The following is a 144,179-nucleotide window of genomic DNA, read 5'->3' as shown; positions in this document are numbered from 1 at the left end:
CATTTTATGCACTTGCCTAACGAAAAGACTTTGCTTTTCTCCAAAACCATTTTTACTGTGATTTTCTCGGTCGATTGCATACGAATTCCACACCACGTTGTCAGGATATGACGGGATGAAACCGGAAATATCCGGTTTTGTTTTGGCTAACTCAATCCCAGATATTGCTACAGCCTCTGTGTTTGTATTCTTGGTATTATCCACGGACTTTATTGTTTTGAATATTTTTTATCAGGGAACATTTTATTTTGAGCTTGGATACATTAATTGGTTCCACATGGAGACACCAGCTCTACTTATTCGTATTTTCTAGGGAGAAAGCTAGAGGAACTGTGGCAAACAAAGATGATATTTCTGTTTGTATAGATGACATTTTATGCACTTGCCTAACAAAAAGACTTTGCTTTTCTCCAAAACCCTTTTTAGTGTGTTTTTCTCGGTCCATTGCATAGAAACTCCAAACGACTTTTTCCGGAAATGGCTGGATGAATCCAGAAATATCCGGTTGTGTTTTGGCTAACTCAATGCGAAATATTGTGCAAGATTCTTTTTTTGTGTTTACTGGATATTATCGATGAACTTTATAATTTTGAATGTTTTTATCAGGGAACATTTAATTTTGTACCGTAGAAACTCTGATTGGTTCCACATGGAGACACCAGCTCTACACATTCGTATTTCTAGGGAGAAAGCTAGAGGAACTGTGACAAACAAACATGATATTTCTGTTTGTATCGATGACATTTTATGCGCTTGCCTAAAGAAAAGACTTTGCTCTTCTCCAAAACCATTTGTACTGTGATTTTCTCGGTCCATTGCATCTGAATTCCAAACGACTCTTTCCGGATATGACTGGATGAAACGGGAAATATCCACTTTTGTTTGGCTAACTCACTCCCAGATATTGCTACAGCCTCTGTGTTTGTGTTTTCTGGATATTATCAACAGACTTTATTGTTTTCAATGTTTTTATCAGGGAACATTTAATTCTAACTTGGATACAGTAATTGGTTCCACATGGAGACACCAGCTCTACATATTTGTATTTTCTAGGGAGAAAGCTAGAGGAAATGCGGCAAACGAACATGATATTTCTGTTTGTATCGATGACATTTTATGCACTTGCCTAACGAAAAGACTTTGCTTTTCTCCAAAACCATTTTTACTGTGATTTTCTCAGTCGATTGCATACGAAGTCCACACCACGTTGTCAGGATATGACGGGATTAAACCGGAAATATCCGGTTTTGTTTTGGCTAACTCAATACGAAATATTGTGAAAGCCTCTGTGTTTGTATTCTTGGTATTATCCACGGACTTTATTGTTTTGAATATTTTTTATCAGGGAACATTTTATTTTGAGCTTGGATACAGTAATTGGTTCCACATGGAGACACCAGCTCTACACATTCGTATTTTCTAGGGAGAAAGCTAGAGGAACTGCGGCAAACAAACAAGATATTTCTGTTTGTATAGATGACATTTTATGCACTTGCCTAACGAAAAGACTTTGCTTTTCTCCAAAATCATTTGTACTGTGATTTTCGGTACATTTCATGGGAATTCCACACCACTTTGTCAGGATATCACTGGATGAAACCAGAAATGTCCGGTTGTGTTTTGGCTAAATCAATCCAAAATATTGTGAAAGCCTTGTGTTTGTGTTTTCTGGATATTATCAACGGACTTTATTGTTTTGAATGTTTTTATCAGGAAACATTTAATTATGTACCATTGAAACAGTAATTGGTTCATCATAGGGACACGAGCTCTACACAGTCGTATTTTCTAGGGAGAAAGCTAGTGGAACTGCTGCAAACAAACATCATATTTATGCTTGTGTAGATGACATTTTATGCACTTGCCTAAAGAAAAGACTTTGCTTTTCTAAAAAACCATTTTTACTGTCATTGTCTCGGTCCTTTGCATACGAATTCCACACCACTTTGTCCGGATATGACTGGATGAAAGCAGAAATATCCGGTTGTGTTTTGGCTAACTCAATCCGGAATATTGTGAAAGCCTCAGTGTTTGTGATTTCTGGATATTATCCATGGACTTTATTGTTTTGAATGTTTTTATCAGGAAACATTTTATTTTGTACCATAGAAACTCTAATTGGTTCATCATGGGGACACCAGCTCCACACATTCCTATTTTCTAGGGAGAAAGCTAGAGGAACTGCAGCAAACACACATGATATTTCTGTTTGAATAGATGACATTTTATGCACTTGCCTAACAAAAAGACTTTGCTTTACTCCAAAACCTTTTTTACTGTGATTTTCTCACTCCATTGCATAGGAATTCCACACCAGTTTGTCCAGATATGGCTGTATGAAACAGGAAATATCCGGTATTGTTTTGGCTAACTCAATCCCAGATATTGTTACCGCCTCTGTGTTTGTGTATTCCTGATATTATCCACAGACTTTATTGTTTTAAATATTTTTTATCCGGGAACATTTAAATTTGTGCTGCAAAACACTAATAGTTTCCACATGGAGACACCAGCTCTACACATTCGTATTTTCTACAGAGAAAGCTAGAAGAACTGCGGCAAACAATCATGATATTTCTGTTTGTATAGATGACATTTTATACACTTGCCTAACGAAAAGACTTTGCTTTTCTCCAAAACCATTTTTACTGTGATTTTCTCGGTCCATTGGATACGAATTCCACACCAGTTTGTCCAGATATCACTGGATGAAACCAGAAATATCAGGTTGTGATTTTTCTAACTCAATGCGAAATATTGTGAAAGCCTCTGTGTTTGTGTTTTATGGATATTAGCAATGGACTTATTGTCTTGAATCTTTTCATCAGGGAACATTTAATTTTGTACCGTAGAAACACTACTTGGTTCATCATGAGAACCCCAGCTCCTCACATTCGTATTTTCTAGGGAGAAAGCTACAGGAACTGCGGCAAACAAACAGGATATTTCTGTTTGTATCGATGATATTTTTATCTTCTTGCCTAATGAAAAGTCTTTGCTCTTCTCCAAAACCATTTTTCTCTGATTTTCTTGGTCCATTGCATACCAATTCCACACCAGTTTGTCCTGAAATGACTGGATAAAAAGAGAAATATCCGATTGTGTTTTGGCTAACTCAATAGGAAATATTGCTACAGCCTCTGTGTTTGTGTATTCCTGATACTATCCACAGACTTTATTGTTTTGAATGTTTTTATCAGGGAACATTTAATTTTGTGCTTGGAAACACTAATTAGTTTCACATGGAGACACCAGCTCTACACATTCGTATTTTCTAGGGAGAAAGCTAGAGGAAGTGCTGCAATCAAACATGATATTTCTGTTTGTATCGATGACATTTTTTGCACTTGCCTAACGAAAAGACTTTGCTTTTCTCCAAAACCATGTTTACTGTTATTTTCTCGGTCCATTGCATAGGAATTCTACACCACTTTATCTGGATATGCCTGGATGAAACAAGAAATACCTGATTGTGTTTTGGCTAACTCAATCCCAAATATTGCTCCAGCCTCTGTGTTTGTGTTTTCTGGATGTTATCAATGGACTTTATTGTTTTGAATGTTTTTATCAGGGAACATTTAATTTTGTACCGTAGAAACACTAATTGGTACATCATGGGGAAACCAGCTCTACAGATTCATATTTTCTAGGTAGAAAGGTAGAGGAACCGAGGCAAACAATCATGATATATATATTTGTGTAGATGACATTTTATGCACTTGCCTAACGAAAAGACTTTGCTCTTCTCCAAAACCATTTTTACTGTGATTTTCTCTGCCCATTGCACATGAATTCCACACCAGTTTGTCCGGATATGATTGGATGAAACCGGAAATATCCGGTTGTGTTTTGGCTAACTCAATCCCAGATATTGCTACAGCCTCTGTGTTTGATATTCCTGATATTATCCACGGACTTTATAGTTTTGAATGTTTTTTATCAAGGATAATTTAATTTTGAGGTAAAAACACTAACTGTTTCCACATGGAGACACCAGCTCTATATATTTGTATTTTCTAAGGAGAAAGCTAGAGGAACTGCGGCAAACACTCATAATATTTCTGTTTGTATCGATGATATTTTATCTACTTGCCTAATGAAAAGACTTTTCTCTTCTCCAAAACCATTTTTACTGTGATTTTCTCGGTCCATTGCATACGAATTCCACTCCAGTTTGTACGGATATGACTGGATGGAAACGGAAATATCCGGTTTTGTTTTGGCTAACTCAATCCCAGATATTGCTACAGCCTCTGTGTTTGTGTATTCCTGATATTATCCACAGACTTTATTGTTTTGAATGTTTTTTATCAGGAAAAATTTAATTTTGTGCTTGGTAAAACTAATTGTTTCCACATGGAGACACCAGCTCTACACATTCGTATTTTCTAGGGAGAAAGCTAGAGGAACTGCAGCAAACAAACCTGATATTTCTGTTTGTATAGATGACATTTTATGCACTTGCTAACGAAAAGACTTTGCTTTTCTCCAAAACCATTTTTACTGTGATTTTCTCGGTCCATTGAATAAGAATTCCACACCAATTTGTCCGGATATGACAGGATGAAACCAGAACTATCTGGTTGTGCTTTGGCTAACTCAATCCTAATTATTGCTACACGATCTGTGTTTGTTTATTCCTGATATTATCCACTGATTTTATTTTTTTGAATGTTTTTTTCAGGGAAAATTTAATTTTGTACCGTTGAAACACGAATTGGTTCCACATCTAGACACCAGCTCTACACATTCGTATTTTCTAGGGAGAAAGCTTGTGGAACTGCGGCAAACACACATGATATTTCTGTTTGTATCGATGACATTTTATGCACTTGACTAAAGAAAAGACTTTCCTTTTCTCCAAAACCATTTTTACTGTGATTTTCTCGGTCCATTGCATCTGAATTCCAAACGACTCTTTCCGGATATGACTGGATGAAACGGGAAATATCCACTTTTGTTTGGCTAACTCACTCCCAGATATTGCTACAGCCTCTGTGTTTGTGTTTTCTGGATATTATCAACAGACTTTATTGTTTTCAATGTTTTTATCAGGGAACATTTAATTCTAACTTGGATACAGTAATTGGTTCCACATGGAGACACCAGCTCTACATATTTGTATTTTCTAGGGAGAAAGCTAGAGGAACTGCGGCAAACAAACATGATATTTCTATTTGTATCGATGACATTTTATGCACTTGCCTAACGAAAAGTCTTTGCTTTTCTCCAAAACCATTTGTGCTGTGATTTACTCGGTCAATTTTATACGAATTCCACACGAGTTTTTCCGGATACTACTGGATGAATCTAGAAATATCCAGTTTTTCTTTGGCTAACTCAATGCGAAATATTATGAAAATTTCTGTGTTTGTGTTTTCTGGGTTTTATCGATGGGCTTTATTGTTTTGAATATTTTTAACAGGGAACAATTTCCTTTGTACCGTAGAAACACTAATTTGTTCATCATGGGAATACCAGCTCTACACATTCGTATTTTTGAGGGTAAAATGTAGAGAAACTGCGTCAAACAAACATGATATTTCTGTTTGTATCAATGACATTTAATACACTTTCCTAACGAAAAGACTTTGCTTTTCTCCAAAATCATTTTTACTGTCATTTTCTCAGTCCCTTGCATACAAATTGCATACAACTGTGTCCGGATATGACTGGATGAAACCAGAAGTATCCGGTTGTGTTTTGGCTAACTCAATGCGAAATATTGTGAAACCCTCTGTGTTTGTGTTTTCTGGATACTATCAATGGACTTTATTATTTTGAATGTTTTTTATCGGGGAACATTTTATTTTGAGCTTGGATACTGTAATTGGTTCCATATGGAGACACCAGCTCTACAGACTCGAATATTCTAAGCTGAAAGCAAGAGGAACTGCAGCTAACAAACATGATATTTCTGTTTGTATAGATGACATTTTATGCACTTGCCTCACGAAAACACTTTGCATTTCTCCAAAACCATTTTTACTGTGATTTTCTCGGTCCCCTGCATAAGAATATCAAACCACTTTGTCCAGATATGACTGGATGAAACCAGAAATATCCGGTTGTGTTTTGGCTAACTCAATCCGAAATATTTTGAAAGCCTCTGTGTTTGTGTTTTCTGGATATTATCAACGGACTTTATTGTTTTGAATGTTTTTATCAGGGAACATTTATTTTTGTACCGTAGAAACTCTAATTGGTTCATCATGGGGTCACCAGCTCTACACATTCGTGTTTTCTAGGGAGAAAGCTAGAGTAACTGCGGCAAAGAAACATGTTATTTCTGTTTGTATAGATGACATTTTATGCACTGGCCCAACGAAATGACTTTGCTTTTCTCCAAAACCATTTTTACTGTGATTTTCTCGGTCCATTGCATATGCATTCCACACCAGTTTGTTCGGATATGACTGGATGAAAGCGGAAATATCCGGTTTTGTTTTGGCTAACTCAATCCCAGATATTGCTAGAGCCTCTGTGTTTGTGTTTCCTGGATATTATCGATGGACTTTATTTTTTTGAATATTTTTATCAGGAAACATTTATTTTTTGTACCATAGAAACAGTAATTGGTTCATCATGGGGACACCAGCTCTACACATTCGTATTTTCTAGGGAGAAAGCTAGAGAAACTGCGGCAATCAAACATGATATTTCTGTTTGTATCGATGACATTTTATGCACTTGCCTAACGAAAAGTCTTTGCTTTCCTCCAGAACAATTTGTACTGTGATTTTCTCGGTCCATTGCATACGAATTCCACACCAGTTTGTCCGGATATGACTGGATGAAAATGGAAATAACCGTTTTTGTTTTTGCTAACTCAATCGCAGATTTTTTACAGCCTCTGGGTTAGTGTTTTCCGGATATTATTCACGGGCTTCATTGTTTTGAATGTTTTTTATCCGGGACATTTTATTTTGACGTTGGATACAGTAATTGGTTCCACATGGAGAAACCTGCTCTACACATTCATATTTTCTAGGGAGAAAGCTAGAGGAACTGCTTCAAACAAACATGATATTTCTGTTTGTATCGATGACATTTTATGCACTTGCCTAACGAAAAGACTTTGCTTTTCTCTAAAACCATTTTTACTGTGATTTTCTTGGATTATTTAGTACGATTTCCACACCAGTTTGTCCGGATATGACTGGATGAAACCAGAAATATCCGGTTGTGTTTTGGCTAACGCAATCCGAAATATTGTGAAAGCCCCTGTGTTTGTGTTTTTTGGATATTATCGATGAACTTTATTGTTTTGAATGTTTTTATCAGGGAACATTTAATTTTGTACCGTAGAAACACTAATTGGTTCATCATGGGAACACCGACTCTACACATTCGTATTTCCTAGGGTGAAAGCTAGAGGAACTGCGGCAAACAAACAAGATATTTCTGTTTGTATAGATGACATTTTATGCACTTGCCTAACGAAAACACTTTGCTTTTCTCCAAAATCATTTGTACTGTGATTTTCGGTACATTTCATGGGAATTCCACACCACGTTGTCAGGATATCACTGGATGAAACCAGAAATGTCCGGTTGTGTTTTGGCTAAATCAATCCAAAATATTGTGAAAGCCTTGTGTTTGTGTTTTCTGGATATTATCAACGGACTTTATTGTTTTGAATGTTTTTATCAGGAAAAATTTAATTATGTACCGTTGAAACAGTAATTGGTTCATCATTGGGACACCAGCTCTACACAGTCGTATTTTCTAGGGAGAAAGCTAGTGGAACTGCTGCAAACAAACATCATATTTATGCTTGTGTAGATGACATTTTATGCACTTGCCTAAAGAAAAGACTTTGCTTTTCTAAAAAACCATTTTTACTGTGATTGTCTCGGTACATTGCATACGATTCCACACCACTTTGTCTGGATATGACTGGATGAAACCGGAAATATCCGGTTTTGTTTTGGCTAACTCAGTTCCAGATATTGCTACAGCCTCTGTGATTATGTTTTCAGATATTATCAATGGACTTTATTGTTTTGAATGTTTTTCTTTGGTGAACATTATATTTTAAGCTTGGATACAGTAATTGCTTCCACATGGAGACACCAGCTCTACATATTTGTATTTTCTAGGGAGAAAGCTAGAGGAACTGTGGCAAACACACAGGATATATCTGTTTGTATCAATGATATTTTATGCATTTGCCTAACGAAAAGACTTTGCTTTTCTCCAAAACCATTTCTACTCTGATTTTCTAAGCCCATTCCATACGAATTCCACACAACTTTGTCCGGATATGACTGGATGAAACCGGAAATATCCGGTTGTGTTTTGGCTAACTCAATCCAAAATATTGCTACAGCCTCTGTGTTTGTGTAATCCTGATATTATCCACGGACTTTATTGTTTTGAATGTTTTTTATCGGGGAACATTTAGTTTTGTACTGTTGATACACATACTTGTTCACTTGGAGACACCAGCTGTACACATTCGTATTTTCTAGGGAGAAAGCTAGAGGAACTATGGAAAAAAACATGATATTTCTGTTTATATCGTTGACATTTTACTCACTTGCCAAACGAAAAGACTTTGCTTTTCTCCAAAACCATTTTTACTGTGATTTTCTCGATCCATTGCATACGAATTCCACAACAGTTTACCGGATATGACTGGAAGAAACCGGAAATATCCAGTTTTGTTTTGGCTAATGCAATCCCAGATATTGGTACAACCTCTGTGTTTGTGTATTCCTGATATAATCCACAGAATTTATTGTTTTAATGTTTTTTATCAGGGAACATTTAATTTTGTGCTTGTAAACACTGATTTTTTCCACATGGATACACCAACTCTACACATTCGTATTTTCTAGGGAGATAGCTAGAGGGACTTTGGCAAACAAACATGATATTTCTCTGTATAGATGACAATTTATGCAGTTGCCTAAGGAAAAGACTTTGCTTTTCTCCAAACATATTTTTACTGTGATTTTTTTGGTTCATTGCATACAAATTCCACACCACTTTGTCCGGATATGACTGGATGAAAACAGAAATATCCGGTTGTGTTTTGGCTAACTCAATCCGAAATATTGTGAAGGCCTCTGTGTTTGTGTTTTCTGGTTATTATCGATGGACTTTATTGTTTTGAATATTTTTATCAGGGAACATTTAATTTTGTACCGTCTTAACACTAATTGGTTCATCTTGGGGACACCAGCTCTACACATTCATATTTTCTCAGGAGACTGCTAGAGGAAATGCTGCAAACAAACATGATATTTCTGTTTGAATAGATGACATTTTATGCACTTGCCTAACGAAAATACTTTGCTTTTCTCCAAAACCATTTCTCTTTGATTTTCTCGGTACACTTCATATGAATTCCAACAAGTTTGTATGGATATGACTGGATGAAACTAGAAATATCTGGTTTTGTTTTGGCTAATTCAATCCCAGATATTGCTACAGCCTCTGTGTTTCTGTATTCCTGATATTATCCACGGACTTTACTGTTTTGAATGCTTTTTATCAGGGAACATTTAATTTTATACCGTTAAAACACTAATTGGTTCATCATGGGAACACCAGCCCCTCACATTCGTATTTTCTAGGGAGAAAACTAGACGAACTGTGGCAAACAAACATGATATTTCTGTTTGTATAGATGACATTTTATGCACTTGCCTAACGAAAAGACTCTGCTATCCTCCAAAACCATTTTTGTTGTGATTTTCTCAGTTCATTGCATACCAATTCCACACCACGTTGTCTGGATATGAAGGATGAAACCGGAAATATCCGGTTTTGTTTTGGCTAACTCAATCTCAGATATTGCTAAAGACTCTGTGTGTGTGTATTCCTGATATTATCAACGGAATTTTTTGATTTGAATGCTTTTTATCAGGGAATATTTATTTTTGATCTTGGAAACACTAATTGGTTCCACATGGAGACACCAGCTCTACACATTCCTATTTTCTAGGGAGAAATCTAGAGGAACTGTGGCAAAATAACATGATATTTCTGTTTGTATGGATGACATTTTATGCACTTGCCTAACGAAAAGCTTTGCTATTCTGCAAAACCATTTTTACTGTGATTTTCTCAATCCATTGCATATGAATTCCACACCAGTATGTCCGGATATGACTGGATGAAACCGGAAATATCTGGTTTTGTATTGGATAACTCAATTCCAAATATTGCTCCAGCCTCTGTGTTTGTGTTTTCTGGAAATTATCGATGGACTTTATCTTTTCGAATGTTTTTTATCGGGGAACATTTTATTTTGAGCTTGGATACAGTAATTGCTTCCACATGGAGACACCAGCTGAAAATATTCGTATTTTCTAGGGAGAAAGCTAGAGTAACTGCGACAAACAAACATGATATTTCTGTTTGTATAGATGACATTTTATGCACTTGACTAACGAAAAGCTTTGCTATTCTGCAAAACCATTTTTACTGTGATTTTCTCGGTCCATTACATATGAATTCCACACCAGTTTGTCCGGATATGACTGAATGAAACCGGAAATATCTGGTTTTGTATTGGATAACTCAATTCCAAATATTGCTCCAGCCTCTGTGTTTGTGTTTTCTGGATAATATCGATGGACTTTATCTTTTCGAATGTTTTTTATCGGGGAACATTTTATTTTAAGCTTGGATACAGTAATTGGTTCCACATGGAGACACCAGTTGAAAATATTCCTATTTTCTAGGGAGAAAGCTAGAGTAACTGCGACAAACAAACATGATATTTCTGTTTCTATAGATGGCATTTTAAGCACTTGACTAACGAAAAGTTTTGCTATTCTCCAAAACCATTTTTAATGTGATTTTCTCGGTCCATTGCATACGAATTCCACAACAGTTTGTCCGGATATGACTGGATGAAACCGGAAATATCTGGTTTTGTTTTGGATAACTCAATCCCAAATATTGCTCCAGCCACTGTGTTTGTGTTATCTGGATATTATCAATGAACTTTATCTTTTCGAATGTTTTTTATCGGGGAACATTTTATTTTGAACTTGGATACAGTAATTGGTTCCACATGGAGACACCAGCTGAACATATTCGTATTTTCTAGGGAGAAAGCTAGAGGAACTGCTTCAAACAAACATGATATTTCTGTTTGTATAAATGACATTTTATGCACTTGCCTAACGAAAAGACTTTGCTTTTCTCCAAAAACATTTTACTGAAATTTTCTAGATCCATTGCATACGAATTCCACACCAGTTTGTCGGGATATGACTGGATGAATACAGAAATATCTGGTGGTGTTTTGGCTAACTCAATCCGAAATATTGTGAAAGCCTCTGTGTTTGTGATTTCTGGATATTATCGATGGACGTTCTTGTTTTATATGTTTTTATCAGGGAACATTTAATTTTGTACCATTGAAACACTAATTGGTTCATCATGGCGACACCAGCTCTACACATTCGTATTTTCTAGGGAGAAAGCTAGAGGAACTGCGGCAAACAAACATGATATTTCTGTTTGTATAGATGACATTTTATGCACTTCCCTAACGATAAGACTTTGCTTTTCTCCAAAACCATTTTTACTGTGATTGTCTCGGTCCCTTGCATACGAATTCCACACCACTTTGTGCGGATATGACTGGATGAAACCAGAAATATCCGGTTGTGTTTTGGCTAACTCAATCCCAGATATTGCCACAGCCTCTCTTTTTGTGTTTTCAGGATATTATCGATGAACTAATTTTTTTGAATGTTTTTTTTCAGGGAACATTTAATTTAGTACCATTGAATCACTAATTGGTTCAAACAAACATGATATTTCTGTTTGTATCGATGACATTTTATGCACTTGCCTAACAAAAAGACTTTGCTTTTCTCCAAAACCATTTTTACTGTGATTTTCTCATTCCATTGCATACTAATTCCCCACCAGTTTGTCCAGATATGACATGGAGACACCAGCTCTACACATTCATAATTTCTCTTTTTTTTATTAAACATTTATTTAATGAATATAACTTTCCAAAGTACAGCTTATGGGTTACAATTGGTTCCCTCTCCCAAAACTTCCCTCCCACCACAACCACTTTGTCCGGTTATGACTGGATAAAACCGGAAATATCTGTTTTTTTTTGGCTAACTCAAACCCAGATATTGCTACAGCCTCTGGTTTTTGTATTCCTGATATTATCCACGGACTCTACTTTTTTGAATGTTTTTTTTCAGGGAACATTCAATTTTGTGCTTGGAAACAGTAATTGGTTCCACATGGAGACACCAGCTCCACATATTTGCATTTTCTAATGAGAAAGCTAGAGGAACTGCCACAAACAAACATGATATTTCTGTTTGTATAGATGACATTTTATGCACTTGCCTAATGAAAGACTTTGCTTTTTCTCCAAAACAGTTTTTACTGTGATTATCTCAGTCAATTGCATACGAATTCCACACCAGTTTGTCCGGATATGACCGGAAGAAACCGGAAATATCCGGTTGTGTTTTGGCTAACTCAAGACGAAATATTGCTACAGCCTCTGTGTTTGTGTTTTCAGGATATTATCGATGGACTTATTATTTTGAATGTTTTTATCAGGGATCATTTAATTTTATACCGTTGAAACACTAATTGTTTCATAATGGGAACACCAGCTGTACACATTCGTATTTTCTAGGGAGAAAGCTAGAGGAATTTCGGCAAACAAACACAATATTTCTGTTCCTATAGATGACATTTTATGCACTTTCCTAAAGAAAAGACTTTGCTTTACTCTAAAATAATTTTTACTGTGATTTCTCGATCCATTGCACACGAATTGCACACCAGTTTTCCGGATATGACTTTATGAAACTGGAAATATCTGGTTTTGTTTTGGCTAACTCAATTCCAGATATTGCTATAGCCTCTATGTTTGTTTTTTCTGGATATTATCCACTGACTTTACTGTTTTGAGTGTTTTTTATCGGGTAACATTTTATTTTGAGCTTGGATACAGTAATTGGTTCCACATGGAGACACCAGCTCTACATATTCGTATTTTCTAGGGAGAAAGCTAGAGGAGGTGCATCAAAAAAAGATGATATTTCTGTTTGTCTAGATGACATTTTATGCACTTGCCTAACGAAAAGACTTTGCTTTTCTCCAAAACTATTTATACTGTGATTTTCTCTGTACATTGCATACGAATTCCACACCAGTTTCTCCGGAAATGGCTGGATGAAACCGGAAATATCCTGTTATGTTTTGGCTATTTCAGTCCCAGATATTGCTACAGCCTCTGCATTTGGTTATTCCTGATATGATCCACGGAGTTTATTGTTTTGAATGATTTTTATCATGGAACATTTAATTTTGTGCTTGCAAACTCTAATTGGTTCCACACGGAGACACCAGCTCCACATATTTGCATTTTCTAGGGAGAAATCTAGAGGAACTGCGGCAAACAAACAGGATATTTCAGTTTCTATTGATGATATTTTATCTACTTGAATAATGAAAAGATTTTTTTTCTCAAAATCCATTTGTACTGTGATTTTCTCGGTCCAATGCATACGAATTCCACACCAGTTTGTCCGTATATTACTGGATGAAACCGGAAATATCTGGTTGTGTTTTGGCTAACTCAACCCCAATATTGCTACAGCCTCTGTTTTCATGGATTCCTGATATTATTCTCAGACTTTATTGTTTTGAATGTTTTTTATCAGGGAACATTGAATTTTGTGCTGTGAAACACTAAATATATCCACATGGAAACACCAGCTCTACACATTCGTAATTTCTTGGGAGAAAGCTAGAGTAATTGCGGCAAACAAACATGATATTTCTGTTTGTATAGATGAAATTTTATGCACTTTCCTAATGAAAAGACTTTGCTTTTCCCCAAAACCATTTGTACTGTGATTTTCTCCGTGCATTGCATACGAATACCAGACCAGTTTACCGGATATGACTGGATGAAACCAGAAATATCTAGTTTTGTTTTGGCTAACTCAATCCCAGATATTGCTACAGCCTTTGTGTTTTTTCTGGATACTATCAATGGACTTTATTTTTTTGAATGTTTTTATCAGTGAAAATTTAATTTTGTACTGTTGAAACACTAATTGGTTCATCATGGGAACACCATCTCTACACATTCACATTTTCTTGGGAGAAAGCTAGAGGAAATGTGGCAAACAAACATGATATTTCTGTTTGTATCGATGACATTTTATGCATTTGCCTAACGAAAAGACTTTGCTTTCCTCCAGAACCATTTGTACTGTGATTTTCTCGGTCCATTGCATAAGAATTCGACACCACTTTGTACGGATATGACTGCATAAAATCGGAAATATCTGGTTTTGTTTTGGCTAACTCAATCCCAGATATTGCTGCAGCCTCTGTGTTTGTGTATTCCTGATATTATCCACAAACTTTATTTTTTGAATGTTTTTTATCAGAGAACATTTAATTTTGTGCTGCGAAACACTAATTGTTTCCACATGGAGATACCAGCTCAACACATTCGTGTTTTCTAGGAAGAAATCTAGAGAAACTGCGGCAAACAAACATGATATTTCTGTTTATATAGATGACATTTTTTGCACTTGCCTAATGAAAAGACTTTACCTTTCTCCAAAACCATTTGTACTGTGATTTTCTTGGTCCATTGCATACGAATTCCACACCACTTTGTCCGGATTTGTCTGGATGAAACCAGAAATATCCGGTTGTGTTTTGGCTAACTCTATCCGAAATATTGTGAAAGCCTCTGTGTTTGTGTTTTCTGGATATTATCGATGGACTTTATTGTTTTGAATGTTTTTATCAGTGAACATTTAATTTTGTACCATTGAAACACTAATTTGTTCGTAATGGTACACCAGCTCTACACATTCGTGTTTTCTTCGGAGAAAACTAGAGGAACTGCGGCAAACAAACATGATATTTGTGTTTGTATAGATGACATTTCATGCTCGTGCCTAACGAAAAGACTTTGCTTTTCTCCAAAACCCTTTTTACTGTGATTTTCTTGGTCCATTGCACACGAATTCCACACCAGTTTGTCCGGATATGACTAGATGAAACCGGAAATATCCAGGTTTGTTTTGGCTAACTCAATCCCAGATATTACTACAGCCTCTCTGTTTGTGTTTTCTGGGTATTCTCACGGACTTTATTGTTTTGAATGTTTTTTATTGGGGAACATTTTATTTTGAGTCTATAGTCACAGGCATGTTCTGTAGTAGTTTTTCTAAGGTAGACAATGCCCATGAGGAAAATTACATTCTCACTTTAAAACTTTCTTTCCCTTTGGTCTGAAAGGGAGGTTTTTTCTACTTACTGTATACTTGGCTGATGGCGAAGTGAATCTAGCTATGAGATTATTATTGAAGTTCTTATTTTGGCTATGCTATTACAGAAAAATGTTAGCCATCTCTTTTATAAGGTCTAAAGCTTAAATTGTGAGTCCTACAGATTACTTTATAATAGAATTAGTTTCCTACCTTGAAGAGAATAGAGAAATGAAAGAACAAGTTGGGCTTAGAATAGAGAAATGAGGGAGCAAGTCCTAGATCACTTGCTGACAATAGCAATATCACATGAATACTTAGCAAATAGTTTCAACCATTAGATAACAACTTAAGAAAACATTTACCAGAAGGTCCAATGCCTTCTATAAATTTTAAGAATCATGTATTTGAAAATACCTCTTAAATATCTAACATGGTGTAGATTGTTTAGCCAGTAAACTTAGGCACAACCATCTAAAATGTTTTTAGTTTCTTTCTACCAACAAGTTGAAAACATATGATACACAGATTTAGGTCACACCAATTAAAATGTATCTTTGATTGATTTTAGCAGCTTAAATTTATGGACAATTTTATCTATAAGCCATTTAAAATAAAACTCAATAAAATTTCCCCATGTGGACATACAATATGTACACACATATAACATAGCAATATAGACCAATATAGCAATTTTAATACTAGCTTTTAAAATCTTTAACTCATTTTGTAGATTGCCAATGGATTTGAATTGCTTTTTTGTTTTTAGTAACCTCAGTTAACCATACTTTCTCTCAGTTGGTACTGTTAATACATTATTGGCTTCATCTGTTTACAGAGCCATCCCAAAGTACTGAATATAATAAAAGTAGCTGGAAAAAGTCCATAGGAACCTATAGGAGGACAGCTAAACACAGAACCAACAATGCTATAGTTTTATGAGCAGCACATCATATATAACTGTGGATGACAAAAGACTTTAAGTCGCCATGTTTAAAATTATAAACTCATCAACCAACAAGAGGCACTTGCTTACTTCACAGTATTTTTGAAAGCACCTGTAGGATTTGACAAGTATTTAACCCTTTAGGCCTCTGGGGCTTTCTCATTAAGCTAACTATTATGTCTAGTAACACAAGATCATTAGACTTTTTAATTCTCAAACATTTGTATTGATAGCATTTTCCATTATAGAAACTTAAAGGCTGGTACTACATCACATCCTGACAGTCCTTCTAATATAATCCAAATAGCCTGCTTAGTTGGTGTCTCTATAAGATGAGAGACATAGGTCCTTCGATTTTTTCAGTAGGGCCCAAACTGGACAAACCAAAGTCCAGGATTTACTGGAAATTTTAGAGACCAGATTGTTTGAAACTTTGATTTTTTGAATGCCTGTCAAGAATGCCAAGAAGGCTCAAAATCCAAAATATCTGGTTGAAATAAGATTCCTTAAAAGCATGACATAAAATAGACCAAATTTGATCATTGTTACAAGGTGACTATTCAAATCTTTGAAAATAAGCACCTATTTACATAACCCATAGCTCTTAATAAAAATTCAGCTGTTTTTGAAAAATTAGAATTTAACAGACATCAAGAGAACATAATAGATTACTTTAACACATTGCTTTAACAGAGCATCAGAGTTTAATTCTATGTCAAAGAGAAACTGAGCTTCCTGTGATCTTTTGCTGTGAGGTTTCCTTCCTTTACCTTCTTTCATATTGGTGACCGTGTTTCTGTGTTTCTGTGTGTAACACATCTTTAAGCATCTTTTGCAGGGCAGGATGAGTGGCGACAAATTGTTTCAGTTTCTGTTTGCTATGAAAAGTCTTAATTTCTCCTTCATTCACAAATGAGAGCTTTGCAGGATATAGTATTCTGGGCTGGCAGTTTTTCTCTCTTAGTACCTGGGCTATGTCTCGCCATTCCCTTCTAGCTTGTAGGGTTTCTGATGAGAAGTCTGCTGTGAGTCTAATTGGAGATCCTCTAAGAGTAATCTGACGTTTCTCTCTTGCACATTTTAGGATCTTTTCTTTATGTTTCACTGTGGTGAGTTTGATTACAACATGTCGTGGTGAGGATCTCTTTTGGTCATGTTTATTAGGGGTTCTATAAGCTTCCTGTACTAAGATGCCTCTGTCCTTCTCCAAACCTGGGAAATTTTCTGCTAGTATCTCACTGAAAATGCCTTCTAATCCTTTCTCCCTCTCCATGCCTTCAGGAACTCCTAGAACCCGAATGTTGGGTTTTTTAATAGGATCCTGTAGATTCTCGACAATATTTTTTAGATTTCCAATTTCTTCTTCTTTTCTTTGGTTTGCCTGTTTCCTTTCCTGTTCTCCATCTTCTAAGTCTGATATTCTCTCTTCTGCTTCGCCCATTCTGTTTTTAAGGCTCTCTAATGTGTTTGTCATTTGATCTATTGAATTCTTCATTTCATTATGATTTCTCGTCACTGTCACAGTTTCTTGTTCCACTAGTTGTTTCATTTCATTTTGATTCCTCCTTAATATTTCATTTTCACGAGAGAGATTTTCTATCTTGTCCATTAAGGATTTCTGTAGTTCAAGAATTTGTTTTTGAGAACTTCTTAATGTTCTTATCAATTTTTTGAGATCCGCTTATTGCATTTCTTCGATCTCATCATCTTCATAACCTTGAATTGGGGTGTCATTTACATTTGGGTGTGTCATAGTGTCTTCCTTGTTCTCGTTAGCTTGGTTTTTGCGTTTGTTGTTTGGCATGTTGGCGATATTTGGTTTCTTCACTGTGGTGTTTTTTCTTGTTACACTATGGCTCTATATTAAGTGGACTGTCTGCTTTCAGTGGAGCCTTAGAGGCTTGAGATGAGTGTGGACTGAGAGCTGTGTTTGGTTCCTCAGGGTTGAGGGTGTGTCAAAGATGACACTCCCAGGTTAGGTGTGGTAAATCTCTCTTTCTTTTTTTGATTCAAAAGGGAAGTAATTCCACACAGCTGAATGTAATTGGAGGTAGTTAGCAGGCAAATGATATACCCACAGGAGTCAGAGATCCGAAGCTCTGTCCCAAGGACCACATAGGTAATCTCTGCTGCTCTCTGTATGGGCTCCAATTCTCCTGCAGTCTCCCACTGGGTTGCCAAGTTAGATGCTAATCTCCTGTTATTTCACCCCTCCCCCCAGAGTCAGGTTTTTCTGCTAGGCTCAGGGCTGGTGCAGACCTGAGGTCGCCCTGCATATGACGTATGTCCAAAATGATGCTGCTCTGTCTTGCTCGCCTTTGAGAGGTAGCGAAGAAAGAGAAACTTGTGTCCGTATCCGTCACTTTTTTAATTTTTTTCCTCTCTCTCTTCTAGTTAGCCTGGCGAATTTTTCCCCACAGAGTTTCAAGCCACGTTCTCTCTAGCCTCCTTTTTCCACTTGCCAGCTGGTGTCTCGGGCTATTGAGGTTTGGCTCACCTCGCGTTCCACCGCTGGTGTGTTCAGTCTGCCGCTGGTGTCCTGAACTTGGGCTCCCACGCTCTCCACGCAGGTGCACTGTGAATCACTAGTTCCGGAAGATTTTCCTCTGCTGTTTCTTCCCCTACTCTTCCTTGAACCAGCAGTATCTCCACTTATATTAAACTGTTTCTCCCACGGACTAATAGTATGCACCCTGCCTACTCCGCCATCTTGCTGCTCTCTCGGGAACATTTATTTTTGTACTGTAGAAACACTAATTGGTTCATCATGGGAACACGAGCTCTACACATTTGTATTTTCCAGGGAGAATGCTAGAGGAACTGCGGCAAACAATCATGATATTTCTGTTTGTATAGATGACATTTTATGCACTTGCCTAACGAAAAGACTTTGCTTTTCTGCAAAACCAATTTACTCTGATTTTCTCGGTCCATTTCAAACGAATTCCACACCAGTTTGTCCGGATATGACTGGATGAAACCGGAAATATCCAGTTATGTTTTGGCTAACTCAATCTGAAATATTGGGAAAGCCTCTGTGTTTGTGTTTTCTGTATATTATCGATGGACTTTATTGTTTTGAAGGTTTTTATCAGGGAACATTTAATTTTGTTGTTGGAAACACTAATTGGTTCATCATGGGAACACCAGATCTACACATTCGTATTTCCTAGGGAGAAAGCTAGAGGAACTGCGGCAAACAAACATGATATTTCTGTTTGTATAGATGACATTTTATGCAGTTGCCTAACGAAAAGACTTTGCTTTTCTCCAAAACCATTGTTACTGTGATTTTCTCAGTCCATAGCATACAAATTCCACACCAGTTTGTCCGGATATGACTGGAGGAAACCAGAAATATCAGCTTTTGTTTTGGCAAACACAATCCCAGATATTAAAACAGCCTCTGTATTGGTGTATTCCTGATATTATCCACGGACTATATTTTTTTGAATGTTTTTTTTTCAGGGAACATTTAATTTTGTGCTTAGAAATACTAATTGGTTCCACATGGAGACACCCGCTGTACACATTCGTAGTTTCTAGGGAGAAAGCTAGAGGAACTGCGACAAACAAACATGATATTTCTGTTTGTATAGATGACATTTTATGCACTTGCCTAATGAAAAGACTTTGCTTTTCTCCAAAACGATTTTTACTGTGATTTTTTTGGTCCATTGCATACGAATTCCACACCACTTTGTCCGGATATGACTAGATGAAACCAGGAATATCCGGTTGTGTTTTGGCTAACTCAATCTGAAATATTGTGAAACACTCAGTGTTTGATTTCTGGATATTATCCATGGACTTTATTGTTTTGAATGTTTTTATCAGGGAAAATTTTATTTTGTACCGTTGCAACACTAATTTGTTCAACATGGGGACACCAGCTCCCCACATTCCTATTTTCTAGGGAGAAAGCTAAAGGAACTGCAGCAAACTAACATCATATTTCTGTTTGTATACATGACATTTTATGCACTTGCCTAACGAAAAGACTTTGCTTTTCTCCAAAACCCTTTTTACTGTGATTTTCATGGTCCATTGCATATGAATTCCACACCACTTTGTCCGGATATGACTGGATGAAACCAGAAATATCAGGTTGTTTTTTGGCTAACTCAATACGTATATTGCTACAGCCTCTGTGTTTGTGTTTTCTGGATATTATCAACGGACTTTATTGTTTTGAATGTTTTTATCAGGGAATATTTAATTTTGTACCATAGAAACACTAACTGGTTCATCATGGATACACCAGCTCTACACATTCGTATTTATAGGGAGGAAGCTAGAGGAACTGGGGCAAACAAACATGATATTTCTGTTTGTATCGATGATATTTTATGCAGTTGCCTAACAAAACGACTTTGCTTTTCTCCAAAACCATTTTTACTGTGATTTTCTCGGTCCATTGCATATGAATTCCACACCACTTTGTCCGGATATGACTGGTTGAAACCGGAAATATCCTGTCATGTTTTGGCTCACTGAATCTGAGATAATGCTACAGCCTCTGTGTTTGTTTTTTATGGATATTATCAACGGACTTTATTGTTTTGAAAGTTTTTTTTATCGGGGTATGTATTATTTTGACCCTGAATACAGTAATTGGATCCACATGGACACACCAGCTCTACACATTCGTATTTTCTAGGGAGAAAGCTAGAGGAACTGCAGCAAACAAACAGCATATTTCTGTTTGTATCGATGATTTTTTATCTACTTGCCCAATGGAAAGACTTTCCTTTTCTCCAAAACCATTTTTACTGTGATTTTCTCGGTCCATTGCATACGAATTGCACACAAGTTTGTCCGGATATGACTGGATGAAACCGGAAATATCCGCATTTGTTTTGGCTAACGCAATCCCAGATTGCCTCAGTGTTTGTGTATTCCTGATATTATCCATGGATATCATTGTTTTGAATGTTTTTTATCAGAGAACATTTAATTTTGTGTTGGAAACACTAATTGGTTCCACATGGAGACACCAGCTCTACATATTTGTATTTTCCAGGGATAAAGATAGAGGAACTGTGGCAAACAAACATAATATTTCTGTCTGTATAGATGACATTCTATGCACTTGCCTAACGAAAAAAATTTGCTTTTCTTCAAAACCATTTTTACTGTTATATTTCGGTCCATTGCATGTGAATTCCACACCACTTTGTCCGGATATGACTGGATTAAACCAGAAATATCCAGCTGTGTTTTGGCTAACTCAATCCGAAATACTGTGAAAGTTTCTCTGTTGGTTTTTTCTGGAAATTATCGATTGACTTTATTGTTTTGAATGTTTTTATCAGGGAACATTTTTTTTGTACCGTAAAAACAGTAATTGGTTCATCATGGGGACACCAGTTGTACACATTCGTATTTTCCAGGGAGAAAGCTAGAGGAACCGCGGCAAACCAACATGATATTGATGTTTGTGTAGATGACATTTTATGCACTTGCCTAACGAAAAGACTTTGCTTTTCTCCAAAACCATTTTTACTGTGATCTTTTCGGTCCATTGCACATGAATTCCACACCACTTTGTCCAGATATGATTGGATGAAACTGGAAATATCCGGTTTTGTTTTGGCTAACGCAATCCCAGATATTGCTACAGCCTCTTGTTTGTGTATTCCTGATATTATCCACAGACTTTATTGTTTTAAAGTTTTTTATCGGGGAACATATTATTTAGAACCTGGATATAGTAACTGGTTCCACATGGAGACACCAGTGCTACAAATTCGTATTTTCTAGGGAGAAAGCAGGAGGAACTGCGGGAAATATACATGATATTTCTGTTTGTATAGATGACATTTTATGCACTTGCCTAACGAAAAGACTTTGCTTTTCTCGAAAACCATTTTCCTGTGATTTTATCAGTCCATTGCATAAATTCCATACCACTTTCTCCGGATATGACTGGATGAAACCAGAAATATCCGGTTGTGTTTTGTCTAACTCAATCCGAAATGTTGTGAATCCTTTGTGTTTGTGTTTTCTGGATATTATCGATGGATTTATTGTTTTGAATATTTTTATCAGGGAACATTTATTTTGTACCTTAGGAACACTAATTGGTTCCACATGGAGACACCAGCTGTACACATTCGTGTTTTCCAGGGAGAAAGGCAGAGGAACCGAGGCAAACCAACATGATATTTATGTTTGTATCGATGACATTTTATGCACTTGCCTAACAAAGAGACTTTCCTTTTCTCCAAAAACAATTTAATGTGATTACCTCGGTCCATGGCATACGAATTCCACACCACTTTGTCCGGACATGACTGGATGAAACCAGATATATCCGGTTTTGTTTTGGCTAACTCAATCCCAGAAATTGATACAGCATCTGTGTTTGTGTATTCCTGATATTATCCACCGACGTTAGTGTTTTGAATGTTTTTTTTCAGCGAACATTTAATTTTGTTCTTAGAAACAATAATTGGTTCCACATGGAGACACCAGCTCTACATATTTGTATTTTCTAAGGAGAAAGCTAGAGGAACTGCGGCAAACAAACATGATATTTCTGTTTGTACAGATGACATTTTATGCACTTTCCTAACGAAAAGACTTTGCTTTTCTCCAAAACAATTTTTAGTGTTATTTTCTCGGTCCATTGCATACGAATTCCACACCACTTTTTCCGGATATGACTGGATGAAACCGGAAATATCTGGTTGTGTTTTGGCTAACTCAATCCGAAATATTGTGAAAGCCTCTGTGTTTGTGTTTTCCGGATATTATCAACGGACTTTATTTTTTTGAATGTTTTTTACGGGAGAACTTTTTATTTTGAGCTTGATACAGTAATTGGTTGCTCATAGACACACCAGCTCTACATATTCGTATTTTCTAGGGAGAAAGCTAGAGGAACTGCGGCAAACAAATAGGATATTTCTGTTTGTATAGATGACATTTTATGCACTTGCCTAAAGAAAAGACTTAGCTTTTCTCCAAACCATTTTTACTGTGATTTTCTCAGTCCATTGCATACGAATTCCACACAAGATTATCCGGATATGACTCGATGAATCCGGAAATATCCGGTTTTTTTTGGCTGACTCAATCCCAGATATTGCTATAGCCTCTGTGTTTGTGTTTTCTGGATATTATCATCGGACTTTATTGTTTTGAATGTTTTATCAGCAAACATTTATTTTTTTACCGTAGAAACACTAATTGGTTCCACATGGAGACACCAGCTCTACATAGTTGTATTTTCTAGGGAGAAAGCTAGAGGAACTGTGGCGAAGAACCATGATATTTCTGTTTGTATCGATGGCATTTTATGCACTTGCCTAATGAGAAGACTTTGCTTTTCTCCAAAACCATTTGTACTGTGATTTTCTTGGTCCATTACATACAAATTCCACACCAGTTTGTCCGCATATGACTGGATTAAACCAGAAATATCCGGTTGTGTTTTGGCTTACTCAAACTGAAATATTTTGAAAGCCTCTGTGTTTGTGTTTTCTGGATATTATCGATGGACTTTATTGTTTTGAATGTTTTTATCAGGCAACATTTAATTTTGTACCGTTGAATCACTAATTGGTTCATCATGGTGACACCACCTCTACACTTTCGTATTTTCTAGGGAGAAAACTAGAGGAACTGCGACAAACAAACATGATATTTCTGTTTATATCGATGACATTTTATGCACTTGCCTAACGAAAAGACTTTTCTTTTCTCCAAAACCATTTGTACTTTGATTTTTTTGGTCCATTGCATACGAATTCCACACCAGTTTGTCCGGATATGACTGGATGAAACCAGAAATATCCGGTTGGGTTTTGGCTAACTCAATATGAAATATTGCTATAGCCTCTCTGTTTGTGTTTTCTAAATATTATCCATGGACTATATTGTTTTGAATGCTTTTTATCGGGGATCATTTAATTTTGTACCGTTGAAACAATAATTGGTTCATCATGGGAACACCAGCTCTACACATTCGTATTTTCTAGGGAGAAAGCTAGAGGAACTGCGGAAAACAGAGATGATGTTTCTGTTTGTATCGATGACATTTTATGCACTTGCCTATCGAAAAGACTTTGCTTTTCTCCAAAACCATTTGTACTGTGATTTTCTCGGTCCATTGCATACGAATTCCACACCACGTTGTGCTGATATGACTGGAAGAACCCAGAAATATCCGGTATTGTTTTGGCTAACTCAATCCACGATATTGCTACAGCTTCTGTGTTTGTTTTTTCTGGATACTATCAATGGACTTTATTGTTTTGAATGCTTTTTAGTGGGGAACATTTTATTTTGAGCTTGGATACAGTAATTGGTTCCATATGGGGACACCAGCTCTACATATTCATATTTTCAAGGGAGAAAGGTAGAGGAACTGCTGCAAACAAACATGATATTTTTGTTTGTGTAGATGACATTTTATGCACTTGCCTAACGAAAAGACTTTGCTTTTCTCCAAAACAATTTGTACTGTGATTTTCTCGGTCCCTTGCATATGAATTCCACACCAGTTTATCTGGATATGACTGGGTGTAAACAGAAATATCCGGTTTTATTTTGTCTAACTCAATACGAAATATTGCTACAGCCTCTGTGTTTTCTAAATATTATCGATGGACTTTATTGTTTTGAATGCTTTTTATCGGGGATCATTTAATTTTGTACCGTTGAAACACTAATTGGTTCATCATGGGAACACCAGCTCTACACATTCGTATTTTCTAGGGAGAAAGCTAGAAGAATTGCGGCAAACAAACATGATATTTCTGTTTGTATAGATGACTTTTTAGGCACTTGCCTATCAAAAAGACTTTGCTTTTCTCCAAAACCATTACTACTGTGATTTTCTCGGTCCATTGCATACGAATTCCACACCACGTTGTCCTGATATGAGTGGATGAACCCTGAAATATCTGGTTTAGTTTTGGCTAACTCATTCCCAGATACTGCTACAGCCTCTGTGTTTGTTTTTTCTGGATACTATCAATGGACTTTATTGTTTTGAATGCTTTTTAGCGGGGAACATTTTATTTTGAGCTAGGATACAGTAATTGGTTCCACATGGAGACACCAGCTCTACATATTCATATTTTCAAGGGAGAAAGATAGAGGAACTGTGGCGAAGAACCATGATGTTTCTGTTTCTATAGATGACATTTTATGCACTTGCCTAACGAAAAGACTTTGCTTTTCTCCAAAACCATTTGTACTGTGAATTTCTCGGTCCATTGCATACGAATTCGAAACCACTTTGTCCGGATATGACTGGATGAAACCAGAAATATCCGGTTGTGTTTTCGCTAACTCAAACTAAAATATTGTGAAAGCCTCTGTATGTTTTCTGGATATTATCGATGGACGTTATTGTTTTGTTTATTTTTATCAGGCAACATTTAATTTTGTACCATTGAATCACTAATTGGTTCATCATGGGGACATCACCTCTACACTTTCGAATTTTCTAGGGAGAAACCTAGAGGAACTGCGGCAAACAAACATGATATTTCTCTTTGTATCGATGACATTTTATGCACTTGCCTAACAAAAGGACTTTGCTTTCCTCCAAAAGCATTTGTACTGTGATTCTCTCGGTCCATTGCATATGAATTCCACACCAGCTTGTCTGGATATGACTGGATGAAACCGGAAATATCGGTTTTGTTTTGCTAACTCAATCCCAGATATTGGTACAGCCTCTTTGTTAGTTTTTTCTAGATACTATCAATGGACTTTATGTTTTTGAATGCTTTTTATCGATGAACATTGTATTTTGAGCTTGGATACAGTAATTGGTTCCACATGGCGACACTAGATTTACACATTCGTATTTTCTAGGGAGAAAGCTAGAGGAACTGCAGCAAACAAACATGATATTTCTGTTTGTATAGATGACATTTTATGCACTTGCCTAACGAAAAGTCTTGCTTTTCTCCAAAACCATTTGTACTGTGATTTTCTCAGTCCATTGCTTACGAATTCCAAACCACTTTGTCTGGACATCACTGGATGAAACCAAAAATATCAGTTGTGTTTTGGCTAACTAAAACCGAAATATTGTGAAAGCCTCTGTGTTTGTGTTTTCTGGATATTATAGATGGACTTTATTGTTTTGAATGTTTTTGTCAGGCAACATTTAATTTTGTACCGTTGAAACACTAATTGGTTCATCATGGGAACATCAGCTCTACACATTCGTATTTTCTAGGAAGAAAGCTAGAGGAACTGTGGCAAACAAACATGATATTTCTGTTTGTATCAATGACATTTTATTTACTTGCCTAACGAAATTACTTTGCTTTTCTCCAAAACCATATGTATTGTGATTTCTTGGTCCATTGCATGAAATCCACACTAGATTTTCGGATATGACTAGATGAAAACAGAAATATCCGGTTGTGTTTTGGCTAACTCAAACCGAAATATTGTGAAAGCCTCTGTGTTTGTGTTTTCTGGATATTAGCAATGGACTTTATTGTTTTGAATGTTTTTATCAGGGAACATTTAATTTTGTACCATTGAAACACTGATTGGTTCATCATGGGAACATGAGCTCTACAGATTCGTATTTTCTAGGGAGAAAGCTAGAGGAACTGCAGCAAACAAACATGATATTTCTGTTTGTATCGATGACATTTTATGCACTTGCCTAATGAAAAGACTTTGCTTTTCTCCAGAACCATTTTTACTGTGATTTTTTCGGTCCCTTGCATACGAATTCCAAACCAGTATGTCCGGATATGACTGGATGATACCGGAAATATCCAGTTTTGTTTTGGCTAAATCAATCCCAGATATTGCTACAGCCTCTTTGTTTGTTTTTTCTGCATACTATCAATGGACTTTATTGTTTTTAATGCTTTTTATCGGGGAACATTTTATTTTGACCTTGGATACTGTAATTGGTTCCACATGGAGACACCAGCTCTACATATTCGTATTTTCTAGGGAGAAAGCTAGAGGAACTGTGGCAAACAAACATGATATTTCTGTTTGTATAGATGACATTTTATGCACTTGCCTAACGAAAAGACTTTGCTTTTCTCCAAAACCATTTTTACTGTGATTTTCTCGGTCCATTGCATACGAATTCCACACGAGTTTGTCCGGATATGACTGGATGAAACCGGAAATATCCGGTTTTGTTTTCGCTAACTTAATCCCAGATATTAGTAAAGCCTCTGTGTTTGTTTTTCTGGATACTATCAATGGACTTTATTGTTTTGAATGCATTTTGTCGGGGAACATTTTTTTTTTTGAGCTTTGATACTTTAATTCGTTCCACATGGAGACACCTGCTCTCCATATTCGTATTTTCTAGGGAGAAAGCTAAAGGAACTGCAGCAAACAAACATGATATTTTTGTTTCTGTAGATGACATTTGATGCACTTGCCTAACGAAAAGACTTTGTTTTTCTCCAAAATCATTGCTACTGTTATTTTATCAGTTCATTGCATACGAATTCCAAACCACTTTGTCCGGATATCACTGGATGAAACCACGAATCTCCTTTTGTGTTTTGGCTAACTCAATCCGAAATAATTTGAAAGCCTCTGCGTTTGTGTTTCCTGGATATTATCGATGGACTTTATTGTTTTTAATGTGTTTATCAGGGAACATTTAAATTTGTACCATTGAAACACTAATTGAATCCTCATGGGAACACCAGCTCTACAAATTCGTATTTTTAGGGAGAAAGCTAGAGGAACTGCAGCCAACAAACATGATATTTCTGTTTGTATTGATGATATTTTATCTACTTGCCAAAAAAAAAATATTGCTCTTCTAAAAAAACATTTTTACTGTGATTTTTCTCGGTCCATTGCATATGAATTCCACAACCCTTTGTCCGGATATGACTGGATGAAACCGGAAATATCCGGTTTTGTTTTGGCTAACTCAATCCCAGATATTGCTACAGCCTCTGTGTTTGTGTATTCCTGATATTATCCACGGACTTTATTGTTTTGATATTTTTTTATCAGGGAACATTTAATTTTGTTCTTGAAATCACTAATTGTTTCCACATGAAGACACCAGCTCTACTTATTTGTATTTTCTAGAGAGAAAGCAAAAGCAACTGCCACAAACAAAGATGATATTTCTCTTTGTATCGATGATATTTTATCTACTTACCTTATGAAGAGACTTTGCTTTTCTGCAAAACCATTTTTACTGTGATTTTCTCGGTCCATTGCATACGAATTTATTGTTTTGAATTTTTTTATCAGGGAACATTTTATTTTGTGCTTGAAATCACTAATTATTTCCACATGGAGACACCAGCTCTACAGATTCGTATTTTCTAGGGAGAAAGCTAGAGGAACTGCAGCAAATAAACATGATATTTCTGTTTGTATAGATGACATTTTATGCACTTCTCTAACGAAAAGTCTTTGCTTTTCTCCAAAACAATTTGTACTGTGATTTCCTTGGTCCATTGCATACAAACTCCACACCAGTTTGTCCGGATATGACTGTATGAAACCAGATATATACGGTCGCACATTGACTAAATGAATCTGAAATATTGTGAAAGCCTCTGTGTTTGTGTTTTCTGGATATATCGAGGTACTTATTCTTTTGAATGTTTTCATCAGGGAAGATTTAATTTTGTACCGTAGAAACACCAGTTAGTTCATTATGGGAACACCATCTCTACACATTCGTATTTTCTAGGGAGAAAGCTAGAGGAACTGCGACAAACAAACATGATATTTCTGTTTGTATAGATGACATTTTATGCACTTGCCTAACGAAAGGAATTTGCTTTTCTCCAAAACCATTTTTACTGTGATTTTCTCGGTCCCTTGCATACGAATTCCACAACAGTTTGTGCGGATATGACTGGATAAAAAGAGAAATATCCGGTTTTGTTTTGCTAACTCAATACGAAATTTTGCTACAGCCTCTGTGTTTGTATTTTCTGGATATTATCGATGGACTTTATTGTTTTGGATGTTTTTTATCAGAGAACATTTTATTTGAGCTTCGCTACAGTAATTGGTTCCACATGGAGACACCAGCTCTACATATTCGTATTTTCTGGGGAGAAAGCTTGAGGAACTGTGGCAAACAAACATGATATTTCTGTATGTATAGATGACATTTTATGTACTTGCCTAACGAAAAGACTTTGCTTTTCTCCAAAACCATTTTTACTGTGATTTTCTCGGTCCATTGCATACGAATTCAAAACCACTTTGTCTGGATATGACTGGATGAAACCAGAAATATCCGGTTGTGTTTGGGCCAACTCAATCCCAGGTATTGCAACAGGCTATGTGTTTGTGTTTTCCGGATATTATCGATGGACTTTACTGTTTTGAATGTTTTTATCAGGTAACATTTCATTCTGTACCGCAGAAACACTAATTGGTTCATTATGGGGACACCAGCTTTACACATTCGTATTTTCTAGGGAGAAAGCTAGAGGAACTGCGGAAACAAACATGATATTTCTGTTTGTATAGATAGCATTTTATGCACTTGCCTAAAGAAACGACTTTGCTTTTCTCCGAAACCATTTTTACTGTGATTTTCTCGGTCTATTGCACATGAATACCACAGCACTTTGTCCAGATATTACTGGATGAAACCGGAAATATCCGGTTTTGTTATGGCTAACTCAATCCCAGATATTGCTGCAGCCTCTGTGTTTGTGTATTCCTGATATTATCCACGGACTTTAATGTTTTGAATGATTTTTATCAAGGAACATTTAATTTTGTGCTTGAAAACACTAACTGTTTCCACATGGTACACCAGCTCTATATATTTGTATTTTCTAGGGAGAAAGCTAGAGGAACTGCGGCAAACAAAAATGATATTTCTGTTTGTTTAGATGACATTTTATGCACTTGCCTAATGAAAAGATTTTGCTCTTCTCCAAAACCATTTGTACTGTGATTTTCTCCGTCCATTGCATACGAATTCCACATGAGTTTGTCCGGAAATGACTCGATAAAAAGAGAAATATCCGGTTGTGTTTTGGCTAACTCAATACGAAATATTGCTACAGCATCTGTGTTTGTGTATTCCTGATATTATCCACAGACTTTATTGTTTTGAATGTTTTTTATCAGGGAATATTTAATTTTGTGCTTGGAAACAATAATTGTTTCCACATGGAGACACCAGCTCTACACATTCGTATGTTCTAGGTAGAAAGCTAGAGGAACTGCCACAAACAAACATGATATTTCTGTTTGTATAGATGATATTTTATACACTTGGCTAAAAAAAAGACTTTGCTTTCCTCCAAATCCATTTCTACTGTGATTTTCTCGGTCCATTTCATACGCATTCCACACCAGTTTTTCCGGATATGATTGGAAGTAACCACAAATATCCTGTTGTGTTTTGGCTAACTCAATCTGAAACATTGCTACAACCTGTGTTTTTCTGTTTTCTGTATATTGTCGATGGACTCATTGTTTTGAATGTTTTTATCCGGGAACATTTAATTTTGTGCATGAAAACACTAATTGGTTCCACATGGAGACACCAGCTCTACATATTTGTATTTTCTAGGGAGAAAGCTAGAGGAACTGTGGCAAACAAACATCATATTTCTGCTTGTATCAATGATATTTCATCTTCTTCCCTAATCAAAAGACTTAGCTTTTCTCCAAAACCATTTTTAGTCTGATTTTCTCGGTCCCTTTTATACAAATTCCATACCAATTTGTCCGGACATGACTGGATGAAAACAGAAATATCCTGTTGTGTTTTGGCTGACTCAATCCCAATATTGCTACAGCCTCTGTGTTTGTGTTTTCTGGATATTATCAATGGACTTTATAGTTTTGAATGTTTTTTATCAAGGAACATTTTATTTTCAGCTTGGATACAGTAATTCGTTGCACATGGAGACACCAGCTCTACATATTCATATTTTCTAGGGAGAAAGCCAGCGAAACTACAGCAAACAAACATGATATTTCTGTTTGTATAGATGACATTTTATACACTTGCCTAACGAAAAGACTTTGCTTTTCTCCAAAACCATTTTTACTGTGATTGCCTCAGTCCATTGTGTACGAATTTCACACCAGTTTTTCCGGGTATGACTGGATGAAACCCGAAATATCCAGTTTTGTTTTGGCGAACTCAATCCCAGATATTGTTACCACCTCTGTGTTTGTGTATTCCTGATATTATCCACAGACTTTATTGTTTTCAATGTTGTTTACCAGGTAACATTTAATTTTGTGCTGTGAAACACTAATTGTTTCCACATGGAGACACCAGCTCTACACATTCGTATTTTCTAGGGAGAAAGCTAGAGGAACTGCTGCAAACAAACATGGTATTTCTGTTTGTATAGATGACATTATATGCACTTGCCTAACGAAAAGAATTTCCTTTATTCCAAACCATTTTTACTGCGATTTTCTCGGTCCATTGCATACGAATTCCACACCAGATTGTCCAGATATGACTTGATGCAACCGGAAATATCCGGTTTTGTTTTTGCTAACTCAATCCCAGATATTGCTACAGCCTCTGTGTTTCTATATACCTGATATTATCCATGGACTTTATTTTTTTGAATTTTTTGTTCAGGGAACATATATTTTTGTACCGTAGAAACACTAATTGGTTCATCATGGGGACACAAGCTCTACACATTCCTATTTTCTAGGGGGAAAGCTGGAGGAACTGCCGAAAAGAAATATGATATTCTGTTTGTATCGATGACATTTTATGCACTTGCCTAACGAAAAGACTTTGCTTTTCTCCAAAACCATTTGTACTGTGATTTTCTCGGTCCATTGCATACGAATTCAAAACCACTTTTTCCGGATATGACAGGATGAAACCGTAAATATCCGGTTGAGTTTTGACTAACTCAATCCGAAATATTGCTACAGCCCTTGTGTTTGTGTATTCCTAATATTTTCCACGGACTTTATTTTTTTCAATGTTTTTTTTTTCAGGGAACATTTAATTTTGTGCTTGGAGACACTAATTGTTTCCACATGGAGACACCAGCTCTACACATTCATATTTTCTAGTGAGAAAGCTAGAGGAACTGCCGCAAACAAACATGATATTTCTGTTTGTATAGATGACATTTTATACACTTGGCTAAAAAAAAGACTTTGCTTTCCTCCAAATCCATTTCTACTGTGATTTTCTCTGTCCATTTCATACGCATTCCACACAAGTTTGTCCGGATATGATTGGAAGAAACCAGAAATATCCTGTTGTGTTTTGGCTAACTCAATCTGAAATATTGCTTCAAACTGTGTGTTTCTGTTTTCTGGATATTATCGATGGACTCATTGTGTTGAATGTTTTTATCCGGGAACATTTAATTTTGTGCTTGAAAACACTAATTGGTTCCACATGGAGACACCAGCTCTACATATTTGTATTTTCTAGGGAGAAAGCTAGAGGAACTGCGGCAAACAAACATGATATTTCTGTTTGTATCAATGATATTTTATCTTCTTCCCTAATGAAAGACTGTGCTTTTCTCCAAAACCATTTTTACTGTGATTTTCTCGGTCCATTGCATAGGAATTCCACACCAGCTTGTCCGGATATGACTGGATGAAACCAGAAATATCTGGTTGAGTTTTGGCTAACTCAATCCGAAATATTGTTACAGCCTCTGTGTTTGTGTATTCCTGATATTATCCACGGACTTTATTGTTTTGAATGTTGGTTCCACATGGATACACCAGCTCTATATATTTGTATTTTCTAGGCAGAAAGCTAGAGGAACTGTGGCAAATCTATATGATATTTCTGTTTGTATAGATGACATTTTATGCACTTGACTAATGAAAAGACTTTGCTTTTCTCCAAAATCATTTCTACTGTGATTTTCTCGGTCCATTGCATACGAATTCTGCACCAGTTTCCGGACATGACTGGATGAAACCAGAAATATCCGGTTGTCTTTTGGCTAACTCAATCCGAACTATTGTAAAAGCCTCTGTATTTGTTTTTTCTGGATATTATCAATGGACTTTATTGTTTTGAATATTTTTATCAGGGAAAATTTAATTTTGTTCTTGGAACAATAACATGGATACACCAGCTCTACATATTTGTATTTTCTAGGGAGAAAGCTAGAGGAACTTCGACAAACAAACATGATATTTCTGTTTGTTTAGATGACATTTTATGCACTTGCCTAACGAAAAGACTTTGCTATTCTCCAAAAACATTTTTACACTGATTTTCTCGGTCCATTGCATACGAATTCCACAGGAGTTTGTTCGGATATGACTGGATGAAACCAGAAATATCCGGTTTTGTTTTGGCTAACTCAATCCCAGATATTAGTACAGCCTCTGTGTTTGTTTTTTCTGGATACTATCAATAGACTTTATTCTTTGGAATGCTTTTATCAGGGAACATTTCATTTTGTGCAGTTGAAACACTAATTGGTTCATCATAGGAACACCAGCTCTACACATTCGTATTTTCTAGGGAGAAACCAAAGGAACTGCGGCAAACAAACATGATATTTCTGTTTCTATACATGACATTTTATTCACTTGCCTAACGAAAAGACTTTGCTTTTCTCCTAAACCATTTTTACTGTGATTTTCTCAGTGCATTTTAAACGAATTCCACACCAATTTGTCCGGGTATGCCTGGATGAAAACAGAAATATCTGGTAGTGTTTTGGCTAACTAAATCAGAAATATTGTGAAAGCCTCTATGTTTGTGTTTCGTGGATATTATCAATGCACTTTATTGTTTTGAAAGTGTTTTATCAGGGAACATTTAATTTTGTGCTGGGAAACACTAGTTGGTTCCACATGGAGACACCAGCTCTACATATTTGTATTTTCTAGGGAGAAAGCTAGAGGAACCGTGGCAAACAAACACGATATTTCTGTTTGTATAGATGACATTTTATGCACTTGCCTAACGAAAAGACTATGCTTTTCTCCAAAACCATTTTTACTGTGATGTACTCGGTCTAATGCATACGAATTCCACAGCAGTTTGTTGGATATGACTGGATGAAACCAGAAATATCTTGTTGTGTTTTGGATAACTCAATCTCTAATATTTTGAAAGCCTCTGTTTTTGTGTTTTCTGGATATTATCCATGGACTTTATTGTTTTCAATGTTTTTATCAGGGAACATTTAATTTTGTGCAGTAGAAACACTAATAGGTTCCACATGGAGACACCAGCTCTAGACATTCGTATTTTCTAGGCAGAAAGATCGAGGAACTGCGGCAAACGAACATGAAATATCTCTTTGTACAGATGACATTTTATGCATTGCCTAACGGAAAGACTTTACTTTTCTCCAAAACCATTTTTACTGTGATTTTCTCTGTCCATTGCATACGAGTCCCATACCACCTGTCCGGATACGACTGGATGAAACCAGAAATACCCGGTTTTGTTTTTGCTAACTCAATCAGAAATATTTTGAAAGCCTCTGTGTTTGTGTTTTCTGGATATTATCGATGCACTTTATGGTTTACAATGTTTTTGTCAGGGAACATTTATTTTTGTACCGTAGAAACACTAATTGGTTCCACATGGAGACACCAGCTCTACACATTCGTGTTTTCAAGGGAGAAAGCTAGAGGAACTTCAACAAACAAACATGATAATTCTGTTTGTTGAGATGACATTTAATGCACGTTCCTAACAAAAACACTTTGCTTTTCTCCAAAACCATATTTGCTGTGATTTTCTCAGTCCATTGCAAATGAATTCCACACCACTATGTCCGGATATGACTGGATGAAATCAGAAATATCTGGCTGTGTTTTGGCTAACTCAATCGAAATACTGAGAAAGACTCTGTGTTTGTGTTTTCTGGATATTATCAACTGACTTTATTGTTTTGAATGTTTTTTATCAGAGAGCATTTAATTTTTCCTGGGAAACACTAATTGGTTCCACATGGAGACACCAGCTCTACACATTCGTATTTTCTAGGGAGAAAGCTAGAGGAACTGTGGCAAACAAACATGATATTTCTGTTTGTATAGATGACATTTTATGCACTTGCCTAACGAAACGACTTTGCATTTCTCCAAAACCATTTTTACTGTGATTATCTCGGTCCATTGCTTACAAATTCCACACCACTTTGTCTGGATATGTCTGGATGAAACCTGACATATCCTGTTGTGTTTTGGTTAACTCAATAAGAAATATTGAGAAAGCCTCTGTGTTTCGTTTTCTGGATATTATCGATGGACTTTATTGTTTTCAATATTTTTATCATGGAACGTTTAATTTTGTGCAGTAGAAACCCTAATTGGTTCCACATGGAGACACCAGATCTACACATTCTTATTTTCTAGGGAGAAAGCTGGAGGAACTGCGGCAAGCAAACATGATATTTCTATTTCTATATGACATTTTATCCAATTGCCTAATGAAAAGACTATGCTTTTCTCCAAAACGATTTTTACTGTGATTTTCTCGGTTCATGACATTCCAGTTCCACACCAATTTTTCCAGATATTCCTGAATGAAAACAGAAATATCCGGTTTTGTTTTGGCTAACTCAATCCGAAATATTGTGAAAGCCTCTGTGTTTGTATTTTCTGGATATTATCGATGAACTTTGTTGTTTTGAATGTTTTTATCAGGGATCATTTAATTTTATGCTTGGGTACACGAATTGATTCAAAATGGAGACACCAGCTCTACACATTCGTATCTCGAGGGAGAAAGCTAGAGGTACTGCGGCAAACAACGATGATATTTCTGTTTGTATAGATGACATTTTATGCACTTGTCTAATGAAAAGACATTGTTTTTAATGAAAACCATTTTTACTGTGATTTTCATGGTCCATTGCATATGAATTCCACACCACTTTGTCCGGATAAGACTGAATGAAACCAGAAATATCCGGTTGTGTTTTGGCTAACTATATCCCAGATATGGCCACAGCCTCAGTGTTTGTGTTTTCCGGATATTATCCATGGGCTTCATTGTTTTGAATGTTTTTATCAGGGAACATTTCATTTTGTGCTGGGAAACACTAACTGGTTCCACATGGAGATACCAGCTCTACACATTCCTATTTTCTAAGGTGAAAGCTAGAGGTACAGTGGCAAACAAACATGACATTTCTGATTGCATAGATGACATTTAATGCATTTGCCTAACGAAAAGACTTTGCTTTCCTCCAAAACCATTTTTAGTGTGATTTTCTCGGTCCATTGAATATGAATTCCACAACAATTTGTTCGGATATGACAGGATGAAACCAGAAATATCCAGTTGTGTTTTGGCTAACTCAATCCCACATATTGCTACAGCATCTGTGTTTGTGTTTTCTGGATATTATTAACAGACTTTACTGTTTTGAATGTTTTTTATCAGGGAATGTTTAATTTTATACCGTAGAAACACTAATTGGTTCCACATGGAGACACAAGCTCTAAACATTCGTACTTTCTAGGGAAAAAGCCAGAGGAACTGTGGCTAACAAACATGATATTTCTGTTTGAATAGATGACATTTTATGCCCTGTCGAAGGAAAAGACTTTGCTTTTCTCCAAAACCATTCTCACTGTGATTTTTCTGTCCATTGCATACGAATTCAACACCAGGATGTCCTGAATGCCTGGATGAAACCAGCAATATCCGGTTGTGTTTTGGCTAACTCAATCCCAGATATTGCTGCAGCCACTGTGTTTGTGTTTTCCAGATATTATCGATGGACTTTATGGTATTGAATGTTTTTATCAGGGAGCATTTAATTTTGTGCAGTAGAAACACTAATTGGTTCCACATGGAAACACCAGCTCTACACATTCATATTTTCTAGACAGAAAGCTAGAGGAACTGCGGCCAACAAACATGATAGTTCTGTTCGAATAGATGACATTTTATGCACTGGCCGAAGGAAAAGACTTCGCTTTACTCCTAAACCATTTTTACTGTGATGTTCGGGGTCCATTGCATACGAATTCCACACTACTTTGTCCACATATGCCTCGATGAAAACTGAAAGATCCGTTGTGTGTTAGCTAACTCATTTGAGATATTCCTACAGCATCTGTGTTTGTGTTTTGTGGATAGTATCGATTGACTTTATTATTTAATGTTTTTATCATGGAACATTTCATTTTGTACAGTAGAAACACTAATTGGTTCCACATGGAGACACCAGCTCTACATATTCGTATTTTCTAGGGAGAAAGGTAGAGGAACTGCAGCAAACAAACATGACATTTCTGTTTGTATAGATGACATTTTATGCACCTACCTAACGAAAAGGCTTTGCTTTTCTCCATAAGCATTTTTACTGTGATATTCTCGGTCCATTACATACGAATTCCACACCACTTTGTCCAGATATGACAGGATGAAACCAGAAATATCCGGTTGTGTTTTGTCTTACTATATCCCAAATATTGCTAAAGCCTCAGTGTTTCTGTTTTCTGGATATTATCGATGGATTTTAGTGCTTTGAATGTTTTTATCAGGGAACATTTCATTTTGTGCTTGGAAAAACTAATTGGTTCCACATGGAGACAACAGCTCTACACATTCATGTTTTCTAGGGAGAAAGCTTGAGGAACTGTAGCAAACAAACATGATATTTCTGTTTGTACACATGACATCTTATGCACTGGCCAAAGGAAAACACTTTGCATTTCTCAAAAAGCATTTTTACTATGATTTTATGGGTACATTACATACGAATTCCACACCACTTTGTCTGGATATGACTGGATGAAACCAGAAATATCCGGTTGTGTTTGGCTAACTCAATCCAACATATTGCTACATCCTCTGTGTTTGTGTTTTCTGGATATTATCGATGAATTTTATTGCTTTGAATATTTTTATCAGGGAACATTTAATTTTGTACCGTTGAAACACTAATTGGTTCATCATGGAGACACCAGATCTACACATTCTTATTTTCTAGGGAAAAGCTAAATGAACTGCGGCAAACAAACATGATATTTCTGTTTGTATAGATGACATTTTATGCACTTGCCTAATGAATAGACATTGCTTTTTTCTAAAAACATTTTTACTGTGATTGTCTGGTTACATTGCATATGAATTCCACCCCACTTTGTCTGGACATGACTGGATGAAACCAGACATATCTGGTTGTGTTTTGGCTTACTATATCCCAGATATTGCTACAGCCTCAGTGTTTGTGTTTTCTGGATATTATCGATGCATTTTTTTGCTTTGCATGTTTTTTATCAGGGAACATTTAATTTTGTGCTGGGGAACACTAATTGCTTCCACATGGAGACACCAGCTCTACACATTCGTATTTTCCAGGGACAAAGCTAGAGGAACTGAGGCAATCAAACCTGATATTTCTGTTTGTATAGATGACATTTTATGCACTGGCTGCAGGAAAGACTTTGCTTTTCTCCAAAACCATTTTACTGTGATTTTCTCGGTCCATTGCATACGAATTCCACCGCACTTTGTCTGGATATTACTGGATGGAACCAGAAATACCCTGTTGTGTTTTGGCTTACTACATCCCAGACATTGCTACAGCCTCTGTGTTTTTTCTTTTCTGGATATTTTTGATGTATTTTATGGTTTTGAATGTTTTTATAAGGGGACATTTAATTATGTACAGTGGAAACACTAATTGGTTTCACATGGAGACCCCAGCTCTACACATTCGTATGTTCTAGGGAGAAATCTAGAGGAACTGCGGCAAACAAACATGATATTTCTGTTTGTATAAATGACATTTTATGCACCTGCCTGATGAAAAGACTTTGCTTTTCTCCAAAACCATTTTTATTGTGAGTTTCTCGGTCCATTGCATACGAATTCCACAACACTTTGTCCGGATATGACTGGATGAAACCAGAAATATCCGGTTGTGTTTTGGCTAACGCAATCCCAGATATTGTGAAAGCCTCTGTGTTTGTGTTTTCCAGATATTATCGACGGACTATATTGTTTTGAATATTTTTTTTCAGGGAACATTTCATTTTGTGCTTGGAAACACTAATTGGTTCCACATGGAGACACCAGCTCTACACATTCGTGTTCTCCAGGGAGATAGCTTGATGAACTGTGGAAAACATACATGATATTTCTGTTTGTATACATGACATCTTATGCACTGACCGAAGGAAAAGACTTTGCTTTTCTCAAAAAGCATATTGACTATGATTTTATGGGTCCATTACATACGAATTCCACACCACTTTGGCCGGATATGACTGGATGAAACCAGAAATGTCCTGTTGCGTTTTGGCTCAATCCCAAATTTTTTACCATAGAAACACTAATTGGTTCCAGATGGAGACACCAGACTACACATTTGTGTTTTCTAGGGAAAAGCTAGATGAACTGCGGCAAACAAACATGATATTTCTGTTTGTATAGATGACATTTTATGCACTTGCCTAATGAATAGACATTGCTTTTTTCTAAAAACATTTTTACTGTGATTGTCTGGTTACATTGCATACGAATTCCACCCCACTTTGTCTGGACATGACTGGATGAAACCAGACATATCTGGTTGTGTTTTGGCTTACTATATCCCAGATATTGCTACAGCCTCAGTGTTTGTGTTTTCTGGATATTATCGATGCATTTTTTTGCTTTGCATGTTTTTTATCAGGGAACATTTAATTTTGTGCTGGGGAACACTAATTGCTTCCACATGGAGACACCAGCTCTACACATTCGTATTTTCCAGGGACAAAGCTAGAGGAACTGAGGCAATCAAACCTGATATTTCTGTTTGTATAGATGACATTTTATGCACTGGCTGCAGGAAAGACTTCGCTTTTCTCCAAAACCATTTTACTGTGATTTTCTCGGTCCATTGCATACGAATTCCACCGCACTTTGTCTGGATATTACTGGATGGAACCAGAAATACCCTGTTGTGTTTTGGCTTACTACATCCCAGACATTGCTACAGCCTCTGTGTTTTTTCTTTTCTGGATATTTTGATGTATTTTATGGTTTTGAATGTTTTTATAAGGGGATATTTAATTATGTACAGTAGAAACACTAATTGGTTTCACATGGAGACCCCAGCTCTACACATTCGTATGTTCTAGGGAGAAATCTAGAGGAACTGCGGCAAACAAACATGATATTTCTGTTTGTATAAATGACATTTTATGCACCTGCCTGATGAAAAGACTTTGCTTTTCTCCAAAACCATTTTTATTGTGAGTTTCTCGGTCCATTGCATACGAATTCCACAACACTTTGTCCGGATATGACTGGATGAAACCAGAAATATCCGGTTGTGTTTGGCTAACTCAATCCCAGATATTGCTACAGCCTCTGTTTTTGTGTTTTCTGGATATTTTTGATGTATTTTATGGTTTTGAATGTTTTTATAAGGGAACATTTAATTATTTGCAGTAGAAACACTAATTGGTTTCACATGGAGACACCAGCTCTACACATTCGTATTTTCTAGGGAGAAAGCTAGAGGAACTGCGGCAAACAAACATGATATTTCTGTTTGTATAAATGATATTTTATGCCCCTGCCTAACGAAAAGACTTTGTTTTTCTCCAAAAGCATTTTTACTGTGATTTCCTCGGTCCATTACACACGAATTCCACCACACGCTGGCTGTATATGAATGGATGAAACCAGAAATTTCCGGTTGTGTTTCGGCTAATGCAATCCCAGATATTGTGAAAACCTCTGTGTTTGTGTTTTCCGGATATTATCGACATACTTTATTGTTTTGAATATTTTTTTCAGAGAACATTTCATTTTGTGCTTGGAAACACTAATTGTTTCCACATGGAAACTCCAGCTCTACACATTCGTGTTTTCTAGGGAGAAAGCTTGAGGAACTGTGGCAAACAAACATGATATTTCTGTTTATATACATGACATCTTATGCACTGCCCAAAGGAAAAGACTTTGCTTTTCTCAAAAAGCATTTTTACTATGATTTTATGGGTACATTACATAAGAATTCCACACCACTTTGGCCGGATATGACTGGATGAAACCCGAAATATCCGGTTGTGTTTTGGCTTACTATATCCCAGATATTACTACAGCCTCTGTGTTTGTGTTTTCTGGAGAGTATCGATGGATTTTATTGTTTTGAATATTTTTATCAGGGAACATTTAATTTGTGCTTGGAAACAGTAATTGGTTCCACATGGAGACTCCAGCTCTACACATTCCTATTTTTTTAGGAAGAAAGCTAGAGGAACTGTGGCAAACAAACATGACATTTCTGTTTCTATAGATGACATTTTATGCACTTGCCTAACAAAAAGACTGCTTTCCTCCAAAACCATTTTCACTTACTTTTCTCAGTCCTTTGCATACGAATTCCACACCAGTTTGTCCGGATATGACTGGATGAAACCAGAAATATCTGGATGTGTTTTTGCTAACTCAATCCGAAATAATGTGAAAGGCCCTGTGTTTGTGTTTTCTGGATATTATCGATGGACTTTATTATTTTGAATTTTTTTTGCCATGCAGAGTGGACAGTGAAAGAGAGAGAGAGACAGAGAGAAAGGTCTTCCTTTGCCGTTGGTTCACCCTCTAATGGCCACCGCGGTAGCGCGCTGCGGCCGGCGCACCGCGCTGTTCCGATGGCAGGAGCCAGGTGCTTCTCCTGGTCTCCCATGGGGTGCAGAGCCCAAACACTTGGGCCATCCTCCACTGCACTCACTGGCCACAGCAGAGAGCTGGCCTGGAAGAGGGGCAACCGGGACAGGATCGGTGCCCCGAACGGGACTAGAGCCCGGTGTGCCAGCGCCGCAAGGCGGAGGATTAGCCTGTTGAGCCACGGCGCCGGCCTATTTTGAATGTTTTTATCAGGGGACATTTAATTTTGTACCGTAGAAACACTAATTGTTTCATCCTGGGGACACCAGCTCTATCCATTCGTATTTTCCATGTAGAAAGCTAGAGGAACTACGGCAAACAAACATGATATTTCTGTTTGTATAGATGATATTTTATACACTTTCCTTAGGAAAAGATTTGGTTTTCACCAAAACCATTTTTACTGTGATTTTCTCTGTCCATTGCATACGAATTGCACACCAGTTTGTCCGGATATGACTGGATGAAACCGGAAATATCCGCTTTTGTTTTGGCTAACTCAAACCCAGATATTTCTAGAGTGTCTGTGTTTGTGTATTCCTGATATTATCCACAGAGTTTATTGTTTTGAATGTTTTTTATCCGGGAATATTTAATTTTGTCCTTGGAATCACTAATTGGTTCCACATGGATACACCAGCTCTACACATTCGTATTTTCTAGGGAGAAAGCTAGAGGAACTGCGGTATTTTTCTTTGTATACATGACATTTTATGCACTTGCCTAACAAAAAGACTTTGCTTTTTTGCAAAACCACTTTTAAAGTGTATTTCTCAGTCCACTGCATGCAAATTCCACACCAGTTTGCCCGGATTGACTGGATGAAACCGGAAATAACCGGTTGTGTTTTGGCTAACTCAATCCCAGATATTGCTACAGACTCCGTGTTTCTGTATTCCTGATATTATCAATGGATTTTTTGTTTTGAATTTTTTTTATCAGGGAACATTTATTTTTGATCTTGGAAACACTAATTGGTTCCACATGGAGACACCAGCTCTACATATTCCTAATTTCTAGGGGGAAAGCTAGAGGAACTACGACAATCAAACAAGATATTTCTATTTGTATAGATGATATTTTATGCACTTGCCTAACGAAAGCCTTTGCTTTTCTCCAAAACCATGTTTACTGTGATTTTCTCTGTCCATTACATACGAATTCCACACTACTTTCTCCGGATATGACTATATGAAAGCAGAAATATCTGGTGGTATTTTGGCTAACTCAATCCGAAATATTGTGAAAGCCTCTGTGTTTGTGTTTTCTGGATATTATCGGTGGACGTTCTTGTTTTGAATGTTTTTATCAGGGAACATTTAAGTTTGTACCGTTGAAACACTAAATGGTTCATCATGGGGACACCAGCTCTACACTTTCGTATTTTCTAGGGAGAAAGCTAGAGGAACTGCGGCAAACAAACATGATACTTCTGTTTGTATCGATGACATTTTATGCTCTTGCCTAACGAAAAGCCTTTGCTTTTCTCCAAAACCATTTTTCTGTGATTTTCTCGGTACACTTCATTCGAATTCCACACCAGTTTGTACGGATATGACTGGATGAAACCGAAAATATCCGGTTTTGTTTTGGCTAACTCAATCCCAGATATTGCTACAGCCTCTGTGTTTTGTGTATTCCTGATATTATCCACGGACTTTATTGTTTTGAATGTTTTTTATCAGGGAACATTTTATTTTGATCTTGGAAACCCTAATTGGTTACACATGGAAACACCAGCTCTACACATTCGTATTTTCTAGGGAGAAAGCTAGAGGAACTGCGGCAAACAAACATGATATTTCTGTTTGTATAGATGACATTTTATGCACTTTCCTAACAAAAAGACTTTGCTTTTCTCCAAAACCATTTTTACTGTGATTTTCTCGGTCCATTGCATACGAATTCCACACCACTTTGTCCGCATATGACTGGATGAAACAAGAAATATCTGGTTGTATTATGGCTGACTCAATCCGAAATATTGCTACATCATCTGTGTTTGTGTATTCTTGATATTATCCACTGACTTTATTTTTTTGAATGTTTTTTTTTTTCAGGAAATTTTTAATTTTTTGCTGTGAAAGACTATTTGGTTCCACATGGAGGCACCAGCTCTACACATTCATGTTTTCTACGGAGAAAGCTAGAGGAACTGCAACAAACAAACATGATATTTCTGTTTGTATAGATGACATTTTATACACTTGCCTAAGGAAAAGACTTTGCTTTTCTGCAAAACCACTTTTAAAGTGTATTTCTCAGTCCACTGCATGCAAATTCCACACCAGTTTGCCCGGATTGACTGGAAGAAACCGGAAATAACCGGTTGTGTTTTGGCTAACTCAATCCCAGATATTGCTACAGACTCTGTGTTTCTGTATTCCTGATATTATCAATGGATTTTTTGTTTTGAATGTTTTTTTTTATCAGGGAACATTTATTTTTTATCTTAGAAACACTAATTGGTTCCACATGGAGACACCAGCTCTACATATTCCTATTTTCTAGGGGGAAAGCTAGAGGAACTACGACAATCAAACAAGATATTTCTATTTGTATAGATGATATTTTATGCACTTGCCTAACGAAAAGACTTTGCTTTTCTCCCAAACCACGTCTACTGTGATTTTCTCTGTCCATTACATACGAATTCCACACCACTTTCTCCGGATATGACTATATGAAAGTAGAAATATCTGGTGGTGTTTTGGCTGACTCAATCCGAAATATTGTGAAAGTCTCTGTGTTTGTGTTTTCTGGATATTATCGATGGACGTTCTTGTTTTGAATGTTTTTATCAGGGAACATTTAAGCTTGTACTGAAGGACCCTTATGGGGGGAGAGGGACAAGAAACTAGGCCTGGGCAGATATCAGGGGCTTCTTAAGAGGTTAGATGTTCCCCAGGGTCCAGCGGGCACGTTCTCTGGGAAGGAAAAGTCTATCCCCTTTAGAGAACCTCTAGGCATGCCCAGAGCAGAGCTGCCACTCCCCTTCGGAGAGTCTCAGTACTCTCCTCAGCATTCTCCTCAGCTGGTTCCCTCAGCACTCTCCTCAGCATTCTCTTCAGCTGGTTCCCTCAGCACTCTCCTCAGCATTCTCCTCAGCTGGTTCCCTCAGCACTCTCCTCAGCACTTTCCGGTATGCTAATTGTCCCTCCGAACCGGCCAATCCCATATGCTAATTTGTTGACTATATAACCTGTGTGAAACTGCCGCTCAGGGCTCCTCACCGCCTTAGGTGGGGGCCCGTTTGCTCAAACGTACAATAAATACCTCATGCTTTTTGCATCAACTGGTCTGGAGTCTGGATTTTTGGGCGTCCTCTCGAGCAAGTGGGCATCTCTACAACTGAGAGGTCCAACATTTTGGCGCCCAACGTGGGGCTCGAGGTCGCCCTCAGACCCATTCTCTGCAGGACCAGTTGGAGGTATAATTAAGTGTTTTCTGTTTGTTGTTCTTCGTCTTGAGTATTCTGATTCTGACTGGAGTATTCTGACTGGCCAGTACCTGACCTGACTCTGTGGGACCAGTGGGGGAGGCAGGCGTGCCCAGCAACCCCTGGTCCGTTCTCCGGAGGACGCTCCGGGTTATGAGGGGAAACCCTCGGTCCGTTCCCCCAGAAGACGCACCCGGGGTGGTCTGGGTGGTCTGGAGGTGGGTCGGAGACCAAGTCTCCCTCCTTCCTGGGGAGGGCTGGTCAGGCAGCCGCTCCCAAAACTAGCGCAATAGCGTTTGATTTGTCTTAGCCATGTGGTTTGTCTTGCTTATTGTATATGTCTGTGCATTGGCTGTTCTTTTTGTTTGGGTTGAAATCCTTGCACACATGGGTCAACAAATAACCACCCCTTTAAGTCTCACTCTAGATCACTGGAAGGACGTTCGAGAACGCGCGCGCCACCTCTCAGTGGAGATTAAAAGGAAACAATGGGCAAAATTCTGTTCCTCAGAGTGGCCGGCCTTCGAGGTCAGCTGGCCAAGGAACGGCACTTTTAACCTCGATATTATTTTACAGATTAAGGCGCGGGTCTTTCAGCCAGGATCCAATGGACACCCTGATCAGGTGCCCTACATTACTACGTGGGAGGATCTTTCACGTAATCCCCCTCCCTGGGTAGAACCCTTCTCCTTCCCGACGGAGCCCATACGGACCCCGTTACCCCCTCCTCCTATCCCGGTTGTGCCAACCTCCTCCCTATACCCTCTGAAGGAGATTTGAGATCCAAAACCTGACAAGCCACCGGTTCTTCCGGCTGATCAGGACTTTCTGCTCTTTGACTCTCCCCCACCCTATCTTCCCGGCCAGCCTGCTCCCCTGCAGGAACTCCCACAACAACCAGAGCGGGATGTGCAACCTTCTGCACCATCCCGATTCCACGAGGGCAGGGGAAGAAGTCTCAGCGCCTTCCCCGCCCTCCAGCCGCCTGCGCCTCCGTCGGGGGCAGGCAGGGGGCTCGGGAAGCGTCTGGAATTCGCAGGCTTTTCCTCTTCGCTCGGTGGCTGGCCAGATGCAGTACTGGCCATTTTCTGCTTCCGATCTTTACAATTGGAAAACCCATAACCCCTCTTTCTCTCAGGACCCCCAGGCTCTGACTGGGCTGATCGAGTCAATTTTATTGACTCATCAGCCCACCTGGGATGATTGTCAGCAGCTTCTGCAGACCCTCCTCACTACTGAGGAAAAGCAGCGTGTCTACCTTGAGGCACGGAAAAACGTCCCTGGAGCAGATGGCCGACCGACCCTACTGCTAAACGAAATCGAGGAGGCGTTTCCCTCAACCCGTCCTGATTGGGACTACACCACCATTGCTGGTAGGGAGCGACTTCGTCTTTATCACCAGATTCTCCTTGCGGGTCTCAGAGGGGCTGGAAAGCGCCCCACCAATTTGGCCAAGGTACGTGCAGTAGTACAGGGGGCTGAGGAAACGCCGGCAGGCTTCCTAGAAAGATTAATGGAAGCCTACCGTATGTACACCCCGTTTGACCCCCTGGCAGAGGACCGGCAGGGAGATGTAATCATGTCCTTTATAGGACAGTCAGCGCCGGACATCCGCAATAAATTGCAGCGGCTAGAGGGGCTTCAGGGGTATACTATACAAGATTTAATGAAGGAGGCACCTCTTTGTCCAGATATGACTGGATCAAACCAGAAATATCCGGTTGTGTTTTGGCTAACTCAATCCGAAATATTGTGACAGCCTCTGTGTTTGTGTTTTCTGGATATTATCAATGGACTTACTTCTTTTGAATGATTTTTTTTTATCAGGGAACATTTTATTTTGCGGTTGGATACAGTAATTGGTTTCACATGGAGAAACCAGCTGAACATATTCGTATTTTCTAGGTAGAAAGCTAATAGGAACTGCGGCAAACAAACATGATATATCTGTTTGTATCGATGACAGTTTATGCACTTTCCTAACGAAAAGACTTTGTTTTTCTCCAAAACCATTTTTACTGTCATTTTCTTGGTCCATTACATACAAATTCCAAACGACTTTTCCGGATATGACTGGATGAAACCGGAAATATCCGGTTGTGTTTTGTCTAACTCAATGCAAAATATTGTGAATCCTCTGTGTTTGTGTTTTCTGGATATTATCGATGGACTTTATTGTGTTGAATATTTTTATCTGGGAATATTTTATTTTGAGCTTGGATACAGTAATTGGTTCCACATGGAGACACCAGCTCTATATATTCGAATTTTCTAGGGAGAAAGTTAGAGGAACTGCGGCAAACAAACATGGGATTTTTGTTCGTATTGATTACATTTTATGCACTTGCCTAACGAGAAGACTTTGCTTTTCTCCAAAACCATTTTTACTCTCATTTTCTCAGCCCATTGCATACGAATTCCGCACAACTTTGTCCGGATATGACCGCATGAAAACAGAAATATCCGGTTGTGTTTTGGCTAACTCAATCCGAAATATTGTGAAAGCCTCTGTGTTTGTGTTTTCTGGATATTATCAATGGACGCTATTGTTTTGAAAGTTTTCATCAGGGAACATTTAACTTTGTACTGCTGAAACACTAATTGGTTCATCATGGTGGTACCGGTATATAATGAATATACATTTCCAAAGTACAGCTTATGGATTTTAATGGCTCCACCCCTCTCATAACTTCCCTCCCACCTGCAACCCTCCCGTCTCTTGCTTCCTCTCCCCTTCCAGTCACATCAAGATTCATTGTCAATTCTCTTTATATACAGAAGATCATTTTTTTTTATTTTTTTAACTTTTATTTAATGAATATAAATTTCTGATGTACAGTTTATGGATTATAATGGCTTCCCCCTCCCATAACTTCCCTCCCACCTGCAGCCCTCCCCTCTCCCGCTCCCTCTCCCCTTCCATTCACAACAATATTCATTTTCAATTCTCTTTATGTACAGAAGATCAATTTAGTATATATTAAGTAAAGATGTCAACAGTTTGCACCCACACAGAAACACAAAGTGCAAAATACTGTTTGAGTACTAGTTATAGCATTAAATCACAATGTACAGCACATTAAGGACAGGGATCCTATATGAGGAGTAAGTGCACAGAGACTCCTGTTGTTGACTTAACAAATTGACACTGTTGTTTATGGTGTAAGAACCCTCGGCTCTAGTCATGAGTTGCCAAGGCTATGGAAGCCTTTTGAGTTCACCGACTCTGATTATATTTAAACAAGGTCATAGTCAAAGTGGAAGTTCTCTCCTCCTTTCAGAGAAAGGTACCTCCTTCTTTGATGACCTGTTCTTTTTTTTTTTGAAGATATGAAACAGGAGAGTTTTATTTTTTAGTTTATTATTTTCTGAAATATTTAATTTTTTCATGAATAGTGCATTCATACTATTTTATGATAAAATTAATAATATTCAGTTTTTCATTATATGACTATATGAGGGGATTTAAACAGGTTTGTGGAATTAAAAGATAAAAATAAAAAATATAAACTTTATTACTCATGTCCAAGTTTAAGACACATTTGTAAGCATTGATACCAGTGATTTAGTCAGTCCCTAAAGAACTGAATTCTGGGTTCTGGACTCCTGGCCCTAAAATTTAATCAAGTTATACAATTGCTTTTATATTTTTTAAGTTTTTTTTATTTAGTAAATATAAATGTCCAAAGTACAGTTTATGGATTACAATGGCTCCCCCAGCCATAATTTCCCTCCCACTCGCACCCTTCCTGTCTCCCGCTCCCTCTCCCCTTCCATTCACATCAACATTCATTTTCAATTCTCTTTATATACAGAAGATCAATTTAGTATATATTGAGTAAAGATTTCAACAGTTTGTACCCACACAGAAACACAAAGTGTAAAATACATTTTCAGTACTAGTTATAGCATTAAATCACATCGGACAACACATTAAGGACAGATCCCACATGGGATGTAAGTACACAGTGACTCCTGTTGTTGACTTAACAATTTGACACTCTTGTTTATGGCGTCAGTAATCTCCCTAGGCTCTAGTCATGAGTTGCTAAGGCTATGGAAGCCTGTAGAGTTTGCAGACTTCATCTTATTCAGACAGGGTCATAGTCAAAGTGGATGTTCTCTCCTCCCTTCAGAGAAAGGTACCTCCTTCTTTGATGACCTGTTCTTTCCACTGGGATCTCACTCACTGAGATCTTTCATTTAGGTCTTCTTCTTTTTTTCTTTTCCATGGTGTCTTGGCTTTGCATGCCTAAAATACTCTCATGGGCTCTTCAGCCATATTCACATGCCTTAAGGGCTGATTCTGAGGCCAGAGTGCTGTTTAGGACATCTGTCATTCTATGAGTCTGCTGTGTATCCTGCTTCCCATGTTGGATCGTTCTCTCCCTTTTTGATTCTAACAGTTAGTATTAGCAGACACTAGTCTTGCTTGTGTGATCCCTTTGACTCTTAGACCTATCAGTGTGATCAATTGAACTTGATTTTGATGACTGAAATTGATGACTTGGACTAGTGAGATGGCATTGGTACATGCCACTTTGATGGGATTGTATTGGGATCCCCTGGCACGTTTCTAATCCACCATTTGGGGCAAGTCCGATTGGGCATGTCCCAAATTGTACTCTCTTCCCTCTCTTATTCCCACTATTATATTTAACAGGGATCACTTTTCAGTTAAAATTTAAACACCTAAGAATAAATGTATGTTAATTAGAGTTCAACTAATAGTACTAGAACAAAAAAAAACTAAAATGGATAAAGTATTACATTGTACATCAACAGTCAGGACAAGAGCTGATCAGGTCACGGTTTCTTATAGTGTCCATTTCACTTCAACGGGTTTCCCCTTTGGTGCTCAGTTAGTTGTCGCCGATCAGGGAGAAAATGTGATATTTGTCCCTTTGGGTCTGGCTTATTTCACTCAGCATGATGTTTTCCAGATTCCTCCATCTTGTTGCAATTGACTGGATTTCATTTTTTTTACTGCTGTATAGTATTCTATAGAGTACTTGTCCCATAATTTCTTTTTTTTCAAGTTAGTGACATTTATTTATTTATTTTTAACTTTTATTTAATGAATATAAACTTCCAGTGTACAGCTTATGGATTACAATGGTTTCCCCCTCCCATAACTTCCCTCCCACCCGCAACCCTCCCCTCTCCCATTTCCTCTCCCCTTTCATTTGCATCAAGATTCATTTTCAATTCTCTTTATATACAGAAGATCAATTTAGTACAAAGATTTCAACAATTTCCACCCTATAGAAACACAAAGTGAAACATACTGTTTGAGTTCTAGTTATAGCATTAAATCACAATGTACAGCACATTAAGGACAGAGATCCCACATGAGGAGCAAGTGCACAGTGGCTCCTGTTGTTGACCCAACAAATTGACACTCTAGTTTATGGCGCCAGTAACCATCCTAGGCTGTGATCATGAGTTGCCAAGGCTATGGAAGCCTTCCAAATTTACCGACTCTGATCCTATTTAGACAAAGTCATAAAAGATAGAGTGAGGATAGTAACCAATGATCCTAAGAGTGGCATTTACCAGGTTTGAGCAATTGTACAGCATTAAGTGGGGAAGAGGACCATCAGTACACACAGGTTGGGAGTAGAGCCATTGGTGGTAGAGTAGAGGTTATGATTACAAAGGAATGAGGCCCAAGTGCACTAGACAGGGCCTAGAACAAAGGACAGAGTCATTATTAGAGGGGCTAAGAAAGGTGCTGTCTAAGCTACAAGTAATTTTTCTGATTGAGAGGCAAACAGAACCTGATAGAAGGGGCTTGATAATAATCTGGTGGGCTTTGGGCCTTGTAAATTCAGAGGCCCAGACCTACCTATCTCTTCACATGGGGTATATCCTAAGGGAGGTGGGAACCTCCTAGGGGAAGGCACTCGGTTGACTTTCATTACTTGGCTGGCCTGGGAGGAGCCAATAATAACGGACGTTATTATTTTGAATGTTTTTTATCAGGGAATATTCTATTTTGAGCTTGGAAACAGTAATTGGTTCCACATGGAGACACCAGCTCTATATATTCGTACTTTCTAGGGAGAAAACTAGAGGAACTGTGGCAAACAAACATGGTATTTCTGTTCGTATTGATGATATTTTATGCACTTGCCTAACGAAAAGACTTTGCTTTACTCCAACACCATTTTTACTGTGATTTTCTCAGACCATTGCATACGAATTCCACACAACTTTGTCCAGATATGACTGGATGAAACCGGAAATATCCGGTTGTGTTTTTGCTAATTCATTCCGAAATATTGTGAAAGCCTCTGTGTTTGTTTTTTCTGGATATTATCGATGGACTTTTTTGTTTTGAAAGTTTTTATCAGGGAACATTTACTTTTGTACCGTTGAAACACTAATTGGTTCTTCATGGGGACACCAGCCCTACACATTCGTATTTTCTAGGGAGAAAGCTAGAGGAACTGCGGCAAACAAACATGATACTTCTGTTTATTTCGATGACATTTTATGCACTTGCCTAACGAAAAGCCTTGCTTTTCTCCAAAACCATTTTTCTGTGATTTTCTCGGTACACATCATACAAATTCCACAGCAGTTTGTCCAGATATGACTGGATGAAACCAGAAGTATCCGGTTTGGTTTGGGCTAACTCAATCCCAGATATTGCTACAGCCTCTGTGTTTGTGTATTCCTGATATTATCCACGGACTTTATTGTTTTGAATGTTTTTTATCAGTGAACATTTTATTTTGATCTTGAAACACTCATTGGTTCCACATGGAAACACCAACTCTACACATTCGTATTTTCTAGGGAGAAAGCTAGAGGAACTACGGCAAACAAACATGATATTTTTGTTTGAATAGATGACATTTTATGCACTTGCCCAACGAAAAGCATTGCTTTTCTCCAAAACCATTTTTCTGTGATTTTCTCGGTACACATCACAGAAATTCCACAGCAGTTTGTCCGGATATGACTGGATGAAAACAGAAATATCCGGGTATGTTTTGGGTAACTCAATCCCAGATATTGCTACAGCCTCTGTGTTTGTGTATTCCTGATATTATCCACAGACTTTATTGTTTTGAATGGTTTTTATCAGGGAACATTTAATTTTGTGCTTGTAATCACTAATTGGTTCCACATGGAGATACCAGCTATACAAATTCGTATTTTCTAGGGAGAAAGCTAGAGGAACTACGGCAAACAAACATGATATTTCTGTTTATATAGATGACATTTTATGCAGTTGCCTAACGAAAAGACTTTGCTTTTCTCCAAAACCATTTTTACAGTTATTTTCTCAGTAGATTGCATCCGAATTCCAAACGACTTTTTCCAGATATAACTGGATGAAACCGGAAATATCGGGTTTTGTTTTGGCTAACTCAATCCGAAATATTCTGAAAGCCTCTGTGTTTGTGTTTTCTGGAAATTATCAATGGAATTTCTTGTTTTGAATTTTTTTTCAGGGAACATTTCATTTTTTATCGTAGAAACACTAATTGGTTCATCCTGGGGACACCAGCTCTACACATTCATATTTTCTAGGGAGAAAGCTAGAGGAACTGTGGCAAAAAAACATGATATTTCTGTTTGTATCGATGACATTTTATGCACTTGGCTAACGAAAAGACTTTGCTTTTCTCAAAACCATTTTTATGGAGATTTTCTCGGTCCATTGCCTATGAATTCCACACCAGTTTACCGGATATGACTGGATGAAACTGGAAATATCCTGTTGTGTTTCGGCTAAATCAATGTGAAATATTGTGAAAGCCTCTGTGTTTGTGTTTTCTGGATATTATCGATGGACTATACTGTTTTTAATGCTTTTATCAGGGAACATTTAATTGTGTACAGTTGAAACACTAATTGGTTCATCAGGGGGACACCAGCTCTATAGATTCGTATTTTCTAGGGAGAAAGATAGCGGACATGCGACAAACAAACATGATATTTATGTTTGTATAGATGACATTTTATTCATTTCCCTAACGAAAAGACTTTGCTTTTCTCCAACACCATTTCTACTGTAATTTTCTCAGTCCATTGCATATGAATTCCACACCAGTTTGTCCAGATATGACTGGATGAAACCAGAAATATCCAGTTGTGTTTTGGCGATCTCAATCCAAAATATTGTGAAAGTTTCTGTGTTTGTGTTTTCTGGATATTATCGATGGACTTTACTGTTTTGAATGTTTTTATCAGGGAACATTTAATTTTGTACAGTTGAAACACTAATAGTTTCCACATGGAGACACCAGCTCCACACATTCGTATTTTCTAGGGAGAAAGCTAGAGGAACTGTGGCAAATAAAGATGATATTTCTGTTTGTATAGATGATATTTTACACTTGCCTAACGAAAAGACTTTGCTTTTCTCGAAAACCATTTGTACTGTGATTTTCTTCGTCCATTGAATACGAATTCCACAGCAGTTTATCCAGATATGACTGGATGGAACCGGAAATACTTGGTTTTGTTATGGCTAACTCAATCCCAGATATTGCTACAGCTTCTGTGTTTGTGTATTCCTGATATTATCTACGGACTTTATTGTTTTGAATGTTTTTTATCAGGGAACATTTAATTTTGTGCTTGGAAACACTAATTGGTTCATCATGGAGACACCAGCTCTACACATTCATATTTTCTACGGAGAAATCTACAGGAACTGTGGCAAACAATCATGATATTTCTCTTTGTATAGATGACATTTTATGCACTTGCCTAACGAAAAGACTTTGCTTTTCTCCAAAACCATGTTTACTGTGATTTTCTCGGTCCATTGCATACGATTTCCACACCACTTTGTCCGGATGCGACTGGATGAAACCGGAAATATCCGGTTTTGTTTGGGCTAACTCAATCCGAAATATTACTACAGCCTCTGTGTTTGTGTTTTCTGGATATTATCAACGGACTTCATTGTTTTGAATGTTTTTATCAGGGAACATTTAATTTTGTACAGTTGAAACACTAATAGTTTCCACATGGAGACACCAGCTCCACACATTCGTATTTTCTAGGGAGAAAGCTAGAGGAACTGTGGCAAATAAAGATGATATTTCTGTTTGTATAGATGATATTTTTGCACTTGCCTAACGAAAAGACTTTGCTTTTCTCGAAAACCATTTGTACTGTGATTTTCTTCGTCCATTGAATATGAATTCCACAGCAGTTTATCCAGATATGACTGGATGGAACCGGAAATATTTGGTTTTGTTTTGGCTAACTCAATCCCAGATATTGCTACAGCTTCTGTGTTTGTGTATTCCTGATATTATCCACGGACTTTATTGGTTTGAATGTTTTTTATCAGGGAACATTTAATTTTGTGCTTGGAAACACTAATTGGTTCATCATGGAGACACCAGCTCTACACATTCGTATTTTCTAGAGAGAAACTAGGGGAACTGCGACAAACATGATATTTCTGTTTGTTTAGATGACATTTTATGTACTTGCCTAATGAAAAGACTTTGCTTTTCTCCAAAACCATTTGCACTGTGATTTTCTTGGTCCATTGCATACAAATTCCACATCAGTTTGTCCAGATATCACTGGATTTAACCAGAAATATCCGGTTTTGTTTTGGCTAACTAAATCCGAAATATTGCCATAGCCTCTGTGTTTGTGTATTCCTGATATTATGCACGGACTTTATTGTTTTGAATGTTTTTCTATCAGGGAACATTTGATTTTGTACCGTTGAAACATTAATTGTTTCCTCATGGAGACACCAGCTCTACACATTCATATTTTCTAGGGAGAAAGCTAGAGGAACTGTAGCAAACAAACATGATATTTCTGTTTGTATAGATGACATTTTATGCACTTGCCTAACGAAAAGACTTGCTTTTCTCCAAAACCATTTTTACTGTGATTTTCTCGTTCCATTGCATACCAGTTCCACACCACTTTGTCCGGATGTGACTGGTTGAAACCAGAAATATCTGGTTAGGTTTGTGCTAACTGAATGCGAAATATTGCTAAAGCCTCTGTGTTTGTGTATTCCCGATATTATCCACGGACTATATTTTTTTGAATTTTTTTTCAGGGAACATTTAATTTTGTGCTTGGAAACACTAATTGGTTCCACATGGAGACACCAGCTCTACACATTCGTATTTTCTATTGAGAAACTAGGGGAACTGCGGCAAACAAACATGATATTTCTGTTTGTATAGATGACATTTTATGCACTTGCCTAACGAAAAGACTTGCTTTTCTCCAAAACCATTTTTACTGTGATTTTCTCGTTCCATTGCATACCAGTTCCACACCACTTTGTCCGGATGTGACTGGTTGAAACCAGAAATATCTGGTTAGGTTTGTGCTAACTGAATGCGAAATATTGCTAAAGCCTCTGTGTTTGTGTATTCCCGATATTATCCACGGACTATATTTTTTTGAATTTTTTTTCAGGGAACATTTAATTTTGTGCTTGGAAACACTAATTGGTTCCACATGGAGACACCAGCTCTACACATTCGTATTTTCTATTGAGAAACTAGGGGAACTGCGGCAAACAAACATGATATTTCTGTTTGTATAGATGACATTTTATGCACTTGCCTAACGAAAAGACTTTGCTTTTCTCCAAAACCATTTTTACTGTGACTTTCTTGGTCCATTGCATACAAATTCCACACCAGTTTGTCCGGATATGACTGGATGAAACCAGAAATATCTGGTTGGGTTTTGGCTAACTCAATACGAAATATTGCTACAGACTCTTTGTTTGAGTTTTCTGGATAGTATCTATGGACTTATTGTCATGAATGTTTTTATCAGGGAACATTTAATTTTGTACCATTGAATCACTAATTGGTTCATCATGGGGACACCAGACTTGACTGGATGAAACCAGAAATATCCAGTTTTGTTTTGGCTAACTCAATCCCAAATATTTTTACCGCCTCTGTGTTTGTTTATTCCTGATATTATCCACAGACTTTATTGTTTTGAATGTTTGTATCAGGGAACATTTCATTTTCTGCTTGGAAACACTAATTGGTTCCACATGGAGACACCAGCTCTACACATTCGTATTTTCTAGGGAGAAAGCTAGAGGAACTGCGGCAAACAAACATGATATTTCTGTTTGTTTAGATGACATTTTATGTACTTGCCTAACGAAAATACTTTGCTTTTCTCCAAAACCATTTGTACTGTTATTTTCTCGGTCCATTGCATTCGAATTCCACACCACTTTTTCTGGATATGACTGGCTGAAAACAGATATATCCGGTTGTTCTTTGGCTAACTCAATCCGAAATATTGTGAAAGACTCTGTGTTTGTGTTTTACAGATATTATCGATGGACTTCATTGTTTTGAATACTTTTATCACTGAACATTTATTTTGTGTATTCCTGATATTATCCACGGACTATATTTTTTTGAAATTTTTTTTCAGGGAACATTTAATTTTGTGCTTGGAAACACTAATTTGTTCCACATGGAGACAGCAGCTCTACACATTTGTATTTTCTAGGGAGAAACTAAGGGTACTGCGGCAAACAAACATGATATTTCTGTTTGTATCGATGACATTTTATGCACTTGCCTGACGAAAAGACTTTGCTTTTCTCCAAAACCATTTTTACTGTGATTTTCTTGTTCCATTGAATACGAATTCCACAGCAGTTTGTCCATATATGACTGGATGAAACCGTAAATATCCAGTTTTGTTTTGGCTAACTCAATCCCAAATATTATTACCGCCTCTGTGTTTGTGTATTCCTGATATTATCCACGGACTTTATTGATTTGAATGTTTTTTATCAGGGAACATTTAATTTTCTGCTTGGAAACACTAATTGGTTCATCATTGGGACACCAGCTCTACACATTCATATTTTCTAGGGAGTAACTAGGGGAAGTGCGACAAACAATCATGATATTTCTGTTTGTATAGATGACATTTTATGTACTTGCCCAATGAAAAGACTTTGCTTTTCTCCAAAATCATTTGTACTGTGATTTTCTCCGTCCATTGCATACAAATTCAACACACCAGTTTGTCCGGATATCACTGGATGAAACCGGAAATATCCGGTTTTGTTTGGCTAACTCAATCCCAGATATTGCCATGGCCTCTGTGTTTGTGTTTTCCTGATAATATCCACGGACTTTATTGTTTTGAATGTTTTTTATCAGGGAACATTTAATTTTCTGCTTGGGAACACTAATTGGTTCATCATGGAGACACCAGCTCTACACATTCATATATTCTAGGGAGAAAGCTAGAGGAACTGCGGCAAACAAACATGATATTTGTGTTTGTATAGATGACATTTTATGCACTTGCTTAACGAAAAGCCTTTGCTTTTCTCCAAAACCATTTTTATTGTGATTATTTTGGTTCATGGCATACGAAATCCACACCTCTTTGTCCAGATATGACTGGATCAAACCAGAAATATCCGGTTGTGTTTTGGCTAACTCAATCCGAAATATTGTGACAGCCTCTGTGTTTGTGTTTTCTGGATATTATCAATGGACTTACTTCTTTTGAATGATTTTTTTTTATCAGGGAACATTTTATTTTGCGGTTGGATACAGTAATTGGTTTCACATGGAGAAACCAGCTGAACATATTCGTATTTTCTAGGTAGAAAGCTAATAGGAACTGCGGCAAACAAACATGATATATCTGTTTGTATCGATGACAGTTTATGCACTTTCCTAACGAAAAGACTTTGTTTTTCTCCAAAACCATTTTTACTGTCATTTTCTTGGTCCATTACATACAAATTCCAAACGACTTTTCCGGATATGACTGGATGAAACCGGAAATATCCGGTTGTGTTTTGTCTAACTCAATGCAAAATATTGTGAATCCTCTGTGTTTGTGTTTTCTGGATATTATCGATGGACTTTATTGTGTTGAATATTTTTATCTGGGAATATTTTATTTTGAGCTTGGATACAGTAATTGGTTCCACATGGAGACACCAGCTCTATATATTCGAATTTTCTAGGGAGAAAGTTAGAGGAACTGCGGCAAACAAACATGGGATTTTTGTTCGTATTGATTACATTTTATGCACTTGCCTAACGAGAAGACTTTGCTTTTCTCCAAAACCATTTTTACTCTCATTTTCTCAGCCCATTGCATACGAATTCCGCACAACTTTGTCCGGATATGACCGCATGAAAACAGAAATATCCGGTTGTGTTTTGGCTAACTCAATCCGAAATATTGTGAAAGCCTCTGTGTTTGTGTTTTCTGGATATTATCAATGGACGCTATTGTTTTGAAAGTTTTCATCAGGGAACATTTAACTTTGTACTGCTGAAACACTAATTGGTTCATCATGGTGGTACCGGTATATAATGAATATACATTTCCAAAGTACAGCTTATGGATTTTAATGGCTCCACCCCTCTCATAACTTCCCTCCCACCTGCAACCCTCCCGTCTCTTGCTTCCTCTCCCCTTCCAGTCACATCAAGATTCATTGTCAATTCTCTTTATATACAGAAGATCATTTTTTTTTATTTTTTTAACTTTTATTTAATGAATATAAATTTCTGATGTACAGTTTATGGATTATAATGGCTTCCCCCTCCCATAACTTCCCTCCCACCTGCAGCCCTCCCCTCTCCCGCTCCCTCTCCCCTTCCATTCACAACAATATTCATTTTCAATTCTCTTTATGTACAGAAGATCAATTTAGTATATATTAAGTAAAGATGTCAACAGTTTGCACCCACACAGAAACACAAAGTGCAAAATACTGTTTGAGTACTAGTTATAGCATTAAATCACAATGTACAGCACATTAAGGACAGGGATCCTATATGAGGAGTAAGTGCACAGAGACTCCTGTTGTTGACTTAACAAATTGACACTGTTGTTTATGGTGTAAGAACCCTCGGCTCTAGTCATGAGTTGCCAAGGCTATGGAAGCCTTTTGAGTTCACCGACTCTGATTATATTTAAACAAGGTCATAGTCAAAGTGGAAGTTCTCTCCTCCTTTCAGAGAAAGGTACCTCCTTCTTTGATGACCTGTTCTTTTTTTTTTTTGAAGATATGAAACAGGAGAGTTTTATTTTTTAGTTTATTATTTTCTGAAATATTTAATTTTTTCATGAATAGTGCATTCATACTATTTTATGATAAAATTAATAATATTCAGTTTTTCATTATATGACTATATGAGGGGATTTAAACAGGTTTGTGGAATTAAAAGATAAAAATAAAAAATATAAACTTTATTACTCATGTCCAAGTTTAAGACACATTTGTAAGCATTGATACCAGTGATTTAGTCAGTCCCTAAAGAACTGAATTCTGGGTTCTGGACTCCTGGCCCTAAAATTTAATCAAGTTATACAATTGCTTTTATATTTTTTAAGTTTTTTTTATTTAGTAAATATAAATGTCCAAAGTACAGTTTATGGATTACAATGGCTCCCCCAGCCATAATTTCCCTCCCACTCGCACCCTTCCTGTCTCCCGCTCCCTCTCCCCTTCCATTCACATCAACATTCATTTTCAATTCTCTTTATATACAGAAGATCAATTTAGTATATATTGAGTAAAGATTTCAACAGTTTGTACCCACACAGAAACACAAAGTGTAAAATACATTTTCAGTACTAGTTATAGCATTAAATCACATCGGACAACACATTAAGGACAGATCCCACATGGGATGTAAGTACACAGTGACTCCTGTTGTTGACTTAACAATTTGACACTCTTGTTTATGGCGTCAGTAATCTCCCTAGGCTCTAGTCATGAGTTGCTAAGGCTATGGAAGCCTGTAGAGTTTGCAGACTTCATCTTATTCAGACAGGGTCATAGTCAAAGTGGATGTTCTCTCCTCCCTTCAGAGAAAGGTACCTCCTTCTTTGATGACCTGTTCTTTCCACTGGGATCTCACTCACTGAGATCTTTCATTTAGGTCTTCTTCTTTTTTTCTTTTCCATGGTGTCTTGGCTTTGCATGCCTAAAATACTCTCATGGGCTCTTCAGCCATATTCACATGCCTTAAGGGCTGATTCTGAGGCCAGAGTGCTGTTTAGGACATCTGTCATTCTATGAGTCTGCTGTGTATCCTGCTTCCCATGTTGGATCGTTCTCTCCCTTTTTGATTCTAACAGTTAGTATTAGCAGACACTAGTCTTGCTTGTGTGATCCCTTTGACTCTTAGACCTATCAGTGTGATCAATTGAACTTGATTTTGATGACTGAAATTGATGACTTGGACTAGTGAGATGGCATTGGTACATGCCACTTTGATGGGATTGTATTGGGATCCCCTGGCACGTTTCTAATCCACCATTTGGGGCAAGTCCGATTGGGCATGTCCCAAATTGTACTCTCTTCCCTCTCTTATTCCCACTATTATATTTAACAGGGATCACTTTTCAGTTAAAATTTAAACACCTAAGAATAAATGTATGTTAATTAGAGTTCAACTAATAGTACTAGAACAAAAAAAAACTAAAATGGATAAAGTATTACATTGTACATCAACAGTCAGGACAAGAGCTGATCAGGTCACGGTTTCTTATAGTGTCCATTTCACTTCAACGGGTTTCCCCTTTGGTGCTCAGTTAGTTGTCGCCGATCAGGGAGAAAATGTGATATTTGTCCCTTTGGGTCTGGCTTATTTCACTCAGCATGATGTTTTCCAGATTCCTCCATCTTGTTGCAATTGACTGGATTTCATTTTTTTTACTGCTGTATAGTATTCTATAGAGTACTTGTCCCATAATTTCTTTTTTTTCAAGTTAGTGACATTTATTTATTTATTTTTAACTTTTATTTAATGAATATAAACTTCCAGTGTACAGCTTATGGATTACAATGGTTTCCCCCTCCCATAACTTCCCTCCCACCCGCAACCCTCCCCTCTCCCATTTCCTCTCCCCTTTCATTTGCATCAAGATTCATTTTCAATTCTCTTTATATACAGAAGATCAATTTAGTACAAAGATTTCAACAATTTCCACCCTATAGAAACACAAAGTGAAACATACTGTTTGAGTTCTAGTTATAGCATTAAATCACAATGTACAGCACATTAAGGACAGAGATCCCACATGAGGAGCAAGTGCACAGTGGCTCCTGTTGTTGACCCAACAAATTGACACTCTAGTTTATGGCGCCAGTAACCATCCTAGGCTGTGATCATGAGTTGCCAAGGCTATGGAAGCCTTCCAAATTTACCGACTCTGATCCTATTTAGACAAAGTCATAAAAGATAGAGTGAGGATAGTAACCAATGATCCTAAGAGTGGCATTTACCAGGTTTGAGCAATTGTACAGCATTAAGTGGGGAAGAGGACCATCAGTACACACAGGTTGGGAGTAGAGCCATTGGTGGTAGAGTAGAGGTTATGATTACAAAGGAATGAGGCCCAAGTGCACTAGACAGGGCCTAGAACAAAGGACAGAGTCATTATTAGAGGGGCTAAGAAAGGTGCTGTCTAAGCTACAAGTAATTTTTCTGATTGAGAGGCAAACAGAACCTGATAGAAGGGGCTTGATAATAATCTGGTGGGCTTTGGGCCTTGTAAATTCAGAGGCCCAGACCTACCTATCTCTTCACATGGGGTATATCCTAAGGGAGGTGGGAACCTCCTAGGGGAAGGCACTCGGTTGACTTTCATTACTTGGCTGGCCTGGGAGGAGCCAATAATAACGGACGTTATTATTTTGAATGTTTTTTATCAGGGAATATTCTATTTTGAGCTTGGAAACAGTAATTGGTTCCACATGGAGACACCAGCTCTATATATTCGTACTTTCTAGGGAGAAAACTAGAGGAACTGTGGCAAACAAACATGGTATTTCTGTTCGTATTGATGATATTTTATGCACTTGCCTAACGAAAAGACTTTGCTTTACTCCAACACCATTTTTACTGTGATTTTCTCAGACCATTGCATACGAATTCCACACAACTTTGTCCAGATATGACTGGATGAAACCGGAAATATCCGGTTGTGTTTTTGCTAATTCATTCCGAAATATTGTGAAAGCCTCTGTGTTTGTTTTTTCTGGATATTATCGATGGACTTTTTTGTTTTGAAAGTTTTTATCAGGGAACATTTACTTTTGTACCGTTGAAACACTAATTGGTTCTTCATGGGGACACCAGCCCTACACATTCGTATTTTCTAGGGAGAAAGCTAGAGGAACTGCGGCAAACAAACATGATACTTCTGTTTATTTCGATGACATTTTATGCACTTGCCTAACGAAAAGCCTTGCTTTTCTCCAAAACCATTTTTCTGTGATTTTCTCGGTACACATCATACAAATTCCACAGCAGTTTGTCCAGATATGACTGGATGAAACCAGAAGTATCCGGTTTGGTTTGGGCTAACTCAATCCCAGATATTGCTACAGCCTCTGTGTTTGTGTATTCCTGATATTATCCACGGACTTTATTGTTTTGAATGTTTTTTATCAGTGAACATTTTATTTTGATCTTGAAACACTCATTGGTTCCACATGGAAACACCAACTCTACACATTCGTATTTTCTAGGGAGAAAGCTAGAGGAACTACGGCAAACAAACATGATATTTTTGTTTGAATAGATGACATTTTATGCACTTGCCCAACGAAAAGCCTTGCTTTTCTCCAAAACCATTTTTCTGTGATTTTCTCGGTACACATCACAGAAATTCCACAGCAGTTTGTCCGGATATGACTGGATGAAAACAGAAATATCCGGGTATGTTTTGGGTAACTCAATCCCAGATATTGCTACAGCCTCTGTGTTTGTGTATTCCTGATATTATCCACAGACTTTATTGTTTTGAATGGTTTTTATCAGGGAACATTTAATTTTGTGCTTGTAATCACTAATTGGTTCCACATGGAGATACCAGCTATACAAATTCGTATTTTCTAGGGAGAAAGCTAGAGGAACTACGGCAAACAAACATGATATTTCTGTTTATATAGATGACATTTTATGCAGTTGCCTAACGAAAAGACTTTGCTTTTCTCCAAAACCATTTTTACAGTTATTTTCTCAGTAGATTGCATCCGAATTCCAAACGACTTTTTCCAGATATAACTGGATGAAACCGGAAATATCGGGTTTTGTTTTGGCTAACTCAATCCGAAATATTCTGAAAGCCTCTGTGTTTGTGTTTTCTGGAAATTATCAATGGAATTTCTTGTTTTGAATTTTTTTTCAGGGAACATTTCATTTTTTATCGTAGAAACACTAATTGGTTCATCCTGGGGACACCAGCTCTACACATTCATATTTTCTAGGGAGAAAGCTAGAGGAACTGTGGCAAAAAAACATGATATTTCTGTTTGTATCGATGACATTTTATGCACTTGGCTAACGAAAAGACTTTGCTTTTCTCAAAACCATTTTTATGGAGATTTTCTCGGTCCATTGCCTATGAATTCCACACCAGTTTACCGGATATGACTGGATGAAACTGGAAATATCCTGTTGTGTTTCGGCTAAATCAATGTGAAATATTGTGAAAGCCTCTGTGTTTGTGTTTTCTGGATATTATCGATGGACTATACTGTTTTTAATGCTTTTATCAGGGAACATTTAATTGTGTACAGTTGAAACACTAATTGGTTCATCAGGGGGACACCAGCTCTATAGATTCGTATTTTCTAGGGAGAAAGATAGCGGACATGCGACAAACAAACATGATATTTATGTTTGTATAGATGACATTTTATTCATTTCCCTAACGAAAAGACTTTGCTTTTCTCCAACACCATTTCTACTGTAATTTTCTCAGTCCATTGCATATGAATTCCACACCAGTTTGTCCAGATATGACTGGATGAAACCAGAAATATCCAGTTGTGTTTTGGCGATCTCAATCCAAAATATTGTGAAAGTTTCTGTGTTTGTGTTTTCTGGATATTATCGATGGACTTTACTGTTTTGAATGTTTTTATCAGGGAACATTTAATTTTGTACAGTTGAAACACTAATAGTTTCCACATGGAGACACCAGCTCCACACATTCGTATTTTCTAGGGAGAAAGCTAGAGGAACTGTGGCAAATAAAGATGATATTTCTGTTTGTATAGATGATATTTTACACTTGCCTAACGAAAAGACTTTGCTTTTCTCGAAAACCATTTGTACTGTGATTTTCTTCGTCCATTGAATACGAATTCCACAGCAGTTTATCCAGATATGACTGGATGGAACCGGAAATACTTGGTTTTGTTATGGCTAACTCAATCCCAGATATTGCTACAGCTTCTGTGTTTGTGTATTCCTGATATTATCTACGGACTTTATTGTTTTGAATGTTTTTTATCAGGGAACATTTAATTTTGTGCTTGGAAACACTAATTGGTTCATCATGGAGACACCAGCTCTACACATTCATATTTTCTACGGAGAAATCTACAGGAACTGTGGCAAACAATCATGATATTTCTCTTTGTATAGATGACATTTTATGCACTTGCCTAACGAAAAGACTTTGCTTTTCTCCAAAACCATGTTTACTGTGATTTTCTCGGTCCATTGCATACGATTTCCACACCACTTTGTCCGGATGCGACTGGATGAAACCGGAAATATCCGGTTTTGTTTGGGCTAACTCAATCCGAAATATTACTACAGCCTCTGTGTTTGTGTTTTCTGGATATTATCAACGGACTTCATTGTTTTGAATGTTTTTATCAGGGAACATTTAATTTTGTACAGTTGAAACACTAATAGTTTCCACATGGAGACACCAGCTCCACACATTCGTATTTTCTAGGGAGAAAGCTAGAGGAACTGTGGCAAATAAAGATGATATTTCTGTTTGTATAGATGATATTTTTGCACTTGCCTAACGAAAAGACTTTGCTTTTCTCGAAAACCATTTGTACTGTGATTTTCTTCGTCCATTGAATATGAATTCCACAGCAGTTTATCCAGATATGACTGGATGGAACCGGAAATATTTGGTTTTGTTTTGGCTAACTCAATCCCAGATATTGCTACAGCTTCTGTGTTTGTGTATTCCTGATATTATCCACGGACTTTATTGGTTTGAATGTTTTTTATCAGGGAACATTTAATTTTGTGCTTGGAAACACTAATTGGTTCATCATGGAGACACCAGCTCTACACATTCGTATTTTCTAGAGAGAAACTAGGGGAACTGCGACAAACATGATATTTCTGTTTGTTTAGATGACATTTTATGTACTTGCCTAATGAAAAGACTTTGCTTTTCTCCAAAACCATTTGCACTGTGATTTTCTTGGTCCATTGCATACAAATTCCACATCAGTTTGTCCAGATATCACTGGATTTAACCAGAAATATCCGGTTTTGTTTTGGCTAACTAAATCCGAAATATTGCCATAGCCTCTGTGTTTGTGTATTCCTGATATTATGCACGGACTTTATTGTTTTGAATGTTTTTCTATCAGGGAACATTTGATTTTGTACCGTTGAAACATTAATTGTTTCCTCATGGAGACACCAGCTCTACACATTCATATTTTCTAGGGAGAAAGCTAGAGGAACTGTAGCAAACAAACATGATATTTCTGTTTGTATAGATGACATTTTATGCACTTGCCTAATGAAAAGACTTGCTTTTCTCCAAAACCATTTTTACTGTGATTTTCTCGTTCCATTGCATACCAGTTCCACACCACTTTGTCCGGATGTGACTGGTTGAAACCAGAAATATCTGGTTAGGTTTGTGCTAACTGAATGCGAAATATTGCTAAAGCCTCTGTGTTTGTGTATTCCCGATATTATCCACGGACTATATTTTTTTGAATTTTTTTTCAGGGAACATTTAATTTTGTGCTTGGAAACACTAATTGGTTCCACATGGAGACACCAGCTCTACACATTCGTATTTTCTATTGAGAAACTAGGGGAACTGCGGCAAACAAACATGATATTTCTGTTTGTATCGATGACATTTTATGCACTTGCCTGACGAAAAGACTTTGCTTTTCTCCAAAACCATTTTTACTGTGATTTTCTTGTTCCATTGAATACGAATTCCACAGCAGTTTGTCCATATATGACTGGATGAAACCGTAAATATCCAGTTTTGTTTTGGCTAACTCAATCCCAAATATTATTACCGCCTCTGTGTTTGTGTATTCCTGATATTATCCACGGACTTTATTGATTTGAATGTTTTTTATCAGGGAACATTTAATTTTCTGCTTGGAAACACTAATTGGTTCATCATTGGGACACCAGCTCTACACATTCATATTTTCTAGGGAGTAACTAGGGGAAGTGCGACAAACAATCATGATATTTCTGTTTGTATAGATGACATTTTATGTACTTGCCCAATGAAAAGACTTTGCTTTTCTCCAAAATCATTTGTACTGTGATTTTCTCCGTCCATTGCATACAAATTCAACACACCAGTTTGTCCGGATATCACTGGATGAAACCGGAAATATCCGGTTTTGTTTGGCTAACTCAATCCCAGATATTGCCATGGCCTCTGTGTTTGTGTTTTCCTGATAATATCCACGGACTTTATTGTTTTGAATGTTTTTTATCAGGGAACATTTAATTTTCTGCTTGGGAACACTAATTGGTTCATCATGGAGACACCAGCTCTACACATTCATATATTCTAGGGAGAAAGCTAGAGGAACTGCGGCAAACAATCATGATATTTCTGTTTGTATAGATGACATTTTATGCAATTGTCTAACGAAAAGACTTTGCTTTTCTCCAAAACCATTTTTACTGTGATCTTCTAGGTCCATTGAATACGAATTCCACACCAGTTTGTCCTGAAATGACTGGATGAAACCAGAAATATCTGGTTGGGTTTTGGCTAACTCAATGAAATATTGTTACAGCCTTTGTGTTTGTATATTCCTGATATTACCACGGACTTTATTGGTTTGAATGTTTTTTATCAGGGAACATTTAATTTTGTGCTTGGAAATACTATTGAGTTCCACGTGGAAACACCAGCTGTACACATTCATATTTTCTACGGAATAATCTACAGGAACTGCGGCAAACAAACATGATATTTCTGTTTGTATCGATGACATTTTATGCACTTGCCTAATGAAAAAACTTTGCTTTTCTCCAAAACCGTTTTTACTGTGATTTTTCCGTCCATTGCATACGAGTTCCACACCAGTTTGTCCAGACTTGACTGGATGAAACCAGAAATATCCTGTTTTGTTTTGGCTAACTCAATCCCAAATATTTTTACTGCCTCTGTGTTTGTTTATTCCTGATATTATCCACAGACTTTATTGTTTTGAATGTTTTTGTCAGGGAACATTTCATTTTCAGCTTGGAAACACTAATTGGTTCCACATGGAGACACCAGCTCTACACAATCGTATTTTCTAGGGAGAATGCTAGAGGAACTGCGGCAAACAAACATGATATTTCTGTTTGTATAGATGACATTTTATGCACTTGCCTAACGAAAAGACTTTGCTTTTCTCCAAATCCATTTGTACTGTGATTTTCTCGGTCCATTGCATTCGAATTCCACACCACTTTTTCCGGATATGACTGGCTGAAAACAGATATATCCAGTTGTTCTTTGGCTAACTCAATCAGAAATATTGTGAAAGACTCTGTATTTGTGTTCTCTGGATATTATCCATGGACTTTATTGTTTAAAATGTTTTTATCAGGGAACATTTAATTTTGCACTTGGAAACACTAATTGGTTCATCATGGGAACTCAAGCTCCACACATTCTATTTTCTACGGAGAAAGCTAGAGAAACTGCGGCAAACAAACATGATATTTCTGTTTATATAGATGACATTTCATGCACTTGGCTAATGAAAAGACATTTTTTGGTACAAAACCATTTTACTGTTATTTTCTCGGTCCATTGTAAATGAATTCCAAACCACTTTGTCCAGATATGACTGGATGAAACCAGAAATATCCGGTTGTGTTTTGTCTAACTCACTCCGAAATATTGTGAAAGCCTCTGTGTTTGTGTTTTCCAGATATTATCGATGGACTTCATTGTTTTGAATACTTTTATCACTGAATATTTATTTTTGTACCGTAGAAACACTAATTGGTTCATCATGGGGACACCAGGTGTACACATTCTTATTTTCTAGGGAGATAGCTAGAGGAACTGCGGCAAACAAACATGATATTTCTGTTTGTATAGATGACATTGTATGCACTTGCCTCAAGAAAAGTTTTTGCTTTTCCCCAAAACCAATTTACTGTGCTTTTCTCGGTCCATTGCAATCGATTTCCACACCACTTTGTCCGGATATGACTGGATGAAAACGGAAATATCCGGTTTTGTTTTGGCTAACTCAATCCCAGATATTTCTACAGCATATGTGTTTGTGTATTCCTGATATTTTCCACAGACTTTACTGTTTTGAATGTTTTTTATTAGGGAACATTTAATTTTGTGCTGCGAAACACTAATTGTTTCCACATGGAGACACCAGCTCTACATATTCTTATTTTCTAGGGAGAAAGCTAGAGGAACTGCGGCAAACAAACATGATATTTATGTTTCTATTGATGACAATTTATGGAATTGCCTAACTAAAAGACTTTGCTTTTCTCCAAATCCATTTTTACTGTGATTTTCTCGTTCCTTTGCATACGAATTCCACAGCAGTTTGTCCAGATATGACTGGATGAACCCGGATATATCTGGTTGTGTTTTGGCTAACTCAATCCGAAATATTGCTACAGCCTCTGTGTTTGTGTATTCCTGATATTATCCATGGACTTTATATTTTTCAATGTTTTCTTTTTTCAGGGAACTTTTAATCTTGTGCTGCGAAACACTAATTGCTTCATCAGGGGAACACCAGCTATACACATTCGAATTTTCTAGGGAGAAACCTAGAGGAACTGTGGCAAACAAACATGATATTTCTGTTTCTATAGATGACATTATATGCACTTGCCTAACGAAAAGACTTTGCTTTTCTCCAAAACCAATTTACTGTGATTTTCTCGGTCCATTGCATACGAATTCCAAAGCAGTTTGTCCGGATATTACTGGATGAAACCAGAAATATCCGGTTGTGTTTTGGCTAACGCAATCTGAAATATTGTGAAAGCCTCTGTGTTTGTATTTTCTGGATATTATCGATGCACTTTATTGTTTTGAATGCTTTTTATCAGGGAACATTTAATTTTGTATCATTGGAACACTAATTGGTTCATCATCGGGACCCCAGGTCTACACATTCATATTTCCTAGGGAGAAAACTAGAGGAACTACGCAAACAAAGATGATATTTCTGTTTGTATAGATGACATTTTATGCACTTGCCTAGCGAAAAGACTTTGCTTTTCTCCAAAACCATTTTTCTGTGATTTTCTCAGTACACTTCATATGAATTGCACACCACTTTGTCCGGATATCACTGGATGAAACCAGAAATATACGGTTGTGTTTTAGCTAACTGAATCCGAAATATTGTGAAAGCCTCTGTGTTTGTGTTTTCTGGATATTATCAATGGACTTTATTTTTTTTTCTTTTTTTATCTTTTATTTAATGAATATAAATTTCCAGTGTACAGCTTATGGATTACAATGGCTTCCCCCTCCCATAACTTCCCTCCCACCCGCAACCCTCCCCTCTCCCGTTTCCTCTCCCCTTTCATTTGCATCAAGATTCATTTTCATTTCTCTTTATATATAGAAGATCAAGTTAGTATATATGAAGTAAAGGTTTAAAAAGTTCGCACCCACATAGAAAAACAAAGTGAAACATACTCTTTGAGTACTAGTTATAGCATTATATCACAATGTACAGCATATTAAGGACAGAGATCCCACATGAGGAGCAACTGTACAGTGGCTCCTGTTGTTGACCCAAGAAATTGACACTCTAATTTATGGCGCCAGTAACCATCCTAGGCTGTCATCATGAGTTGCCAATGCTATGGAAGCCTTCCAAGTTTACTGACTCTGATCATATTTAGACAAGGTCATAAAAGACAGAGTGAGGATAGTAACCAATGATCCTAAGAGTGGCATTTACCAGGTTTGAACAATTATACAGTATCAAGTGGGGAAGAGGACCATCAGTACACACAGGTTGGGAGTAGAGCCATTGGTGGTAGAGTAGAGGTTATGATTACAAAGGAATGAGGCCCAAGTGCACTAGACAGGGCCTAGAACAAAGGACAGAGGCATTATTAGAGGAGCTAAGAAAGGTGCTGTCTAAGCTACAAGTAATTTTTCTGATTGAGAGGCAAACAGAACCTGATAGAAGGGGCTTGATAATAACCTGGTGGGCTTTAGGCCTTGTAAATTCAGAGGCCCAGACCTATCTATCTCTTCACATGGGGTATATCCTAAGGGAGGTGTGACCCTCCTAGGGGAAGGCACTCTGTTGACTTTCATTACTTGGCTGACCTGGGAGGAGCGCTGGCCAGGTAAAGGCAGGTGGCATCTCTAACAAGAAATTTACAGTTCTGCCTGCAATGTTGCTGACCCTCCTTGACCATACCCTCAGCTGCAGTGGTCACTTTGGAAGTTGGGCTGAGTGAAGGGCTTTTCAGCTTAGAGCCAATAAGATCTGCGACTCTGACCTGGGCATCCTTCGACTCCAGGGCAGGTCCATTTCCAGTGATCAAACTCTTGGCAGAGCTACCAAGGCTCTTTACAAGCTGACTTCAGCAGAAGCCCAGGCTTACCACTTTGAAATCCACTACAGTGGACTGGCCTGTTGGGTCTCCTTGAGGATATTTCTGTTTGTATATATGACATTTTATGCATTTGCCTAACGAAAAGACTTTGGTTTTCTCAAAACCATTTTCCTGTGATTTTCTTGGTACACTTCATATGAATTCCACAACAGTTTGTCCGGATATGACTGGATGAAACCGGAAATATTCGGTTTTGTTCTGGCTAACTCAATCCCAGATATTGCTACAGCCTCTGTGTTTGTGTATTCCTGATATTATCCACGGATTTTATTGTTATGATTTTTTTTTAATCAGGGAATATTTAATTTTGTACCGTAGAGACACTAATTGGTTCAGCATGTGGACACCAGCTCTACACATTCGTATTTTCTAGGGAGAAATCTAGAGGAACTGCGGCAAACAAACATGATATTTCTGTTTGTATAGATGACATTTTATGCACTTGCCTAACGAAAAGACTTTGCTTTTCTCCAAAACCATTTTTACTGTGATTTTCTCGGTCCATTGCATACGAATTCCACACCACGTTTTCAGGATATGACGGGATGAAACCGAAAATATCAGGTTTTGTTTTGGCTAATTCAATCCCAGATATTGCTACAGCCTCTGTGTTTGTGTTTTCTGGATATTATCAATGGACTTTATTGTTTTGGATGTTTTTTATCAGAGAACATTTTATTTGAGCTTGGCTACAGTAATTGGTTCCACATGGAGACACCAGCTCTACACATTCGTATTTTCTAGATAGAAAACTAGAGGAACTGCGACAAACAAACATGATATTTCCGTTTGTATAGATGACATTTTATGCACTTGTTTAAATAAAAGACTTTGCTTTTCTCCAAAACCAATTTTACTCTGATTTTTGTGGTTCATTGCATACGAATTCCACACAACTTTGTCCAGATATGAGTGGATCAAAACAGAAATATCCGGTTGTGTTTCAGCTAACTCAATCCGAAATATTGTGAAAGCCTCTGTGTTTGTGTTTTCTGGATATTATCGATGGACTTTATTGTTTTGTATGTTTTTATCAGGGAACATTTAATTTTGTACCGCAGAAACACTAATTGGTTCATCATGGGGAAACCAGCTCTACACATTCGTATTTCAAGGGAGAAAGCTAGAGGAACTGCGGCAAACAAACATGATATTTCTGTTTTTATAGATGACATTCTATGCACTTGCCTAACGAAAAGACTGCTTTTCTACAATACCATTTTTACTTGATTTTATTAGTCCATTGCATATGAATTCCATACAAGTTTGTCCGAATATGACTGGATGAAAACAGAAATATCCGGTTGTGTTTTGCTAACTCAATTCGAAATATTATGAATACCTCTGTGTTTGTGTTTTCTGGATATTATCGATGGACTTTATTTTTTGAATGTTTTTTATCAAGGAACATTTATTTTTGTACCGTACAAACACTAATTGGTTCATCATGGGTACACAGCTCTACAAATTTGTATTTTGTAGGGAGAAAGCTAGAGGAACTGCGACAAACAAACATGATATTTCTGTTTGTATAGATGACATTTTATGCACTTGCCTAACGAAACGACTTTGCTTTTCCCAAACCATTTTCACTGTGAATTTTTTGTTCCATTGCATACGAATTGCACACCAGTTTGTCCGCATATGACTGGATGCAAACATAAATATCCGGTTGTGTTTTGGCTAACTCAATCTGAAATATTGTGAAAGCCTCTGTGTTTCTGTTTTCTGGAAAATATCGATGGACTATATTGTTTTGAATGTTTTTATCAGGGAACATTTAATTTTATACCGAAAAACACGAATTGGTTCATCATGGGGACACCGGCTCTACACATTCATATTTTCTATGGAGACTGCTAGAGGAAATGCGACAAACAAACATGATATTTCTGTTTGTATAGATGACATTTTATGCATTTGCCTAACGAAAAGACTTTGCTTTCCTCCAAAACCATTTTTCTGTGATTTTCTCGGTCCATTGCATATGAAATCCACACAAGTTTGTCTGGATATGACTGGATGAAACCGGAAATATCCGTTGTGTGTTGGCTAACTCAATCCCATATAGCGCTATAGCCTCTGTGTTTGTGTATTCTGGATATTATCGATGGACTTTATTGTTTTGAATGTTTTTTATCAGGGAACATTCAATTTTGTACCGTTGAAACACTAATTGGTTCATCATGGGGACACCAGCTCTACACATTCGTATTTTCTAGGGCGAACGCTAGAGGAACTGCGACAAACAAACATGATATAACTGTTTGTATAGATGACATTTTATGCACTTGCCTAACGAAAATACTGTGCTTTTCTCCAAAACCATTTTTATTGTGATATCCTCGGTCCATTGCATACGAATTCCACTCCAGTTTGTCCTGATATGACTGGATGAAACCGGAAATATCCGTTTTCGTTTTGGCTAACACAATCCCAGATATTGCTACAGCCTCTGTGTTTGTGTATTGCTGATATTTTCCACAAACTTTATTGATTTGAATGTTTTTTATCCGGGAATATTTAATTTTGTCCTTGGAATCATGAATTGGTTCCACATGGAGACACCAGCTCTACACATTTGTATTTTCTAGGGAGAAAGCTCAGGAACTGCGACAAACAAACATGATATTTCTGTTTATATATATGACATTTTATGCACTTGCCTAACGAAAAGACTTTGCTTTTCTCCAAAACCATTTTACTGTGATTTTCTCGGTCCATTGAATATGAATTCCACACCAGTTTGTCTGGATATGACTGGATGAAACCAGAAATATCCAGTTGTGTTTTGGATAACTCAATGCAAAATATTGTGAAAGCCTCTGTGTTTGTGTTTTTCGGATATTTTCCAAGGACTTTATTGTTTTGAATGTTTTTATCAGGGAACATTTAATTTTGTTCCGTAGAAACACTAATTGGTTCATCATGGGGACACCAGCTCTACACATTCGTATTTTCTAGGGAGAAAGCTAGAGAAACTGCGGCAAACAAACATGACATTTCTGTTTGTATAGATGACATTTTATGCACTTGCCTAACGAAAAGAATTTGCTTTTCTCCAAAACCATTTTTCTGTGATTTTCTCGGGACACTTCATATGAATTCCACTCCAGTTTGTCCAGATATGACTGGATGAAACCGGAAATATCCGGTTTTGTTTTGGCTAACTCAATCCCAGAAATTGCTACAGCCTCTGTGTTTGTGTATTCTTGATATTATCCACATACTTTATTGTTTTGAATGTTTTTTTATCAGGGAACATTTAATTTTGTGCTTGGGATCAATAATTGTTTCAACATGCAGACACCAGCTCTACACATTCGTATTTTGTAGGGAGAAAGCTAGAGGAACTGCGACAAACAAACATAATATTTCTGTTTCTATAGATGACACTTTATGCACTTGCCTAATGAAAAGACTTTGCTTTTCCCAAACCACATTCACTGTGATTTTTTTGGTCAATTTTTACGAATACCACACCAGTTTGTCCGGATATGACTGGATGGAAACAGAAATATCCGGTTGTGTTTTGAGTAACTCAATCTGAAATATTGTGAAAGCCTCTGTGTTGTGTTTTCTGGATATTGATGATGGACTTTATTGTTTGGAATATTTTTATCACAGAACATTTAATTTTGTGCCATAGAAACACTAATTGGTTCATCATGGGAACACCAGCGCTACACATTCGAATTTGCTAGGGAGAAAGCTAGAGGAACTGCGGCAAACAAACATGTTATTTCTGTTTGTATAGATGACATTTTATGCACTTGCCTAACGAAAAGACTTTGCTTTTCTCCAAAACCATTTTTACTGTGAATATCACGGTCCATTGCATACGAATTGCACACCAGTTTACCGGATATGACTGGATGAAATCGGAAATATCCGGTTTTGTTTTGGCTAACTCAATCCGAAATATTGTGAAAGAATCTGTGTTTGTGTTTTCTGGATATTATCGATGGACTTTATTGTTTTGAATGCTTTTTTATCGGGGAACATTTTATTTTGAGCTTGGATACAGTAATTGGTTCCACATGGAGACAACAGCTCTACACATTCGTATTTTCTAGGGAGAAATCTAAAGGATCTGCGGTAAACAAAGATGATATTTCTGTTTGTATAGATGACATTTTATGCACTTGCCTAACGAAAAGTCTTTGCTTTTCTCCATTACAATTTTTACTGTGAATATCTCAGTCCATTGCTTACGAATTCCACACCAGTTTACCGAACATGACTGGATGAAACCGGAAATATCTGGTTTTGTTTTGGCTAACTCAATCCCAGATATTGCTACAGCCTCTGTGTTTCTGTATTGCTGATATTATCCACGGACTTCATTGTTTTGAATGTTTTTTTATCAGGGAACTTTAATTTTGTGCTTGAAATCACTAATTGGTATCATGTGGAGACACCAGCTCTACACATTCTTATTTTCTTGGGAGAAAGCTAGAAGAACTGTGGCAAACTAACATGATATTTCTGTTTGTATAGTTGACATTTTATGAACTTGCCTAACGCAAAGACTTTGGTTTTCTCCAAAACCATTTTTACTGTGATTTTCTCGGTCCATTGCATACGAATTCCACACAAGTTTGTCCGGATATGACTGAATGAAACCGGAAATATCTGGTTCAATTTTTATAACATAATCCAAGATATTGCTACGGCCTCTGTGTATTTGTATTCCTGATATTATACACGGAGTATATTGTTTTGCATTTTTTTTATTGGGGAACATTTTATTTTGAGCTTGGATACACTAATTCGTTGCACATGGAGACACCAGCTATAAACATTCGGATATTCTAGGGAGAAAGCTATAGGAACTGTGGCAAACAAACATGATATTTCTGTTTGTATCGATAACATTTTATGCACTTGCCTAACGAAAAGACTTTGCTTTTCTCCAAAACCATTTGCTATGATTTTCTCGTTCCATTTCATACGAATTCCATACCAGTTTGTCCAGATATGAATGGATGAAACCTGAAATATCCGGTTGTGTTTTGGCTAACTGAATACGAAATATTGTGAAAGCCTCTGTGTTTGTGTTTTCTGGATATTATCAATGGACTTTATTGTTTTGAAATTTTTTATCAGGGAACTTTTAATTTTATACCTTAGAAACACTAATTGGTCCATCATGGGAACACCAGATCTACACATTTGTATTTTCTAGGAAAAAGCTAGAGGAACTGTGGCAAACAAACATGATATTTATGTTTCTATTGATGACATTTTATGAACTTGCCTAACGAAAAGACTTTGCTGTTCTCCAAAACCATTTTTATTGTGATTTTCTTGGTACACTGCATACGAATTCCATACCAGTTTGTCCGGATATGACTGGATGAAACCGGAAATATCCAGTTTCGTTTTTGATAACTAAATCCCAGATATTGCTACAGCCTCAGTCTTTGTGTATTCCTGATATAATCAATGCACTTTATTGTTTTGAATTTTTTTTATCAGAAAACATTTAATTTTATTCTTGGAAACAGTAATTCGTTCCACATGAAGACACGAGCTCTACATATTTGTAATTTCTAGGGAGGAAGCTAGAGGAACTGTGGGAAACATGATATTTCTGTTTGTATAGATGACATTTTATGCACTTGCCTAACGAAAAGACTTTGCTTTTCTCCAAAACCATTTTTATGTGATTTTCTCGGTCCATTGCATACAAATTCCACACCAGTTTGTCCAGATATGACTGGATGAAACCGGAAATATCCAGTTTTGTTTTGGCTCACTCAATCCCAGATATTGCTACAGCCTCTCTGTTTGTGTATTCCTGATGTTATCAACGGACTTTATTTTTTTAAATTTTTTTTTTTTAATCAGGGAACATTTTATTTTGAGCTTGGAAACTGTACTTGGTTCCACATGGAGACACCAGTTCTACACATTCGTATTTTCTAGGGAGAAATCTAGAGGAACTGCGGCAAACAAACATGATATTTCTGTTTGTATCGATGACATTTTATGCACTTGCCTAACAAAAACACTTTGCTTTTCTCCAAATCCATTTTTACTGTGATTTTCTCCGTCTATTGCATACGAATTCCACTCCACTTTGTCCGGATATGACTGGATGAAACCGTAAATATCCGGTTTTGTTTTGCCTAACTCAATCCCAGATATTGCTACAGCCTCTGTGTTTCTGTTTTTCAGATATTATCAAAGAACTTTCTTGTAGTGAATGTTTTTTATTGGGAACATTTAATTTTCTACTTAGATATACTAATTGGTTCCACATGGAGACAACAGCTCTATATATTTGTATTTTCTAGTGAGAAAGCTAGAGGAACTGTTGCAAAAATAATATTTCTGTTTCTATCAATGACATTTTATGCACTTGCCTAACGAAAAGACTTTGCTTTTCTCCAAAACGATTTTTACTGTGATATTCTCAGTCCATTGCATACGAATTCCATACCAGTTTGTCCGGATATGACTGGATGAGACCAGAAATATCTGGTTGTGCTTTGGCTAACTCTATCCAAAATAGTGTGAAAGACTCTCTGTTTGTGTTTTCTGGATATTTTCGATGGACTTTATTGTTTTGAATGTTTTTATCAGAGAACATTTAATTTTGTACCGTACAAACACTAATTGGTTCATCATGGGGACACCAGCTCTATGCATTCTTATTTTCTATTGAGAATGCTAGAGGAACTGCGGCAAACAAACACAATATTTTGGTTTGTATAGATAACATTTTATACACTTGTCTAAAGAAAAGACTTTGCTTTCCTCCAAAACCATGTTTACTGTGATTTTCTCGGTCCATTGCATACGAATTCCACACAAGTTTTTCCAGATATGACTGAATGAAACCGGAAATATCCGGTTCTGTTTTGGCTAACTCAATCCCAGATATTGCTACAGCCTCGGTGTATGTGTATTCCTGATATTATCCATGGACTTTATTGTTTTGAATGTTTTTTATCAGGGAACATTCAATTTTGTACTTATAAACACTAATTGGTTCCACATGGAGACACCAGCTCTACACATTCGTATTTTCTAGCGAGAAATCTAGAAGAACTGCAGCAAACATTATATTTCTGTTTGTATAGATGACATTTTATGCACTTGCCTAACCAAAAAACTTTACTTTTCTCCAAAACCATTTTTACTGTGATTTTCTCGGTCCATTGCATCTGATTTCCAAACGACTTTTTCCGGATATGACTGGATAAAACCGGAAATATGCGGTTTTGTTTTGGCTAAATCAATGCGAAAGATTTTGAAAGTCTCTGTGTTTGTGTTTTCTGGATATTGTCGATGGACTTTATTGTTTTGAATGTTTTTATCAGGGAACATTTAATTTTGTACCGTAGAATCTCTAATTGGTTCATCATGGGGACACCAGCTCCACACTTTTGTATTTTCAAGGGAGAAAGCTAGAGGTACTGCGGCAAACAAACATGATATTTCTGTTTTATAGATGACATTTTATGCACTTTCCTAACGAAAAGAATTTGGATTCTACAAACCATTTTTACTGTGATTTTCTTGGTCCATTGCATACGTATTCCACACGAGTTGGTACGAATATCACTGGATGAATCCGGAAATATCTGATTTTGTTCTGGCTAACTCAATCCCAGATATTGCTACAGCCTCTGTGTTTGTGTTTTTCGGATATTTTCCAAGGACTTTATTGTTTTGAATTTTTATTTTTTCGAGGAATTTTTAATTTTGTGCTTGGAAACACTAATGGGTTCCACATGGATACAAAAGCTCTAAGCATTCGTATTTTCTAGGGAGAAATCTAGAGGAACTGCAACAAACATATATGATATTTCTGTTTGTATAGATGACATTTTATGCACTTGGCTAACAAAAAGACTTTGCTTTGCTCCAAAACTGTTTTTACAGTGATTTTCTCGGTCCATTGCATCTGAATTCCAAACGAGTTTTTCTGGATATGACTGGATAAAATCGGAAATATGCGGTTTTGTTTTGGCTAACTCAATGTGAAATATTGCGAAAGTTTCTGTGTTTTGGTTTTCTGGATATTATCGATGGACTTTATTGTTTTCAATGTTTTTATCAGGGAACATTTAATTTTGTACCGTAGAAACACTAATTGGTTCATCATGGGGACACCAGCTCTACACTTTGGTATTTTCTAGGAAGAAAGCTAAAGGAACTGCGGAAAACAAACATGATATTTCTGTTTGTATAGATGACATTTTATGCAGTTGCCTAACGAAAAGCCTTTGCTTTTCTCCAAACCATTTTTACTGTGATTTTCTCGGTCTATTGCATACGAATTCCACAACAGATGGTTTGGATATGACTGGATGAAGCCAGAAATATCTGGTTTTGTTCTGGCTAACTCAATCCCAGATATTGCTACAGCCTCTGTGTTTGTGTTTTTCGGATATTATCGAAGGTCTTTGTTGTTTTGAATTTTTTTTTTATCGGGGAACATTTAATTTTGTGCTCGGAAACACTAATTGGTTCCACATGGAAACACCAGCTCTACACATCCGTATTTTCTAGAGAGAAAGCTAGAGGAACTGCGCCAAACAAACATGATATTTCTGTTTGTATAGATGACATTTTATGCACTTGCCTCACGAAAAGACTTTGCTTTTCTCCAAAACCATTTCTACTGGGATTTTCTTGGTCCATTGCATACGAATTCCACACCAGTTTGTCCGGATATGACTGGATGAAAGCGAAAATATCCGGTTGTGTTTTGGCTAGCTCAATCTGAAATATTGTGAAAGCCTCTGTGTTTGTGTTTTCTGTATATTATCGATGGACTTTATTGTGTTGAATGATTTTTTTCAGGGAACATTTCCTTTTGTACCGTAGAAACACTAATTGGTTCATGATGGGGACACCAGCTCTACACATTTGCATTTTCAAAAGAGAAAGCTAGAGGAACTGCGGCAAACAAACATGATATTTCTGTTTGTATCGATGACATTTTATGCACTTGCCTAACGAAAAGACTTTCCTTTCCTCCAAAACCATTTTTACTGTGATGTGCTCAGTCCATTATATGAAATCCACACCAGTTTGTCAGGATATGACTGGATGAAACCGGAAATATCTGGTCTTATTTTGGCCAACTGAATCCCAGATATTTCTACAGCCTCTGTGTTCGTGTTTTCTGGATATGATCGATGGACTTTATTGTTTTGAATGTTTTTATCAGGGAACATTTAATTTTGTACCCTAGAAACACTAATTGGTTCATCATGGGGACACCAGCTCTACACATTCGTATTTTCTAGTGAGAAAGCTAGAGGAACTGCGGCAAACAAACATGATATTTCTGTTTGTATAGATGACATTTTATGCACTTGCCTAATGAAAAGACTTTGCTTTTCTCCAAAACCATTTATGCTGTGATTTTCTCGGTCAATCGCATATGAATTCACACCAGTTTGACCGAATATGACTGCATGAAACCGGAAATATCCAGTTTTGTTTTGCCTAATTCAATCCCAGATATTGCTACAACCTCTGTTTTTGTGTTTTCGGGATATTATCAATGGACTTTATTTTTTTGAATGTTTTTTATCCGGAAACATTTTATTTTGAGCTTAGATACAGTACTTGGTTCCACATGGAGACACCAGTTGAACATATTCGTATTTTTAGGGAGAAAGCTAGAGGAAATGCGGCAAACAAACATGATATTCCTGTTTGTATCGATGACATTTTACGCACTTTCCTAAAGAAAAGACTTTGCTTTTCTCCAAAACCATTTGTACTGTGATTTTCTCGGTCCATTGCATACGAATTCCACACCATTTGGTCCGAATAACACCGGATGAAGCCGGAAATATCTGGTTTTGTTCTGCTAACTCAATCCCAGATATTGCTACAGCCTCTGTGTTTGTGTTTTTTGGGTATTATCGAAGGATTTTATTGTTTTGAATGTTTTTTTTATCAGGGAACATTTAATTTTGTGCTTGGGATCAATAATTGGTTCAACATGCAGACACCAGCTCTACACATTCGTATTTTGTAGGGAGAAAGCTAGAGGAACTGCGCCACACAAACATGATATTTGTGTTTGTATCGATGACATTTTATGCACTTGCCTAACGAAAAGACTTTGCTGTTCTCCAAATCCATTTTTACTGTGATTTTCTCGGTCCATTGCATCTGAATTCCAAACAACTTTTTCCGGATATGACTGGATAAATGCGGAAATATGCGGTTTTGTTTTGGCTAACTGAATCCGAAATATTGTGAAAGTTTCTGTGTTTGTGTTTTCTGGATATTATCGATGGACTTTATTGTTTTGAATGTTTTTATCAGGGAACATTTAATTTTGTACCGTTGAAACACTAATTTGTTCCACATGGAGATTCCAGCTCTACACATTCGTATTTTCTAGGGAGAAAGTTAGAGGAACTGCGGCAAACAAACATGATATTTCTGTTTGTATAGATGACATTTTATGCACTTGCCTAACGAAAAGACTTTGGTTTTCTCCAAACCATTTTTACTGTGATTTTCTTGGTCCATTGCATACGAATTCCACACCATTTGGTCCGAATATCACCGGATGAAGCCGGAAATATCTGATATTGTTCTGGCTAACTCAATCCCAGGTATTACTACAGCCCCTGTGTTTGTGTATTCCTGATATTATCCACGGACTTTACTGTTTTGAATGTTTTTTATCAGGGAACATTTAATTTTGTTCTTGGAACACTAATTGGTTCCACATGGAAACAGCAGCTCTGCATATTTGTATTTTATAGGGGGAAAGCTAGAGGAACTGCGACAAACTAACATGATATTTCTGTTTGTAATCATGACATTTTATGCACTTGCCTAACGAGAAGACTTTGCTTTTCTCCACACCATTTTTACTGTGATTTTCTCGGTCTATTGCATACGATTTCCACACCAGATGTTCCGGATATGACTGGATGAAGCCGAAAGTATCTGGTTTTGTTCTGGCTAACTCAATCCCAGATATTGCTACAGCCTCTGTGTTTTTGTTTTCGGATTTTTTTTTTACTTTTATTTAATGAATATAAATTTCCAGTGTACAGCTTATGGATTACAATGGTTTCCCCCTCCCATAACTTCACTCCCACCCACAACCCTCCCCTGTCCCTCTCCCTCTCCCCTTTCATTTCCATCAAGATAAATTTTCAAATCTCTTTATATACAGAAGATCAATTTAGTATAAAGATTTCAACGGTTTGCACCCACATAGAAACGCAAAGTGAAACATACTGTTTGAGTACTTGTTATAGCATTAAATCACAATGTACAGCACATTAAGGACAGAGATCCCACATGAGGAGCAACTGCACAGTGGCTCCTGTTGTTGACCCAACAAATTGACACTCTAGTTTATGGTGCCAGTAAACATCCTAGGCTATCGTCATGAGTTGCATAGGCTATGGAAGCTTTCCAAGTTTACCGACTCTGATCATATTTAGACAAGTTCATAAAAGACAGAGTGAGGATAGTAACCAATGATTCTAAGAGTGGCATTTACCAGGTTTGAACAATTATACAGCATGAAGTGGGGAAGAGGACCATCAGTACACACAGGTTGGGAGTAGAGCCATTGGTGGTAGAGTAGAGGTTATGATTACAAAGCAATGAGGCACAAGTGCACTTGACAGTGTCTAGAACAAAGGACTGAGTCATTATTAGAGGAGCTAAGAAAGGTGCTGTCTAAGCTACAATTAAGTTTTCTGATTGAGAGGCAAATAGAACCTGATAGAAGGGGCTTGATAATAATCTGGTGGGCTTTAGGCCTTGTAAATTCAGAGGCTCAGACCTATCTATCTCTTCACATGGGCTATATCCTAAGGGAGGTGTGAACCTCCTAGGGGAAGGCACTCTGTTGACTTTCATTACTTGGCTGGCCTGGGAGGAGAGCTGGCCAGGTAAAAGCAGAGGGCATCTCTAACAAGAAATTTACAGTTCTGCCTGCAATGTTGCTGACCCTACTTGACCATCCTCTCAGCTGCAGTGGTCACTTTGGAAGTTGGGCTGAGTGAAGGGCTTTTCAGGTTAGAGCCAATAAGATCTGTGGCTCTGACCTGGGCATCCTTCGACTCCAGGGCATGTCCATTTCCAGTGATCCAACTCTTGGCAGAGCTGCCAGGGCTCTTCACAAGCTGACTTCTGCTGAAGCCCAGGCTTACCACTTTGAAATCCACTGCAGTGGACTAGCCTGTTGGGTCTCCTTGAGGGCAGATCACCGTACAGATCAGCCATTAATAGGCCTGCCACCCATTGCTTCTGATGCCAAGCTTTCTTTTCCTTCTGGTTTGTGTTAAAGCAGACCAATGATGCAATCAAGAGAGTGCCCAAGTCCCATCCCTAATCTTCGGTGGCCTGAACTACAAGTCTATAGTCACAGGCATGTTCTGTAGTAGTTTTTCTAAGGTAGACAATGCCCAGAGGAAAATTATATTCTCACTTTCAAACTTTCTTTCCCTTTGGTCTGAAAGGGAGGTTTTTTCTACTTACTGTATACTTGGCTGATGGCGAAGTGAATCTAGCTATGAGATTATTATTTAAGTTCTTATTTTGGCTATGCTATTACAGAAAAATGTTAGCTATCTCTTTTATAAGGCCTAAGATTAAATTGTGCGTCCTACAGATTCCTTTATAATAGAATTAGTTTCCTACCTTGAAGAGAATAGAGAAATGAAAGAACAAGTTGGGCTTAGAATAGAGAAATGAGGGAGCAAGTCCTAGATCGCTTGCTGACAATAGTAATATCAAATGAATACTTAGCAAACCGTTTCAACCATTAGATAACAACTTAAGAAAACATTTACCAGAAGGTCCAATGCCTTCTATAAATTTTAAGAATCATGTATTTGGAAAAACCTCTTAAATATATAACATGGTGTAGTTTGTTTAACCAGTAAACTTAAGCACAACCATCTAAAATGTTTTTAGTTTCTTTCTACCAACAAGTCTAAAACATATGATACACAGATTCAGTTCACTCAAATTAAAATGTATCTTTGATTGATTTTAGCAGCTTAAATTTATGGACAATCTTATCGATAAGCCATTTAAAATAAAACTCTTAATAAAATTTCCCCATGTGGACATACAATATGTACACACATATAACATAGCATAATAGACCAATATAGCAATTTTAATAATAGCTTTTAAAATCTTTAACTCTTTTCTAGATTGCCAATGGATTTGAATTGCTTTTTGTTTTTAGTAACCTCAGTTAACCATACTTTCTCTCAGTTGGTACTGTTAATACATTATTGGCTTCATCTGTTTACAGAGCCATCCCAAAGTACTGAATACAATAAAAGTAGCTGGAAAAAGTCCATAGGAACCTATAGGAGGACAGCTAAACACAGAACCAACAACGCTTTAGTTTTATGAGCAGCACATCATATATTACTGTGGATGACAAAAGACTTTAAGTTGCCATGTTTAAAATTATAAACTCATCAACCAACAAGAGGCACTTGCTTACATCACAGTATTTTTGAAAGCACCTGTAGGATTTTACAAGTATTTAACCCTTTAGGCCTCTGGGGCTTATCAAAAGTCTTTGTTGTTTTGAATTTTTTTTTTATCGGGGAACATTTAATTTTGTGCTCGGAAACACTAATTGGTTCCACATGGAAACACCAGCTCTACACATCCGTATTTTCTAGGGAGAAAGCTAAAGGAACTGCGCCAAACAAACATGATATTTCTGTTTGTATAGATGACATTTTATGCACTTGCCTAATGAAAAGACTTTGCTTTTCTCCAAAACCATTTATACTGTGATTTTCTCGGTCAATCGCATACGAATTCCACACCAGTTTGACCGGATATGACTGGATGAAACCAGAAATATTGGGTTTTGTTTTGGCTAACTCAATACCAGATATTCCTACAGCTCTGTGTTTGTGTTTTCGGGATATTATCGATGGACTTTATTTTTTTGAATGTTTTTTATCCGGAAACATTTTATTTTGAGCTTAGATACAGTAATTGGTTCCACATTGAGAAACCAGATGAACATCCTCGTATTTTTAGGGAGAAAGCTAGAGGAACTGTGGCAAACAAACATGATATTTCTGTTTGTATCGATGACATTTTACGCACTTGCCTGAAGAAAACACTTTGCTTTTTTATTGTGATTTTCTCAGTCCATTGCATACGAATTCCAAAGGACTTTGTCCAGATTTGACTGGATGAAACCAGAAATACCCGGTTGTGTTTTGGCTAACTCAATCCGAAATATTGTGACAGCATCTGTGTTTGTGTTTTCTGGATATTTTCAATGGACTTTATTGTTTTGAATGTTTTTATCAGGGAACATTTAATTTTGTACCATAGAAACACTATTAGGTTCATCATGGGGACACCAGCTCTACACATTTGTATTTTCTAGGGAGAAAGCTAGAGGAACTGCGGCAACAAACACGATATTTTTCTTTGTATAGATGACATTTTATGCACTTGCCTAACGAAAAGACTTTGCTTTTCTCCAAAACCATTTATGCTATGATTTTCTCAGTCCATTGCATACAAATTCCACACCTGTTTGACCGGATATGACTGGATGAAACCGGAAATATCTGGTTTTATTTTGGCAAACTGAATCCCAGATATTTCTACACCTCTGTGTTGGTGTTTTTCAGGTATTATCGAAGGATTTTATTGTTTTGAATTTTTTTTTTTAATCGGGGAACATTTCATTTTGTGCTTGGAAACACTAATTGGTCCCACGTGAAACACCAGCTCTACACATTTGTATTTTCTAGGGAGAAAGCTAGAGGAACTGCGGCAACAAACACGATATTTTTCTTTGTATAGATGACATTTTATGCACTTGCCTAACGAAAAGACTTTGCTTTTCTCCAAAACCATTTATGCTATGATTTTCTCAGTCCATTGCATACAAATTCCACACCTGTTTGACCGGATATGACTGGATGAAACCGGAAATATCTGGTTTTATTTTGGCAAACTGAATCCCAGATATTTCTACACCTCTGTGTTTGTGTTTTTCAGGTATTATCGAAGGATTTTATTGTTTTGAATTTTTTTTTTAATCGGGGAACATTTCATTTTGTGCTTGGAAACACTAATTGGTCCCACGTGAAACACCAGCTCTACACATTCGTATTTTCTAGGGAGAAAGCTAGAGGAACTGCGCCAAACAAACATGATATTTCCGTTTGTATAGATGACATTTTATGCACTTGCCTAACGAAAAGACTTTGCTGTTCTCCTAAACCATTTTTACTATGATTTTCTCGGTCAATTGCATCTAAATTCCAAAGGACTTTTTCCGGACATGACTGGATAAAACCGGAAATATGCGGTTTTGTTTTGGCTAACTCAATGCGAAATATTGTGAAAGTTTCTGTGTTTGTGTTTTCTGGATATTATCGATGGACTTTATTGTTTTAAATGTTTTTATCAGGGAACATTTAATTTTGTACCGTTGAAACACTAATTGGTTCATGATGGGGACACCAGCTCTACACATTCGTATTTTCTAGGGAGAAAGCTAGAGGAACTGCTGCAAACTAACATTATATTTCTGTTTGTATAGATGACATTTTATGCACTTCCCTAATGAAAAGACTTTGCTTTTCTCCAAAACCATTTTTACTCTGATTTTCTCGGTCCATTGCATACAAATTCCACACCACTTTGTCCGGATATCACTGGATGAAACCCGAAATATCTGATATTGTTCTGGCTAACTCAATCCCAGGTATTGCTACAGACTCTGTGTTTGTGTATTCCTGATATTATCCGCGGACTTTACTGTTTTGAATGTTTTTTATCAGGGAACATTTAATTTTGTTCTTGGTACCACTTATTGGTTCCATTGGAGACACCAGCTGTACACAGTCGTATTTTCTAGGGAGCAAGCTAGAGGAAATGCGACAATCGAACATGATATTTCTGTTTGTATACATGACGTTTTATGTACTTGCCTAACGAAAAGATTTTGCTTTTCTCCAAAACCATTTTTACTCTGATTTTCTCAGGCCGTTGCATATGAATTCCACACAACTTTGTCCGGATATTATTGGATTAATCCAGAAAAATCCAGTTGCTTTGGCTATCTCAATCCCAGATATTGCTACAGACTCTGTGTTTTTGTTTTCTGGATATTATCAATGGGCTTTATTGCTTTGAATGTTTTTATGAGGGAACATTTTTTTTTGTGCCGTTGAAACACTAATTGGTTCATCATGGGGACAACAACTGTACACATTCGTATTTTCTAGGGAGAAAGCTAGATCAACTGCGACAAAACATGATATTTCTGTTTGTATAGATGACATTTTATGCACTTGCTTAACGAAAAGACTTTCCTTTTCTCCAAACCATTTTTACTGTGATTTTCTCGATCCATTGCATACGAATTCCACACCAGTTTGTCTGGATATGACTGGATGAAACCGTAAATATCCGGTTTTGTTTTGGCTAACTCAATCCCAGATATTGCTACAACTTCTGTTTTTGTGCATTCCTGATATTATCCACGGACTTTACAGTTTCGAATGTTTTTTATCAGGGAACATTTAATATTGCTCTTGGAAACACTAACTGGTTCCACATGGAAACACCAGCTCTAAACATTCGTATTTTCTAGGGAGAAAACTAGAGGAACTGCAGCAAACAAACTTGATATTTCTGTTTGTTTAGATGACATTTTATGCACTTGCCTAATGAAAAGACTTTACTTTTCTCGAAACCATTTTTACTGTGATTTTCTCCGTCCATTGCATCATAATTCCAAACGACTTTTTCCGGATATGACTGGATGAAACCAGAAATATCCGGTTGTGTTTTGGCTAACTCAATCCCAGATATTGCTACAGCATCTGTGTTAGTGTTTTCCGGCTATTATCAACGGATTTTATTGTTTTGAATGTTTTTATCAGGGAATATTTATTTTTGTACCGTAGAAAGACTAATGGGTTCATCATGGGGACACAAGTTCTACACATTCGTATTATCTAGGGAGAAAGCTAGAGGAACTGTGGCAAACAAACATGATATTTATGTTTGTGTAGATGACGTTTTATGCGCATGCCTAAGGAAAAGACTTTGCTTTTCTCCAAAGCCAATTGTACTTTGATTTTCTTGGTCAATTTCATACGAATTCCACACCAGTTTGTCCGGATATGACTGGATGAAACTGGAAATATCCAATTGTGTTTTGGCTAACTCAATCCGAAATATTGCTCCAGCCTCTATGTTTGTGTATTCCTGATATTATCCACAGACTTTATTGTTTTGAATATTTTTTTATCAGGAAACATTTACTTTTGTGCTTAGAGACACTAATTGTTTCCACATGGATACACCAGCTCTACACATTCGTATTTTCTAGGGAGGAAGCTAGAGGAACTGTGACAAACAAACAGGATATTTCTGTTTGTATCATTGATATTTGATGCACTTGCCTAACGAAAAGACTTTGCTTTTCTCCGAAACCATTTTTCTGTGATTTTCTCGAAACACTGCATACGAATTCCACACCAGTTTTCCGGATATGACTGGATGAAACCGGAAATGTCCGGATCTGTTTAAGCTAACTCAATGCGAAATATTGTGAAACTTTCTGTATTTGTGTTTTCAAGATATTATCAATGGACATTATTTTTTTGAATGTTTTTATCAGGGAATTTCTGTTTATATCGATGATATTTTATGTACTTGCCTAATGAAAAGACTTTGCTATTCTCCAAAACGATTTTTCCTGTGATTTTCTCGGTCCATTGCATACGAATTTCACATCACTTTGTCTGGAAATGACTGGATGAAACCAGAAATATCCGGTTTTGTTTTGGCTAACTCAATCCGAAATAATGTCACAGCATCTGTGTTTGTGTTTTCTGGATATTATCGATGGACTTTATTGTTTTGAATGTTTTTATCAGGCAACATTTAATTTCGTACCATAGAAACACTAATTGGTTCCACATGGAGACACCAGCTCTACACATTCTTATTTTCTAGGGAGATAGCTAGAGGAACTGCAGAAAACAAACATGATATTTCTCTTAATATAGAAGACATTTTATGCACTTGCCACCGAAAAGACTTTGCTTTTCTCCAAAACCATTTTTCTGAGATTTTCTCAATACACTGCATACGAATTCCACATCAGTTTGTCCGGATATGACTGGATGAAACCGGAAAAATCCGGTTTTGTTTTGGCTAATTCAATCCCAGATATTGCTACAGCCTCTGTGTTTGTGTATTCCTGATATTATCCACGGATTTTTTAGTTTGGAATGTTTTTTATCAGGGAATATTTAATTTTGTGCTTGGAATCACTAATTGGTTCCACATGGAGACACCAGCTCTACACATTCGTATTTTCTAGGGAGAAAGAGAGGAACTGCGGCAAACAAACATGCTATTTCCGTTTGTATAGATGACATCTTATGCACTTGTCTACCGAAAAGACTTTGCTTTTCTCCAAAAACATTAGTACTGTGATTATCTCGGTCCATTGCATACAAATTCCACAGCAGTTGGTACAGATATGAATGGATGAAACCGGAAGTTGCAGTTTTTTTTTGGCTAACTCAATCCCAATATTGCTACAACCTCGGTGTTTGTGCTTTCTGGATATTATCGGTGGAGTTTATTGTTTTGAATGTTTTTATGAGGGAACATTGAATTTTGTACCGTAGAAACACTAATTGGTTTATGCTGGGGAAACCAGCTCTACTCATTCGTATTTTCTAGGCAGAAAGCTAGGGGAACTGTGGCAAACAAGCATGATATTTCTGTTTGTATAGATGACATTTTATGCACTTGCCTAACGAAAAGACTTTGCTTTTCTCCAAAACCATTTTTAGCTGTAATTTTCTCGCTCCATTGCATATGAATTCCAAACCACTTTATCCAGATAGTACTGGATGAAACCTGAAATATCCGGTTGTGTTTTGCTAACTCAATCAGAAACATTGTGAAAGCCTCTGTGTTTGTGTTTCTGGATATTATCGATGGAATTTATTGTTTTGTATATTTTTATCAGGGAACATTTAATTTTGTACCATTGAAACACTAGTTGGTTCCACATGTGGACAAGCTCTACACATTCATATATTTTAAGGAGAAAGCTAGAGGAACTGCGGCAAACAAACATGATATTTCTGTTAGTATAGATGACATTTTAGGCTCTTCCCTAACGAAAGACTTAGCTTTTCCCCATAACCATTTTAACTCTGATTTTCTCCGTCCATTGCATATGAATTCCAGAACACTTTGACCGAATATGACTGGATGAAACCGGAAATATCCAGTTTTGTTTGGCTAACTCAATCCCAGATATTGCTACAGCCTCTGTGTTTGTGTATTCCTGATATTATCCATGGAGTTTATTGTTTTGAATATTTTTTATCAAGGAACATTTTATTTTGAGCTTGGAAACACTAATTGGTTCCACATGGAGACACCAGCTCTACACATTCGTATTTTCTAGGGAGAAAGATAGAGGAACTGTGGCAAACAAACATGATATTTCTGTTTGTATAGTGACATTGTATGCACTTGCCTAATGAAAAGACGTTGCTTTTCTCCAAAACAATTTTTGCTGTGATTTTTTCGGTCCATTGCATACGAACTCCACACCTGTTCGCCCGTATATGACTGGATGAAACCGGAAATATCCGGTTTTGTTTTGGCCAATTCAATCCCAGATATTGCTGCAGCCTCTGTGTTTGTGTATTCCTGATATTATCCACGGACTTTATTGTTTGAATGTTTTCTATCAGGGAAAATTAAATTTGTGCTTGGAATCACTAATTGGTTCCACATGGAAACACCAGCTCTACACATTCGTATTTTCTAGGGAGAAAGCTAGAGGAACTGCGGCAAACAAACATGATATTTCTGTTTATATCGATGATATTTTATCTACTTGCCTAATGAAAAGACTTTGCTATTCTCCAAAACTAGTTTTCCTGTGATTTTCTCAGTCCATTGCATAGGAATTCCACATCACTTTGTCCGGATATGACTGGATGAAACTAGAAATATCCGATTGTGTTTTGGCTAACTCAATCCGAAATATTGTTACAGACTATGTGTTTGTGTTTTCTGGATATTATCGATGGAATTTATTGTTTTGAATGTTTTTCTCAGGGAAAATTTCATTTTGTACCGTTGAAACACTAATTGGTTCATCATGGGGTCACCAGCTCTACACATTCGTATTTCTAGGGAGACTGCTAGAGGAAATGCGGCAAACAAACATGATATTTCTTTTTGCATAGATGACATTTTATGCAGTTGCTTAACAAAATGTCTTTGCTTTTCCGGAAAACCATTTCTCTGTGATTTTCTCGGTACACTTCATATGAATTCCATGCAAGTTTTTATGGATATGACTGGATGAAACCGGAAATATCCAGATTTGTTTTGGCTAACTCAATCCCAGATATTGCTACAGAGTCTGTGTTTGTGTTTTCTGGATATTATCGATGGAATTATTGTTTTGAATGTTTTTTTTTTCAGGGAACACTTTATTTTGTACCGTAGAAACAATAATTGGTTCATCATGTGGACACCAGCTCTACACATTCCTATTTTCTAGGGAGAAAGCTAGAGGAACTGCGGAAAACAAACATGATATTACTGTTTGTATCGATGACATTTATGCACTTGCCTAACGAAAAGACTTTGCTTTTCTCCAAAACCATTTTTACTGTGATGTTCTCGGTCCATTGCATACGAATTCCACACCAGTTTGTCCGGATATGACTGCATGAAACCGGATATATCCGGTTGTGTTTTGGCTAACTCAATCCCAGATATTGCTACAGCTTCTGTGTTTGTGTATTCCTGATATTGTCCACAGACTTTATTGTTTTGAATGTTTTTTTTTATCAGGGAACATTTAATTTTGTACTGTTGAAACACTAATTGTTTCCACATGGAGACACCAGCTCTACACATTCGTAATTTCTTTTTTTTTTATTAAACTTGTATTTAATGAATATAAATTTCCAAAGTACAGCTCATGGGTTACAATGGGTTCCCTCTCCCAAAACTTCCCTCCCACCCACAACCCTCCCCTTTCCCGCTCCCTCTCCCCTTCCAATCACATCATGATTCATTTTCAATTCTCTTGATATACAAAAGATCAGTTTAGTATAAATTAGGTAACGATTTCAACAGTTTCCCCCCATATAGCAACACAAAGTGAAAAAAAAAATTCTGTTGGAGTACTAGTTATAGCATTAAATAAGACTGTACAGCACATTAAAGGCAGAGATCCTACATAATATTTTTTAAAAATTAATTAATTTTCTATGCCATTTCCAATTTATCACCAGGTTTTTTTTTTCATTTCCAATTATCTTTATATACAGAAGATCGATTCAGTATATAATTAGTAAAGATCTCATCAGTTTGTACCCATGCAGAAACACAAAGTGTAAAAATACTGTTTCAGTACTAGTTATAGCATCACTGCACATTAGACAACACATTAAGGACAGATCTCACATGGGAGGTAAAAACACAGTGACTCCTGTTTCTGACTTAACCATTTGACGCTCTTGTTCATGGCGTCAGTAATTACATTTGTAATTTCTACGGAGAAACCTATAGGAATTGCGGCAAACAAACATGATATTTCTGTTTCTATAGCTGACATTTTATGCACTTCCCTAACGAAAATACTTGCTTTTCTCCAAAACAATTTGTACTGTGATTTTCTCAGTCCAATGCATACGAATTACACACCAGTTTGTCCGGATATGACTGGATGAAACCAGAAATATCCAGTTTCGTTTTGCTAACTCAATCCCAGATATTGTTACAGCCTCTGTGTTTGTGTTTTCTGGATATTATCGATGGACTTTATTGTTTTTAATGTTTTTTTTCAGGGAACATTTAATTTTCTGATTGGAAACACTAATTGGTTCCACATGGAGACACCAGCTCTACACATTCGTATTTTCTAGGGAGAAAGCTAGAGGAACTGGGGCAAACAAACATAATATTTCTGTTTGTATAGATGACATTTTATGCACTTGCCTAACGAAAAGACTTTGCTTTTCTCCAAAACCGTGTTTACTGTGATTTTCTCTGTCCATTACATACGAATTCCACACCACATTCTCCGGATATGACTGGATGAAACGAGAAATATCCGGTTGTGTTTTGGCTAATTCAATCGGAAATATTGTGAAAGTCTCTGTGTTTCTGTATTCCCGAATTATGCACGGACTTTATTTTTTTGAATTTTTTTTTCAGGGAACATTTAATTTTGTGCTTCGAAACACTAATTGGTCCACATGGAGACACCAGATCTACATATTCATATTTTCTAGGGAGAAAGCTAGAGGAATTGCGACAAACAAACATGATATTTCTGTTTGTATCCATGACATTTTATGCACTTGCCTAACGAAAAGACTTTGCTTTTCTCGAAAACCATTTGTACTGTGATTTTCTCGGTCCATTGTATACGAATTCCACATCACTTTGTCCAGATATGGCTGGATGAATCCAGAAATATCCGGTTGTGTTTTGGCTAACTCAATCTGAAATATTGCTACAGACTCTGTGTTTGAGTTTTCTGGATATTATCGATGGACTTATTGTTTTGAATGTTTTTATCAGGGAACATTTCATTTTGTACCGTTGAAACACTAATTGGTTCATCATGGGGTCACCAGCTCTACACATTCATATTTTCTAGGGAGAAAGTTAGAGGAACTGCGGCAAACAAACATGATATTTCTGTTTGCATAGATGATATTTTATACACTTTCCTAACAAAAAGACTTTACTTTTTTCGAAAACCATTTCTCTGTGATTTTCTCGGTACACTTCATATGAATTCCATGCAAGTTTGTATGGATATGAGTGGATGAAACCAGAAATATCTGGTTTTTTTTGGCTAACTCAATCCCAGATATTGCTACAGACTCTGTGTTTGTGTTTTCTGGATATTATCGATGGACTTATTGTTTTGAATGTTTTTTTTTTTCAGGGAACATTTTATTTTGTACTGTAGAAACAATAATTGGTTCATCATGGGGACACCAGCTCTACACATTCGTATTTTCTAGGGAGAAAGCTAGAGGAACTGCGTCAAACAAACATGATATTTCTATTTGTATCGATGACATTTTATGCACTTGCCTAACGAAAAGACTTTCCTTTTCTCCAAAACCATTTTTACTGTGATGTTCTTGGTCCATGCCATACGAATTCCACACGAGTTTGTCCGGATATGACTGCATGAAACCGGAAATATCCGGTTTTGTTTTAGCTAACTCAATCCAAGTTATTTCTACAGCCTCTGTGTTTGTGTATTCCTGATATCATCCACAGACTTTATTGTTTTGAATGTTTTTTATCAGGGAACATTTAATTTGTGCTTGAACAGTAATAGGTCCACATGGAGACACCAGCTCTACATATTAATATTTTCTAGGGAGAAAGCTAGAGGAGCTGCAGCAAACAAACATGATATTTCTGTTTCTATAGATGACATTTTATGCACTTGCCTAATGAAAAGACATTGCTTTTTTCCAAAACCGTTTTTACTGTGATTTTCTTGGTACATTGCATAAAAATTCCACACCAGTTTGTCTGGATATGACTGGATGGAACCTGAAATATCCGGTTTTGTTTTGGCTAACTCAATCCCAGATATTTATACAGCCTCTGTGTTTGTGTATTCATGATATTATCCATGGACTTTATTGTTTTTAATGTTTTTTATCAGGGAACACTTAACTTTGATCTTGGAAACACTAATTGGTTGCAAATGGAGACACCAGCTCTACATATTCGTATTTTTTAGGGAGAAAGCTAGAGGAACTGCGGCAAACAAAGATGATGTTTCTGTTTGTATAGATGACATTTTATGCACTTGCCTAACGAGAAGACTTTGCTTTTCTCCAAAAGCATTTTTTCTCTGATTTTCTCAATCCATTCCATACCAATTCCACACCAGTTTGTCCGGATATGACTGGAGGAAAACAGAAATATACGGTTGTGTTTTGTCTAACTCAATCCGAAATATTGTGAAAGCCTCTGTGTTTGTGTTTTCTGGATATTATCGATGGACTTTATTGTTTTGAATGTTTTTTTCAGGGAACATTGAATTTTGTACCGTTGAAACTAATAGGTTCATCATGGGGACACCAGCTCCACACATTTGCATTTTCTAGGGAGCAAGCTAGAGGAACTGCGGCAAACAAACATGATATTTCTGTTTGTATAGATGACATTTTGTGCACTTGCCTAATGAAAAGACTTTGCTTTTCTCCAAAACCATTTTTATTGTGATTTTCTCGGTCCATAGCATAGGAGTTCCACACCACTTTGTCCGAATATAACTGCATGAAACCGGAAATATCCGGTTTTATTTTGCCTAACTCAATCCCACATATTGTTACTGCCTCTATGTTTGTATATTCCTGATATTATCCACAGACTTTGTTGTTTTAAATGTTTTTTTTTTAATCAGGGAATATGTAATTTTGTACCATTGAAACACTAATTAGTTCATCATGGGGACACCAGCTCTACACATTCATATATTCTACGGAGAAAGCTAGAGGAACTGCGACAAACAAACATGATATTTCTGTTTGTTTAGATGACATTTTGTGCACTTGCCTAACGAAAAGAATGCTTTTCCCCAAAACAATTTTTACTGTGATTTTCTCGGTCCATTGCATACGAATTCCAAACCACTTTGTCCGGATATGACTGGATGAAAACAGAAATATCTGGTTGTGTTTACGCTAACTCAATCCGAAATATTGTGAAAGCCACTGTGTTTGTGTTTTCTGGATATTATCGATGGTCTTTATTGTTTTGAATGTTTTTTATCAGAGAACATTTAATTTTCTGCTTGGATGCAGTAATTGCTTCCACATGGGGACTCCAGCTCTACATATTCGTATTTTCTGGGGAGAAAACTAGAGGAACTGCGACAAACAAACATGATATTTCTGTTTGTATCCATGACATTTTGTGCACTTGCCTAACGAAAAGACTTTGCTTTTCTCCAATACTCTTTGTACTGTGATGTTCTCGGTCCATTGCATACCAATTCCACACCACTTTGTCCGGATATGACTGGATGAAACCAGAAATATCCGGTTGTGTTTTGGCTAACTCAATCCGAAATATTGCTACAGACTCTGTGTTTGAGTTTTCTGGATATTATCGATGGAATTATTGTTTTGAATGTTTTTATCAGGTAACATGTAATTTTGTACCGTCGAAACACTAATTGGTTCATCATGGGGTCACCAGCTCTACACATTCTAATTTTTAGGGAGAAAGATAGAGGAACTGCGGCAAACAAACATGATGTTTCTGTTTGCATAGATGACATTTTATGCACTTGCCTAACAAAAAGACTTTACTTTTTTCGAAAACCATTTCTCTGTGATTTTCTCGGTACACATCATATGAATTCCATGCAAGTTTGTATGAATTTGACTGGATGAAACCAGAAATATCCGGTTGTGTTTTGGCTAACTCAATCCCAGATATTGCTACAGACTCTGTGTTTGTGTTTTCTGGATATTATCGATGGACTTATTGTTTTGAATGTTTTTTTTTCAGGGAACATTTTATTTTGTACCGTAGAAACAATAATTGGTTCATCATGGGGACACCAGCTCTACATATTCGTATTTTCTAGGGAGAAAGCTAGAGGAACTGCGGCAAACAAACATGATATTTCTATTTGTATCGATGACATTTTATGCACTCGCCTAACGAAAAGATTTTGCTTTTCTCCAAAACCATTTTTACTGTGATGTTCTTGGTCCATGTCATATGAATTCCACACCAGTTTTTCTGGATATGACTGGATGGAACCAGAAATATCCGGTTTTGTTTTGGCTAACTCAATCCCAGATATTTCTACAGCCTCTGTGTTTGTGTATTTATGATATTATCCATGGACTTTATTGTTTTGAATGTTTTTTTTATCAGGGAACACTTAACTTTGATCTTGGAAACACTAATTGGTTGCAAATGGAGACACCAGCTCTACATATTCGTATTTTCTAGGGAGAAAGCTAGAGGAACTGCCGCAAACAAAGATGATATTTCAGTTTGTATAGGTGACATTTTATGCACTTGCCTAACGAAAAGACTTTGCTTTTCTCCAAAATCATTTTTACTCTGATTTTCTCAATCCATTGATAACATTTCCACACCAGTTTTTCCGGATATGACTGGATGAAAACAGAAATATACGGTTGTGTTTTGTCTAACTCAATCCGAAATATTGTGAAAGCCTCTGTGTTTGTGTTTTCTGGATATTATCAATGGACTTTACTGTTTTGAATGTTTTTTTCAGGGAACATTGAATTTTGTACCGTTGAAACTAATAGGTTCATCATGGGGACACCAGCTCCACACATTTGCATTTTCTAGGGAGCAAGCTAGAGGAACTGCGGCAAACAAACATGATATTTCTGTTTGTATAGATGACATTTTGTGCACTTGCCTAATGAAAAGACTTTGCTTTTCTCCAAAACCATTTTTATTGTGATTTTCTCGGTCCATTGCATAGGAGTTCCACAGCACTTTGTCCGAATATAACTGCATGAAACCGGAAATATCCGGGTTTTTTTTGCCTAACTCAATCCCACATATTGTTACTGCCTCTGTGTTTATGTATTCCTGATATTATCCACAGACTTTGTTGTTTTGAATGTTTTTTTTTAATCAGGGAATATTTAATTTTGTACCGTTGAAACACTAATTGGTTCATCATGGGGACACCAGCTCTACACATTCATATATTCTACGGAGAAAGCTAGAGGAACTGCGACAAACAAACATGATATTTCTGTTTGTTTAGATGACATTTTGTGCACTTGCCTAACGAAAAGAATGCATTTCCCCAAAACAATTTTTACTGTGATTTTCTCGGTCCATTGCATACGAATTCCAAACCACTTTGTCCGGATATGACTGGATGAAAACAAAAATATCTGATTGTGTTTTCGCTAACTCAATCCGAAATATTGTGAAAGCCACTGTGTTTGTGTTTTCTGGATATTATCGATGGTCTTTATTGTTTTGAATGTTTTTTATCAGAGAACATTTAATTTTCTGCTTGGATACAGTAATTGGTTCCACATGGTGACACCAGCTCTACATATTCGTATTTTCTAGGGAGAAAGCTAGAGGAACTGGGACAAAGAAACATGATATTTCTGTTTGTATCCATGATATTTTGTGCACTTGCTTAACGAAAAGACTTTGCTTTTCTCCAATACTCTTTGTACTGTGATGTTCTCGGTCCATTGCATACCAATTCCACACCACTTTGTCCGGATATGACTGGATGAAACCAGAAATATCCGGTTGTGTTTTGGCTAACTCAATCTGAAATATTGCTACAGACTCTGTGTTTGAGTTTTCTGGATATTATCGATGGACTTATTGTTTTGAATGTTTTTATCAGGGAACATTTAATTTTGTACCGTCGAAACACTAATTGGTTCATCATAGGGACACCAGCTCTACACATTCGTATTTTCTAGGGAGACTGCTAGAGGAAATGCGGCAAACAAACATGATATTTCTTTTTGCCATTTTTACTCTGATTCTCTCAGTCCATTGCATACGAATTCCACACCTGTTTGACCGGATATAACTTGATGATACCGGAAACATCCGGTTGTGTTTTGGCTAACTCAATCGGAAACATTGCTACAGCCTCTGTGTTTGTGTTTTCTGGATATTATTAATGGACTTTATTATTTTGAATGTATTTTATCGGGGAACATTTTATTTTGAGTTTCGATACACTAATTGGTTCCACATGGAGACACCAGCTCTGCACTTTCTTGTTTTCTAGGGAGAAAGCTAGAGGAAATGCGGCAAACAAACATGATATTTCTGTTGGTATAGAGGACATTTTATGCACTTGCCTAACGAAAAGACTGCTTTTCGCCAAAACCATTTGTATTGTGATTCTCCCAGTCCATTGCATACGAATTCCACACAAGTTTGTCCGGATATGACTGCATGAAACTGGAAATAGCCGGTTTTGTTTTGGCTAACTCAATCGCAGATATTGCTACAGCCTCTGGGTTTGTGTCTTCCGGATATTAACCACGGGCTTCATTGTTTTGAATGTTTTTTATCCGGGAATATTTTATTTTGATGTTGGATACAGTAATTGGTTCCACATCGAGACACCAGCTCTACACATTCGTATTTTCTAGGGAGAAAGCTAGAGGAACTGCGGCAAACAAACAAGATATTACTGTTGGTATAGATGACATTTTATGCACTTGCCTAACGAAAAGACTTTGCTTTTCTCCAAAACCATTTGTACTATGACTTTCTTGGTCCATTGCATACGAATTACACACCAATTTGTCCGGATATGACTAGATGAAACCAGAAATACCCGGTTGTGTTTTGGCTAACTCAATCCCAGATAGTGCTACAACCTCTGTGTTTGTGTATTCCTGATATTATCCAGGGACTTTATTATTTTCAAAGTTTTTTTCAGGGAACATTTAATTTTTTGCTTGGAAACACCAACTGGTTCCACATGGAGACACAAGCTCTACACATTCGTATTTTTAGGGAGAAAGCTAGAGGAACTGCGGCAAACAAACATGACATTTCTGTTTGTATAGATGACATTTTGTGCACTTGCCTAACGAATAGACTTTGCTTTCTCCAAAACCATTTTTACTGTGATTTTCTTGGTCCATTGAAATGAATTCCAGACGAGTTTGTCCATATATGACTGGAAGAAACCAGAAATATCCGATTGTGTTTTGGCTAACTCAATCGGAAATATTGTGATAGCCTCTGTGTTTGTGTTTTCTGGATATTATCGATGGACTTTATTGTTTTGAATATTTTTATCATGGAACATTTATTTTTGTACCGTAGAAACACTAATTAGTTCATCCTGGGGACACCAGCTCTACACATTTACACATTCGTATTTTCTAGGGAGAAATCTAGAGGAACTGCGGCAAACAAACATGATATTTATGCTTGTGTAGATGACATTTTATGCACTTGCCTAATGAAAAGACTTTGCTTTTCTCCAAAACCATTTTTACTGTGATTTTCTTGGTCCATTGCATACGAATTCCACAACAGTTTGTCCGGATATGACTGGATTAAACCAGAAATATCTGGTTGTGTTTTGGCTATCTCAATCCCAGATATTGCTACAGCCTCTGTGCTTGTGTATTCCTGATATTATCCACAGACTTTATGATTTTGAATGCTTTTTTATCAGGGAACATTTTATTTCTTGCTGTGAAACACTAATTGTTTCCACATGGAGACACCATCTCTACACATTCATATTTTCTAGGGAGAAAGCTAGAGGAACTGGGGCAAACAAACATGATATTTGTGTTTGTTTAGATGACATTTTATGCACTTGCCTAACGAAAAGACTTTGCTTTGCTCCAAAACCATTTTTACTGTTATTTACTCGGTCCATTGCATACGAATTCCACACCAGTTTGTCCGGATATGACTGGATGAAACCAGAAATATCCGGTTGTGTTTTGGCTAACTCAATCCGAAAAATTGTGAAAACTTCTGTGTTTGTGTTTTCTGGACATTATCGATGTACTTTATTGTTTTGAATATTTTTATCAGGGAACATTTAATTTTTTGCTTGAAAACACTAATTATTTCCTCATGGAGACACGAGCTCTACATATTTATTTGTCTAGAGGAACTGCGTCAAACAAACATGATATTTCTGTTTGTATACATGATATTTTATCTACATACTTAATGAAAAGATTTGCTTTTCTCGAAAACCATTTTTACTGTGATTTTCTCGGTCCATTGCAGATGAATTCCGCACGACTTTGTCCGGATATGACTAGATGAAACCAGACATATCCGGTTGTGTCTAGGCTAACTCAATGCAAAATATTGTGTTTTCTGGATATTATCGATGGACTTTATTGTTTTGAATATTTTTATCACGGAACATTTCATTTTGTACCATTGAAACACTAATAGGTTGCACATGGGGACACCAGCTCTACACATTCATATTTTGTAAGCTGAAAGCTAGAAGAACTGCGGCAAACCAACATGATATTTATGTTTGTATCGATGAGATTTTATGCACTTGCCTAACGAAAACACTTTGCTTTTCTCCAAAACCATTTTTACTGTGATTTTCTGGGTCCATTGCATAGGAATTCCACAACAGCTTGTCCGCATATGACTGGATGAAACCGGAAATATCTGATTATGTTTTGGCTAACTCAATCCCAGATATTGCAGCAGCCTCTGTGTTTGATTTTTCTGGATACTATCAATGGATTTTATTATTTTGCATGCTTTTTTATCAGGGAACATTGTATTTTGAGCTTGGATACAGTAATTGGTTACACATGGAGAAACCTGCTCTACACATTCGTATTTTCTAGGTAGAAAGCTAGAGGAACTGCGGTAAACAAACATGATATTTCTGTTGGTATAGATTACATTTTATGCACTTGCCTAACGAAAAGACTTTGCTTTTCTCCAAAACCATTTTTACTGTGATTTTTTAAGTTCATTACATTCCAATTCCACACCACGTTTTCTGGATATGACTGGATGAAACCGGAAATATCTGGTTTTGTTTTGGCTAACTCAATCCGAAATATTGTGAAAGCCTCTGTGTTTTTGTGTATTCCTGATATTATACACAGACTTTATTGTTTTGAATATTCTTCATCAGGGAACATTTAATTTTGTGCTTGGAAACACTAATTGGTTCCACATGTAGAAACCAGCTCTACACATTCGTATTTTCTACAGAGAAAGCTAGAGGAACTGCGGCAAACAAACATGATATTTCCGTTTGTATAGATGACATTTTATGCACTTGCCTAACGAAAAGACTTTGCTTTTCTCCAAAACCATTTTTTCTGTGAATATCTCAGTGCATTGCATGCGAATTCCACACCAGTTTACTGGATATTTCGGGATAAACCTGGAAATATCCGGTTTTGTTTTGGCGAACTCAATCCCAGATATTGCTACAGCCTCTGTGTTTGTGTATTCCTGATATTATCCACGGACGTTATTATTTGGAATGTTTTTTATCAGGGAACAATTAATTTTGTGCTTGTATCACTAATTGGTTCCACATGGAGACACCAGCTCTACACATTCCTATTTTCTAGGGAGAAATCTAGAGGAACTGCAGCAAAGAAACGTGATATTTCTGTTTGTATAGATGAGATTTTATGCACTTGCCTAACGAAAAGACTTTGCTTTTCTCCAAAACCATTTCTGTGATTTTCTCTGTCCATTGCATACGAATTCCACACCAGTTTTTCTGGATATAACTAGATGAAACCGTTAATATACAGTTTTGTTTGGTGTAACTCAGTCCCAGATATTGCTACAGCCTTTGTGTTTGTGTTTTCTGGATATTATCAATGGACTTATTGTTTTGAATGTTTTTTTTTATCGGGAAACACTTTATTTTGAGATTGGTTTCAGTAATTGGTTCCACATGGAGACACCAGCTCTACGTATGCGTATTTTCTAGGTAGAAAACTAGAGGAACTATGGTAAACAAAATGATATTTCTGTTTGTATAGATGACATTTTATGCAGTTGCCTAACGAAAAGACATTGCTTTTCTCCAAATCCATTTTTACTTTGATTTTCTCATTCCATTGCATCCGAATTCCACACCAGTTTGTCTGGATATGACTGGATGAAACCGGAAATATCCGGTTGTGTTTTGGCTAACTAAATCCGAAATATTGTGAAAGCCTTTGTGTTTGTGTCTTCTGGATAATATCGATGAACTTTATTGTTTTGAATGGTTTTATCAGGCAACATTTCATTTTGTAATGATGAAACACTAATTGGTTCATCATGGGGACATGAGCTCTACACATTCGTATTTTCTAGGGAGAAAGCTAGAGGAACTGTGGCAAACAAACATGATATTTCTGTTTGTATAGATGACATTTTATGCACTTGCCTAACGAAAAAACTTTGCTATTCTCCAAAACCATTTTACTGTGATTATCTCGGTCCATTGCATACGAATTTCAAACAAGTTTGTTCGGATATGACTGGATGAAACCGGATGTATCCGGTTTTGTTTTGGCTAACACAATCCCAGATATTGCTATAGCCTCTGTGTTTGTGTTTTCTGGATATTGTCGATGGACTTTATTGTTTGGAATGTTTTTATCAAGCAACATTTAATTTTGTTCTTGGAGTCACTAATTGGTTCCACATGGAGACACCAGCTCTACATATTCGTATTTTCTAGGGAGAAAGCTAGAGGAACTGCGGCAAGCAAACATGATATTTCTGTTTGTATAGATGATATTTTATGCACTTGGCTAACGAAAAGACTTTGCTTTTCTCCAAAACCATTTTCACTGTTATTTTCTCGGTCTATTGCATACGAATTCCCCACCACTTTGTCCGGATATGACTTGATGAAACCGGAAAAATCCGGTTGTGTTTTGCTAACTCAATCCCAGATATTTCTACATCCCCTGTATTGTGTATTCCTGATATTATCCACGGACTTTAATATTTTGAATGTTTTATATCAGTGAGCATTTAATTTTGTGCCTGGAAACACTAATTGGTTCCACATGCAGACACCAGCTCTACACATTTGTATTTTCTAGGGAGAAAGCTAGAGGAACTGTGAATAACAAACATGATATTTATCTTTGTATAGATGACATTTTATGCACTTGCCTAACGAAAAGACTTTGCTTTTCTCCAAAACTCCTTTTACTGTGATTTTCTCGGTCCATTGCATACGAATTCCACACTGGTTTATTCGAATATGACTGGATAAAAACAGAAATATCCGGTTGTGTTTTGGCTAACTCAATCCGAAATATTGTGAAAGCCTCTGTGTTTGTGTTTTCTGGATATTATCGATGGACTTTATTGTTTTGAATGTTATTTATCAGGGAACATTTTATTTTGTGCTTGGAAACACTAATTGGTTCCACATGTAGAAACCACCTCTACATATCCATATTTTCTACAGAGAAAGCTAGAGGAACTGCGGCAAACAAACATGATATTTCCGTTTGTATAGATGACATTTTATGCACTTGCCTAACGAAAAGACTTTGCTTTTCTCCAAAACCATTTTTTCTGTGAATATCTCAGTGCATTGCATGCGAATTCCACACCAGTTTACTGGATATTTCGGGATAAACCCGGAAATATCCGGTTTTGTTTTGGCGAACTCAATCCCAGATATTGCTACAGCCTCTGTGTTTGTGTATTCCTGATATTATCCACGGACTTTATTATTTGGAATGTTTTTTATTAGGGAACAATTAATTTTGTGCTTGTATCACTAATTGGTTCCACATGGAGACACCAGCTCTACACATTCGTATTTTCTAGGGAGAAATCTAGAGGAACTGCAGCAAAGAAACGTGATATTTCTGTTTGTATAGATGACATTTTATGCACTTGCCTAACGAAAAGACTTTGCTTTTCTCCAAAACCATGTTTCTGTGATTTTCTCGGTACACTTCATCTGAATTCCACACCAGTTTGTCTGGACATGACTGGATGGAACTGTAAATATCCAGTTTTTTTTTGGCTAACTCAGTCCCAGATATTGCTACAGCCTCTGTGTTTGTGTTTTCCTGATATTATCCACAGACTTTATTGTTTCGAATGTTTTTTATCAGGGAATATTTAATTTTGTTCTTGGAAACACTAATTGGTTCCACATGTAGAAACCAGCTCTACACCTTCGTATTTTCTAGGGAGAATGCTAGAGGAAGTGTGGCAAACACACATGATATTTCTGTTTCTATAGATGATATTTTATGCACTTGCCAAACGATAAGACTTTGCTATTTCCAAAACCATTTTTACTGTGATTTTCTCGGTTCATTGCATACATTTCTACACCAGTTTGACCGGATATGACTGGATGAAACCGGAAATATCCGCTTGTGTTTTGGCTAACTCAATCCCAGATATTGCTATAGTCTCTGTGTTTGTGTATTCCTGATATTATCCACTGACTTTATTTATTTTTTCTTTTTTTAACTTTTATTTAATGAATATAAATTTCCCGTGTACAGCTTATGGATTACAATGGCTCCCCCCCAGACATAACTTCCCTCCCACCTGCAACCCTCCCCTCTCCTGCTTCCTCTCCCCTTCTAGTCACATCAAGATTCATTTTCAATTCTCTTTATATACAGAAGATCAATTTTTTTATTTTTTTAACTTTTATTTAATGAATATAAATTTCCGATGTACAGTTTATGGATTATAATGGCTTCCCCCTCCCATAACTTCCCTCCCACCCACAACCCTCCAGTCTCCCACTCCCTCTCCCCTTCCATTCACAACAATATTCATTTTCAATTCTCTTTATGTACAGAAGATCAATTTAGTATATATTAAGTAAAGATGTCAACAGTTTGCACCCACACAGAAACACAAAGTGCAAAATACTGTTTGAGTACTAGTTATAGCATTAAATCACAATGTACAGCACATTAAGGACAGGGATCCTATATGAGGAGTAAGTGCACAGAGACTCCTGTTGTTGACTTAACAAATTGACACTGTTGTTTATGGTGTAAGAACCCTCGGCTCTAGTCATGAGTTGCCAAGGCTATGGAAGCCTTTTGAGTTCACCGACTCTGATTATATTTAAACAAGGTCATAGTCAAAGTGGAAGTTCTCTCCTCCTTTCAGAGAAAGGTACCTCCTTCTTTGATGACCTGTTCTTTTTTTTTTTTGAAGATATGAAACAGGAGAGTTTTATTTTTTAGTTTATTATTTTCTGAAATATTTAATTTTTTCATGAATAGTGCATTCATACTATTTTATGATAAAATTAATAATATTCAGTTTTTCATTATATGACTATATGAGGGGATTTAAACAGGTTTGTGGAATTAAAAGATAAAAATAAAAAATATAAACTTTATTACTCATGTCCAAGTTTAAGACACATTTGTAAGCATTGATACCAGTGATTTAGTCAGTCCCTAAAGAACTGAATTCTGGGTTCTGGACTCCTGGCCCTAAAATTTAATCAAGTTATACAATTGCTTTTATATTTTTTAAGTTTTTTTTATTTAGTAAATATAAATTTCCAAAGTACAGTTTATGGATTACAATGGCTCCCCCAGCCATAATTTCCCTCCCACTCGCACCCTTCCTGTCTCCCGCTCCCTCTCCCCTTCCATTCACATCAACATTCATTTTCAATTCTCTTTATATACAGAAGATCAATTTAGTATATATTGAGTAAAGATTTCAACAGTTTGTACCCACACAGAAACACAAAGTGTAAAATACATTTTCAGTACTAGTTATAGCATTAAATCACATCGGACAACACATTAAGGACAGATCCCACATGGGATGTAAGTACACAGTGACTCCTGTTGTTGACTTAACAATTTGACACTCTTGTTTATGGCGTCAGTAATCTCCCTAGGCTCTAGTCATGAGTTGCTAAGGCTATGGAAGCCTTTAGAGTTCGCAGACTTCATCTTATTCAGACAGGGTCATAGTCAAAGTGGATGTTCTCTCCTCCCTTCAGAGAAAGGTACCTCCTTCTTTGATGACCTGTTCTTTCCACTGGGATCTCACTCACTGAGATCTTTCATTTAGGTCTTCTTCTTTTTTTTTTCTTTTCCATGGTGTCTTGGCTTTGCATGCCTAAAATACTCTCATGGGCTCTTCAGCCATATTCGCATGCCTTAAGGGCTGATTCTGAGGCCAGAGTGCTGTTTAGGACATCTGTCATTCTATGAGTCTGCTGTGTATCCTGCTTCCCATGTTGGATCGTTCTCTCCCTTTTTGATTCTAACAGTTAGTATTAGCAGACACTAGTCTTGCTTGTGTGATCCCTTTGACTCTTAGACCTATCAGTGTGATCAATTGAACTTGATTTTGATGACTGAAATTGATGACTTGGACTAGTGAGATGGCATTGGTACATGCCACTTTGATGGGATTGTATTGGGATCCCCTGGCACGTTTCTAATCCACCATTTGGGGCAAGTCCGATTGGGCATGTCCCAAATTGTACTCTCCTCCCTCTCTTATTCCCACTATTATATTTAACAGGGATCACTTTTCAGTTAAAATTTAAACACCTAAGAATAAATGTATGTTAATTAGAGTTCAACTAATAGTACTAGAACAAAAAAAAAAAACTAAAATGGATAAAGTATTACATTGTACATCAACAGTCAGGACAAGAGCTGATCAGGTCACTGTTTCTTATAGTGTCCATTTCACTTCAACGGGTTTCCCCTTTGGTGCTCAGTTAGTTGTCGCCGATCAGGGAGAAAATGTGATATTTGTCCCTTTGGGTCTGGCTTATTTCACTCAGCATGATGTTTTCCAGATTCCTCCATCTTGTTGCAATTGACTGGATTTCATTTTTTGTTTTACTGCTGTATAGTATTCTATAGAGTACTTGTCCCATAATTTCTTTTTTCTTTTTTTTTTTATGTTAGTGACATTTATTTATTTTTTTAACATTTATTTAATCATTATAAATTTCCAGTGTACAGCTTATGGATTACAATGGCTTCCCCCTCCCATAACTTCCCTCTCACCCGCAACCCTCCCCTCTCCCCTCCCTCTCCCCTTCCATTTGCATCGAGATTCATTTTCAATTCTCTTTATATACAGAAGATCAATTTAGTACAAAGATTTCAACAGTTTGCACCCACATAGAAACACAAAGTGAAACATACTGTTTGAGTTCTAGTTATAGCATTAAATCACAATGTACAGCACATTAAGGACAGAGATCCCATATGAGGAGCAAGTGCACAGTGGCTCCTGTTGTTGACCCAACAAATTGACAATCTAGTTTATGGCGCCAGTAACCACCCTAGGCTGTCGTCATGAGTTGCCAAGGCTATGGAAGCCTTCCAAGTTTACTGATGATCCTAAGAGTGGCATTTACCAGGTTTGAACAATTATACAGCATTAAGTGGGGAAGAGGACCATCAGTACACACAGGTTGGGAGTAGAGCCATTGGTGGTAGAGTAGAGGTTATGATTACAAAGCAATGAGGCACAAGTGCGCTAGACAGGGCCTAGAACAAAGGACAGAGTCATTATTAGAGGAGCTAAGAAAGGTGCTGTCTAAGCTACAATTAATTTTTCTGATTGAGAGGCAAACAGAACCTGATACAAGGGGCTTGATAATAATCTGGTGGGCTTTGGGCCTTGTAAATTCAGAGGCCCAGACCTATCTATCTCTTCACATGGGGTATATCCTAAGGGAGGTGTGAACCTCCTAGGGGAAGGCACTCTGTTGACTTTCATTACTTGGCTGGCCTGGGAGGAGAGCTGGCCAGGTAAAGGCAGGTGGCATCTCTAACAAGAAATTTACAGTTCTGCCTGCAATGTTGCTGACCCTACTTGACCAAACCCTCAGCTAGAGTGGTCACTTTGGAAGTTGTGCTGAGTGAAGGGCTTTTCAGCTTAGAGCCAATAAGATCTGTGGCTGTGACCTGGGCATCCTTCGACTCCAGGGCAGGTCCATTTCCAGTGATCCAACTCTTGGCAGAGCTAACAGGGCTCTTCACAAGCTGACTTCTGCTGAAGCCCAGGCTTACCACATTGAAAGCCACTGCAGTGGACTGGCCTGTTGGGTCTCCTTGAGGGCAGATCACTGTACAGATCAGCCATTAATAGCCCTGCCACCCATTGCTTCTGATGCCTAGCTTTCTTTTCCTCCTGGTTTGTGTTAAAGCAGACAAGAGGATGCAAGTCAAGGGAGTGCCCAAGTCCCATCTCTAATCTTCAATGGCCTGAACTACAAGTCTATAGTCACAGGCATGTTCTGTAGTAGTTTTTCTAAGGTAGACAATGCCCAGAGGAAAATTATATTCTCACTTTCAAACTTTCTTTCCCTTTGGTCTGAAAGGGAGGTTTTTTTCTACTTACTGTATACTTCGCTGATGGCGAAGTGAATCTAGCTATGAGATTATTATTGAAGTTCTTATTTTGGCTATGCTATTGCAGAAAAATGTTAGCCATCTCTTTTATAAGGTCTAAAGATTAAATTGTGCATCCTACAGATTCCTTCATAATAGAATTAGTTTCCTACCTTGAAGAGAATAGAGATATGAAAGAACAAGTTGGGCTTAGAATAGAGAAATGAGGGAGCAAGTCCTAGATCGCTTGCTGACAATAGCAATATCACATGAATACTTAGCAAACCGTTTCAACCATTAGATAACAACTTAAGAAAACATTTACCAGAAGGTCCAATGCCTTCTATAAATTTTAAGAATCATGTATTTGAAAACACCTCTTAAATATCTAACATGGTGTAGTTTGTTTAGCCAGTAAACTTAAACACAACCATCTAAAATGTTTTTAGTTTCTTTCTACCAATAAGTCTAAAACATATGATACACAGATTCAGGTCACACCAATTAAAATGTATCTTTGATTGATTTTAGCAGCTTAAATTTATGGAAAATCTTATCTATAAGCCATTTAAAATAACACTATTAATAAAATTTCCCCATGTGGACATACAATATGTACACACAGATAATATAGCATAATAGACCAATATAGCAATTTTAATAATAGCTTTTAAAATCTTTAACTCTTTTTCTAGATTGCCAATTGATTTGAATTGCTTTTTTTTGTAGTAACCTCAGTTAACCATACTTTCTCTCAGTTGGTACTGTTAATACATTATTGGCTTCATCTGTTTACAGAGCCATCCCAAAGTACTGAATACAATGGAAGTGGCTGGAAAAAGTCCATAGGAACCTATAGGAGGACAGCTAAACACAGAACCAACAATGCTTTAGTTTTATGAGCAGCACATCATATATAACTGTGGATGGCAAAAGACTTTAAGTCGCCATGTTTAAAATTATAAACTCATCAACCAACAAGAGGCACTTGCTTACTTCACAGTATTTTTGAAAGCACCTGTAGGGTTTGACAAGTATTTAACCCTTTAGGCCTCTGGGGCTTTCTCATTAAGATAACTATCATGTCTAGTAACACAAGACCATTAGACTTTTTAATTCTCAAACATTTGTATTAATAGCATTTTCCATTTTAGAAACTTAAAAATTCTGGTACCACATCACATCTTGACAGTACTTCTAATATAATCCAAATAGACTGATTAGTTGGTGTCTCTATAAGATGAGAGACATAGGTCCTTTGATTTTTTCAGTTGGGCCCAAACTGGACAAACCAAAGTCCAGGATTTACTGGAAATTTTAGAGACCAGATTGTTTGAAACTTTGATTTTTTGAATGCCTGTCAAGAATGCCAAGAAGGCTCAAAATCCAAAATATCTGGTTGAAATAAGATTCGTTAAAAGCATGACATAACATAGACCAAATTTGATCATTTTTACAAGGTGATTATTCAAATCTTTGAAAATAAGCACATAGTTACATAACCCATAGCTCTTAATAAAAATTCAGCTGTTTTTGAACAATTAGAATTTAACAGACATCAAGAGCACATAATAGATTACTTTAACACATTGCTTTAACAGAGCATCAGAGTTTAATTCTATGTCAAAGAGAAATTGAGCTTCCTGTGATCTTTTGCTGTGAGGTTTCCTTCCTTTACCTTCTTTCATATTGGTGACCGTGTTTCTGTGTTTCTGTGTGTAACACATCTTTAAGCATCTTTTGCAGGGCAGGATGAGTGGCGACAAATTGTTTCAGTTTCTGTTTGCTATGAAAAGTCTTAATTTCACCTTCATTCACAAATGAGAGCTTTGCAGGATATAGTATTCTGGGCTGGCAGTTTTTCTCTCTTAGTACCTGGGCTATGTCTCGCCATTCCCTTTTAGCTTGTAGGGTTTCTGATGAGAAGTCTGCTGTGAGTCTAATTGGAGTTCCTCTAAGAGTAATCTGACGTTTCTCTCTTGCACCTTTTAGGATCTTCTCTTTATGTTTCACTGTGGTGAGTTTGATTACAACATGTCGTGGTGAGGATGTCTTTTGGTCATGTTTATTAGGGGTTCTATAAGCTTCCTGTACTAAGTTGCCTCTGTCCTTCTCCAAACCTGGGAAATTTTCTGCTAGTATCTCACTGAAAATGCCTTCTAATCCTTTCTCCCTCTCCATGCCTTCAGGAACTCCTAGAACCCGAATGTTGGGTTTTTTAATAGTATCCTGTAGATTCCCGACAATATTTTTTAGATTTCTGATTTCTTCTTCTTTTTTTGGTTTGCCTGTTTCCTTTCCTGTTCTCTGTCTTCTAAGTCTGATATTCTCTCTTCTGCTTCGCCCATTCTGTTTTTAAGGCTCTCTAATGTGTTTGTCATTTGATCTATTGAATGCTTCATTTCATTATGATTTCTCATCACTATCAGAGTTTCTTGTTCCACTAGTTGTTTCATTTCATTTTGATTCCTCCTTAATATTTCACTTTCACGAGAGAGATTTTCTATCTTGTCCATTAAGGATTTCTGTAGTTCAAGAATTTGTTTTTGAGAACTTCTTAATGATCTTATCAATTTTTTGAGATCCGCTTCTTGCATTTCTTCAATCTCATCATCTTCATAATCTTGAATTGGGGTGTCTTTTTCATTTGGGGGCATCATAGTGTCTTCCTTGTTCTTGTTAGCTTGGTTTTTGCGTTTGTTGTTTGGCATGTTGGAGATATTTGGTTTCTTCACTGTGTGCCGCGGACCGGCTCTCGCGGAGTCTCAGACCGAGGGAGAACGAGGGAACGAAGAGCCAGGAGAGTCAGAAATCGGCGGGGAAATGACAGACAGACACACACGTTATGTGTATGTTACTGCTGCGATTTATTGTAGTAAGGCTTGGGTTTATATAGTAAAGAACAATGCTGCAGGCAAATGAAAAACTTTTATCACAAAGGTTGACAAAATGAGTTAAAACAATGATGTCATATGAGTGGTTTTATGAGGAACATAGTGGGGACATTGTTTTTAGACAATTTACGGAGGATGAGAATTGACCTTTGGCTTAGTTTTCATTTACTGAGGATGAGAATTGACCTTTGACTTAGTTTCACTTACTGAGGATGAGAATTGACCTTTGACTTAGTTTCACTTACTGAGGATGAGAATTGACCTTTGACTTAGTTTCACTTACTGAACTGTTTAGGGGAATAACTGTCCAAGGTTTTGCTTGCCCTCTAGGTACCTGGAGATAACCTCTGAGTAACCTTAACATTTTTCTGTTACTACAATGGGAACCTAATGATATGTTTTGACTTGCATTCCTGGCTTACGGGAAACTTCTTTTTCTTGATTTTTTAGTTTCTGAGAATTATGAGGGTAAGCAGTAAAGTGTAAACACAGCTGGTAGATAATGCATAATGAGATCATCAGCAGAGCAGAGACACGGTGTCCCCCAAAATTTAGCAAGGACAGTCTTGGCTTCCATTAATGTGAGTCGGGGGTCATTACAACCGCGGACTGCACAGGAATCGCCTGGGGCTAAACTCCGACAGAGCGCGCACCCCAAAACCCTGCAGCTTTAGACCCCCGACGCAGCAACATCTTGCCACGCGGGTATCACAGCTGTGGGCGTGGCAATTCCTCCCTTTTTATTTTTAAAATGAAGCTCGAAGACTTCCTGCTGGACGCTCTGTAAAGAATCAAATATGCATTTTAGAATTCCAGGAAGAAAAATTATAATTAGCAATACTACTAATGCCACTATCCCTATATAAATGAGGTAGTTTTTCCAATTTATGGGGTTTAAATTCTTGATTTTTGTTTTTAAATTAGTAGCTATATATTGTAAATTCCCTATTTGTAGCCTTGGTTGACTAGCAACAGCAATTTTTTTTTGCAAAGCGTTTAAATCATGCGTAACATTATTATCATGCCAGACACCCTGCAAATGCGCTTTCACTTTCTCCCAAGATTCTGAAGAATTATATGGTAGCGGAGTAACACAGATTGACTTAAAGTTACTATGACAACGAGTAGAAAACATTGTAACACTTTTACAGGTTTCCTATCCAGCCACCCCACAGGTTGCACAATAGGTGGATTAGGAACATAAGCCCAATATGAAGTCCCCTCAGTTTTTGGAGTTGAAATCAAGGCAAGAAAAGCCACAAAAAGATAGGAAGTTGTGCGAGGCTTCCCCTGCTCAGTGAGAAGTTTTTTGGCTTTTTGAGTCAGGTGACGGATCATCGTTTAGGTGATTTTCTGCCTCTGCTGGATTATTTCCAATTTCTTCATCTGATGTTCCATGCGTTTTTTTTTGTTTCTTCCAGCGTCGCTGCCTGCGGCGCTGTGCCGGGGACCGCCCTGATGAGTCTATCTGGGATCCAGACGGGGCAGTCGGCATCCTGTGGGAAAACACAAGCATAGCCTCGTCCCGAGGTGATTAGCACATCCGGACCTTTCCACATTCCTGTTAAGAGGTCTTTTCAGAGGACTTTGGGCAGGGGGGTTTTATAGACCTCCCTGTCCCAGTGTCGTAGGGCCGCTGTAAGGCCCTTTCCATCAGCATTTAAATGATTTAAAACAAACAATGAATGAGACAATATATGATGGGGTGAGAAATAAGAATTAGCAGTTTGAAGGCGTTCCAATTGTAGTTTTAATGTTTGATGAGTTCTTTCAATGATTGCCTGTCCTTGAGGATTATAAGGAATTCCTGTAATATGAGTTATGTGCCATTGGGCACAAAAATTTACAAATGCTTTAGAGATATAAGCTGGTCCATTATCAGTTTTGATTTGAGAAGGAATGCCCATAATTTGAAAACACTGAATTAAATGTTGAATAACATCTTTTACTGCTTCTCCCGTTCTAGCAGAAGCATGCACAAAATGAGAAAAGGTGTCAACAGTCACATGTACATATCCCAACTTACCAAAAGAAGACACATGAGTTACATCCATCTGCCAAATAATGTTAGCTTTTAAACCTCGGGGATTTACACCCATTTTTGGAGGATGATGTACTGGGGGACAATGAGTACATTGTTTTACTATTTGTCTTGCCTGTTCTCTAGTAATAGAGAACATTTTTTGCAAAGAGGCTGCATTTTGATGGTGAATATTATGACTTTCTAATGCCTCCTGCACTGTAGCTACAATAGACTGGGTATGCATATCTGCTATGGCATTTCCTTTTGCCAGAGGCCCTGGCAATTTACTATGGCCTCTTATATGTCCAATAAAGAACTTTGCTGTTCTTTCTCTTATTAATTTTTGTAATTGTCTTAATAGAGTAAGAATGGGTGATTTTCCTGATAAGAGAGCTGTCTCTAAGGCCGGAAATAAATTAACCACATACTTAGAATCTGAATAAAGGTTAAATGGTTGTGGAAACTTTGTAAAGGCCAATATGACTGCTTTAATTTCCGCTTGCTGGGCAGAAGTCTTTTTACCACTTTTAACATACACACCGTGCTCTTGAGAATAAACCACAGCACAACCTGAAGATGACCCATCAGTAAAAATATTTTGAGCTTTAGCTAAAGGTTTCGGCGAAAACCAGACTGGAAATACCAATTCTACGTGTCTTGCAAATTCTATGATAGGATGTTTTGGATAATGATATTTTATCTGCCCTGCATAGTTTTGCAGCGCTATGACCCAATCTTCATTATTTTGCATTAGCTCCTCTACTTGACTTTTATTGTAGGGTGTGACAATAGTGGCTGGCTCCTTGCCAAACAATTTTTTAGAGCGAGCTCTGCCTTTAGTAATTAGTAAAGCACATAAATAAGGATAATCTGCAAGCATCTTTGCCTGTGTATGAGGCAAGTGAAGCCACTCCAAGACTCCCTCCTGCCATAGGCAAGCTGTAGGTGTATAAGCTGTTGCAAAAATCAAAAGACACCAGGGCACAACATAATCTATCTGATGTACACGTGCCTTAGATAAGGCTTCGTCAACTAATTGTAATGCCTGTAAAGCCTCTGGCGTCAATGTCCTTAGAGACTTAGGATTAGAGTCACCATGCAAGATGGAATATAAGGGACTCAATTTTTCTGTAGTAATCTTTAAATGAGGTCTTAGCCAATTAATGTCTCCTAATAATTTTTGATAATCATTTAATGTTTTTAGCCTATCCCTTCTAATTGATATCTTTTGTGAAACAATATAATCATCTTTTATAATTTGTCCCAAATAATTTAAAGGTCGATTTCTTTGCACCTTATCAGGGGCTATAACCAAGCCATGAGCAGTTAAAGTTTGAATAGTATCATACAACAAATCATCTAGTATAGCAGAATTTTTATGAGCCAATAATATATCATTTATATAATGAATTATATATGCAGTAGCATATTTTTTCCTTATTATTTGCATGGCCTTATCGACAAATTTTTGACACAAAGTAGGAGAATTTTTTATGCCCTGTGGCAAAGTAACCCACTGATACCTTCTATAAGGTTGTTTAAAGTTTGATGAAGGCACACTAAAAGCAAAATGTTCACAGTCTGCCGGATCCAATTTTATAGTAAAGAAACAATCTTGTAGATCTATAACAATAATTTTCCATCCTTTAGGAACAGCAACCGGAGATGGCAGTCCAGGTTGCAGAGGACCCATGTCCCTCATGACTGCATTGACTGCTCTTAAATCTTGTAAGAGCCTCCATTTACCTGATTTTTTCTTTATAACAAATACTGGTGTATTCCAAGGACTTTTTGATTCTACTAAATGCCCTTTTTCTAGTTGTTCTTGTACTAGCTGCTCAAGAGCCTGTATTTTTTCTTCTGTTAGGGGCCACTGACTCACCCACACAGGTTCTTGAGTCAGCCATTCTATTTTATCTGCTACCAAATTTTATGCAGTGGCCCCTATATAAAATGCTGTTCATTTAAATTGTCTGCTGTTACCAATTTTACTTCCATTGCGTCCAAGAAATCTCTTCCCCATAGGGTAAATGGTAAAGAGGGAAGAACATAAGGCTGTATATATCCTTCCTTACCCTCACAAGTCCATTTTAACATTGCTGAACTTTGCAGGACACCATTAGCTGTCCCCAAACCCAACAATGAGGAGCCTGTCCGATGTATTGGCCAAGCTGAGGGCCAATCCGAGGAAGCAATACATGTTCTGTCTGCTCCGGTATCAAGGAGCCCTTTAAATTTTTTGCCATTGAGAGACACGACTTTGAATGGACGCTGGCCAAGGTCTTGCATTAAAAACACACCCTCATCAGTGCTGCCAAACTGGCCTTGGCCCCTGCTTTCTTGTAGAATCCTGTTTGGCAGGTTTACATAAGGCAGCAATAAAAGTTGAGCTATCCTTTGTCCTTTGTGAATTTGGATAGTCTCTTTTAGAGGTCTGATCATTATCTTTATGTCTGCTTCAGTGTCCGCGTCTAAGACACCAGGAAGTACTTCAAAATTTTTTGCATAATTTGAACTTCTGCCAATTATTAATCCTACAGTTTGAGGCAATAAGGTTCCTTTTACATTAGTGGGCACTAAAGTTACTCCGTCCCACTTGGACACTATAATGTCTTTTGAACTTGCCAAATCCAAGCCTGCACTACCCGGTGTTGCCCTAGGCAAATCATGCACAGTAAATTTCGGGGCTTCAGGATTTAATTGATGTTTCTGTCCTGCTGACTCCTCTCCCTTTGGTGTGGGGCTAGGAGACTGCCCCTCATCTAGTTTTTTGTTTCCTCCTGTTTCTCTTTTAAAGGAGTCCCATCTTTATGGAACTTGGACTTACACTCATTTTTCCAATGTTTTCCCTTCTTACACCGAGGACACAGCCCCGGCGGCCCTTGCTTCTTAGCATCCTCCTTAGGATGTTTGCATTCCCTTTGCATATGCCCTGGTTGACTACAGTTATAACAAACATTTATAGATGATGATTTGGCGCCTCCTCCGTATGTTTTCTTAACATATGTACTGAACTTCTGACCTTTCATAGCTGCAGCATAGGCCATTCCCTGGACTATAGCTGGTGAGGCATCTAAACATGCTTTTACATAATCTTGAATAGTTCCTGTCTTTCTAATAGGCCGAATTAAATCCTGACACAATGGATTAGCATTTTCCCAAGCCAATTGTTTTAAAAGCATGTCTGTCCCCTCAGAAGGGGGCAGCATCCTCATTACTGCTTCTTCTAATCTGGAAATGAAATCCTGATAAGGCTCTTCCATTCCCTGTCTAATACCTGCCAATGTTCCTGGTTTGGTTCCTGTAGGGGGAATGTTACGCCAAGCATATATTGCATTGTTGGTTATTAACTTTAAAATGTCTTTTGGAATTTTTTGCTGAGTATTTAAGGGGGCATATTCCCCTGACCCCATAAGCATAGACATTGTAGGCTTAGGGCCTCTTTTCTTGATACTTTGGTTAATAGTTTCTTTACACTTATCCTCATACTCTGTTCTCCAAAGGATAAAATCCCCAGGATTAAGAGTAGCCTTAGCTGTTTGCATCCAATCATAAGGGGTCAGCCATAAGCTGGCTAGCATGTCCACAATTTGTAAAGTGTAAGGCGCGGTAGCACCACTAGTTTTTACCGCACTCTGAAGTTCTTTGAGCGTTTTTAAAGGTAGGGGTTCCCAGGTAGGTTCTTCACCATTTTCAGAGGTCTCTACAACAGGAAAGATGCCAAAGGCAACATCCCCATTTTTTTGAGCCTCAGCTATGGCACCTTTAAAGCCCATTGGAGGAGGGGGTAATGGAGGAGGGCGCCTTCTAGGCTTGGAAGGCTTCCTCATCATAGATTGCATAGGAATAGGAGGAGGCCTATGGTGGTCTCTATAATCATCCTCCTCGTCCTCCTCTCGTTCTTCATCCTCCAGTTCTTTCCAATATACTTCGCTATAATCATCATCTTCCTTCTCATCCTTTTTTATGGCATTATACACCATAGGAGGTGCAGAGGCCATCAAAGGAGTACGCTGCCTGGAACCCCCTGGACCACAATCTGGTATTTTATAATTTGTAGTTTTTCCTGTATCAGAGGCTGTCTCACGGCACAAGCCTTCAAATTGCGTGGTTTCCGCCAAAAGTTCTCTAATTTGGTACCAAAGTTGATATGCTTGTGGGGGCAAGGTTTTTTCCCCTTGGTTTCGCACATACCTACGCATTTCTTTGCCAACCTTTTTCCAATCCTCTAAGATTAAAGAGCCTCCCTCCAGGAACCAAGGACTAACCATTCTGAGAAAAGAAGTAAAAGTTTTTACTGTTCTTACCGAGACAGGAAATCCGGATTTAGTCAGCATTTTCCGTAGCATGACCACTAGCATCTTTTCCTTCTTTGACAATGAATGCCCCATGGTTCCCAAGATTACTTACGCTTAACCGGTAAACTTTCGCCGGCAGGACTGCAGATCCTTCGTAGGAGCCGTTTCTAACTCTGAGGAAAGAAAGAGAAAGATTACCTGTCCTTCAGGTCCCTGTTCGGGCGCCACCTGCCGCGGACCGGCTCTTGCGGAGTCTCAGACCGAGGGAGAACGAGGGAACGAAGAGCCAGGAGAGTCAGAAATCGGCGGGGAAATGACAGACAGACACACACGTTATGTGTATGTTACTGCTGCGATTTATTGTAGTAAGGCTTGGGTTTATATAGTAAAGAACAATGCTGCAGGCAAATGAAAAACTTTTATCACAAAGGTTGACAAAATGAGTTAAAACAATGATGTCATATGAGTGGTTTTATGAGGAACATAGTGGGGACATTGTTTTTAGACAATTTACGGAGGATGAGAATTGACCTTTGGCTTAGTTTTCATTTACTGAGGATGAGAATTGACCTTTGACTTAGTTTCACTTACTGAGGATGAGAATTGACCTTTGACTTAGTTTCACTTACTGAGGATGAGAATTGACCTTTGACTTAGTTTCACTTACTGAACTGTTTAGGGGAATAACTGTCCAAGGTTTTGCTTGCCCTCTAGGTACCTGGAGATAACCTCTGAGTAACCTTAACATTTTTCTGTTACTACAATGGGAACCTAATGATATGTTTTGACTTGCATTCCTGGCTTACGGGAAACTTCTTTTTCTTGATTTTTTAGTTTCTGAGAATTATGAGGGTAAGCAGTAAAGTGTAAACACAGCTGGTAGATAATGCATAATGAGATCATCAGCAGAGCAGAGACACGGTGTCCCCCAAAATTTAGCAAGGACAGTCTTGGCTTCCATTAATGTGAGTCGGGGGTCATTACAACCGTGGACTGCAGAGGAATCGCCTGGGGCTAAACTCCGACAGAGCGCGCACCCCAAAACCCTGCAGCTTTAGACCCCCGACGCAGCAACATCTTGCCACGCGGGTATCACAGCTGTGGGCGTGGCAACTGTGGTGTTTTTTCTTGTTAGACTATGGCTCTATATTAAGTGGACTGTCTGCTTTCAGTGGAGACTTAGAGGCTTGAGATGAGTGTGAGCTGAGAGCTGTGTTTGGTTCCTCAGGGTTGAGGGTGTGTCAAAGATGACACTCCCAGGTTAGGTGTGGTAAATCTCTCTTTCTTTTTTTGATTTAAAAGGGAAGTAATTCCGCACAGCTGAACGTAATTGGAGGTGGTTAGCAGGCAAATGATATACTCACAGGAGCCAGAGATCTGAAGCTCTTTCCCAAGGACCACACAGGAAATCTGTGCTGCCCTCAGTGTGGGCTCCAATTCTCCTGCAGTCTCCCACTGGGTTGCCAAGTTAGATGCTAATCTCCTGTTATTTCACCCCTCCCCCCAGAGTCAGGTGTTTCTGCTAGTCTCAGGGCTGGTGCAGACCTGAGGTCGCCCTGCTTATGACGTATGTCCAAAATGGTGCCTGCTCTGTCCTGCTCGCCTTTGAGAGGTGAGCGGAGAGAGAGAAACTTGTGTCCGTATCAGTCACTTTTTTTATTTTTTTCCTCTCTCTCTTCTAGTTAGCCTGGTGAACTTTTCCCCACGGAGTTTCAAGCCTCGTTCCCTCTATCCTCCTCTTTCTGCTTGCCCGCTGGTATCTCGGGCTATTGAGGTTTGGCTCTCCTCGCGTTCCAGCACTGGTGTGTTGAGTCTGCCGCTGGTGTCCCTAACTTGGGCTCCCACGCTCTCCACACAGGTCCACTGTGAATCACTAGTTCTGGAAGAGTTTCCTCTGCTGTTTCATCCCCTACTCTTCCTTGAACCAGCAGTATCTCCACTTATATAAAACTTTCGCTCCCCCCGGACTAATAGTGTGCTCCCTGCCTATTCTGCCATCCTGCTGCACTCCACGGACTATATTGTTTCGAATGATTTTATCAGGGAATATTTAATCGTGTTCTTGGAAACACTAATAGGTTCCACATGGAGACACCAGCTGTACATATTTGTATTTTCTAGGGAGAAAGCTAGAGGAACTGCGGCAAACAAACATGATATTTCTGTTTGTATCGATGACATTTTATGCAGTAGCCTAACGAAAATACTTTGCTTTTCTCCAAAACCAATTGTACTGTGATTTTATCGGTGCATTGCATACGAATTCCACACCACTTTGTCCCCATATGACTGGATGAAACCATAAATATCCGGTTGTGTTTTGGCTAACTCAATCCCAGATATTGTTACATCCTCTGTGTTTGTTTTTTCTGGATAATATCAATGGACTTATTGTTTTGAATGTTTTCATCAGGGAACATTTAATTTTGTACCTTTGAAACACTAATTGGTTCATCATGGCGACACCAGCTCTACACATTCATACTTTCTAGGGAGAAAATTAGAGGAACTGCAGCAAACAAACATGATATTTCTGTTTGTATCGATTTCATTTTATGCACTTGCCTAACGAAAAGACTTTGCTTTTCTCCAAAATCATTTGCACTGTGTTTTTCTCAGTCCATTGCATACGAATTCCATAGGAGTTTGTCCGGATATGACTGGAAGAAACCGGAAATATCCGGTTTTGTTTTCGCTAACTCAATCCCAGATATGGCTACAGGCTCTATATTTGTTATTTCTGGATAATATCAATGGACTTTATTGTTTTGAATGCTTTTTTTGGGGAACATTTTATTTTGAGCTTGGATACAGTAATTCGTTCCACATGGAGACACCAGTTCCACATATTCGTATTTTCTAGGGAGAAAGCTAGAGGAACTGCGGCAAACAAACATGATATTTCTGTTTCTATAGATGACATTTTATGCACTTGCCTAACGAAAAGACTTTACTTTTCTCCAAAACCAATTGTACTGTGATTTTCTCGGTCCATTGCATACGAATTCCACACCAGTTTGTCCGGATATGACTGGATGAAACCAGAAATATCCGGTTGTGTTTTGGTTAACTCAATCTGGAATATTGCTACAGACTCTGTGTTTGAGTTTTCTGGATATTATCGAAAGACTTATTGTTTTGGATGTTTTTATCAGTGAACATTTAATTTTGTACCATTGAAACACGAATTGTTTCATAATGGGAACACCAGCTCTACACATTCGTATTTTCTAGGGAGAAATCTAGAGGAACTGTGCCAAACAAATATGATATTTCTGTTTTTAGAGATGACATTTTATGCACTTGGCTAACGAAGAAACTTTGCTTTTCTCCAAAACCATTTTTACTGTGATTTTCTCGGTCCATTGCATATGAATTCCACAGCACTTTGTCCGGTATGACTGGATGAAACGAGAAATATCTGGTTGTGTTTTGGCTAACTCAATGTGAAATATTTTGAAACCTCTGTGTTTGTGTTTTCTGGATATTATCCACGGACTTTACTGTTTTGAATATTTTTTATCGGAGACCATTTTATTTTGAGCTTGGATAAGTAATTGGTTCCACATGGAGACACCAGCTCTACACATTCGTATTTTCTAGGGAGAAAGCTAGAGGAACTGCGGCAAACAAACATGATATTTCTCTTTGCATAGATGACATTTTATGCACTTGCCTAATGAAAAGAATTTGCTGTTCTCCAAAACCATTTGTACTGTGATTTTCTCGGTCCATTGCATACGAATTCCAAACCAGTTTGTCCGGATATGTCTGGATGAACACGGAAATATCCGGTTTTGTTTGGCTAACTCAATCCCAGATATTGCTACTGCCTCTGTGTTTGTCTTTTCTGGATATTATTGATGGACTTTATTGTTTTGAATATTTTTATCAGGGAACATTTCATTTTGTAACGTAGAAACACTAATTGGTTCCACATGGAGACACCAGCTCTAAGTATTCTTATTTTCAAGGTAGAAATCTAGAGGATCTGCGGCACACATACATGATATTTCCGCTTGTGTGGATGACATTTTAGCACTTTCCAAACGAAAAGACTTTGGTGTTCTCTAAAACGATTTTTACTGTGATTTTCTTGGTCCATTGCATACGAATTCCGAACCGGTTTATCAGATATGACTGGATGAAACCGGTAATATCCGGTTTTCTTTTGGCTAACTCAATCACAGATACTGCTACAGACTCTGTATTTGTGTATTCCTGATATTATCCACAGACTTTATTTTTTTGAATTTTCTATAACAGGGAACATTTAGTTTTGTGCTGTGAGACACAGGGAACATTTAGTTTTGTGCTGTGAGACACTGTTTGTTTCCACATGGAGACACCAGCTCTCCATATTCTTATTTTCTAGGGGGAAAGCTAGAGGAACTGCGGCAAACAAACATGATATTTCTGTTTGTATAGATGACAATCTATGCACTTGGCTCAAGAAAAGACTTTGCTTTTCTCCAAAACCATTTTTACTGTGATTTTCTCGGTCCATTGCATACAAATTCCGCACCAGTTTTTCCAGATATGACTGGATGAAACCGGAAATATCCAGTTTTGTTTTGGCTAACTCAATCCCAGATATTGCTACAGCCTCTCTGTTTCTGCATTCCTGATATTACCAACAGACTTTATTGTTTTGAATGTTTTTAATTTTGTACCGTTGAAACACTAATGGTTTCCACATGGAGACACCAGCTCTACACATTCGTATTTTCTAGGGAGAAAGCTAGAGGAACTGTGGCAAACAAACCTGATATTTCTGTTTGTATAGATGACATTTTATGCACTTGCCTAACGTAAAGACTTTGATTTTCTCCAAAACCATTTGTACTGTGATTTTCTCGGTCCATTGCATACTAATTCCACACCAGTTTGCCCGGATATGACTGGATGAAACCGGAAATATCTTGTTGTGTTTGGCTAACTCAATCCCAGATATTGCTACAGCCTCTGTGTTTGTGTTTTCTGGATATTCTCCACAGACTTTATTGTTTTGAATGTTTTTTATCGGAGAACATTTTATTTTGTGCTTGGATACAGTAATTGGTTCCACATGGAGACACCAGCTCTACATATTCATATTATCAATGGACTTATTGTTTTGATTGTTGTTATCAGGGAACATTTAATTTTGTACTGGTGAAACAATAATTGATTCATAATGGGAACACCATTTCTACACATTCGTATTTTCTAGGGAGAAAGCTAGAGGAACTGCGACAAACAAACATGATATTTGTGTTTGTATAGCTGACTTTTTATCTTCGTGCCTAATGAAAAGACTTTGCTTTTCTCTAAAACCGTTTGTACTGTGATTTTTCTCGGTCCATTGCATTCAAATTCCACACCAGTTTGTCTGGAAATGACTGGATGAAACCAGAAATATCCGATTATGTTTTGGCTAACTCAATCCCAGATATTGTGAATGCCTCTGTTTTTGCGTTTTCTGCCTATTATCGATGGACTTTTTTGTTTTGAATATTTTTATCAGGGAACATTTAATTTTGGACCATTGAAACACTAATTGGTTCCACATGGGGACACCAGCTCTACGCATTCATATTTTCTAATCTGAAAGCTAGAGAAATTGCAGCAAACAAACATGATATTTATGTTTGTATCGATGACATTTTATGCACTTGCCTAATGAAAAGACTTTGCTCTTCTCCAAAACCATTTTTACTCTGATTTTCTTGGTCCATTGCATACGAATTCCACACCAGTTTGTCCTGAAATGACTGGATAAAAAGAGAAATATCCGATTGTGTTTTGGCTACGTCAATACGAAATATTGCTACAGCCTCTGTGTTTGTGTATTCCTGATATTATCCACAGACTTTATTGTTTTGAATGTTTTTATCAGGGAACATTTAATTTTGCGATTTGAAACACCAATTGTTTCCACATGGAGACACCAGTTCTACACATTCGTATTTTCTAGGGAGAAAGCTAGAGGAACTGTGGCAAACAAACCTGATATTTCTGTATGTATAGATGACATTTGATGCACTTGCCTCACGAAAAGACTTTCCTTTTCTCCAAGACCATGTTTACTGTGATTTTCTGGGTCCATTGCATACGAATTCCACACCAGTTTGTCCGGATATGATTGGATGAAACCAGAAATATTTGGTTGTGTTTTGGCTAACCCAATCCCAGATATTGCTACAGCCTCTGTATTTGTGTTTTCTGGATATTATCCACGGACTTTACTGTTTTGAATGTTTTATATCAGCGAACATTTAATTTTGTTCTTGGAAACACTAATTGGTTCCACATGGAGACACCAGCTCTACACATTCGTATTTTCTAGGGAGAAAGCTAGAGGAGCTGTGGCAAACAAACATGATATTTCTGTTTGTATAGATGACATTGTATGCACTTGCTAACGAAAAGCCTTTGCTTTTCTCCAAAACCATTTTACTGTGATTTTCTCGGTCCATTGCATACGAATACTACATGAATTTCTCCGGATATGACTGGATGAAACCGGAAATATCCAGTATTGTTTTCACGAACTCAATCCCAGATATTGCTACAGCCTCTGTGTGTTTTTTTTTTTTTTTTGGATATTATCCACGGACTTTAATTTTTTGAATGTTTTTATCAGGGAACATTTATTTTTGTGCTTGAAAACACTAATTGTTTCCACATGGAGACACCAGCTCTACATATTTGTATTTTCAGGGGGAAAGCTAGAGGAACTGCGGTAAACAAATATGATATTTCTGTGTGTATCGATGATACTTTATCTTTTGCCTAATGAAAAGACTTTGCTTTTTTCCAATACACTTTAACCTCTGATTTTCTCGGTCCATTGCATACGAATTCCAAACCACTTTTTCCGGATATGACTGGTTGAAACCAGAAACATCCGGTTGTGTTTTGGCTAACTGAAACTGAAATATTGCTACAGCCTCTGTATTTCTGTCTTCTTGATATTATCAATGGACTTTATTATTTTGAATGTTTCATCAGGGAACATTTAATTTTGTACCGTAGAAACACTAATGGGTTCATCATGGGGACACCAGCTCTAAACATTCGTATTTTCGACGGAGAAAGCTAGAGGAACTGTGAAAAACAAACATGATATTTATTTTGTATAGATGACATTTTATGCACTTGCCTAACGAAAAGACTTTGCTTTTCTCCAAAACCATTTTACTGTGATTTTCTCGGTCCATTGCATACAAATTCCACACCAGTTTGTCCAGATATGACTGTATGAAACAGGAAATATCCGGTATTTTTTTGGCTAACTCAATCCCAGATACTGTTACCACCTCTGTGATTGTGTATTCCTGATATTATCCACAGACTTTATTGTTTTAAATATTTTTTTTATCCGGGAACATTTAATTTTGTGCTGCAAAATACAAATAGTTTCCACATGGAGACACCAGCTCTACACATTCGTATTTTCTACAGAGAAAGCTAGAGGAACTGCGGCAAACAATCATGGTATTTCTGTTTGTATAGATGACATTTTATGCACTTGCCTAACGAAAAGACTTTGCTTTTCTCCAAAACACTTTTACGGTGATTTTCTCGGTCCATTGCATACGAATTCCACACCACTTTGTCTGGATATGACTGGATGAAACCAGAAATATCCGGTTGTCTTTTGGCTAACTCACACCGAAATATTGTGAAAGCCTCTGTGTTTGTGTTTTCTGGATATTATCGATGGACTTAGTGTTTTGAATGTTTTTATCAGGCAACATTTAATTTGTACCGTAGAAACACTAATTGGTTTATCATGAAAACACCAGCTCTACACATTCGTATTTTCTAGGGAGAAAGCTAGAGGAACTGCAGCAAACAAACATGATATTTCTGTGTGTATAGATGACATTTTATGCACTTGCCTAACAAAAAGACTTTGCTTTTCTCCAAAACCATTTTTACTGTGATTTTCTCGATCCATTGCATACGAATTCCACACCAGTTTGTGCAGATATGACTACATGAAACCAGAAATATCCGGTTGTGTTTTTTCGAACTCAATGCGAAATATTGTGAAAGCCTCTGTGTTTGTGTTTTATGGATATTATCAATGGACTTATTGTTTTGAATCTTTTCATCAGGGAACATTTAGTTTTGTACCGTAGAAACACTACTTGGTTCATCATGGGGACACCAGCTCCTCACATTCGTATTTTCTAGGGAGAAATCTAGAGGAACTTCGGCAAAGAAACATGATATTTCTGTTTGTATCGATGATATTTTATCTTCTTGCCTAATGAAAAGACTTTGCTCTTCCCCAAAACCATTTTTACTCTGATTTTGTAGGTCCATTGCATAGGAATTCCACACCAGTTTGTTCTGAAATGACTGGATAAAAAGAGAAATATCCAGTTGTGTTTTGGCTAACTCAATCCCAGATATTGCTACAGCCTCTGTGCTTGTGTATTCCTGATATTATCCACAGACTTTATTGTTTTGAATGTTTTTTTATCAAGGAACATTTAATTTTGAGCTAAAAACACTAACTGTTTCCACATGGAGACACCAGCTCTATATATTTGTATTTTCTAGGGAGAAAGCTAGAGGAACTGCGGCAAACACTCATGATATTTCTGTTTGTATCGATGATATTTTATCTACTTGCCTAATGAAAAGTCTTTTCTCTTCTCCAAAACCATTTTTACTGTGATTTTCTCGGTCCATTGCATACGAATTCCACTCCAGTTTGTACGGATATGACTGGATGAAACCGGAAATATCCGGTTTTGTTTTGGCTAACTCAATCCCAGATATTGCTACAGCCTCTGTGTTTGTGTATTCCTGATATTATCCACAGACTTTATTGTTTTGAATGTTTTTTATCAGGAAAAATTTAATTTTGTGCTTGGTAACACTAATTGTTTCCACATGGAGACACCAGCTCTACACATTCGTATTTTCTAGGGAGAAATCTAGAGGAACTGCAGCAAACAAACCTGATATTTCTGTATGTATAGATGACAACTGATGCACTTGCCTCACGAAAAGACTTTGCTTTTCTCCAAAACCATTTTTACTGTGATTTTCTTGGTCCATTGAATAAGAATTCCACACCAATTTTTCCGGATATGACAGGATGAAACCAGAAATATCTGGTGGTGCTTTGGCTACCTCAATCCGAATTATTGCTACAGCATCTGTGTTTGTTTATTCCTGATATTATCCACTGATTTTATTTTTTAGAATGTTTTTTTCAGGGAATATTTAATTTTGTACCGTTGAAACACGAAATGGTTCCACATCTAGACACCAGCTCTACACATTCATATTTTCTAGAGAGAAAGCTAGTGGAACTGTGGCAAACACACATGATATTTCTGTTTGTATAGATGACATTTTATGCACTTGCCTAACGAAAAGCCTTTGCTGTTCTCCAAAACCATATTTTCAGTTATTTTCTCAGTACATTGCATCTGAATTCCAAACGACTTTTTCCGGATATGACTGGATGAAACCGGAAATATCCGGTTGTGCTTTGGCTAACTTAATCTGAAATATTGTGAAAGCCTCTTTGTTTTTGTATTCCTGATATCATCTAAGGATTTTATTGTTTTCAATGTTTTTTATTTGGGAACATTTTATTTTGAGCTTGGTACAGTAATTGGTTCCACGTGAATACACCAGATCTACGTATTCGCATTTTCTAGGTAAAACGCTAGCAGAACTGGGGCAAACAAACATGATATTTATATTTGTATAGATGTTATTTTATGCACATGCCTAACGAAAAGACTTTGCTTTTCTCTAAAACCATTTGTACTGTGATTTTCTCGGTCCATTGATTCCGAATTCGAAACAACTTTTTCAGGATATGACTGGATGAAACCAGAAATATCCGGTGGTGTTTTGGCTAACTCAATCCGAAATATTGTGAAAGCCTCTGTGTTTGTGTTTTCAGGATATTATCAAAGGACTTTATTGTTTGGAATGCTTTTTATCAGAGAACATTATATTTCGAGCTTGGATACAGTAATTGGTTCCACATGGAGACACCATCTCTGTACTTTCGTATTTTCTAGGGAGAAAGCTAGAGGAACGGTGAAAAATACACATGATATTTCTGTTTGTATAGATGACATTTTATGCACTTGCCTAACGAAAAGACTTTGCTTTTCTCCAAAACCATTTGTACTGGGATTTGCTCGGTCCATTGCATACGAATTCCACAACACGTTGTCCGGATATGACTGGATGAAAATGGAAATATCCGGTTGTGTTTTGGCTAACTCAATGGGAAATATTGTGAAAATTTATGTGTTTGTGTTTTCAAGATTTATCAATGCACATTATTGTTTTGAATGTTTTTATCAGGGAACATTTCATTTTCTGCTTGGAAACACTAATTGGTTCCACATGGAGACACCAGCTCTACACATTCCTATTTTCTAGGGAGAAAGCTAGAGGAACTGCAACACACAAACATGATATTTCTGTTTGTATAGATGACATTTAATGCAGTTGCCTAACGAAAAGACTTTGCTTTTCTCCAATCCCCTTTGTACTATGATTTTTTTTGGTTCATTGCATACGAATTCCACACAACTTTGTACGGATATGACTGGATGAAACCAGAAATATCCGGTTTTCTTTTGTCTAACTCAATCCCAGATATTGCTACAGCCTCTGTGTTAGGGTTTTCTGGATATTATCGATGGACTTTATTGTTTTGAAGGTTTTTATCAGGGAACATTTCATTTTGTACCGTTGAAACACAAATTGGTTCATCAAGGAGACACCAGCTCTACACATCCGTATTTTCTAGAGAGAAAGCTAGAGGAACTGCGCCAAACATGATATTTCTGTTTCTATAGATGACATTTTATGCACTTGCCTCACGAAAAGACTTTGCTTTTCTCCAAAACCATTTCTACTGTGATTTTCTCGATCCATTGCATTCGAATTCCACAGCAGTTTGTCCGGATATGACTGGATGAAAACAGAAATATCCGGTTTTGTTTTGGCTAACTGAATCCCAGATATTTCTACAGCCTCTGTATTGTGTTTTCTGGATATTATCCACGGACTTTATTGTTTTGAATGTGTTTTATTGGGGAACATTTTATTTTGAGCTTCGATACATTAATTGGTTCCACATGAAGACACCAGCTATAGGTATTCGTATTTTCTAGGGAGAAAGCTAGAGGAACTGCGGTAAACAAACATGATATTTCTGTTTGTATCAATGACTTTTTATGCACTTGTCTAACAAAAAGATTTTACTTTTCTCCAAAACCATTTTTGCTGTGATTTTCTCGGTCCATTGCGTACGATTTCCACACCAATTTCTCCGGATATGACTGGATGAAAACAGAAATATCCGGTTTTGTTTTGGCTAACTGAATCCCAGATATTTCTACAGCCTCTGTATTGTGTTTTCTGGATATTATCCATGGACTTTATTGTTTTGAATGTGTTTTATTGGGGAACATTTTATTTTGAGCTTCGATACATTAATTGGTTCCACATGGAGACACCAGCTATAGGTATTCGTATTTTCTAGGTAGAAAGCTAGAGGAACTGCGGTAAACAAACATGATATTTCTGTTTGTATCGATGACATTTTATGCACTTGCCTAATGAAAAGACTTTGCTTTTCTCCAAAACCATTTTTACTGTGATTTTCTCGGTCCATTGCATACGAATTCCAAACCACTTTGTCTGGATATGACTAGATGAAAACAGAAATATCGGGTTTAGTTTTGGCTAACTCAATCCCAGATATTGCTACAGCCTCTGTGTTTATGTTTTCTGGATATTATCGATGGACTTTATTGTTTTGAATGTTTTTTATCGGAGAACATTTTATTTTGAGCTTGGATACAGTAATTGGTTCCACATGGAGACACCTGCTCTACGATTTGTATTTTCTAGGTAGAAAGCTTGAGGAACTGCGGCAAACAAACATGATATTTCTGTTTATATAGATGACATTTTATGTAGTTGCCTAATGAAAAGACATTGGTTTTCTCCAAAGCCATTTTACTTTGATTTTCTCAGTCCATTGCATACGAATTCCAGACCAGTTTACCGCATATGACTGGATGAAACCACAAATATTCTGTTTTATTTTTTTTTGATAACTCATTCCCAGATATTGCTACAGCCTCTGTGTTTGTGTATTCCTGATATTATCAACGGAAATTACTGTTTTGAATGTTTTTTATCGGGGAACATTTAATTTTCTGCTTGGAATCACTAATTGGTTCCACATGGAGACACCAGCTCTACATATTCGTATTTTCTATGGAGAAATCTGGAGGAACTGCAACAAACAAACATGATATTTCTGTTTGTATCCATGATATTTTATGCACTTGCCTAACGAAAAGACTTTGCTTTTCTCCAAAACAATTTTAACTGTGATTTTCACAGTCCATTGCATACGAATTCCACACCACTTTGTCCGGATATGACTGGATGAAACCAGAAAATCCAGTTGTGTTTTGGCTAACTCAATCCGAAATATTGTGAAAGCCTCCGTGTTTGTGTTTTCTGGATATTATCAACGGACTTTATTGTTTTGCATGTTTTTATCAGGGAACATTTAATTTTGTGCTTGGGATCAACAATTGGTTCAACATGCAGACACCAGCTATACACATTCGTATTTTCTAGGGAGAAAGCTAGAGGAACTGCGGTAAACAAACATGATATTTCTGTTTGTATAGATGACATTTTATGCACTTGCCTAATGAAAATAATTTGCTTTTCCCAAACCATTTTCACTGTGATTTTTTTGGTCCATTCCATACGAATTCCACAACAGTTTGTCCGGATATGACTGGATGAAAACAGAAATATCCGTTTTTGTTTTGGCTAACTCAATCCCAGATATTGCTACAGCCTCTGTGTTTGTGTATTCCTGATATTATCCACAGACTTTATTGTTTTGAATGTTTTTTATCAGGGAACATTTAATTTTGATCTTGGAAACACTAATTGGTTCCACATGGAGACATCAGCTCTACACATTCATGTTTTCTAGGGAGACTGCTAGAGGAAATGCGGCAAACAAACATGATATTTCTGTTTGAATAAATGACATTTTATGCACTTGCCTAACGAAAAGACTGCTTTTATACAAAACCATTTTTACTTAGTTTTTTCAGTCCATTGCATACGAATGCCACACCAGTTTGTCCGGATATGACTGGATGAAACCAGAAATATCTGGTTGTGTTTTGGCTAATTCAATCCCAGATATTGCTACAGCCTCTGTGTTTATGTTTTCCTGATATTATCCACGGACTTTATTGTTTTGAATGTTTTTTATGGGGAATATTTTATTTTGAGCTTGGATACAGTAATTGGTTCCACATGGAGACACCAGCTCTACACTTTTGTATTTTCTAAGGAGAACGCTGGAGGAACTGCGGCAAACAAACATGATATTTCTGTTTGTATACCTTACATTTTATGCACTTGCCCAATGAGAAGACTTTGCTTTTCCCCAAAACCATTTTTACTCTGATTTTCTCGGTCTATTGCATACGAATTCCACACCAGTTTGTCAGGATATGACTGGATGAAACCAGAAATATCCGGTTGTGTTTTGGCTAACTCAATCCGAAATATTGTGAAAGTTTCTTTTTTTGTGTTTTCTGGATATTATCGATGGACTTTATGGTTCTCAATGTTTTTATCAGGGAACATTTAATTTTGTACCGTTGCAACACTAATTTGTTCATCATGGGAACACCAGCTCTACACATTCGTATATTCGAGGGATGCCATGCCCATAGCTGTGATACCCGCGTGGCAAGTTGTTGCTGCGTCGGGGATCTAAAAAGCTGCAGGGTCTGAGGTGAGCGCTCTGTGGAGTTCAGCCTCAGGCGATTCCTGTGCAGTCCACGGTTGTAACGACCCCCAACTCACAGTAAGGGAAGCCGAAGACTGTCCTTGCTAATTTTTTGGGGACACCGTGTCTCTGCTCTGCTGATGATCTCATTATGCATTATCTACCAGCTGTGTTTACACTTTACTGCTTACCCTCATAATTCTCAGAAACTAAAAAATCAAGAAAAAGAAGTTTCCCGTAAGCCAGGAATGCAAGTCAAAACATATCATTAGGTTCCCATTGTAGTAACAGAAAAATGTTAAGGTTACTCAGAGGTTATCTCCAGGTACCTAGAGGGCAAGCAAAACCTTGGACAGTTATTCCCCTAAACAGTTCAGTAAATGAAACTAAGCCAAAGGTCAATTCTCATCCTCAGTAAATGAAACTAAGTCAAAGATCAATTCTCATCCTCAGTAAATGAAACTAAGTCAAAGGTCAATTCTCATCCTCAGTAAATGAAACTAAGCCAAAGGTCAATTCTCATCCTCCGTAAATTGTCTAAAAACAATGTCCCCACTATGTTCCTCATAAAACCACTCATATGACATCATTGTTTTAACTCATTTTGTCAACCTTTGTGATAAAAGCTTTACATTTGCCTGCAGCATTGTTCTTTACTATATAAACCCAAGCCTTACTACAATAAATTGCAGCAGTAACATACACATAATGTGTGTGTGTCTGTCTGTCATTTCCCCGCCGATTTCTGACTCTCCTGGCTCTTCGTCCCCTCGTTCTGTAAGACCCCCGAAAGGTATCTCACACTTCTACCGACCCCAGAAACACGAATTCCAGTCCAATCGCTGCAAGTGCATGAGGAAGTTTATTACATCTGCGCAGATGGGCCAACTCTTAAGCACAACAGCACCCTCTAGTGCAGTGCGAGAAGAGAGGCCCAGATCATCAACCGCACAGAGTATTTAAGATTTAAAACCACAACATTAGCATATCTCCACAGCATTACACAGAGGATCACAAGATAAACCGCAGCATGACAAATTCTCATAAGATAAAGGGTTTTTCCAAAGTGAGGGGACAAAAGACCTTGAGCAAGCATAAACACGGGGTCATCATAACCAAAACCTTAACATAGCTCCTAAAATAATTGTCACATGCTCAATTATCTCATAAACGCATTAGCACAATCATCACATGTTACAAGGTCAGCTAAAATCTAGTTATCTTAAACAAAATGCATTTTGCAAGCCCAGCTGTTTTGTACAAAAGCAGAACAATATGCAGTTAGCCAAGCAACTGCAATTTAACCCCATCCTGCCTCAATTTCACAGTTCTCCCTCGGTCTGAGACTCCGCGAGAGCCGGTCCGCGGCAGAGGGAGAAAGCTAGAGGAACTACGGCAAACAAACATGATATTTCTGTTTGTATCGATGACATTTTATGCAATTGCCTAGGGAAAAGACTTTGCTTTTCTCAAAAACCGATTTTACTGTGATTTTCTCGGTCCATTGCATGCGAATTCCACATCACTTTGTCCGGATATGACTGGATGAAACAGGAAATATCCCATTTTTTTTGGCTAACTCAATCCCAGATATTGCTAAGCCTCTGTGTTTGTGTTTTCAGGATATTATCAACGGACTTTTTTGTTTTGAGTGTTTTTTATCGGGGAACGTTTAATTTTCTGCTTGGAATCACTAATTGGTTCCACATGGTGACACCAGCTCTACATATTTGTATTTTCTAGGGGGAAAGCTAGAGGAACTGCGACAAACAAGCATGACATTTCTGTTTGTATACCTGACATTTTATGCACTTGCCTATCGAAACGACTTTGCTTTTCCCCAAAACCATTTTTACTGTGATTTTCTCGGTCCATTTCATAGGAATTCCACACCAGTTTGTCTGCATATGACTGGATGAAACCAGAAATATTCGGTTGTGTTTTGGCTAACAGAATGCCAAATATTGTGAAAGTTTCTTTTTTTGTGTTTTCTGGATATTATCGATGGACTTTATAATTTTGAATGTTTTTATCAGGGAACATTTAATTTTTTACTGTAGAAACTCTAATTGCTTCCACATGGAGACACCAGCTCTAAAATTTCGTATTTTCTAGGGAGAAAGCTAGAGGAAGTGCGACAAACAAACATGATATTTCTGTTTGTATAGATGACATTTTATGCACTTGCCTAATGAAAATACGTTGCTTTTTCCCAAAAATCATTTGTACTGTGATTTTCTTGGTCCGATGCATACGAATTCCACACCAGTTTGTCTGGATATGACTGGATGAAACCAGAAATATCCGGTTGTGTTTTGGCTAACAGAATGCGAAATATAGTGAAAGTTTCTTTTTTTGTGTTTTCTGGATATTGTCGATGGACTATATTGTTTTGAATGTTTTTATCAGGGAACATTTAATTTTGTACCGTAGAAACTCTAATTACTTCCACATGGAGACACCAGCTCTAAACTTTCGTATTTTCTAGGGAGAAAGCTAGAGGAAGTGGGACAAACAAACATGATATTTCTGTTTGTATAGATGACATTTTATGCACTTGCCTAATGAAAATACGTTGCTTTTTCCCAAAATCATTTGTACTGTGATTTTCTCGGTCCAATGCATACGAATTCCACACCAGTTTCTCTGGATATCACTGGATGAAACCGGAAATATCCGGTTTTGTTTTGGCTAACTCAATCCTAGATATTGCTACAGCCTCTGTGTTTGTGCATTCCTAATATCCACGGACTTTACAGTTTCGAATGTTTTTTTATCAGGGAACATTTAATTTTGCCATTGGAAACAGTAATTGGTTCCACATGGAGACACCAGCTCTACACATTCGTATTTTCTAGGGAGAAAGCTAGAGGAACTGCGGCAAATAAACGTGATATTTCTGTTTGTATCGATGACATTTTATGCACTTGCCTATCGAAACGACTTTGCTTTTCTCCGAACCATTTTTACTGTGATTTTCTCTGTCGGATGCATACGAATTCCACTCCAGTTTGTCTGGATATGACTGGATGAAACCAGAAATATCCGGTTTTGGTTTTGCTAACTCAATCCCAGATATTGCTACAGCCTCTGTGTTTGTGCATTCCTGATATTATCAAGGGACTTTACAGTTTCGAATGTTTTTTTATCGGGGCACATTTAATTTTTCTCTTGGAAACACTAATTGGTTCCACATGGACAAACCAGCTCTACACATTCGTATTTTCTATGGAGAAATCTAGAGGAACTGTGACAAACAAACATGACATTTCTGTTTGTATCAATAATATTTTATGCAATTGCCTTACCAAAATACTTTGCTTTTCCCCAAAACCATTTTTACAGTGATTTTCTCGGTCCATTGCATACGAAATCCAAACGACTTTTTCCGGATGTGACTGGAGATGAAACCAGAAATATCCGGTTGTGTTTTGGCTAACTCAATCCGAAATATTGTGAAAAATTCTTTTTTAGTGTTTTCTGGATATTATCGATGGACTTTATTGTTTTCAATATTTTTATCAGGGAACATTTAATTTTCTACCATAGAAACACTAATTGGTTCCACATGGAGACACCAGCTCTACACATTCGTATTTTCTAGGGAGAAAGCTAGAGGAACTGCGGCAAACAAACATGATATTTCTGTTTGTATCGTTGACATTTTATGCACTTGCCTATCGAAACGACTTTGCTTTTCTCCGAACCATTTTTACTGTGATTTTCTCTGTCGGATGCATACGAATTCCACACCAGTTTTTCTGGATATGACTGGATGAAACCGGAAATATCCGGTTTTGTTTTGGCTAACTCAATCCCAGATATTGCTACAGCCTCTGTGTTTGTTCATTCCTGATATTATCCACGGACTTTACTGTTTCGAATGTTTTTTATCAGGGCACATTTAATTTTGCTCTTGGAAACACTAATTGGTTCCACATGGACAGATCAGCTCTAAACATTTGTATTTTCTAGGGAGACTGCTAGAGGAACTGTGGCAAACAAACATGATATTTCTCTTTGTATACCTGACAATTTATGCACTTGCCTAACGAGAAGACTTTTCATTTCCCCAAAACCATTTTTACTGTGATTTTCTCGGTCCATTGCATACGAATTCCACACCAGTTTGTTCGGATATGACTGGATGAAAACGGATATATCCGGTTGTCTTTTCGGTAACTCAATCCGAAATATTGTGAAAGCCTTTTTATTTGTGTTTTCTGGATATTGTCGATGGACTATATTGTTTTGAATGTTTTTATCAGGGAACATTTCGTTTTGTACCTTTGAAACACCAATTGCTTCATCATGGGGACACCAGCTCTACACATTCGTATTTTCTAGGGAGAAAGATAGAGGAACCGCGGCAAACAAACATGATTATTGTTTGTATCGATGACATTTTATGCACTTGCCTAACGAAAAGACTTTGCTGTTCTCCAAAATCATTTTTACTGTAATTTTCCCGGTCCATTGCATACGAATTCCACACCAGTTTGTCCGGATATGACTGGATGAAACCGGAAATATCCGGTTTTGTTTTTGCTAACTCAATGCCAGATATTGCTACAAGCTCTGTGTTTTCTGTGTTTTCTGGATATTATCAATGGACTTTATTGTTTTGAATATTTTTTATCAGGGAACATTTTATTTTGAGCTTGGATACAGTAATTGGTTCCACATGGAGACACCAGCTGTACTTATTCATATTTTCCCGGGAGAAAGCTAGAGGAACTGTGGCAAACAAAGATGATATTTCTGTTTGTATCGATGATATTTTATGCACTTGCCTAACGAAAAGACTTTGCCTTTCTCCAAAATCATTTTTACTGTGATTTTCTCGGTCCATTGCATATGAATTCCAAATCACTTTGTCCGGATATGACTAGATGAAACCAGAAATATAGTGTTGTGTTTTGGCTAACTCAATCCGAAATATTGTGAATGCTTCTCTTTTTGTGTTTTCTGGATATTTTCGATGGACTTTCTTGTTTTGAATGTTTTTATCAGGGAACATTTATTTTGTACCGTTGAAACAGTAATTGGTTCATCATGGAGACACCATCTCTACATATTCTTATTTTCTAAGGAGAAAACTAGAGGAATTGCGGCAAACATACATGACATTTCTGTTTGTATAGATGACATTTTATGCACTTGCCTAACGAAAAGACTTTGCTCTTCTCCAAAACCATTTGTACTGTGATTTTCTCGGTCCATTGCATCTGAATTCCAAACGACTCTTTCCGGATATGACTGGATGAAACCGAAAATATCCACTTTTGTTTGGCTAACTCACTCCCAGATATTGCTACAGCCTCTGTGTTTGTGTATTCCTGATATTATCAACAGACTTTATTGTTTTCAATGTTTTTATCAGGGAACATTTAATTCTAACTTGGATACAGTAATTGGTTCCACATGGAGACACCAGCTCTACATATTTGTATTTTCTAGGGAGAAAGCTAGAGGAACTGCGGCAAACAAACCTGATATTTCTATTTGTATTGATGACATTTTATGCACTTGCCTAACGAAAAGTCTTTCTTTTCTCCAAAACCATTTGTGCTGTGATTTTCTCGGTCCATTGCATACGAATTACACACGAGTTTGACCGGATACAACTGGATGAATCTAGAAATATCTGGTTATTCTTTGGCTAACTCAATGCGAAATATTATGAAAGTTTATGTGTTTGTGTTTTCCGGATATTATCCTTGGACATTTTATCAATTTCCTAATGAAGAGACTTTGCTTTTCTCTAAAACCATTTGTACTCTGATTTTATCGGTCCATTGCATACGAATTCCACACCACTTTTTGCGGATATGACTGGATGAAACCAGAAATATCCGGTTTTGTTTTGGCTAACTCAATCCCAGATATTGCTACAGCCTCTGTGTTTGTGTATTCCTGATATTATCCACGGACTATATTCTTTTGAATTATTTTTTTCAGTGAACATTTAATTTTGTACCATTCAAACACTAATTGGTTCCACATGGAGACATCAGCTCTACACATTCGTATTTTCTAGGGAGAAAGCTAGAGGAACTGCGGCAAACAAACATGATATTTCTGTTTGCATAGATGACATTTGATGCACTTGCCTAATGAAAAGACTTTGCTTTTCTACAAAACCATTTTTACTCTGATTTTCTCGGTCCATTGCATAGGAATTCCACACCACTTTGTCCCAATATGACTGGATGAAACCGGAAATATCCAGTTTTGTTTTGGCTAACTCAATCCCAGATATTGCTACAGCCTCTGGGTTTGTGTATTCCTGATATTATCCACAGACTTTATTGTTTTGAAAGTTTTTTATCAGGGAGCATTTAATTTTGTACCGTTGAAACACTAATTGGTTCCACATGGAGACACCAGCTCTACATATTTGCATTTTCTAGGAAGAAAGCCACTTTGTTTCTGTATTCCTGATATTATCCACGGACTTTATTATTTTCAATGTTTCTTTCAGGGAACATTTAATTTTGTGCTTGGAAACACTAACTCAATCCCAGATATTGCAGCAGCCTCTGTGTTTGTTTTTTCTGGATACTATCAATGGACTTTATTTTTTTGAATGCTTTTTATCGCGGAACATTTTATTTTGAGCTTGGATACAGTAATTGGTTCCACATGGAGACACCAAGTCTACATATTCGTATTTTATAGGGAGAAAGCTAGAGGAACTGCGGTAAACAAACATATTTCTGTTTGTACCGATCACATTTAGTGCACTTGCCTAACAAAAAGACACTGCTTTTCTCCAAAACCATTTTTACTGTGATTTTCTCGGTCCAATGCATACGAATTCCAAACCACTTTGTCCGGATATGACTGGATGAAATCAGAAATATCTGGTTGTGTTTTGGCTAACTCAATCCGAAATATTGTGAAAACCTCTGTGTTTGTGTTTTCTGGACATTATCTATGGACTTTATAGTTATGAATGTTTTTATCAGGGAATATTTAATTTTCTGCTTGAAAACACTAATTGTTTCCACATGGAGACACGAGCTCTACACATTCATATTTTCTAGGGAGAAAGCTATATGAACTATGGCAAACAAACATGATATTTCTGTTTGTATAGATGATATTTTTTCTACATACTTAATGAAAAGATTTGCTTTTCTCAAAAAACATTTTTAATGTGATTTTCTCGGTCCATTGCATATGAATTCCACACCACTTTGTCCGGATATGACTGGATGAAAACAGAAATATCCCGTCATGTTTTTGTTAACTGAATCCGAAATATTGCTACAGACTCTGTGTATGTGTTTTCTGGATATTATCGATGGACTTACGGTTTTGAATATTTTTTTCAGGGAACATTTAATTTTGCACTGTAGAAACACTAATTGGTTCATCATGGGGACACCGGCTCTACACAATCGTATTTTCTAGGGAGAAAGTTAGAGGATCTGCGACAAACAAACATGATATTTCTGTTTGTATAGATGACATTTTATGCACTTCCCTAACGAAAAGACTTTGCTTTTCTCCAAAACCATTTGTACTGGGATGTTCTTGGTCCATTGCATACGAATTAAACAACACTTTGTCCAGATATGACTAGATGAAACCAGAAATATCCGGTTGTGTTTTGGCTAACTCAATCCGAAATATTGTGAAAGCCTCTGTGTTTCTGTTTTCTGGATATTATCGATGGACTTCATTGTTTTGAATATTTTTATCAGGGAACATTTAATTTTGTACCCTCTTAACACTAATTGGTTCATCATGGGGACACCATCTCTACACATTCGATTTTCTAAGGAGACTGCTAGAGAAATGCGGCAAGCAAACATGATATTTCTGTTTGAATAGATGAAATTTTATGCACTTGCCTAACGAAAAGACTTTGCTTTTCACCAAAACCATTTGTATTGTGATTTTCTCGGTCCATTGCATAGGAATTCCACACGAGTTTGACCGGATATGAATGGATGATACCGGAAACATCCGGTTGTGTTTTGGCTAACTCAATTCCAGATATTGCTACAGCATCTGTGTTTCTGTTTTCTGGATATTATCGATGGACTTTATGGTTTTGAATGTTTTTTGTCGGGCCACATTTTATTTTGAGCTTGGATACAGTAATTGGTTCCACATGGAGACACCAGCTGTATATATTTGTATTTTCTAGGGAGAATGCTAGAGGAACTGCGGCAAACAAACATGATATTTCTGTTTGTATCGATGACATTTTATGCACTTGCCTAAGGAAAAGACTTTTCTTTTCTAAAAAAAAACATTTTTACTGTGAGTTTCTCCGTCCATTGCATAGGAATTCCACACCAGTTTGACCGGATATGACTGGATGATACCGGAAACATCCGGTTGTGTTTTGGCTAACTCAATTCCAGATATTGCTACAGCATCTGTGTTTGTGTTTTCTGGATATTTTCGATGGACTTTATGGTTTTGAATGTTTTTTGTCAGGCAACATTTTATTTTGAGCTTGGATACAGTAATTGGTTCCACTTGGAGACACCAGCTCTACAAATTCCAATATTCTAGGGGGAAAGCTAGAGGAACTGCGGCAAACAAACGTGAAAATTCTGTTTGTATAGATGATATTTTATCTACATACTTAATGAAAAGATTTGCTTTTCTCGAAAACCACTTTTACTGTGATTTTCTCGGTCCATTGCATATGAATTCCACACCACTTTGTCCGGATATGACTAGATGAAACCAGAAATATCCGGTTGTGTTTTGTCTAACTCAATCCGAAATATTGTGAAAGCCTCTGTGTTTGTGTTTTCTGGACATTATCGATGGACTTTATTGTTTTGAATGTTTTTTATCAGGGAACATTTCATTTTGTACCATTGAAACACTAATTGGTTGCACATGGGGACACCAGCTCTACACATTCATATTTTGTAAGCTGAAAGCTAGAGGAACTGCGGCAAACAAACATGATATTTCTGTTTGTGTAGATGACATTTTATGCACTTGCCTAACGAAAAGACTTTGCTTTTCTCAAAAACCATTTTTACTGTGATTTTCTCAGTCCATTGCATATGAATTCCAAACCACTCTGTCCAGATATGACTGGATGAAACCGGAAATATCCGGTTGTGTTTTGGCTAACTCAATCCCAGATATTGCGAGAGCCTCTGTGTTTGTGTTTCCTGCATATTATCGATGGACTTTATTGTTTTGAATATTTTTATCAGGAAACATTTATTTTTTGTACCGTAGAAACAGTAATTGGTTCATCATGGGGACACCAGCTCTACACATTCATAATTTCTAGGGAGAAAGCAAGAGGAACTGCGGCAATCAAACATGATATTTCTGTTTGTAATGATGACATTTTATGCACTTGCCTAACGAAAAGACTTTGCTTTACGCCAAAGCCATTTGTACTGTGATTCTCCCAGTCCATTGCATACGAATTCCACACCAGGTTGTCCGGATATGACTGGATGAAACTGGAAATAACGGTTTTTTTTTTTTTTTTTTTTTTGGCTAACTCAATCGCAGATATAGCTACAGCCTCTGGGTTTGTGTTTTCCGGATATTATCCACGGGCTTCATTGTTTTGAATGTTTTTTATCCGGGACATTTTGTTTTGAGGTTGGATACAGTAATTGGTTCCACATGGAGAAACCAGCTCTATACATTTGTATTTTCTAGGGAGAAAGCTAGAGGAACTGCGACAAACAAACATGATATTTCTGTTTGTATCGATGACATTTTATGCACTTGCCTAAGGAAAAGACTTTGCTTTTCACCAAAACCATTTGTACTGTGATTCTCCCAGTCCATTGCATACAAATTCCACACCAGTTTGACCGGATATGACTGGATGATACCGGAAACATCCGGTTGTGTTTTGGCTAACTCAATTCCAGATATTGCTACAGCATCTGTGTTTTTGTTTTCTGGATAGTATCGATGGACTTTATGGTTTTGAATTTTTTTTGTCGGGCAACATTTTATTTTGAGCTTGGATACAGTAATTGGTTCCACATGGAGACACCAGCTGTATATATTTGTATTTTCTAGGGAGAAAGCTAGAGGAACTGCGGCAAACAAACATGATATTTCTGTTTCTGTAGATGACATTTTATCCACTTGCCTAAAGAACAGACTTTGCTTATCTCCAAAACCATTTTTACTGTGATTTTCTCAGTCCATTGCATATGAATTCCAAACCACTCTGTCCGGATATGACTGGATGAAACCGGAAATATCCGGTTGTGTTTTGGCTAACTCAATCCCAGATATTGCGAGAGCCTCTGTGTTTGTGTTTCCTGCATATTATCGATGGACTTTATTGTTTTGAATATTTTTATCAGGAAACATTTATCTTTTGTACCGTAGAAGCAGTAATTGTTTCATCATATGACACCAGCTCTACACATTCGTATTTTCTAGGGAGAAAGCTAGAGGAACTGCGGCAATCAAACATGATATTTCTGTTTGTATCGATGACATTTTATGCACTTGCCTAACGAAAAGACTTTGCTTTTCGCCAAAGCCATTTGTACTGTGATTCTCACAGTCCATTGCATACGAATTCCACACCAGTTTGTCAAGATATGACTGGATGGAACTGGAAATAACCGGATTTGTTTTGGCTAACTCAATCCCAGATATTGCTAGAGCCTCTGGGTTTGTGTTTTCCGGATATTATCCACGGGCTTCATTGTTTTGAATGTTTTTTATCCGGGACATTTTGTTTTGAGGTTGGATACAGTAATTGGTTCCACATGGAGAAACCAGCTCTACACATTCGTATTTTCTAGGGAGAAAGCTAGAGGAACTGCGGCAATCAAACATGATATTTCTGTTTGTATCGATGACATTTTATGCACTTGCCTAACGAAAAGACTTTGCTTTTCTCCAAAACCATTTGTACTGTGATTTTCTTGGTCCATTGAAACGAATTCGACACCAGTTTGTCCATATATGACTGGAAGAAACCAGAAATATCCGGTTGTGTTTTGGCTAACTCAATTGGAAATATTGTGAAAGCCTTTGTTTGTGTTTTCTGGATATTATCGATGGACTTTATTGTTTTGAATACTTTTAGCAGGGAACATTTATTTTTGTACCGTAGAAACAATAATTAGTTCATCATGGGGACACCAGCTCTACACATTGACACATTCGTATTTTCTAGGGAGAAATCTAGAGGAACTGCGACAAACAAACATGATATTTCTGTTTGTATCGATGACCATTTATGCACTTACCTAACGAAAAGACTTCGCTTTTCTAAAAAACCATTTTTACTGTGAGTTTCTCCGTCCATTGCATAGGAATTCCACACCAGTTTGACCGGATATGACTGGATGATACCGGAAACATCCGGTTGTGTTTTGGCTAACTCAATTCCAGATATTGCTACAGCATCTGTGTTTGTGTTTTCTGGACATTATCGATGGACTTTATGGTTTTGAATGTTTTTTGTCGGGCAACATTTTATTTTGAGCTTGGATACAGTAATTGGTTCCACTTGGAGACACCAGCTCTACACATTCCTATTTTCTAGGGAGAAAGCTAGAGGAACTGTGGCAAACAAACGTGAAAATTCTGTTTGTATAGATGATATTTTATCTACATACTTAATGAAAAGATTTGCTTTTCTCGAAAACCACTTTTACTGTGATTTTCTCGGTCCATTGCATATGAATTCCACACCACTTTGTCCCGATATGACTAGATGAAACCAGAAATATCTGGTTGTGTTTTGGCTAACTCAATCCGAAATATTGTGAAAGCCTCTGTGTTTGTGTTTTCTGGACATTATCGATGGACTTTATTGTTTTGAATGTTTTTTATCAGGGAACATTTCATTTTGTACCATTGAAACACTAATTGGTTGCACATGGGGACACCAGCTCTACACATTCATATTTTGTAAGCTGAAAGCTAGAGGAACTGTGGCAAACAAACATGATATTTCTGTTTGTGTAGATGACATTTTATGCACTTGCCTAACGAAAAGACTTTGCTTTTCTCCAAAACCATTTTTACTGTGATTTTCTCAGTCCATTGCATATGAATTCCAAACCACTCTGTCCAGATATGACTGGATGAAACCGGAAATATCTGGTTGTGTTTTGGCTAACTCAATCCCAGATATTGCTATAGCCTCTGTGTTTGTGTTTCCTGGATATTATGTTTGGAATTTATTGTTTTGAATATTTTCATCAGGAAACATTTATTTTTGGACCGTAGAAAAAGTAATTGGTTCATCATGGGGACACCAGCTCTACACATTCGTATTTTCTAGGGAGAAAGCAAGAGGAACTGCGGCAATCAAACATGATATTTCTGTTTGTATCGATGACATTTTATGCACTTGCCTAACGAAAAGACTTTGCTTTTCGCCA

The sequence above is a fragment of the Lepus europaeus genome, unplaced genomic scaffold (genome assembly GCF_033115175.1).
Source record: "Lepus europaeus isolate LE1 unplaced genomic scaffold, mLepTim1.pri SCAFFOLD_41, whole genome shotgun sequence".
In the NCBI taxonomy this organism is placed as follows: Eukaryota; Metazoa; Chordata; class Mammalia; order Lagomorpha; family Leporidae; genus Lepus; species Lepus europaeus.
The sequence above is the reverse complement of the archived record's forward strand: the minus strand, read 5'-3'. Positions refer to the sequence as shown.